We start from the raw sequence: 144,179 nt of genomic DNA on the forward strand, positions 1-144,179 counted from the left end.
TCATCCAGCACTATCATCAATCACTTCATATTTTTATACACATTTTTTTCTGGTAAAATATAGGGGTGGCTTATCATTGCCTTCTCCTGTGCAGTATGAAATGAACTTTCTCACTATCATTCAAATGATCATCTGCCTTCAACATTTTTCTACATCTCTGCTGTTCAATATAGTTTGCTAGTTTTAGCTGGGAGCCGGGATGACTTTCAATGACTCGAATGACCCTTCAGGGATTATATATATACTCTTGGCATGCATTCCCAGCATTCTTTACCCAGCCCTGCAAGAACCACCATCACCATCATGTCTGTGGAGATTCTCAGTCATCCAGGACATGATTGTCCCAAAAGTGCTTTTTCAAGAGGCAACTGGGCTTTGTTTTTCCTTGAAAATGTTTCGCTTCTCATCCACGAAGCTTTTGGATGAGAAACAAAACGTCATCAAGGAAAAACAAAGTCCAGCTGCCTCTTGAAAGTATCCTACTGTCGCCATTTATTTGTACTCATTTCATGTGCTCATGTCCATCTTTATACTTATACCTGTTATCTCGTACATGTTTGACAAACTAACAAAGTAAAGTAAAGTAAAGTAAAGTAAAATAAAATAAAATAAAATAAAATAAAATAAAATCTTTGGGACACCACCACGAGGCAATGTAAGCAGGACTCATTAAATGTTTGTCATACGCTATTATGAGAATTCCAAACATTGTCGGTTTTTAGTAAAGAATGATTAAATAAAACATGCAAACCGTGTCTACTAAAAGTAGCGAACCTTGCTGGAAAAAAAGCAATCGCCTATGATCCTACGAGTTAATCTCTTTGAAGTCAAGAGGGCTGATTTAGGATCACTTAAAACGGCGGTTCTCTACGTGCTTACTCGACCTGAAGAGATACCAGATCCGACCTGCAAAAACCCTTAAAATTCCTAGATGGCAGCCAAGTTACAACTTTCTGCTTCCTCCTGCCATCCGGCCTCCGGCTTTTGCAGTACGTAGCATAGGTAAAGGCCATAAGGAAGAGATAGGGAGATAGGGGACGATGGCCCTTTTATGACTTGTGGACTTCCACTCCCAGAATTCCTGAGCCATCCAGAAGGAATTCTGGGAGTTGAAGTTCACAAGTCATAAAAAGGCCATTTTCCATTCTCCCCCACCCCCCACTCCTGCCATAAGGCGTCAATACGCGCCTTTGGCTCCGGCTGCAGCGGAAATATCGTCAGTCCGAAGAGGCGGGACGTCTCGCGCTCTTACCAATCCCTTCTCCTCGTGCGCGTGCTTGACTCTTGACAATCTCGCTCAGAAAAAAAAATAACTGCCTTCTGTTCCTTACTCGGTTCCCGGTATTTCTTTTTTGTTGTTGTTTTGCGGCACTGTCGTGAAGGAAAGAAAAAAAGAGAGATTTGCCTAGAGCGGCATAACAGAAGCTCCTTGCTTGACGGCCGGCGAGAAGAAACGGGGAGGGGAGGGCTTGAGAAATCGTGTCGTTGTCGCCAGGGGGACCTTCGCCATGAGGCAGAAAAAGAAAGGTAGAAAGGGGACGGGACAGAAGGGATATTGATGTGAAGCCTCCTAAAATAGATGCCCTCCAGAGGCATTGGATCGGGGTGTGGGGCCGCGCTATTTGGGTATTCTGGGAAATGTAGTCCCACTACAGCTGGAACGCCTCAAGATAGGACAGTCTCATGTCTCACACCCATAGGAAGTTGCGACTGAGGTGGCTTTTAAATATGATAGCAATAGCACTTAGATCAGAGGTCTTCAAACTTGGCAGCTTTAAGACTTGTGGACTTCAACTCCCAGAATTCTCCAGCCAGCAACTTGGCAGCTTTAAGACTTGTGGACTTCAACTCCCAGAATTCTCCAGCCAGCAACTTGGCAGCTTTAAGACTTGTGGACTTCAACTCCCAGAATTCTCCAGCCAGCAACTTGGCAGCTTTAAGACTTGTGGACTTCAACTCCCAGAATTCTCCAGGCAGCATAGCTGCCTGGAGAATTCTGGGAGTTGAAGTCCACAAGTCTTAAAGCCGCCAAGTTTGAAGACCTCTGACTTAGACTTATATACCGCTTTATAGCCCTCTCTAAGTGGTTTACAGAGTCGGCATCATTAGCACAAAAAGGAGTAATTTCATCATGAAATTGCTTGTTGAGTGTTCAGAGACTTGAAGGGTTCCCTCTCTTCAGCGTAGGAATCCAGGTTAAAGCATCCCAAGGAGAGAACTGTCTGTTTTCCACCCGAACACATCCACTGAAGGGAAAACCACCACACTCAATCACAATCTGCCCTCCCGTAATTTAAATCTATGTTCCCATTGATCCTTGCTCTCTGAGGCGGTAGAGAATCTGCTTTCGGGTGTTTAACAATGGTGGTATATCCTGTTAAGCTCGAGGTTTCTTTTACTCAAGACTTATTCCCAGTTCCTTCTGTCTCTCTTCATAATTTGGGTGTGTGTGTCCCTTTCAATGTGATTTCTGATCTGGACAAGTTCCTGCAGTTTTTTAGGCCAGGATTTTCAAAACTGGGTTGTCATTCCCTGCTTCTTAGAGCTGAAAGGGAGTGATTGGCTCAACGTCACTCAGCTGACTTTGCGCCTAAAGTAGGATTAGAACTCATGGTCTCCCGATTTCTGCCTACTGCCTTAACCATTACACTAAACTGACTCTCGTCTTACTTTATTTCTAATCTTCTGATCATTCTTGCTGCTTTTCTCTAATTTGTTCCACTTGGCCTTAATCCATACTATGTGGTGTCCCAAACATAGTATTGATGGTAGGATCTGATCAAAGCAAAATGGAATGGCTACTTTCTGTCATTTGGAAATTATACTTCTGTTACGTTGATGCTGCCTCAAATTGCATTTATATTCTTTTGCAGCCCAATTACATTGTTGGTTTAGTTTATAATCTGTTTCTTGGCCTGGTAGGACAAATATCACCTTTGCTATCTGTGCATTTGATTTTTTTCCCCTTAGGGAAGAACTTACCTCTTTTAAACTTAATTCTGTAACTTTTGTCCACTTCTCTAAAATACAAGGCTATTTTCAGTTTCCTGCATCTTCTCCTCCAAAGCATTATTGAAAGGATTGAAAAGTATAGGGTCAAAGTTTGAACCCCATGGTACCCACTCAATGTCAGTTCAGTTTGATAAAACATTAATAAATGCTTTTTGAGTATGATTTTCCAATAAGCTAGGTGTCTTATTTAATTGCCATATCCTCCGGTCTATGACTATTCTGTGTGAATAGAAAAGTGTTTCTTAGAAAAGAATAAACTTTTAGGGAAAAATATAGTTCCTCCAAGAACTCTTTCTCTATTACCTTCTTTCTTGGAGTCTTCAAACATCCTTGAGGAAAGTTAACTAAAGGAGACCTAATAGTTTTCACTTCATCCTCTGCAGTATGTACTACAGTTATCTTCTGCCCTATTACCTGAAGGCAGCATTTCCTCAAGAGAGCACTGCAGATGCCACATTGATTAGTACTAAAGGCACTTGTGTTCTGTGACTCAGGTGAATAGGCTTTGGGCTTTGAGAGAAAAGAAAGGCTATTCTGTCTGAGAGAGCACATGTCAGTTTACATTTGTATGTGAGAAATTACTTTTGCACAGACTCTTTCATAACCTTTTACTTCTATTTTAGGAGAGATCAGCCGAGCAGAACTCATGATGATGACTATAGCTGATGTCATCAAACAACTCATCGACGCCCATGACGAGGGCAAAGATGTGAACTTAAACAAGTGAGTTGTATTCTATTTCTTCTTTGCTCTTCAACATTTTATTGTTTCTGTCTTCCCCACTTTTTATGGGAAAGGCAATGCCCTGTAAAAGGTTTGTATTTGAGGTTGTAGAAAGCATACTATAGCAAACAACACTAGATTGGAGAGACCCTGGTCGAATGCTAGTGTATCAGATTTTAGTGAATAGCAAAAGATAATTGGAGATAGGCTGTTCTACAGACCTCTATGTCATGAGCAGCTCTTTAGTTGACCACCAACACCTTCGGCTGCACCCAAAAATCCACTGGCAACCAAAGCAGCTTGTGGAGTACCAGATGTTTAGGCATATAGTGAGGTATATACATCAGTACTTGTGCCACTGCATTCTGAGTTCTGCATTCAGAAGACTACAGCTTCTGTGTTAACCTCAAAGACAACCCCCACATACAGAGCAATGCCACCCCATCCAGAATCAATAATAGACTTTCAGATCTAGGCAATCCGAAATCCTTAGCCACTCAGTCTTGCTCGGTTGAGCTTAAGTCTGTTTCTCTCCATCCAGAACCTAAGATGCTGAGATAGAAGCTTAAGAGCATCATTTGACCAGCCCAAAGATTAAATAAGTGCAATAACTGATATCTAACTCCTTGCCGATAGCCTCACCCAGTGGCTTTATGTAGATATTGAATAGGATCAGAGAGAGAATAAAATCATGAGACATCATCCAAAGGCAAGGATATAGGGTTGGAGCTCTTCCCTCCTATTAGTAGCAACCTTTTTTGTACCTGTTGTAGTATACTCCAATGTAATTGTATTGAAGAAAGACATATATAATAGAAACAACCTGAAGCTTTTCGGTTATTATTGACCATAGCATTAACAATTTCTTGCCAAGGCAAGTTTAAATATTGATGTGAACTGATGTGAGCTGAAATCCAAATCATCTGGAGAGCATCAGGTTGCCTCTCCCTATTATATAGCCTCTAAGTAGCATGGCTTTCAATTTCAGGATTAAAACAAGGACGGCTGCCAAGTATGGCCTTTCAGCACAGCCACGCCTGGTTGACATCATTGCTGCTGTTCCCCCTCAGTACCGCAAAGTGCTGGTTCCTAAGTTGAAAGCAAAACCCATTCGAACTGCTAGTGGGGTAAGTGTTTGTTTGTTTGTTTTTCATGCACAAAGTCCCAGAGTCAATGACCTTGGAGGGCCAGGGTGGGCGTGGTCAGCTCAATGTCACTCCTGTGGTGGGCCAAGCTCTCTGCCAGTGAAAACGGACTCTCGAGCTCTGTTTCGGCTGCGATGGCCTCCTGCAACTTTCTGCCAGCAAAAACTGAGCTCTAGAGGGCTGCACGCAGCCCTCCCAAGCTCTGTTTTCATTGGCAGAGACACTGTGGGCTGGTCCTTTGCTGTTTCCAGAGTGGCCCTGGACCAAAGTGGTCCTGCGGGCCAGATTTAAGCATCCAGTCCCCGGGCCTTGAGTTTGACACCCCTGGTCTAAGGTGATAGATACACTTTGAAAAACAATGCTTGTAAAATTGTAGTTACAGCTTCCTTTGGTGATTTTCAGGAAAAGTTAACAAAGTGATTAGGGAATAGGTTCAGGATGTTCTGAACAGAACAGTTGTTTTACCCCTTCCTTCCTTGTGGATTGATGTATTTGCTATATACAAAAAGACCAGATATTTAATAACTTCTCTGCAACATTCCTTTCTTTCAGATTGCTGTTGTGGCAGTAATGTGCAAACCACACAGATGTCCACATATTAATTTCACAGGAAACATATGTGTGTGAGTATGCCTAATAACATGTCAGAATATCTTAAATACCTAGCCAAAACATATAGGAATGCATTAAAATATTCAGCTTCATCTAAAAATAAATTCCTAATAATTGTAAACATGTTCTTAAAATAATAGAGAGGCTATGCCCTTTCTTTAGACTCATCTAAAATGAGGCTTGCATACATGTGTTATTTTTATATAATTATGGTACCTGTTTTTTAATGATATACCGGTAGGTGCAAAACTTTTCAGGCAAATGGCTGAAGTTGGCATTTGATAGTGTAATAAGAGTATTCTAAAAAGATGATGTAGCCTAAATGTAACATTATTTTCATGTCAATTTATAAACTTGAAGGAACTCCAGCCATCTTTTAGGAAATAAAAATACTGAGTAACTGCAATTCAGTGCTTTTTTTTTTTTGATAAATGTGCTCTGATGATGCATTTTTGCAGGAAGTTTTTTTTTAAATAATATGGGCCTAGGACTTCAACCATGATTTGTGGAGTAGGGAACAATTTACATATAGATTTGGTTTGCACATTATATTAAACAATGGCTTTTCTAATAACTAACTGGCCCAGTGCCAAAGAAACTACATAATGCTGTAGCATAATACAGCCATAGATTTTTCTAGCAACACTCATTATCAACTTAGTCTTTCAGGAAACAATGTTGGGACTGGTTTTTCTAGTACATCTGAGGTCCCAAGCCACTCTTTGAACTGGAAGATCTCTGGTTCAGTTTTTTCTTCTGTCTTGGAGTCGATCGGTATCCTACTGTAAATTGAATTCCTTTCCTTGCACTGCATCCTAGGGGCTGGATCTATTTAGGCCAATAGCCTGCTTCCTACAGGGATAACTTTGAAAGTTCATTGAAACAGTTCCTTTGCCTTCAAACATCTGCTATTCATTTAAATGTACACAGTTTATGGGTTGCCAACCCTTGTTTTTAATAATATACTTAACCTCTAGTTATGATTTCATTTTTTTTCTTGAAAAAATGCAGATACTGTCCTGGAGGGCCTGATTCTGACTTTGAATATTCAACACAATCTTACACTGGATATGAGGTACTGCTCTCATGGACCTGTTGGTCCTATTTCAGGAAAAAACAATAAATTTACTATAAACCAGAATATCAGAAATATTAGGGGAGGACCAGTTTATTTTACATTCATAGAATATTGATGGGTTTGGATTTTTTTTCTTTTCTTTCAATATTTCACAACTGGACTTCTATCTGGTAATTATTAGTCTCAAGTGTGAGATGGTCATTCTCGAGATAATATTTTAGAAATTAAGTTAGAAATGAAGAGATGGTTGGGGGTACAGGTAAGTATACCCTCTACATTGTTATACTGACACTGTTAGATTCATATAACAGCTTCCTCAACCCAATGTTGTCCTGGAGTATGTTGGATTTCAGCTCCCCTAATTCTCATCCAGAATGGACAATGCATATGGAGGACCGAAGTTCAAGATAGAAGTTAAATATATTACATTTGTGAAGTAATATATTAAGACTTTTCTAAACTGTGTCTCCAAAAGTGGTCCATTACATCTCCCATAGGTTTCAAGTAACATAGCCACTAAGAGTGGTCTGTTTTTAAAAAGACTTAGCTTTTTATTAAATTGATAGCTGACTCAATCTGGCTATTTGCTGAAGTCTGATATATGAACTAGAAGCAACTTTTAAGAAAGTGTGTTATATTGAGTTAGATACCTTTCCCCCTAACTCCTTAACCTATTCATCTAGCATACCCTCCCCCCAATACTGTACTTTGGATTGCTTTGAAAATGGAGATTGTATAAAATTATTATATAATCACTCTATTAGATGGAGATTTATTTATGAAATGCCATTTGGACAGCATCTGTGAAATTGATTTGCATTTCATATTAAAATTAAATTCAGCTCTTAGAGTTGTTAAGCTCAAATCAGATACATACAACACATACTACTTTCCAAAGCCAAGGATGAGGTTTCTAGAACTTTTCTGGACATTGCTACTTAAGTGTCAAATGTGATAGAATTAATTATTAAATAAAAGAATGGTCATCTTGTTTGCAGCATGTCATTTATATTTACATTACATAAATTTTAATTATATACTGAACCTGTTAACTTTTTTTTATATGCTGAGCATCATTTTTTTAGCAAGATTAAGTGATCCTCAGTCCACTAAAAGCTATATACTTAAAATTTGACAGTACAGTACAGTTAGGAATTTGGATTTGATCAAGTCAGTATCGACTCTTAACAAAGACATAAGATTTTCTCAATCTGTCCTTAACCTAAGAGTTCAAGTCTACACGGAGTACCGTTCAACACTGTGACTGAGTCCATCCAATTTGCTAATGGTTGTTCTCTTCTTTTTCCTTCCACCTGTCCCAGCATTAGAAGTTTCTACATACAGCTAAGTCCTTACATAATTGATCTGGAGTACTATAAGATAATTTGAGCTTGATCATTTGTCCCTGGAGTGAGAGGAGTTTCAATTATAGACGCTTTAAAACAACCTTGCTAGTTGTTTCTAAGGAATATTATTTTGATTTCTTTTAGCCAACATCTATGAGAGCCATACGTGCCAGATATGATCCTTATCTCCAGACCAGACACCGAGTTGAACAAGTAAGGATTTGTTATGGTGGAAAAATGTGATGATGGTGGGATAAAAATAAAGCAATCTAGTTCTTTGTAGCTAAATGTGAAGCTTAGTCTACAACTATGTCCATGATCTTATTTATTAAAACCAATTTAGCATTCATGGAGATTATCCAATTGGCAAAAGATTGTTTCACATAGGAAAAGCATCAGTAAAAATGAAAACTGAACCAAAAGGAAAATATGCTGATTGCCAAATGGTTACGGTAAGGCAAAGCTGGATCTGAAGTTTTGCGCCCAAAGCATTTAAGAAACTTTTCCCTTTTCCCCACCTTTCCCCTAGTTATCTTTAACTGTCCAATTATATTCAAACAAATTGTTTCGTAACAGTCCCTGGCTTGGCAGGCTGGATGGCATCACATTCCATTGCATGAACTTGGAACTGCCAGCGGCTCTCACATGGCACAAATAGTAGTTTCAATTCCCCTTTATCCCATCCTCCCTTCTACCTCCCCTTCGGCTCCCTCCCCCCCATTGATTATGGCAGACTGGCATTTGGCAAAGCATGGCTATAGCAGGATGGCAGTCCTGACAATTACTTTTAGCTACTGCAGCAAATCGTTTGTCTAAAGATCAGGGTTAAATTAAAAACTTCTACTAAACGTTATTCATTGAGAAGGTTACAATGTATTCAAGAGGGACAGAGATCCCACTAATATGACCTATATTGCTTGGACTTCATAAATTAACATCAACTTCTTGAATGGTGACCTGCAGAGCTCTTATGCTACATGTTAAGCATAATTCTCCACCATGTTATTTCATTCAAAAAGTTGTGTTATACTGAGTTAGACCATTTATTTTTTTTAGCCAAAGGTCATTTATCACCTGCCAACAACTCTCTTACAAGTTGAGAAAGTAGTCTTCCTCTACAATAGGGGTGTCAAACTCGTGGGCCTCAGCCCGGATGCATCACATGCTGGTCACGCCCACTCCCAGTTTAGCGAAGGGGGCAAAAGTCATGATACATCATGTGACAATGCCGTGACAACACCAGTTTGACACCCCTGCTCTACAAGTTTCCAAATACTATTCAAAATAAATTATTATTATTTTTATTTATTATTTATTGAATTTATATACCGCCCTTCTCCCCGAAGGGACTCAGGGCGGTGAACAGCCGAAAATTAAAATAACATACAATATAAAAGTTAAGATAACTAAAAATAAATTAAATTAATCGGCCTCCCAATTTAAAACCCCAAGCTATACAATTAAAAACTAACCCATAAAACCTATTCAGGCCAGGCCAAATAAATGAATAAATATAGATTTTATTAAAACATTGGTGTAGGGAAAGCAAGAGTACTCTAAATATTCTACCCTATCCTTTCATACTCCTGGAATATCCTAGAACCATGATGGCGAACCTATGGCACACGTGCCACAGGTGGCACACGGAGCCATATTAGTGGGCACACCAGCTCAGCTCTGGGGCGCATGCGCGTGCCGGCCAACTGATTTTCGGGCCTTCTGGGCCCACCAGAAGTAGGGAAACAGGCTGTTTCCTGCCTCTGGAGGGCCTGGGGGCGGGGTGGGGAAGGCCCGTTTTTCTTTCTTACCTGGCTCCAGATCCTCTCTGTGTATCTGGGAAGGGCGAAAACAGCCTTTCCCACTCCCTTGGAGGCCCTACGGAGGCTGAAAGGGCCCATTTCCCGACTCCCGGTGGGACAGGAAGTGACTTTTTTTCCTGTCCCCAGCCTCCAGAGACTCCTAGAGACTCCTAGAGAGGTTCTGGAGGCCTGGGACAGCAAAAAATGTCACTTCCTGTCCCACTGAGAGTTGGGAAATGGGCCCTTTCAGTCTCCGTAGGGTCTCCAAGGGAGTGGGAAAGGCTGTTTTTGCCCTTCCCAGATACACAGAGAGGATCTGGAACCAGGTAAGAAAGAAAAACGGGCCTACCAGGCCATCATGTGCCAGGAGCAGGGGGGGAGGGGGAGGGGGTTGCGCACGCATGCGCGTGGGCACGTGCACGCGCGACCCTCCCCCGCCCCCCCCCCTCTCCTGGCACGCGATGGCAAAACGGTTAGCCATCACTGTCATAGAACATTAATGGCCAGAGATTAAGGAGAGGTATAACATAGGCATTAGTTGAACTCCAGGGATGAGAATTCCAAACTTGGAGGACTATTAAGAAAGAGGGCTTGTGAGTTAAGTGGATTGCTCAATATAAGTTTGTTGCTTGATGTTGAAGGACACTTGATGAGGAATCTAAAATAAAACTGCAATACTATAATGCTTGTTTTATACAAAGCTGTGAAGTAACTTCACCTGAAATATTTTACAGTGTTTTGATAATCAGACTTAAAAATACATGGTAGATTTTGGCATGGTTCAAAAGACTGATCTTATTTTTACAGCTGAAGCAGCTGGGCCACAGCATCGACAAAGTGGAATTCATTGTGATGGGTGGAACGTTCATGGCTCTTCCAGAAGAATACAGAGATTACTTTATCCGTAATTTGCATGATGCTTTATCAGGCCATACATCTAACAATGTAGCAGAAGCAGTCAAGTAAGTATCTTATGCAGCAGATACTTTGGGGCATCAATTAGTTTTCTATGTTAATTTGTTTATTGTACCTGAGAGTTGCATCATATGGATGTTCACAGTGAAAATTACCCTGGTGATTTTCTGGTGAAGTTTAAAATATTTTGAAAAAAATATTGTAAAAATCATTAAGACCAACAGTGATAACAGTGACTGACTATGGAAGCTGCTGAACTGTTAGCTTAAAAAGGATCAAGAGCTCGTACAGAAGTCTGTTCCTGCTGACTAATTCAGTTTCCTTGTCTGTACCATTGCTTATTCAAGAGGGAGAATGAGAATGGATTCTCAGCAGATAAAAATAGCCAAATAATTAGGTAAGGTTAGCATGTACCCAAGAAATCTTAGGTATGTGACCTTTATGATAATATAACAAAAATGTGGATCTTGCTACCAGCATTGGCCTCAACAGTTAAAAAGTAACCAATGTATTGCTCATTTTAAAATAAAACCAAAGGAAAATTGAATTAATTAAAGGCCATCTTGAGTGATTTTTATCTTGGGTAAATTGGTAGAAAGCTGCGTTAGCTTTAGTGACTATTATAACATCTCTTGAAGATGGATCAATATATATTTTATAGAGGTAAAGCAAACTAGCTGTCTAGAATTGCTTTTGATTATGTCCTTCACCAAGTACTTCTGAATGAATATATCTGTGGGTAACTTCATGGAATAATAATAAGCAGCAAAGTATAGACTAAATAGATAAAATTTATTAATTTCCATAGCTGAGGAACTTTTTTTAAAAGGGACGGTTGGGTTTTTAAGGAGTTGGTAAGTGATTTGAAGTTGATGGTGAGTAGTGGTGCAGTCCAGTTGGTTAATGATGCCTAAGTAAAATATAAAACATTAAGAAATTCTGAAAAATCCCTAGAAAGTCTAAGCATTCCAATCTTTCATACAATTTGAAGGGCACATACATAAGACATCCCTGCTTTCATCCTTGACCAAATAAGAGGTTCATGGATATTAGTGAGATTCGTAAGATAAGAGGAATTCAGGTCTCTGCCTTTGAAGTCAAAATAAATATTGTTGTATCTTAAAACTCATAAACTTTTGTGAAACACAACTGTAAAACTATGTGAAGTGGATACAATGTTCATTCTAGAATCTTAAAAATTTCTTTCCTCTGGAGGGCAGCAGATACTTAAAATAGTTTGTTAGAAAATTTTTTCCACTTTACCACTTGATTTCCCAGAGTTGCTCTTCAGGTGTGACTTGACAGTCATAAGTTAAATAGAAAAAGTATTACATGGGAAGGAATCCATAACTTTAGCTCTTTCTCAGACTATTGAGCTGGCATGCTGCCAGCAGGGGTCTGATGTTCATTAATCTTTCTTGAAGGCTCTTGCTTGAAACACTCAAATTGACAATTAGCTTGTGTATGTATTCAGACAACTATATACAGAAAATCTATAGATGTGCACCTATTGCATGGAGTGTGTTTCCACTATCAACTCTGGCATGTCCAAGAATGCATATGAAGGTTAACAAAGTCACTGCTTATTAACATAGACTAGGTTTCTCCAGTCTAGTGCTTCTGGATTTGTTGGATCACATCTTCCCTAAACCCTATACAATCTAGGTTGGCATAACCGTACATGATAACGATACCTCTATCAAGGAACTATTAACTCAGACAAGCAAGCTAACAGTAAACAGCAGCCCAGTCAAGGAACCACCAAGACCACTCCCACCAACACTGACAGGGCAAGCCACTAGTATATAAAAGAAGAGCAAACTCCTCTCCCTTTTAGCACTGATGATGTTACCTAGTTTGGTAATGAGATGTCTGTAAGAAAACAACCAAGCTTAGAGAGTATAAGGGACCTTACAATTCAACCTGAGCTACAAATATTCTCTTCTATTGATAATAGCAAGCTAGCTAGAATAATCTGTTTCCTACACAGTATTTCTGCATTTCAACAATCAAATGATTGTTGTATGTTATTTTACATAGTTTTGTGGTTGCTTTTCTTATATTTTAAAATCCATACTCTCTTGTAGAGGTGTGTGCATATCTATACATAAGAAAACCATTAGTCAGAAACATAGTTGTCATCTTACAGCTGAAATCCCATTGGAGGAAAGGCAGACAGCAGGTAATGATGAAAATAGATGAATGTTTTAATCATGATTGACATGTCCTCTTACAATGTAAGATATTAAGACATATTGGCAAGCTATAATCTGGGAGGGGTGTTGTCCTGGTTTATTATAGAATGTGAATGTACCTAATTACATATTATTCAACATACCATGGTTAAACAAAGTTAGTCCAAAGTGCTGAAGCAATCATTATTAATTAAATTGGATAAGTCCTCTATAGCTTGATCCCTTCAATAAGCAGGGATATGGTAGCACATTTTCAGACTAAGGTTTTCTCATTTCGTTGAAGCATAAGATTTGTGAGCTATAGCTCACTTCATCAGATGCAATGGAGTGGCTAGATTGATGTCAGATTTAAATTGGAATAAGTCAGAGGGGTATTGCTGGTCAATTGGGTGAAAAATTGCTTGTGTATTATCACCCTTTCATTATATTGCATCCAATGAAGAGAGCCATAGCTTACAAAAGCTTATACCTCTTAATAAAATTTGTTAATTTGAAAGATGCTACTAGCCTTCTTCTGATATTGAGCTACCATAGACTAATGCTGCTCTCTTCCTACAATATCTGATCCCTTCATTGATCAAAATATCCTACCAGTATAAAAAGATTGTGGGAGTTCCTTTTGGTAACTGCCAAAAGAAAGTCCCACAGCTTTTCTCAACGTGGCTCCATAAATGTACTGTTTTACTTTAAATGTCATGTATACAGTACCGATCGCCAGTGTAGTATAGTAGTGAAGGCATTAAAGATAGTTCAAGTGCCCACTCAGTTGCAGAGGTCAGTGGTGACTTTGGGCTAGTCATATTCTCTCAGGTCAACACATCACACTGAATTGTTGCAAAGATTAAATTTGGAGAGACTTTCCCATATATACTGTGTTGTGTTTTCATGTTCAAAGAGCTACTCGGTAGAACAGAGTTGAGGAAACATTTTGTTAAATGTCTTTAATCATTAATTTACTTTATAAGGCGAGCTGATTGAAAGTAATTTAAAATGCTTTCAGAATAAAATGTCACTTGGGACCAATACAATAATAGGGAAGATGCATATATTTCCTGGAGAAACTTCAAGGCTATTTTAGATGCTGGGGTAGTGAGTTTTTTTTGGAGCGGGCAGTGTCTGTTTAGTTCAGTGATGTCACATGTGTCCAAGACAACATGCTACAATATTTCGGGGTGACATACCAACATTCACCAACATCCAACAAGTTGGTTTTTTTTTAAGCATGCCATCGTCTCGTGTGACTTTTGGAAGCTGCAAGAGAATGGGATATGCTCTCACATGGGCACTGGAGCCTCAAAAGTTGTACAGGAATTGGACATGTGAGAATGGGGAATGCTTTTACATGTTTTTCAGAGGCTGCAGAGAGCATGTGAGAATGGGATGTTTTTCTGGGGCAGCATTTGAACCCTCCCAAAATTTCAGGAGAACAGGGTGTGTTTTGGGGTGGTTTTTGGAGGCTGAGGAGGCCATAAAAGAAAAAGCAGTCTTCAAAGCCACTTCAAGAACAAAGGCCTTGTGCAACCCAGAGCAGCTTCAGGTAGGCCACAAGGACCTGTCAACAGAAAGAGAGCACCACCTGAATGAAAGTGGCGTGCAGTAGATCCATGCGGGCAATTGTACAAATCCCAAAGGATTGTGCACATTTTGAATGACATCAGTGATGCTAGGAGTTAAGTTGCGGCCTCTTCTCGTGTGTGTGTGTGTGTGTGTGTGTGAGAGAGAGAGAGAGAGAGAGAGAGAGAGAGAGAGAGAGAGAGAGAGAACATATCAGCAATGTGAAGTTAAAACATTTAACAAATGTTTCACATGCTGAGCCGAAAGGTTCACCAACACTGGTCTAGCTGATATGCCTGACTTTTTTCTCCTGAAGGATCCATGGAATATGTAGAGGTAGTCCTTGATTTATAGTCATAAATGGGACCGGAACTTCCATCACTAAGTGATGCAATCATTAAGTAAGTCATCGAGTGACGCCACTGGATTATTATTTTTTTTGCCGTAGTAATTAAACAAATCATGGGGTGTTAAGCAAATCCATCTTCCTCCATTGATTTTGCTTGTCAGAAGCCAGCTGGAAAGGTTGTAAATCATGATCACAGAACTCAGGACTCTGCAATCATAATAAAAACCTGGTTGCCAAGCACCTGAATTGCAATTATGCGACTCAAGGGACACTGCGACGGTCGAACGTCATTTCTTTCAGCCCCGTCATAACTTCAAACATTTGTTAAATAAATGGTTATAACTTGAGGACTACCTGTAAAGTGCACTAATGTGCTTTTTTGTAACATATTATATAAGGGCAGCAAACTTCTATTTCATTATTATCTTAACTGAACTAATTGATAAAGCATAAATGTCATCCCGATTGCTAGAAATACTTTTCTAAAATACTTGAGTATAAAATGGGTGTCAAACTCGTGTCATCACGTTGTCACCTAACGTATCATGACTTCCCCCCCTTTGCTAAAATGGGAGTGGGCGTGGCCAAGGCATGATAAATCTGACCTGCGGGCCGCGAGTTTGACACCCCTGGTATAAAAGTTTGCAACTAGAATTAACAAAAGTGGCCTTAAGCAAGGAAATTGCTTAATCAGCATATAGTTATGCATGTCTATTAATGTATCAAACAATGTAAACATTTCTCTTTTTCTCTAACACAGTTTCCATGATAATTTTAAAAAACTTTCACGGAAGCTTAAGTAATTTAAACAAATATCTTTCAATACTATTTTGGAAGATTGGATCTCAGGTGGCACTATAAGGGTACGGTAGGATTTTTAGAACGGCATCAAAGGAGAAAAGCAGCCTCTGCACCTTCACCTGCATTTAACTAATATTTCTTTCACCTTCCCTTTAGTACAGCTAGGGATGATGGGGGGTTGTGAGTCAACACAGCTGGAGAGAAATTCTGAGAAGACTATTCTAGAGAGCATTAAAGCAGCCTCTGTCCTTTGGAAGTCCCATACGCACTTGGTATCCAAGCCTTTAAATGTACATTGTCTCCAATGAATGGCCAATCAATTGTCTACTACACTGAATGAAGCTGGAAAGTCTCCTGATAATCCAGCTCCTTATAGAATCAAGTTCTATGCCCACAATAAAAATCTTTTTAGTCCATGGGGTTCCTACATGGCCACGTATTGCTGGCCTTTTACAGAAAAATTCCAGCAGAAGCAAGCATGTTTCCCAGAAGGCATTGCATGAAGGAGCCTCAGTGTTTGGGAGAACAGAACCAGCCACTGACCCAATCACAAGGGCTTTTCTCTTTCTAAAAAAGCCTGGCAAGGCTGATGAGAAGTTGTTGTTTTTTTTTAATTTTATCTCTTGAGAACATTGAGGCCACTAAGGGGATTTCAATAGGCTTTCCAGATCCCTATCAAACAAGGCCCAGCTGGCGATTGAATGATTACATGGATAAGGCAGAGGGCGTCACATCTGTGGGAGGACAGCTGTCTGCATGGCAATCGTCACTCTGCCGTGACTTGATTTTGTTCTTTAGAGAAAGGGTTTCACTTCTAAATGTTGAAACACAGAATTCTGTGGGAAAGCGGGTAGGAGGGGAAGAGAAAGGGATTTGAACAGGAGCACATACCCTGTTTCCCCCATAATAAGACATCCCCTGATAATAAACCCAATTGGGCTTTTGAGTGCATGGCAATAAGGCCAAGCACTTATTTCAGAGTTCAAAAAAATATAAGACAGGGTCTTATTTTCGGGGAAACACGGGTAGATGAACGTAACTTTTTAGATGAAAATAAACTGGGATTTCTTTATCTTACTTTTTCTTCTGACTCATTTAGGAGATGGAGGAAATGTTCGCCAAAACTAATCCGTTCTGACTCACGATTTAAAAACCTGAGTGAAGTCCAAGAAAGTTTAACTTGGCCATGAAGTTGTTAGTAACTTTTGGCAGAGAAAAGAGAAAGATAAGACCTTTAATTATGTGTCTTTTGAACAGGCTTAAAGAATTTTAAACAAATTGGAGTAGAAGCAAGCTGGCAGAAGACAGACGGGGGAGGAGTGCTTTTTATCCTTATCCTGCCAATGGGAAGAGCGCAGGGTTCTCGTTTTACCTGCCAGAGATTTAATTTTGCATTGTGCAACTTTATGAACGTAATGCAGTCAGTTATTTTTATTTGGAAAATAAAATTTATATTGTGACTTGTACTTTGGCTGAATTTGAAGACTCGCATTGATTTATTATTCTAGAGGCAGTCACAGTGCCAGTGGCTCTTTAAAATAGTTTCAGTCTGTTAGTTGCTCCCCGTTTCATTTTTTATGGTTATTAAATGGAAATCAGATAATAAGGTATTATGACAAACTCTAGTATCTGCCAAGCAGTTTTTTAGACAATGAGGTATGCTGTGATTTAGTATTTTATAAACTATTGGTAATAGACCATTTTATTTTCTCTGAATTAAAATTAGAGAAGTATTTCAGTATTGCAGACATATTGCCATTCAGAACCCAAAATGGTGTTTTAGAATGATCTGCATTATATTATTACTTTGCAGAGGAATGTATACATAAACTTAAAGAAGGAATAGATGATCAGCTAAGGCAAAATAAGAGATGAAATCCTGGGAAAGGAGAAAGTGTGAGAAAGAAACTGAAAATAACTCCGCCTTGAGTCTTTTTGGTATAAGAGAGGGTAGGAGGAATCATCAACAGACTTTCAGATTTTTATTCCAACAATAAAGTAACTACTGTAATTCTTGTCTGTTTCCTGATCTGGCCTACCTCATGATTCCAACTGTCCATTTGTGATCACCTTGGTTTTTGCAAAGTCTTGCTATATTTGTGAAAATTAGACGCATGAAAGCTTTTTGTTCAAAGGAAGATTGAATTGTTGAGGTATCCAATATCATGGTGAGATGACGTTTCAAGGCACCTCTAAAATCCGTAGAGTGCTATCAATTCTGTGTTACTGAAGTATTTGCAGAAGCCCCCAAAAGTTATAATTTAAATCTTTTTCCAGCTTCTGCTTACAACAGCTTTTTCCAGCTCATGGCCCTTCCCTAGAGCACCGAATAGCAGTTCCCATCTTTCTTCAACTACTGTGGCTAACAGCCCTCTCAGAATCACTAATTCTGAGGCACTAACTGCTTGAACTCATGTCTACTTCTTTTTCAACATGGGGATAAATTTAAAGAAGTTGGAAGAAGATCAGAAATCACTGCAGGTATAGGCTCAAGTCCTCCCTTTTTGTGTGCATGAGCATATTCTTTAAAGCAGAAAGCTTATCATTGATTAATTTATTCAGTTTTTATTGCCAGAGGCAAGCAATGTTTCTGAGTCAGTAGATCCGTTTAAAAATTTGAGAACATCTCTTTAACGCTTCTAGAATGCTTGCCTGTTAAATCCAGCCACAATCTTGTAAATTCACCATTTGAAGATATTAAAACATATTTTTTTTAATGTAAACCAAATGTATCATAAAAACCATCAAAATTTGACAATATAAATACCAACTGTAAAAACTTTTAAACAATAAAAGGTGGCAAAGATGATAAAGTTCATTTAACAGACGAGGAAATACTTTGCATCTTTAACATTCTGAAAGTCATCAAGAAAGAGGCAACTCTGAATTCTGTGATAAATCTGTTCTGAAGCAATGGCATTGAGAAGCAGTGCCTCCTGGCTTCAGTCTTTTTCTTTTCCTGGAAGTGGGAAACTATGAAGAGTTTCTCCCAGGATGATGTACAAATTGAGTTAACCTATCTAACCTCTTCACAAAGTTGCTACTTGACAGTTAAAAAAATTATCAGAAAGTAAAACAGTAAATTTACCATTCTTTCTAATCTCCAGAATGCTTTAGATCAGCGATCCCCAGCCTTTCTGGCTCTGTGGACCAGTGTTGGGGAGGGGAGAAGGGATGGTTTTGAGCACATATGCCGCTTGCACAAATCCAGCTTCATGTGCTTGTCTGCATCTTGCGCAGCCCAGTTCCCAAAAAACCACAGCCCAGTACCAGGCCACGGCTGAAGGGTTGGGGACCCCTGCTTCAGATTACTCAGATTCACTTTGGACATGGGAGAACAGATATGTACTCATTATTTTATGAATCGTGGAGCCCAGCTACATCCTTCTAAATAAATACGATACACTGTAATAGATTAATTTCTCATATTGCGGTGGTTCTCCTCCTTTCTCTCCGACCGGTGGCAGTCTGTGTTGGCAGGGGGGCAGAGGTCAACCGCGAGGCCCCTCATATGTGGGGTGCCACAAGGGTCAGTCTTCTCGCCCCTCTTATTCAACATTTATGTAAAGCCGCTGGGCGAGATTATCCGTGGTTTCGGGGTGAAGTACCACCAGTACGCTGAGACACCCAGCTGTACATCTCCACCCCGGACCACCCCAACGATGCCCTTGAAGTGATGTCCCAGTGCCTGGAGGCCGTGCGGATCTGGATGGGGAGAAACAGGCTCAGGCTCAACCCATCCAAGACCGAGTGGCTGTGGTTTCCGACGTCCCGATATAGTCAGTTGACGCCATCGCTGACTATTGGTGGCGAATCGCTGGCCCCCACGGAGAGGGCTCGCAACTTGGGCGTCCTCCTGGATTCACGGCTGTCTTTAGAAGAGCATTTGACGGCCGTGACCGGGAGGGTTTTTCATCAGGTTCGCCTGATTAGCCAGTTGCGTCCCTTTCTGGATTGGGACTCCTTACACACAGTCACTCATGCCCTCGTCATTTCCCGCCTGGACTATTGCAACACTCTCTACATGGGGCTCCCCTTAAGGAGCACCCCGAGGCTCCAACTGGCGCAGAGTGCGGTTGGGCGGGTGGTTATGGGAGCGACATGGCGCTCCCTTGTAACACCTTTCCTGCGCGAGCTGCACTGGCTCCCGGTGGTCTTCCGGGTGCGTTTCAAGGTTTTGGTTACCACCTTTAGAGCGTTCCATGGCTTAGGACCTGGCTACTTACGGGACCACCTACTACCACCAATAGCCTCCCACCGGCCAGTACGCTCTCATAGAGAGGGGCTCCTCCGGGTGCCGTCGGCCAAACAGTGTCGACTGGCGGCCCCCAGGTGGAGGGCCTTCTCTGTGGGGGCACCCACTATCTGGAACGAGCTCCCCCTGGAGATATGGAGGATCCCGGATCTGCGCACTTTCCGTTGCACTCTTAAGACCTTCCTATTCCAGCAAGCTGGCCTGGCCTAACCTTTTTCCCCTTTTCTTTTAAATTGAAAATTTTAAATCTGTTTTAAATTATTGGGATGTTTTAAATTTGTCTCGGGCCAAATTGTTTAATCTGGTTTTATTTCTGCTTTTAAATTTTGTATTTATGTATTTTATTTTGTGCCTGTTCACCGCCCTGAGTCCTTCGGGAGTAGGGCGGTATATAAATCTAATAAAACAAACAATAAAACAAAACAATATGATTTTCTAAAAAAAAAAATATTTAAAAGAATTTAATTTCCTCATTGGCATCTTATGTCTTTCGTTAATGTGAACCATATTAGGTGGCAAGGAGGGGTTGTTAAATTTCCTGAAAGCATAAATTAGCTGAGAATTTTCTTGATAGTGTATTTGTGCTCAGTATTACTTCCTCAACTATGAAATTGGAGAAGAGTCCAATGTCATTTCTTGTTACTCCCACTAGAATTCAGTGGATGTTTCCAGAGATGGCTATATCCATCTCAATTCTACAAGGTTTCTATTATACCCATCTCTGTTTTCAGTTTAAAACAAAGAAACCCAGAAAAACTAGTAGCCCCATTGACTCTGAGAAAATTCAGAAAGCATATGAGTCCAAAGGAGCTGGATGCCAATAAATATAAATAAATAATAAAATATTTTAGGACCAGTTCAATTTAACAAAATAGTGTAAACTTCTGGGAGTTTTTGGCAGATTTGATGATGGATGGATGTTTTCAAGAAGGTTTCATCACATAAGGTAGTTAAAAGTGTGTGGGAGAAGAGCATGAACGTAACTTGTGTTCAAATCATGTCTACTCTTGATTACAGTTTAAGATAGGTTGTGGGAAAAGTTTCTCACAATATAATGGATTAGTCATAGTTTGTTCCATGGATTCTCCCAAAATTCTGGAGAATAGATAAATAAGGTAAAGGTAAAGTTTCCCCTCACACATAGGTGCTAGTCGTTCCCGACTCTAGAGGATAGTGCTCATCTCCGTTTCAGAGCCAGCGCTGTCTGATGACAATTCCATGGTCATGTGACCAGCATGACTAAACGCCAAAGGCGCATGGAATGCTGTTACCTTCCCACCAAGGTGGTCCCTATTTTTCTACTTGCATTTTTACACGTTTTCGAACTGCTAGGTTGGCAGAAGCTGGGGCAAGTAACGGGAGCTCACTCTGTTATGCAGCGCTAGGGATTTGAACTGCCAAACTGCCGACCTTTCTGATCGACAAGCTCAGCATCTTAGCCATTGAGCCACCACAAAAACAAAATCTTAATTCCCCATTTTTTGGAAATACCAAACTCAGATACAAGCTCAGATCTGCTTCTCTCCCTAAGTAAAACAAATAGCCCTCTTGTTAAATGAAACTCAGTAGAGAGATGAACATTTATTTGAATGAATGCAAGATTAATATTAAATAATATTCTAAATGTTTCCTGAGTGTGAACCTTAGATTTTTCATTGTCTTGTGAGATAGTTTTCAATTTTCCCATATGAATTAATGCATGACATATCTTGGCAAAAAATAGGAATGAAAGAAAAAGCAGTGAAAGAAATGAGAAAAAGTATGATGACTGTGGGAAGAGAAAGTACATATCCTGTATGAAGAAGTATTAGAAGATTAATTTTCCAATATAATGAGAAAAAAATGGATGCCAGGAAACAGGCAAAAAAAAAATCAATATGTGGTATATACTACTCAGTGGAGTAACCATCAGGACTGGAGCTTTTCTTCTTTTTGTGATTTTAATGGAATCTATTATTTCCTGAAGAAATAAAGGTACAGCTAGAGAGGAAGTTTGATCATGTGTAATCTTTGGAAAAGCTATGTTACATAAGAATTGATTGGTTTCTTCCTCGGTTACATTTGAGTCAGTTTTATATAGTAACAGATAAAAAGTTTTTAAAAGTTGATTGATGAAGTTGTAACCATTGTATTCTTTATCCTGACTATCCTTAAGTAAGAAAAACAATAACATTTTGTTATAACTCTTTCAGTCAAGAGGCCAATGGTTTATTTTGTCTTTTCTTTCATTCCCAATGCTTGCTTTATATACTTCAATCACAATATACACTTAGCTGTTTAATCAGATTTATTAAAAGGTTAGAGAAAAGGCTTTTGATAAATGGATATTTAGCAAAATATTTTACTTTACTATTACACTAGGGTGTGATGATTTCTTAATTCTCTTGCTAACACGATAGGACAACGGTGCAGATGTTCCAGGCTAACAATGTTTTATATCTACATTAGGCTCCAGGAAGTGGCTAACATTCATGTGTCCATTTCTTTGTGAAAGCCACTGTATTTGCTCTTAAATTATATTATAAGGAATGCTTAAAAATTATACATAATTTCTACTTAAGTTAGAGTGACCATATACTTTATCATCTAGACCAGGTGTGTCAAACTCACGTCATCATGGCGGCGTCATGTGGCGTATCGGGACTTTTTTCCCCTTCGCTAAACCGGACATGGGTGTGGCCAGCAGGTGACACATCCGGCCCACAGGCCAGGAGTTTGACAGCCCTGATCTAGACCAAAAAACTTTTGGGAGTGAAAGGCGGTGCTCAAAATAATTAACATTCCTCCACGCAGGCTGGCTGTTTCTTGCATCTCATATGCTACAGCATACAGCAGAGCTGTCAAACTCCCAGTCCGCAGGCCGGATGCATCATGCGCTGGCCACACCCATGCCCGGTTTAGCAAAGGGGGAAAAAATCCCGATATGTCACGTGACCCCGCCGTGACACCCCTGGCATATAGCATGACCCACATCATGAGGTCATTTCCCATTTGGTTGTTAAGTGAGTCATTATGGGTCATTAAGGGAGGCATCACATGACCCATGACTTGTGAATTTACTGCTGACTTCTGCATTGACTTCTTTTCTGAAGCCAGTTATGAAGCATGCAAATAGCAATCAAGTGACCATAGGAGGCTGCGATGATTGTAAATTCCTGCAGATTGAGACGTGTCCAAATGTCGATTGTGACCATGGGGAAGCCATGATGATCGTAAATGTGAGAACTGGTCATAAAGTTATCTTTCCAGCACCATCATACCTTTCAACAATTGCTAAGCAGGGCAGTTGTTAAGCAACTGCCTTGATAATATAGTTAACGTAATGTTCAGTATGAGTCATTTTTTTAAATTATTGGGGTATCTACAGTATTATAAATCAGAAAAAAAGTGCAGCCTGAAAGCACTCACTCCATGGATTCAATCCTGCCTGATTACATGCTCACAACCTCCGCAAGAATATTCTGGAACTTGCCTCACAGTGTGACTGAACAGTGACCATTAAAGCAAGCTCTAGAAAACGCTCATCTATAATGGAGCTAGAAGAGAGAATACAAATATTTTCCAGGTGTGAACCTCGGTATTTTCTTAGTGGTCAAAAGACTTTGCTATACATCATACTCATTTTGTATTTCTATAGCTCCAATAATTGCCTAATTATTTCCTTGGCCTTATTCAGACCCCAAATCAACAGTAACCTAGGCAACAGACAGTACTTTAATTATCTTATGCATCCACTAATACCATTTAAAACCAAACTCATTGGGACCAAGTTAATCTTTCAGTCCTATAAATCAAAAATTATTGCCAGATCCTAGCCACCTTCTGAAGCTCTCTTTCTGTAATTTCAGCTTTCCACTGGACACATATCTAGGTATCATAAGTATTTCAGAAACCGCATTCACACTTTTTCATAGGATACATATCAAACCAAAGTAGCTCTGATTAATATGAAAAATGGAGTGAAACACTATACAGTTATGTATAAATGGTGAAGAAATAAAAACTAAAGGAAGGGGATGAGTTTGTGTTTTTTTTTAACAAATAAATATTGAAAGACACGTATTCCATAAATTTCCGTGCTTATTTCTTACATGTATGATTTGCACATCTGCATATACTAGAATCTATAAAAGCTAAAGCAAGTAGAATAATAGTGGGAGGTAATATACTCAAAAAATAATAAAATCCTTTCCTTAACACAGAATCTTGCTGTTTAACAATTCCGTTTCATACATTTCATATCTCTCAAATAATCACAGTTGTCTCATGGCAACTGTAATTATTTGAGAGATATGAAATGTATGAAATACATAAATCATTGTATCGTTTTTTAAAATCCAACTTGTGATTAGCATTTTATTTTGTAAAGCTTGCATGCAACCGTGTAGTCTGAGTTTGAAATGTCCTTCCTACATGCCAAATAAGCTTTTGTGGCTTCTCTTTCTGATTTTCTTCTATCCAAAAATAAAAATTTCAAGCCATTTAAGGTTTGGCTTGCTTAGACCATAATAGAACAAGTTCTGCTTCATCCAACTTCGGCTGAAATGCTGACTGTGGTTCATGATTTATCCCTTTAAACTGCATGCTAATATCCTCTGACATTAGTTATAGGGAGTGAATTTTATTTATTTGAAAGGTATTTCTAAACTGCTTATTAAAATAACCCTAAAGGTAGCTTCAGTGTAAAAATATTAAGTTATAATAAAACATTGTAATGAATCTGAATTCACAAAAGCATTCCTATAATTAAAGAAAACAATAAAATGTGCCCTTGAAGAAAAGGGATTATTTGTAAGTAAGTAATTCAGTAACAAGAATTGTTCTGCTAAACAGATGGTAGCCGAAGAGCTGTTTGCTGAGAGCAGCCAAATGATAGCCCAGTCTCTACAATAAGATTTCTAATGTGCTATAGTTTATTCAAAAATCCTATTAGTGGGTGGGTGGGTGGGTGGGGGGGGATCCTTGAAGAATTGACTATGGTTCAGAGTTGGCTATTCGTATGAAAGAATTCAGGCTATACCACAGAAAATATGAGAAAGATATCTGATGATATTCAATTATATACCTCAATCCCAAGCCAACAAAGTGATCCTGTAAAGGTCCCAGTCTAGTATCTGAAGACTGTGCAGGTCTGATGGGAAGGAATAGACTCAGGTTCAATCCTGACAAGATTGAGTGGCTGTAAATCTTTCAGAGGCCTGGCTCTGGAATCTTTGGTCTTGCATGGAATTGCAGTTGCTTATTCAAGACTGATATGCAGTTTGGAGAATCCTTATGGATTCATTGAATAGAATAGAATTCTTTATTGGACAAGTGTGATTGGACACACAAGGAATTTATCTTGGTGCATATGCTCTCGGTGTACATAAAAGAAAAGATACATTCATCAAGAATCATAAGGTACAACACTTAATGATAGTCATTGGGAAACAGTCAATATAAATCTTAAGGATACCAGCAACAAGGTTACAGTCATACAGTCATAAGTGGGAGGAGATGGGTGATAGGAACGATGAGAAGATTAATAGTAATGCAGACTTAGTAACTAGTTTGACAGTGTTGAGGGAATTATTTATTTAGCAGAGTGATGGCGTTTGGGAAAAATCTGTTCTTGTGTCTAGTTGCACCTCATTACACCTCCATTATGGGTTCATTGCACCTAAAGAGTAGGTAGCAGCTGTGATCAGGAGTGCCTTTGCACCAGTTACATTCTTTCCTGGAACCAAGAACATTTCTGTCATTCATCTTAGTCAGCTCACAAACTGATTGCTGTAATGGGCTTTCTATCGGGCTGCCTTGGAAGACTGCCCAGAATCTACAGGTACTCCAGAATACAGTGATATAGTGATGGACATTTCTTGTTATGGCCATGTGACAAGTTTCCATCTCTCTCCCTCTCCCCCCGTCTCTCTCCAATATCTAAACATTAAAAAACTGGCATGTTAACAATTTACATGTAATGCCATCTTCAATGCTGGATAGGGTTATATGGCCCCTGAAAGACCCAGTGTGCTATTTGTGGGTCCTCCTGGACTCACAACTCCTAGAAGAGCAGGTGGCAATCATGACTAAGGGCCTTTGCAGTTTCATTTGTGCAACAGTTACACAGGTTCCTGAACCTGGTGGCTCTGCTGACAGTTATTCCTTCTCTAGTCACTTTCTGACTGGAGTATTGTAATGTGCTGTATGTGGTGCTGCCATGGAAGAATATCTGGAAGTTTCCACTGGTGCAAAATATAGCGGCACAGGCAGGTATGTGTGCTTCTAAAACAGAACATGTTACTTCTCCATTCTGTCAGATGCATTTGTTGCCTGTTTCCTTCTAAGCCATTCAAGGCCATTCAAGTTGCTGGTTTCTATCTTTAAAGCCCTTCATGGCATGGGGCTAGTTTATTTGAGGGACCATCTGCTCGCCCCGTCAGATTTGCCATGTCCTGTGAACTACACTTGGCAAGCTTGAGGAGGTGAACCTTCTCTGCTATGACACCAGCCTTATGGAACATTCTCCACCCTGAAGTGAGGTCAGCTCCATACATCCTTATTTTTCAGAAGTCCCTCAAGACCCGGCTTTGTCACCCTACTTGGAGATTTCAGGAAACCAGTAAGGTTTCTTTTGTGTCCTTTTTCTAATTTGTTTAATATGATTAGGTTTGACACATTTATGTGTCAATTGTTTTATTATTTGTTTTGCTGTATGCCACCCAGACTCGCTTCTTGTGAGATGGACGGGCATATAACTATAATAAATATTTAAAACATATTTAAAACATCTGCAGAACAATTCCAGAAAGGGCCAAGAATATTCCTCCTCCCTCTAATAATACCATATCATTGAAAGTCCTTTTTGTAAGTTATTATTGTTATTCAGTTATCTGTTTTGGTGTAGACTGTAGAGATATTCAGTATTGACTGGATACACCTTAATTGCTACTTATTTAGAATAGGTTCATTGAGTACTAGGCAGCTTGATAAAGGTATGGGTGGCTTGGCAGCTTTCCGCATCAGATTCCCAGTGCTGGAAGGAACATCGGTCATTCTTGGACTTGGTCATTCTTAGGTTCAAAGGACCTAAATGGCTTGATTTATTCCCTGATGATATTCCATACAGTGGCTGATTCCTAAACCACATCCCTTGCATTTTCATATCCTGGTCATTGGTAGGAACATGAATTGATTTATGGGATGTCTTACCTTGCTTGCCCCACTGGTCTATGAATACACTTTGTAGAAATGGGTAAATTGTGGATTATGCAACTCTGCTTTGTCTATATTTTTCTAAGTTCCATTCTGGTGACCTGCCTCCATTGTGAATCCTCCAATGATCTCGGCCATTTTCTTCAAATTAGCTATTACTTTTCTTAATAGGATACAGTGGTTCTTAATCTATATGTTTCTACATATTGCATTGTACCAGATGAATATGATGCCAGATTATATTACAATAATCTAATCTAGACTTCAAGAAATGCATTTATACAAGTTAACTTCTAGATTTAACTTGCTGCATAGTATGGCTATGACAAATAACAGTAGTTGCTGCAATGCAGAGTTTTAGCAGTGAGCAGATGATCCCCTAGCTGTAAGTAGGAAATGTAGTTAATAACCTAGTTTCTATCTCTTTTTATATTTAATTGTGTTCTTCCTCTTTAAAATACTTTTTTCTACAACTTCAAAGTAGAATGATTACTTTAGAATCAAGATATATTGCCTTTGATTTTATTTGCCAGGTTGTGTTTTGCAACAGTGCACTATATATTAGTCATCAGCGGAAAATTTGTGTTCCACCATTCATTCATTCATTGAAAATAGGCTTCTGAAAACTACTTTTTCCCTGCAGCGTGGGATGTGGCTGAAAGTTAAAGCTTCACAGTAGTTATAGGAAGTTGGCAGACCAGAGGCAAGGAAGGTTTTTTTTTTTTAAGGGTTCTCTAGAGAGTATAATTATAGTCTCTCCAACAGGAGCTAGACTTTGCTTCCAGTGGATTCCAAAATTCAGCAATGGACTCCTTTTGAGACTGTGAAGCAGCATCTAGAGTTCAGTAACTTGGGAAAGGCTGATTAACAGCACTCCACTTTTCTTCCCAGGGAAGATTCAAATTGATTAAGGGATTAAAATCCAATGAAAGTAATAAAATACAATGTAAAATGTATCTATTGGAGTTGATTGATCAAGTACCATTATACCTTTCTCGGTTCTTAGATAGACTTCCTTCAGGAGCATCTATTGCCAATCTAGTTCTTTAGGTTCCCCCAGCTAAGTATCTATCACCACTGTAAATCAGGTCTATGCATCTTTTTTTTTTTTTAATAAAAAGTTTTTATTTTCTGATCAAACAAGTATACAATATAAACAATCATTCAAACTATCATCAAGAAAAAGAAAAAAAAATCAATCCTTGGTAAACTCAATCTTCAACCCCTCCTCACCACCCCCCACCCCCGACTTCCCAGAACAAAAACAGGGCATAGATTTCACCAAACATTCGCTAAAATAAACTAGCTAACTGCAAGATTTAATAACTCCCAAGACCCCTTAACTCCCCTTTTACAATTTCATCAACCTCCCTTTTTATAGACTCAAAGTAGGATGTAATCCAATAACTCTAAGAGTTTTAAAACCATTAACAAATATTAAACATTCAAACCTAAAAACATTTTTCCCCCTCCTACTTTTCTCAAAGTTCAGATATTTTGAAATCTCATAACAAAAAATAAACCTTAGATATTCACTAATTAAATTTCTACATTTTTTAAATTTCTAAATTTCCCCCCTTCATTATTCCTCCCTCCAACTTTTAAAATTTTTAAAAGATAATCATCAACATAATTAACCATTAGTACATAAACTAAAAAACCAAAAAGGATTAATCAACCATTAATGCATCATATTTAAAAATCAATATTTAACTTTATACTTTTTCCCCCTCAGTAGTTATAACACCTAAAACATAATCATTTTTAACCATGAGTAGAACAACTGCAAAGCCAAAAGAAAAGGTTAATCTTCCATTCTTGCTTTCTTTTTATATTTTTTCCAATCTTTCTGCATCCCTCCTACTTCTATTTTGAGGAGGTTTTTCATTTTAATTTGAGGTTGATGTAACTGCAAAGATTGTCCCCTTTTTGAGAAAATTTCCTCTGATTTAGAGCCCCCAAATCGCCTCTTCATGCTTATATAAATCAGTTCATTCCTTCGTCTGTAAAACCAAAGTTTGTCAAGAGTTTGTGAAAAAAAGTTCAGTTGTTTCTTTTCTATTAAATGTATAAATGCCACTGGCAAATCTCCTTCATCTTCTGAAACTTCGAAAGTCTGGTCATTTACTACTTTTTTCCAAACCAAGTCATAATTTTGAAAGATTCTGTCAATTTTTCCGAAAAGAGCAGAGAATAAGCTCGAAAATTCTTGAGAAGATTCTTCCACCCTCTCTGCTGCAATCAGAATATCTCCTGAATTGTCATCATGCTCCGTAGTTGTTTTTGTCTCCTCAGTCATTTCTGTTGTTATCCCTTTAAGAATTGCTATTTGATTACTTATAGCTGCAGTATGATTATTCATGGCTTCTTTTATAAATTCTGTAAATTCTGCATCAAAATCCTTATAACTCTGTAAATCAGACAACTGTTTCGTTTCTGACACCTCCAAATAGCTTCCAGCACTTTCAAGATCTCCTTTCTTAGAAGCCATTTTATTTTAAAAGGATTTTCTTTCTTCCCACAACCATAAAATCATAAAATCAGAGCCATCCTTTTGAGCAGCTTTCAGCAATTTCTTTATAAATCACCAAACGAAATAATCTTTTCCCAAACAGCTCTTCAAAATCTATTCCAGCAACTTAAAGCCAGTCTCTGAGCACGAGTCTATTAGCAAAGACTTTCCTTTCTAACTTTCACTTTTAAAATCGCAACAAAGAAACGCCATCTTAACTTCCAGCTCAGAAAATCCAATTAGAAACATTGTATCCCCGGAGTTAAGTATTATACTTGCAAAAAGCTTGTCCTCCTGCTTCTGTTCCGCCTGCTTTTTTGAAATCATTTAATCTTCTGTTTGACAGCAGAAATTGGACGCAACGCCTAGCTCTGTAAAAAAAACAGAGTCCCCCCGGATCCGGAGCTTCAGTGGGCTGAACGGGGAGCTCTCGCCCTCCTAACCCCTGGAATTAATCCAGGGGTTTTCGGGGAGCTCTACCCTCACCCACCTGCTCTCCTCCCCTTCTTTTCCCGAAGGGGAGATTTTCAAGCCGTTTGACAGCTGATTAACGCTGTCAGAACGGCTCAACGGAATCACGGGGGCGCCGGTCTAAAAAGACCGTCAATGGCGCTGCGGAGCCAACCCGGAAGTCCAGGTCTATGCATCTTGATCTTGCTGTTGGTTATCTTCTTCTATTTTCTTCCATCTTTTTCAGCATTATGGACTTCTTAAGAGAACTGGGTTTTCACATGCCAAAATATAATAGAGCCGTACCATTTGCACCTCAAGTGACAGCACTGATTTATTGTTTTGTGATCCATTTGTTTGTTTTCTTTGCTGTTGCGTTCTCCAACAACAAAGTTCCTCACAGGTGTTCATTTGGAGATAGCCAGTTCTTGTGCTAGCCTTGAATGAGGTGGCTCAACTGTATATATCTGCAAATCAGTCCCATTAAATACTAAGACACTATGCACAGGCATGCACTGAAGTCAAGGCTGCAGTTCTTTGAAGCACAGTGGACATGCACCCGTCTTCGGTGAGCTTCAGGAACATTTTCAAGACAATTCACATGTTGATTTGTCTACCATAAAATTGTGAAAAAATCTTACATTTGTGAATACCAGAAACTCACTGACATTGTTCTCTGGTTCTTTTCATAGAGCAGGGGTGTCAAACTGGCGGCCCGCGGACTGGATGTGTCACGTGCAGGCCCCACCCACCCCAGCTCCGCAAAGGGAAAAACATTGCCATGTGTCATGTGACTGCAACGTGACGCCGCAAGTTTGACACCCGTGTCATAGAGGGGAAAAAACATGCCTTTGTTTCCTAATACTGGAAGTAGAATTAACACTTCTTTAAAACTAGTCTACATTGAAACATATCTGAAGCAAATAGTGTCCTGAAGAGAGAAAACATTCAAGCAAATGTCCTTTTTCTCCAAAGCTATTATTACATGAGGCAGCATAGTTTTTCAGTGCAGTGGATAAATCACAAGTGAGATCAGCTGCAGACTATCTTTTAGCAAAAAATTCTAGTTTACAGAATATTTCAGTGGCAGACTGCAGAGATTTAGGGACAGTTCTGAAAGCACCATTGTCATAGCTGTCATAAAATGATTTGCTAAGATATTCTCCGAAGCCAGTGATTGTAATGAGCTGTGCCAGCTTAGATAGATGTAACCTGTGGACCATAACATGAACGATCTTGACTAAACTTAACCCATCTCATTTGTAGCTCTTTTTCACTTTTCCTATTCCTTCCTTCTACAGATACTCTGAACGAAGCCTTACAAAGTGCATTGGGATTACTATAGAGACCAGGCCAGATTATTGCCTAAAACGGCATTTGAGTGACATGTTGTCCTATGGATGCACAAGGCTGGAAATTGGAGTACAAAGCATTTATGAAGATGTGGCCAGAGACACTAATAGGTAAGACCTGGAGGGACAAAGGTAAAAAAGAATAAAAGAATAACAGAGTTGTAAGGGAACTTGGAGGTCTTCTAGTTGAACCCCCTTTTCAGGCAGGAAACCCTATACCATTTCAGACAAAAAGGAGTTAGAAGCTTTTAGAGGGAGATTACACAAATTTAGAAATGAGGCTCGGCCAGAATCTTCTGTGGAAAGATAGCTATATTTTCAGTGTTTCCTGCTTCCAAGATTCCGGGCTGGAATTTTGCATTGTATAGGCGAGATAGGCAACGTGGGCACATTTCTTAGCATGCCTACCAGATTCTTTTGACCACCAGATTGTTTTGATTTTTGTTATCCTTTTTAAAATTAAAAATAAATGGGAAGTCAGTGTACTGTGCCACAAAATATACCTTTACCTTTACTTCTGAGAAAGTATTTGAGACTCGTATATATCTGAAAGTCTGTGAAAAATGGTGATTGCTTGGTGCTCAGTGTTGTATATGGAATGTGCCTACCCCATAAATTGAGATGGTAGGTTTTATCTTGGGGCACTAGAGAAGCAAATGGCAAACAAGTGATTTTCCACTCACAACCATCCTGTGTGAGTATCAACTCATAAAAATGTAGTCTGTGAAATATACAGGTAGTTCTCAACTTACGGCCACAATTGAGCCCAAAATTTCTATTGTTAAGTGAGACATTTTTAAGTGAGTTTTGCCCCACTTTTTGACCTTTCTTGCCACAGTTGTTAAGTGAAGCATTGCAGCTGATAAGTTACTGACTGTTCTGCTCCAGCTATGGACCCAAAGAACGCAGCACACGCTGCATTCTACAAACCTTAGTTTACTAAATTAAATCAGTCTTTTTCAAACAAAGGCTGTTAATTAACTTTCTTAACAGCCTACAAGAATCCAAAGAATAAATAATTGTAATCTTACTACAGTTAGCAGAAAGCCCAGAAGCAATTTCCAGGAAACTGATAAGAGAACTAAGATCAGGACGCAAAGGAGAGTGAACAAAGTTGTTCCCTGCAAATTGCCTCAGTCGTCGTCCTTCCTTAAATAGGCTAAGGGAGTGGCCAATTAGCCCCAAGCCTTACTCTCGAGGAGACCTCCTCTTGAGGAGCCACTCCTGCCTTTTGGCAACTCTGCGCGCCCGTGCATCGAGAAGAGGCTCCTCCTCTTCTTCCTCTTCACCCATGGAAGCTTCTGGAGGTTCTGAAGGCCCTGGCTGAATCCCCGCCTCTGGCACCACATCTTCTCCAGCCTCCTCATTGTCCGACTCGAGTACCAGCTGCACAGACTGCTGGTGCAGCACCACACCAGCCTCCTCGCTGTCAGAATCAGCTACTAGCTGCACAGGCCACTGATGGGCCACAACACTAACCCGGTTGTTAAGTGAATCTGGCTCCTCCATTGATTTTGCTCTTCAGAAGATCGCAAAAGGTGATAACATAACCCTGGGACACTACAATGGTCATAAATATGAACCAGCTGTCAAACATCTGAATTTTGATCACATGATCTTGTGGATGCCGCAACGGCTGTAAGTATGAAAAAAGATCATAAGTCACTTTTTTCAGTGCTGTTCTAACTTTGAACGGCCACTAAACGAACTGTTATAAGTCGAAGACTACCTGAAATTCATCTCACAGATTGAGATAACTGAAGTGCTTCTAGCTAATTGCTTCTTGAAGGATGAGTTAACTTTAAAAACCATCTTGAGTTTTAATATATAAGATGCAACCAAAATAGTCAGATTGTTGCAACATCTTCACAGCAAGAACACCTTTTGGACTTCTTAGTTTGGTGTCTATGCTATGGCTTGGCATATATCAGTGATGGCTAACCTTTTTGCCATAGAGTGCCAGGAACGGGGGGGGGAGGGTCACACCCGTGCATGCCCACATCCATAATTATATGACCCCCGTCCATGTGCACACAACCTAGGTTCGGAAATGGAGGTTGGTAAACTGACCGTTTCCAGCCTCCGGAGGGCCTCCAGGGGGGTGAGGAAGGCCGTGTTCACCCTCTCCAGACTCCTACAGAGGCTCTGGAGCCTGGTGAGAGAGAAAAATGGGCCTTCCCCACCCCACAAGACCCTCCAGAGGCAGGAAACAGCCTGTTTTCCTACTTCTGGTGGTCCCATAAGGCCTGAAGATCAGCTGGCCAGCTCGTGCATGTGTGTCAAAGCTGAGCTTGCATGCCCATCAATATGGCTATGTGTGCCACCTGTGGCATGCGTGCCATAGATTTGCCATCACGGGCATAAGTAAATATCATTGAGATTTATTACGGTTTGAAATAAATGGGCAAGGAGAAAAAAAAAACTTCTCTGATCCCTTATAATGCTAATTTTTTGGCCAGACAGCAAATCTAACTGGGAGTAGGTTTATGATAGGAAGAAAAAAAAAGAATATTCCCAAGTAGTTTACAAGTCATTTGTGCCATTTGGCAGCACGAGGACAGAGATTATGTCCTCTGGAGTAGCAATTATTTTCTTTCCATATGAAGTCAAGTCCTGGTACTTCAAATATCCATGAGGTTTTCTTGGCAGTGGTACAGATCTAATTGACAGCCCTGTAATTCCTGGAGGTCTCCCATCTAAACATCCACCAAGCTCAGCCCTGCTTACCCTTCGAGATGTTCACTTAAATACTTAAATGATGAGACATACTCCAGTTTACTAGATGTTAACAGAATTAGACATTCTGAGAGCAGAATGCAAGTCTACATCAGTCCATAGCCTTAATCCAGCAGTATTTTTAATATTGGCAATATGCTAAGTTTCCTTGTCCCCTTTCTGTATTTGTGGAAATTGTCTCAGATGCACAACAAAAGTACAACCAAGTACAGCTGGTCCACTGGACTTGAGTGGCCAATAAATTTAAATAAATAATAGCAGTAAACAAAGTATTTGCTCATTTATAACCAAGTTAATGCAAAAGAATCGTGCTGATTTGATAATTTGAGGGGTGAATCAGATTTAAGGGGTTCAGGTGTACAATTGACTATATTTAAAAAGGGAAGTAGTACATCAAAGTTTACCTTTGAGATGAGTCACTTTTCTGGACTTGATAGTCTTATGAATATTAGGGCCTGGGATTCAAAGTTGAAAGAAGTTTTGGTTTATACCACACTATGATTGCAGAAAGTCTTAGTCATCATACGTAATTCTAAATTACCAACTTATTCTGCTGCATATTCGCCCAAAACTAAAGCTTCCAGAACTAAGGCTTTCCATGTGTCAGATGTTCTCTTTGGATGCAGGAAAGACTTGGAAATTGCACGAAGAAATCAACAGCAATTTCTTTACACTCTGTATCCAAGCCAGCGTCCTTGATCAAATGTTGCCCTGCTTTTTGGAATTCCCTTTGGGCAGAGATTTATTTAACGTAGTCCTTCTTTGACTTTAGGAAAAAATTGAAACACCTACATATTCCATCTTTCATGGGAGGAGGGTGTGTTGTAATGGGAAGGTAGGGTTATGGATGTATGGTATTTGTATTTTTATCTTTCTTGATCGTTTTATTTTTATATGTACTGAGGGTTTTCTGGGACTATTATTTTATATGCTGACATCGTTAGCCTCCTAGAGTCTTTGGAAACAGACAGCGTGCAAGCAAAAGAAATTATAAAAATGCAGCAGCTTGCATATATTTAAGCACATGATAGCAGGAATATGAGGGTTTTATTGTAGAAATGTGGCCTTTATTGCAGATACTTTCAAGAAATCTGAGTAACTGTTTATAGCTATGTCTTTTATTTTTCATTTATATAAATATATGTATACTAATATGTAATGCCAAATATCTGTATATGCATTTACCCTAGATCAGGGATGTCAAACTCGATTTCATTGAGGGCTGCATCAGGGTTGTGTTTGACCTTGGGTGGGGGGCAGGGTGGGTGTGGCCAGCTCGATATCACTTGTGTTGGGGGCGCCTGTGGGGGCCCGAGTGCTTTGCTAGCAAAAATGGGCTCCCAAGCTCTGTTTTCGGCTGCGATGTCTTCCTACAACCCTCTGCCAGAGAAAACAGAGCTTGGGAGGTCCACTCATGGCCCGTGCAAGCTCCATTTTTGGCTGTGAAGCCCTCCTGCAACCCTCCGCCAGCGAAAATGGAGCTCAGGAGGGCCGCACGTGCTTTTGCTGGCAGAGGTACCGTGGGCTGGTCTTTTGCTGTTTCTAGGACAGCCCTGCAGGCCAGATCTAAGCACCCCACGGGCCGGATCCGCCCCCCCAGCCTTGAGTGACACCCCTGCCCTAGATGATACTTGCAGAAACCAAATTCAATGTTCAATATTCAACAAAAAAGTGGCTGCCAGTTGCTACATTCCAGTTACCATTACCTGTAACTTCGCAATTTTGTCATCTCATTTTGCATTCATATCTGCAAGCATTTAAGAGTATCTATAACAATGTAGTATGTGAATTAGCCTGGAAGAGGCCCATTCAAGTGTTCTTAACTGATCCTAACTTTCCACTTTAAAATGTTTCACCTTCACTTTTCACTTTCTTCCGTGCAATATGGAATCATAAGCATTTCTTAGGTAGGTTAGTTTTCTATTAAAACGTAAAAGGCTCAAAGAAAACAATACAAAAAATTCACTGGTGTGGAATTGTTTTCTGATTGAATAAAATGGACTGACTGACTCTTCTGATTGAGTAAAATGGATTGACTGACTGACTGTTTTCTGATTGAGTAAAATGGAGTGACTGACTTCAAAAAGTAGTGAAAGAGAAGCATTAATGCTGTCAAAATATTGAAATGTTTCAATATTGTAAGAATGCCATTGTTATTCCTACGTTTTAAAAAAACAGTGGGGGGAGGAGATAACAATTGAATGCAGAAATATTCTGAAAAGGGAGGGGGGATTGTTAAGCATATCTGGAAAAGTATGGCAGAAAATTGATTGAAATAATATAGAAAATGACAATTTAGTGAAGTGCAAAACAGTTATAAACCAGGGAGGGAATGTGCAGGCCAGATTTTTGCTCAATCCCGCCTTAGGCGTGAAAGTAATTTTGGGCCAATCACTCTCTCTCTCCCTCTCAGCCCAACTCACCTCACAGGCGATGGTTGTGGAGAAAATAGGAGGAGGAAAGAGTATTAGGTATGTTTGCTGACATGAGTTTTCTGTACAAATAATAAAGGTGGGATAATATATATATGCAAGTCTTGGCGTATTCAGGTCTTTTCCCGTGTAAGATTGAGAGTATCTTGGCGACGTTTTGACGAGGTCCCACTCGTCATCTTCCAGCTGGTGTCTTCGGCTTGAAGACACCAGCCTGAAGTGGGATCTTGTCGAAACGTTGCCAAGATACTCTCAATCTTACACGGGAAAAGACCCGAATACGCCAAGACTTGCATACCTCTACCCCTGAAAATCTACGAAAATACACACACACACACACACACACACACACACACACACACACACATAAATAAAGTAGCAACAGAAAAGGCTATGAATTTGAGAAAGATTTTTGCGCATTGGCTAATTTAGTGAAAGAGTATGATAAAGAGAATGACCTTGATTTGATTAGCACAAACACTATAGCAATATTGGTTGCTGAATGCCATAAGAGCAGTGCATCATTAAGTAAAATGCATGAGAACCAGTGGAATGTTTAGTAAAGGATTCAGTGGAGGGAGCAGGATCTGTATATTGACTAGACTAGAGTAATTATATTAATAAAAATGGAGTGAATTGGGGCTTCTGGTTGGCATCGCTGGCGTCGCGGACGGTCTTTTTAGACCACCAGCCCCGTGATTCCGTTGGAGCCATTCTGAGAGCGCTAATCAGCTGTCAGACGGCTTGAAAACCTCTCCTTCGGGAGAAGAAGGAGAGGAGAGCCGGTGGGCGAGGGTAGAGCTCCTCGGAAGCCCCTGGAGTAATTCCAGGGGCTTGGAGGGTGAGAGCTCCCCGCTCAGCCCACTGAAGCTCCGGATCCGTGGCGACTCCGTTTAAACAGAGCCAGACGCCGGCGACCGACTCTGCTGTCAAAAAGAAGATTAATTGATTTCAAAAGCAGACAGAACGGAAGCAGGAGAACAAGCTTTTGCAAGTATGATGCTTAACTCCTGGGATACATTGTTTCTACTTGATTTTGCTGAGCTGGAGGTGGAAATGGTGTCTTCGTTGTGGGTGTAAAAGTGAAAGTTAGAAATGAAAGTGCTTGTTAACAGATTTGTGCTCAGAGACTGGATTTAAACTGCTGGGATTTGAGAGCTGGGTGTAGAAAAGACTATCTTGCTTGATAAATTACAAATAAATCTGAGAAAGCTGTTCAAGAGATTTTATGGCTGAGAAAAGAAAATTTCTTTTAAAATAATATGGCTTCCAAGCAAGGAGTTCCTGAAAGTGGTGGAGGCTCTCTAATGGCGTCAGAAATGACACAGAGAACTGAGTCACAGAGCCAGGAGGATTTTTGTAGAGACCTTACAGAATTTATAAAGGAAGCCATGAATAACCAAATTGTAATTATTAATAACCTAACAGCAATCATAGAACAAAAATTTATAGAACCAGTGGAGGATATAAAAGCAACTGAGGATGTTTTTGAAGGAAAGCACAATGACAATGTAGGAGACATTTTGACCAAAACAGAGAAGCTGGAACTGGCTGGCTCTCAAGAATCTTCAAAGTTTCTTTCTGCCCTTTTGGAATTAACTGACAGAACTTTTCAAAAATATAATTTGGAGCAGAAAGAAGAAGAAACTGACCAGCCCTACAAGGTCTCGGAGGAAGATTTGGCAGAGGCTTTCACACAATTAATTGAAATGCAACAACTGGACTTTTCTTTGCAAACTGATCGAGTTAATTCTTCGTTCTATGAACTGACTGATTATATAAGCAAGAAGAGTCGATATGGGGGCTCTAAATCAGAGGAAATGGTTCCAAGAAAGGGACAAGTTTTAAAGATACATCAACCCCCAGTTAAAATTCAAAACCACCTCAAAATAAAAGTAGGAGGGAGGAAGAAAGACTGGAAAAAATACAGAAAGAAAGGAAGAATGGAAGATTAACTTTCTCTGGTTTAACTATTGATGTATTAATGATTAATTATAATGATTAAGTAAATGATTTAAGAGTTCAATTAATGATTAATTAAGGTTTAATTATTGTTGTATTAAGATTTTTTAAAATATTTGAATTTTGAGAAAAGTAGGAGGAAGAGTAAGATGATTAAGTAAATGAACTAAGAATATCTTACAGATGTATTACGAGATTTTTAGGCTTTGAATGATCTATTAGTGTTTATTAATGGTTTTTAAAACTCTTAGGGCTAAAGGATTATATGTTATTTTGAGTTTAAAGGGAGGTTGATGAATAATCTGTAGAAGGGGAGTTAAGGGGTCTAGGGAGTTTTAAGTCTTGCATTAACTTAGCATATTTTAGCGTATGTTTGGTAAAATTTATACCCTGTTTTTCTTCTGGGAAGTCGGGGGAGGGGGGGTGGGAAGGGGGGGTTGAAGGTTGGGTTTACAAATGTTTAAATAGATTAGTGAAAATGTTATTTGTTTGAATTTAAAAAAAATAATAAAAACTTTTTGTTCAAAAAAAAAAATGGAGTGAATTATTGCAAGTTATACCTAAGTGGTAAGAAAGAGATATATGAGTTTGTGTATCTTGGTAGAATATTTACTAAAGATAGAAAAATATAGAAATTTTACATGCTCAGAACAAAGGTGGGTTTCAGCAGGTTCTGACCAGTTCTGGAGAACAGGTAGTGGAAATTCTGAGTAGTTCGGAGAACTGGTAGTAAAAATTCTGACTGGCCCCACCCCCATCTATTCTCTGCCTCCCAAGTCCTAGCTGATCGGGAGGAAATGGGGAGTGGGGTGGGAATGGAGATTTTACAGTATCCTTCCCTTGCCACGTTCAAGCCACGCCCACCAAGCCATGCCATGCCCACCAAGACACACCCATAGAACCGGTAGTAAAAAAATTTTAAACCCACCACTGGCTCAGAAGAACTATAAGACACATATTCCAATGTTTGTCAAAAGATGCTGTAATGGCTGTGTAAAAGGGCATAGCAGATCTCACCTCCCCCCATTCTGCTCTCTCCCTCCCCATCTTGTAACCTGTATTTTTATTGTGATTTTATTATGATTAAAGGTAATCCTTGACTTACAATCACAACTGAGCCCAAAATTTACGTTGCTAAGCAAGACAAGTGAGTTTTGCCTGATTTTACGACCTTTCTTGCCACAGTTGCTAAGCAAATCACTGCAGTTATTAAATTAGTAACACGGTTGTTTAGTTAATTGGGCTTCCCTATTGGCTTTGCTTGTCGGAAGGGTGCAAAAGGTGATCACATGACCCTGGGACAGTACAAGCATCATAAATATGTTGTTAAATTTTGATAATGTGATCATGGGGATGCTACAATGGTTGTAAGTGGGAAAAAGGGTCATAAGTCACTTTTTAAGAACTGTTGTAACTTTGAATGGTCACTAAATGAACTGTTGTAAGTTGACAACTACCTATGTATGTGTATGATTTTATTGTTTTTAATGTTGTAAGCCATCCAGAGTTACCTCGCAGCGAGATGGGTGGCAAATTTATTTATTAATAAATAAATAATACAGTTTGGTGTTGTGATTAAGTCATCAGGCTAGAAATGGGATACCTTGAGAATTCTGATCTCACAAAGTCAGCTGGGTGACCGTAGGCCACTCACATTCTCTCAGCCTTAGGAAGGAGGCAATGGAAAACCACTTCTGAAAAACCTGCCAAGGAAATTGCAAGGACTTGTTCAGGTAATCATTAAGAATTGAACATAACTGAACAAAACAAGAAAAAAAAATAAGGGCATATATCTGCATTTTGTTACATGGAAGCAGGAGTTTTGTAGGTCAGGAGGGAAAAAGGTACATTGAATGCATTGGGGAAGAGTGACTTAAGAAGCGCTTATCATAAAAACAGTGAAGAATTGAATGAATGTGGACTGAATACAAAAATGAGTGATCACTAAGAAAGAATATTGAGCTGGTTTATTCATATATAGAAAATACACAAAGCTCTAATCTGAAAAGAAATAGACCAAGGAAGAAGAAATGGGTCAAGAGAATGGGCAAAATAGAGAAAGTTGTAATTTGTAATGCACTGATAGATATATACTGTATGTATGTCTGTCTGTCTGTCTGTCTGTATGTATGTATTATGTATCTATGAAGGATTATTCTGCATTCAACTAACAATAATGTGAACTTAAGTAAATTAATATAAACTAAATTAGTCAAATACCATTCAAATTATGAGAAGTGTGGAAATATTTCTACTGATATTCTAAACTTACCGACTTCATAGTAATACCATAAGATGTTCATAAATACAATAATAATCTCTCTAGGATGAGGTAGCTAACAAAATTAACAATATCTTATTTGTATTACTAATTGTATTGAAGTGAAAGTATTTGAAGCTGCAGTAATTTCTTTTGGATACAGTGCTGTTGCTTGTGCAAGTAAAACCTTTTAATTTTCCTGGCTTGTTAAAAGCCACTTTCCCAATGACTCATGGTTCCATCACTTGAAGATTCAAAGTAGCTCTCAATCTTCAGGAGCAGAGAATGAATGGGAGAAAATGGATGGCTGTAGTAAAGTTGATGAGGAAGGGAGAGAGCAAGAAAGAACGTATTTTCTGAGCACAGTTCTGCTTGTCCATTTCTGAATCAAGTCGGTTAAATTGAGTTCTTATTTATTTATTTATTTATTTATTTATTTATTTATTTATTTATTTAAACTTATATACTGCCCTTCTCCCCAGGGGGACTCAGGGCGGTGGACAGCCAAACTTAAAACACATATAGTACAAAAGTTAAGAAAAAACTAAAATAAATTAAATCATCAGCATTTCCAATTTAAAATCCCAAATCTACAAAATCGAAAAGTTAAAGCCTAAAGTTTAGGCTTTAGAGATGAAACTCAGTTCACAACGTAAGTGTAAATAGCAGTCTAAATGGCTCACTACCCTTTTCTTATTACTCTAGGCATCTAAAATGCATTTAGGTACATTTATACATTTGTTAATTTTATTTGCTGCCCATCTCACCGTGAGGCTATTCTGGGTGACTTACAATAGTAAAATGGAAAAAGGAAAAAAATAATTAAAAATGTAAACATAACAATAGCAAAGCTGTGAAAAAATAAAAACAAATAAGGAAAGTACAATAATATGAATTAAAAGTAGGGCAGAGGGGGAACAGAAAGTGCAGAGGGGTTAATGGGGGTCAGCTAATTAGTCCAGTAGCCACCTCCAGTGCGGGACTTCCATATTGGGGCCACAGGCCAAAGAGCAGAGTCAGGTCTTCAGGCCCTTGCAGAAGGATGGAGGGTAAGAGCAAACGTCAGTCTGCGGAGAGGAACAGGATGTTCCACAAAGCCGACACTACAGCAGCGAAGGCTTTTCTGGATCCTGCCAGTCAGAGTTTCTTGACTGACAGGATCTGCAACAAGCCTTCTCTGCTGACACAAGTAACAAGGGCTTGCCTTAGCAACACAACTTGGTTCTTTGCTTATGATAGAAATAGAAATAGAGATATAATTTTTGAAATGTAATTGTGTGGCGATACTATAAACAAGGTATATAAAATATATAAAGGAAGATCCTACAGAGCAGGGGTGAAATCGGACTGGATCGCCCGATCCGGTAGCGATGGTAGCGGGTGGTTCGGAGAACCAGTAGCAAAAATCCCTGTGTGCCCCCCCATGCCCAACTGAGCCACATGATCATCAGAGGCTTTTTTTTTTACTTTTAAAAGCATTTTTTCTACAACCTCTTCTGACGAAAAAATGCTTTTAAAAGTAAAAAAAAAAAAGCCTCTGATGATCGTGCGGCTCAGCTGGGATCGTCAGAGGCTTTTCAAAGCATTTTTTTTCTGCAACCTCTTGGCCAAAGAGGTGGTAAAAAAATGCTTTGAAAAGTCTCTGACGATCCCAGCTGAGTTGCCTGATCAGCAGAGGCTTTTCAAAGCATTAGAAAAAATGCTTTGAAAAGTTTTTTTTAAAAAAAAGTTGGCCACGCCCATCCAGTCATATTACCCCACCACCACCAAGCCACGCCCACAGAACCGGTAGTAACAAATTTTACATTTCACCCCTGCTACAGAGTAAAGGGGATTAATAAAACATTTGGGAAGGAACAGAATGAGAGATTACTTAGCCTTCATATAAAACTCTTGAAATTGGTGATTGCAATAAATCATCCAACATAGTGCTTGTGAGTTTCTGCCTATGCTATGCAATAGGAGTCTCCTTCATTCTTTTTCTCCATCACAAACAACCTGGATGCATTTTAGAAGGTTCTATAATCTTGTAGGCTGAAGGGAGAATAAATTCTGTTGGCAGAACTGATATGCAGTTCCATGTCATCATGATTAATTGGATTAAGCACAATGCTTTATCAACAGAACTGCATATCAGTTCTGCCAACAGAATGCTTCATTTTCCTACCCAATATTTGCCTTCTAATATTGTGGATTTGTTTGCGTGTATTTAGCATTCTTGCCCCAATAACCCTAAGTCTTGTATGCATCTATTAACCTTCCCACGATGACTTCTTTCACCTATAAAGAAGACGGAATCTGGAAGATGAAGATATTTTCATGCTTATCTCAGGTAGCTGTATGTTTTTAAGGGTCTTGTTGTCTTTCACAGACAAATAAATAATTGAATATAGAGGATATTACAATATGGAAGGTAGACCGTCCGTGTTTGAGTAAATATAATATCCTCTCTAATTTTTCCTATATCAACTCAAATTAGAGTTAGAAAAATTTACAGATATAGCAACATGAAATAGAATGAAGTAGAAAATGAGGTTTGTAGAAAGAATGTTATTAAATGTACATTCCATGCATGTTCCATTTGAACATGGTTCTGTCTTTAGCTTTTGTTGGGAGTGACTGTCAATCATTTACTATATATTAATGATATATATGTTCTTGATTATAGTATTTGAAAGTATTTGAAATCTGTTGGTATCAAAAATTATAGGTATAGGGTTGTCTAAAAACTTATGTGAACTAGAAGGAAAAAAACCTATACCAGATTTGTAGCAATTAATTTTTATATGTTTATTAACATTTGAATTACTCCTTTTTTGACACTGGGCCATAAAAAAATACTTTTAACTAATATGGCCAACATGTTTAGAATTATTTTGTCTAGAACATAGTTTCCAGGCCTTTCTTTGTTCCATGCTTATTAAGTTTGTGGTTATAGGTAAAGGTAAAGGTAAAGGTAAAGGTTCCCCCACACATGTGTGCTAGTTGTTTCCGCCTCTAGGGGCAGTGCTCATCTCCGTTTCAAAGCCGAAGAGCCAGCGCTGTCTGAAGACATTTCCGTGGTCATGTGGCCGGCATGACTAAACGCTGAAGGTGCACCGAGTGCTGTTCCCTTCCCACCAAAGTGGTCCCTATTTTTCTACTTGCATTTTTTTATGTGCTTTCGAATTGTTAGGTTGGCAGAAGCTGGGACAAGTAACGGGCACTCACCCCGTTATGTGGTACTAGGGATTTGAACTGCTGAACTGCTGACCTTTCGATTGACAAGCTCAGCATCTTAGCCACTGAGCCACCGTGTCCCTTTTGTGGTTATACTGATCCTTTAATGTTGTTATTTATAGATTTTATTAGTTTTCATAATATTTAAAAGGTAAAGGGTTTTGGATACAGATATTCTAAAATGTTTACTCAAGAGGTTTTCATCATGGGGAACATAATTTTTGAATATGTATATGTAAGTTTCTCAACAATTTCCTTACTCCAGGGGCCATACAGTAAAAGCTGTGTGTGAATCGTTCCACTTAGCCAAAGATGCTGGGTTCAAGGTGGTAGCACATATGATGCCAGATCTCCCCAACATGGGACTTGAGAGAGACATCAACCAGTTTGTGGTAAGAATTTACTCTTTTTTTTTTAATTTCTCTCTGATTATTGCTCCCTTAGACTCATGAGACAATCAGACTCACTTGCCTGCAGAAGGAGAAGAAATAAAGCAACCAATGAAAACTTGATCCTTCCTTTGAGTATCCTTTTATCACCAAGCCTTTTCATCAGACATTTGACTATTTGACACAAAAAATCATTCTGACTGTATCTTAAAGTCAAATGTTTAGCAAAGCAGTGGTAATTACGTGGACAAAGAGTCATTACAAAGCTGTGAACTGGTTGAATAAGCTATGTAGAAATCCACGTTTAGCAAGATCATAACTGAATCAGAGTTCACTTTAGCAAAAGGGGGAGAGAAAGAAAGCAAAGGTTGGAGACAAAGTATCATATGTATACCAAGAGTGTTTCTCATAATATGATTATACTATTTCCCATAATACTAATAGAACTGCTCAGGGCCATAGATCCTAGAGAAGCTAAAGGAATATTTCACCAAACATACTGCAGCTGGTCAAATTCATAAATTGTTTACAACTAATACTTTTGCAGCACTGGTTTCTATGTCCAGTGATAATTTTAAAAGCTTGATACCATAAAGGTATGGTTCACATATTTTAATAAGCTATTGGTTGCTTATTCAGTCTGTTAAGGATATTGTTGTGTTACCAACCAGCAGAGTAAGTGCACAGAGAAACGGTACTGAGAGCAATGAATACAATACATACAAACTGGTTTAACAAAGCTTTTACTTTGTAGTGAAAAACAATTGCATAGTCTTTTAGTCAATCCAAGTCTTTAGCCATTCAAATCAATCCGAAGTTACAGATATCTTCTTACCAGACAAACAGCAGTCGGTAATAAATTCATGCTGGTAACAAATCACGCTGGTAGCATATCCATCCACGTCTTCACACATGACAGTAACAGTTCCAACCAGCAAGTCAAGCAGCAAGTCAAGCAATGATGAGAGCAGGTCCAACAATGACTATAGCTCGGCTTCCTTATATACAGTTTACACTAGTAATTATCCACTTAAGATAAGTCAGCAGTGCAATGACTCAACAGTACAGTTAGGATAATTGCATTCAGCAGTCAGTCAGCAGTCATTAGTCATTACAATGACTCAGCAGTACAATTACTCAGCATTACATCTTAGAGTTACAGAATACATTTAAAGTTATAGAACACATATATTGCCTGGACAGCTTGTTAGACTTATACCATATCCTAACACAGTCTTTGTGGTCTAAGCTTTAATTGGCAGAGTTCAAACAAAATACTGAATCATTAACCATCAAACAAGAGTCTCCTTGAACCTCAGGATGGTGGCAAATAAATTTGATGATGATGATAACAACAAGAAGAACAACAGCAAATAGCACACTATGCCATCAACTATCATTTAGAGACACTCTGCCTAGGTTTGCAAAACATGTCAAATCAGACAAACCATATCAAGGCTCACATAGTTTGTGAACCCAGCTGCATTTCATAAATATTATAATAATTTAACAGGATATCCAATGTTGAAAGGTAGCACTACATTACTACAAGCAGTCAAACGGGTCTAGGACTATTCGGCGTGGCCAGCTCACTGCCGCCAGCTCACCACTACCAAGTTGCCTCTGCCAACTCATTGCCACCAAGTCACTGCAGGACAACTCAACCCCACAATTCGCTGCAGGGACAGATCGTTGCAGGCGGCTGGAGGAAGAGCCAGCCCGGTGAGCGAATGGGTGGGCAAAACAGTGGCAGCAGCCGGAGGCTTCCCATTTTCATATCTCCTTGCCGCTGTGGGCCATTCAGCAGTGGTAGTGTTTGGGCCGTTTGGCAGTGGCAGTGGCCAGGGCTGGGGACGAAGAGGTAGCAGTGACTGTGCATGTCCCATTTTCATACACATCCACCACCGCCGAGCTCCGGGATACAATTACAACATTCAAGAGAATTTGAATTGGCAATTGTATTTTAATAGGTCATGTGGTTCCGTACCTGAAGTGTTTTATTTTATTTCAGCAAAGCCTCATTTTAATAGACTGATTTAGTATAGTGCAGGAAGAACCGGAGTAGGTTATCTTTGGACTTACATTATTTGTGTGATGACATCATATACATTTTTACATAAATAAATATACATTCATTTCTGACATTTGCATAATGTGGATATCACATCAATGAAGATGTAAATGACATATTTATATCGTTTGTATCATTCGGGTAATTACTTCTTTATGCAAGTAATATAAATCATAGTGGAAGACAATTTTCTTTTTGCTTCTAAACTGCCACATATTTTAGCTGGGGAGTTGGGAGAGGATTGTTGTTGGAGCGGTAGAAAGTTAGTCACAACAACATTCCGTATTCAAAGACTTTTGCCTGCGTCTGATGGAGACTGCCTGAAGATTGTATCCGGTGGAGTGTGAAGAGTTGATTGGACAATGTGATGAAGTTGTGGGTGTAGGGCAGGGCTGTGAACTCTTAGCTGGATGGGGAAAACCTGGAAGCTTCAGATTCGGGTTTTCCCAGATGTGCCAACATGACATCTCTAATAAATTGGAACTTTGAGGAACCTTAGGCCTCAGAGCTTTATTTTGTTGGGGGTGTTCCTTGGAACCCTCACACATAGTGGAGATTTGCTTTGCTTTGCTTCATGCGAAGTCTTTTCCATTAAGATCTGATCAAATGAGATTTCATTATATTAAAATGAAGAAAAGTCTAAGAAAAGGGATAGTTTGTAGTTAAAGGACCACAAAGCAGCAGAAGGAGGAATCCCAAGTGTGCATTTTCCACTTGTAGAACTTATTTCAATGCTGTTTTGACAGCATGGGTGATTCATGGATCCCCGCTTCTATTTTCCCCCCAGGTCACCTCATTTTTCTTGCATTGTGACAACACACGTGTGCCTTTTATTGCCTAATGTAGTCTTGAAATGCTGGCTGTGTTAAAAACCTCATTAATTTTGGTGAGCAGTTGATTTATGCCAGCTATTAATCTGATCATGTTATAAACTCCCCTGCTGAATCTGAGGCACTTGAAGGGATATGCGTTCTGTTTCTCTAGTTTTCTCTAATTTCGGCCCTATTGATGTTAATTGTTTACAGTAGAAGTTCTGGAACAGTGTTGTGAATTATGTGTTGCTTAGGTGTACAATTTATTATTATACTGTAAACAAAAAGTTGCTTTTGAAATTCTCTCTTCAAAATTTAGAAATCTCAATAGATGTTGTAGCAACCCATGGTGCTTGCTAGCAATAGAAAGTCCCACATTAAATCCTCATGAAATTTAGATATATTCATCTAGCTTTATCAAATACCATAACTTAAGAAGAACCGTAATGAAGCACTCTAAGGACCTTTCTAGTCCAGCATTCTCTTTTTGTAGTAGTAATTATGGAAGTCTCTAAGAAGAACATGAGTACAATAGTCATATTCCCAAAACTGGTAGTAAGAGATGGGCTGACTGTGATATGGGGAAGGGACAATGAAGATATAGTGCAAAAAAAAAGTAGCCATTAGTAACCTTATCCTTCATGATTTTATTTAAAAGTTTAAAGTAATCTCCATTGCTAGTTTTTTTGAAAGCAGATTCCATAGTTAACTGTGAAGTTGTGAACGTTTTTTCTTTCTTTTGTTTAGTATCCTAACCATCAGTGATTCCTATTCATTAAATGACCTAGATTTTCATACAACTTGGATAACAAATGAAGTGTAATGGTTCAAGTTGTAAACTAAGATTAGGAAAATCCAGGTTCCGATTTCTAATTAGCCATAAAGTTCACTCAATTATTTGATCCTAGTGTTACCTCAGAGACTACTGAATGTCATAGGATTGTTATGATAAACTTGGAGAAGATAAGCTACAATATATTGAGCTCCTGTAAGAAATGCAGGATAAACAAATAGTAAATATGCTGTTAAAAATTTATAGTATTAGGCAAGAGAAAGAAGGAATTTAACTTCATCCTGTTTCCACACCATCATTAGTGATGGTTACCTCTGTCATTTCCACCCCTATCCCCATCTCCTAACTCATGGAGGAATAACTATTTTTTCGGTAAGTCTAAAACAGCAAGAAATATCTTCATATTTCATATTACAACAATACTTCATAGCAGTAGTGGGTTTCAATTTTGGTTGCTACTGGTTCACATATGGGTACATGCGTGCTCACACGTGCATAGAAAACTTCTGCACATGCTCAGAAGCTTCTGCGCATGCGCAGAGACGTCCAGGCGGGTAGGCGGAGCCTCCTGCCATCGCCGCTACCGGTTCGCTCGATCCAGGGCGAACCGATAGCAACCCACCACTGCTTTTTTTTTTTTAATTTGATTTATATACCGCCCTTCTCCGGAGACTCAGGGCGGCTTACAATGCGCTAAGCAATAGGCCTGCTTCATAGGCCTTAAGTTACAGACTTCCAAAAATGTTTAAGTAATCAAATAAAAGGGGTGAGGAGAGGAAAGGTATTTTTCCCATTATTGTACACACAGGGAAAATCTCTTAAAAGACTTATTAAACTGACAAACATCCCCTTGAAAACCTGCCAGTTCTGCAGAAGGAAAAAAAAACTCTACAAGATCTTTTTACCTTTTCCACTCTTAGATTAGCAGAGGAAAGATATAAGGTGTTTGGCAGCAGTGATTTGAAAAAATATTTCCAAAAGCTTTATTCAGCACTCCATAAATGCCTGAAATAATAACTTTAATTACAAACAAATTGCAGTCGGTTAAACTCTGAACAATTTAATAGTCTTCTTTTTTATTGTTTCCAGCCCAATGGAATGTTGGAAAGAAATAATGTAAAGGGACTCAGCCCTGTGTCTGTCCATCTGTCTGTTCCATCTGTCCGTCCATCCATCAGCAGACTGACTCCAACAAACAAACAAGCAAAAGATTGGTTTGACAGGAAAAGCTAACGCAACAAAAAGGAGTAGTTTGGAAATGGGCTACGGGGGGAGGTGGGACAACCCTATGAGCATAGACTCTAGAACAGTGTTTCTCAACCTTGTGGTTGGTGGCTTTACGATGGGTGGACTTCAACTCCCAGAAGTCCTCAGCTATCTTCTGGGAGTTGAAGTCCACCCATCTTTAAGCCACCAAACTTTGCAGGCTGGGGTATTCTGGGAGTTGAAGTCCACCCATCTTAAAGCCTCCAAGGTTGAGAAACATTGTTCTAGAAAGTGGCTCAGAATGTCTCTTTCAGTCTTCTTCTTTCTTTCCTTCAATAAATAAGCATTTGGGCAGCAAAACACCGAATGTTTTTAGACTCCATGTTTTCCCTTGATCGTAGAGATTATACATTCTTTTAAAATAGAAATATATGATCACCCTGGTAGTGTTTAAGATATAAGCCACAATTCACCTGACATGCTAAACCAAGCCAATGTTCTGACCTAGGCTCCCTTAAAAAGCAGGAAGCAGAGTCTTGGTCTGGCAAAACCTCTTTTATTTACACGCTGTGAATTACTTTCATTCACAGCAAGGCCTGTCCAAACAGTTTTTCAAAGGAATAGTTATCAACACACCTTATCTCGCTTGGCAAGCTGTCATGTAATTTGTTTCCAAACGAGGCAAAAGGCAAAACTTGTCACAGAGTCTCTCAGAGTCACGGAATGAATGGATTGTTTCCTGCAAAAGCCCACTCCCTGTTCGCTCCTCTTTTGTTTCCTATGGGAGGGGCCAATCATCTCCAAGGTGTGGCTTTACTCCCAAGTCGACCCTGCTTTCTGAGTTGTTCTTGTCTTCTGGCAGCTCTGCGCATGTGCACACTAGGAACGGGCTCCAGCTGTTCCTCTGCCTCACTGCTGTCTAGCTCCCTCTCTGCCTCCAACGCCGAGCCCTTGTCCAAGCTTTCCCCAGCCCCCAGAACTGGCCCATGTTCTTCCCCATCCTCCTCATTGTCCAACTCTGCTGCCAGCTCTGCTGGCCGCCAGCGGGCCACAACAGCCAAAGACATAAAATTTTCATAGATTTTCTTTGCTTTTGGTTTAGCATGTCAGATGAATTGTGGCTTATATTTTAGAATGAGTGAGCCCCAACATTTGTGGCTTATGCCAGTAGTCCCCAACCTTTGCAGCTTGGCAGGGGGGCAGAGGAGAACCGGGCAGTGCAAGCAGCAGGCTGGTGCACAAGTGCACACGCCACTCAATTTACGCAAGCTGTGGGCCAGCACACATATTCACGCACACGAAGCTTGACTTGTGCAAATTGTGTGGGATGCGCATGTGCACATGTGCCATGCAAGTTGAGTTGCACACGGGTGCATGCCACCCTGCCATTCATGCGGCCTGGTTGCAAATAGGTGAAGGCCTGGTAGTCAGGGGTTGGGGACCCCTGGTTTATACAACAAAGCATCATTAAAAAGAACCTGTTTTAGCACATAGTACAGCCCCAACTTTTCCATGCGCTATTGCAGTTATAGGGCTATACAGAAATTAAGGTTTGCTGGTTACTTTCTTGTTTCAAGAAAAGCTACATACTTGGATTTAACCGACCCAGAATTATTGATTGGGGATGGCGTTTAAATTAAATAAATATATTCCATATAGCATGGAAAATGTATTAATTTTTATACCAACAGCTAACAATGTTCTGTTCTGTTCTGTTCCATGTGCTCAGATCTCTTATCTTTGGCACTCAGTGAATAGCACAAGGGAAACAAACTGTGAACATGTGCTAGGTACATCTGCCTCTGTCATGAACTACATGGGGCAGCCTCCTATGTTTAAAAAAACCCTCTGTGAACAACTAGGAGCAGTTTGCAATTTTTCTCTTGCACCTTCATTTCTTTTACAGCTGATGAATGGTAAAAACTGTTCCTCCGCCTTGGGCTGCTTATGACTCATCAACTGAAAATGCGCAGGGCAATTTTGAGAGTTGAATGATAAACCTTTGCTATCCTCCCCTCTGCTCTGCCTTGGGATTAATTGTTGCTGTAACATCATTGACATTTAAAATCTCTGAAATAACTGCAGGGGGAAAAGTCAGCTGTGTCAGATTTTCTGGTTCAGGAGCTCATTTGCCTTTCCAAGGAATCACCTAACTTTTCAAAAGACTTTTTTCTTTTTTTTGGTGAGCAGAGTTAATGTGTAATAATAGTACACTGTTATTTTATTAATAGTAAACAGTGTAGTCTAAATCAGGGGTCTCCAACCTTGGCAACTTTAAGCCTGGTGGACTTCAACTCCCAGAATTCCCCAGCCAGCTTTGCTGAATTCTGGGAGTTGAAGTCCTCCAGGCTTAAAGTTGCCAAGGTTGGAGACCCCTGGTCTAAACACTAGTGAAGAATTCTCAAATAACTATAACAAGATTTAAGTCTGTCAATCGTGTTCCTCCCAAACAGCCCTCTTTCCCAGGCTGTAGAATCTCTACAATCTCCACATTCCTTTATATAAATGTAGGTAAAGCACTAACTTGTCAGCCTGTCCTGACAATTTTTTTTTATACAAGCGATATCTCAAAATAATGTTAATACTAGCTTTAAACTTGGGGTTTGTTCATTTATTTTTTTCATTTCAAGAATGTATGTGGGTAAGAAATTCTGCTGACATTTATCCTTGGTGTTTCCCACTTTGCATCCACATTTACAGTAGATACACATCCTAATATCCAATTTTTTGATACCATTTATAGACGTTTAGAAAGGTTATCCTTGGTACCCAGATGGTAAGCCATCTTTATGCTGAAAGTTTGATGATAGCTCTTGACCTAGGTAGTTTTGAAAAGCAATTTTTAAAAACCAGAAAAGAAAAGAGATCTGTTGTGTTAATCTCACTGTAACGTGCCTCGCTAAATAAAAATCTGGAATGTTAATCAATAGCAAGGAGCACGAATGAGGGAGCATCCAGAGACAGTATGTATTTCAGAGGTGTTTAATTCATCAATTGGCAATATAGTTTCACTTATATTGTCCGTCTGATTAAAACACTTCTGTTTTATGTGTTTTTTTTTATTGAAAAAGGTTTTCAAATACAAATTCCCCCCCCCTTTTTTCCCCCCTCCTCCCTAACCCCCCCTCCCCCTCCCCTCCCCCTGTGGCTTCTTCAAAATAAAACCCAAATTCATAACAGATTATATAATACTTTACCATCCCCTTATTCCATCCCCCATATGCTGACCCTTTCTTTCTAATAATATTATTATATCCCCCTTATACTATACATTTCAAAATAACATTCTACTATAACATTATATAATAACTCCTAATTTAGCATAATAATATTATTATATCTCCCAGTTTAACAATTTCTGCTCATTATCTACCCTTTTTCTGCCCCCCATACATATATCTCTTAAATCAAATCTTTTATGTATATTAATATAACATTTCAAAGCAACCTTCCACTATAAAACTATATAATAAATCCTAATTTAACATTTATTCAATTCATAGTCTACCCATTTCCTCCACCCCCATCGATATATCTCTTAACTCAAATCTTTTACATATATTCATATCTAAACATAATATCCCTTTTCTTAAACTAAACAATCAATAAGCTAACCTGTCTCCACCCACTTTCCTACAAGACTACCATACTTAATAATTCATAATATCTTTATTCTTCTGCCCACACCACTAAAAAATATTCCCTTATGTAAATAAAATCCTCTTAAAAAAAAACTTTAAGCTTGTAATCCATATGATATCTTCTGTAATGTCTTTCAGCTGGATTGTTAACTCCATCGCCCATGTTAGGGTAACATCACATCCTAATTCCAACAGTATGTTCGGTATCTTCAATTACCATCTGCCCCCATCAATAACAAATGTCTTCTAAAAAAGAAAAAGAAAAAACAACCACCCGAGTGACTTTATATTTGTATTCCATATAGTGTCTATAGTGGTGTCTTTCATCCAAATTATTAATTCCAACCACCGTAATAGGGTAACAGCCAGATCATCTGCGTGCCCCAATTCCATAGCTCTCTCGCCTTGTAGCTCAGCATAAACGTAGTACATTTATCAAAGAATCCAAAAAAAAAGATAGTTCCAATCCATTCAGTTTAAGGCCCTTTTCACATCCCAAAAATATAGCACTGCAGAGGTCTGTCACTCTCCTCAGGATAATATAAACCAATACTTTGCCTCAACTATCTTTTCATATATTCAATCATCTCTTAAATAACTGGCATTACACTGTTGTTTAGTTTAAAAGTTTTTGTTTTTGTGAGACCTGCTTCTTCTTTTCTTGACTTTTTGTGGGTTAGATCTCCATCCTGATTTCCTTTCTATAAATTGTATATCAACTGTTTGGTTTTCATGCTGATCTATAACTTGATCTTGTTGGTTTTGCTTTTGTGGCTTAAATCTCCTTTCTGGTTCTATGAGTTGTATATCAACTGATTGATTTCCATGCTGGTCTGTAACTTGATAAGTCATCACATTAGAATCCAGAGCCGCCTCTCTTGTATTTATAAATCGTCCAGCTGAGACCTCTGAAGGAGAATCCAGAAGCGGCTCATCTACAAAGACCTCTGTAACTTGTTGTTTTTCCATTACTTCCACCTCCTTCTGCTTATCTTGAATTTCTATCTCTTGTTGATTTTGCTTTTTGAGAACCTTGTAGTAAAATTCTTCCGCTTTTTCAACAGTATTTAGCTGATATCTTTCTCCTTGATATCTCAATATTATACCAACTGGAACGTCCCACCTGAATGAGATATTTTGTTTCTTCAGCTCAGTCACCAAAAATCCAAATTTCTTTCTATCTTTTAGCATCTTAGGCGGCAACTCTTTATATATCCAGATCTTTCTTCCATACAATTGTAGAGTAGAATTAAAGGATTTTTACACAATATCATTTCTTATTTCTTTATCTGTGAAGTAAATCATCACATCTCTAGGCAATTGCCTTTGCTTTGCAATCCAAGAATTTACTCTATAGGCCTTGTCAATCTTACAAGATACCTCCTCAGGATGAACCTTTAAAATCCCAGCCAGAACTTGAGCAGATATTTTTCTTAAATCATCTCTATTATTTTCCTATAACCCTCTCATTCTAACCGCAAATTCCGTGAGCCTGTATTGCATCATTGTAGCTTCTTTTTCAATCCCTTGCTTTATATCTTCTGCATTGTAAGTCTCGTGACCAGCTTCCTTTTTAGACTTTACTTCTAAACTATTGTCTTGAATATTTATCAAATCATTTTCAATTCTTTGTATTTTATTGTCCAAATTATAAATCTTATCATCAACTTCTTCCATTTTAGACTCTAATAACTTGATATTTGTATCCATCTTTATAACAATTTCTGAAAAAGCATTAGTCGCTGTTATAATCTTTCGTTGCAGATTATCATACTTTAGTTGTATCATTTCTTTAATTTCCTACCTAAATTTTTCAAGTTTCTGGTTCACAGTCTCGTGATATCTTGCCATTTCCTCCAGAACAAATTCTTTTAAATTAAAGCCATTCTGCTGAGTCTGTAAGTTCAGAACTTGTTCACATAATTGTAAATGGGGGAACACCCCCCCCCGCTGCTTGTTTATCAGGCTTTATTAGTTTTAACGCCATCCTGCCACACAAACAAACTCTTTTTAAAGAAAGAAAACTTCCCTAAGCAAGATCAAGTACAAATTTCCAAGAAAAAAGAGACTTAAAATAGATATTTTTCTTCTAGATTCTAGCCAGCACTGTTTCTTCCGCTACTTCTCAAGCCTCAGCAGTCGCCATTTTAAACTTTTTTTTCCTTCACTTAAAAATGCTTGTAAAATCATTAAAAATACTTGCGATTTAGGGTCCCAAGTCCAAATCTCGTCCTCTTTAATTAAACCATCTGTTAATTTCGTTGATTGGTCCGGTCCCAGCGCCTGGCTCTGCAAAAAGGCAGAGTTCTCCCGAAGCCCGGAGCAGCGGCGAGCGGAAATAGGGAGCCACAACCTGCTCGTCCCCAAGAGTACAAAAAGGACTCTGGGGACTTCGCAGAGGGCTCTACCTGCCCTCGCCATGTGTTGTTGAGTGGTATGATCTCCACAATTTAATCCCTGAAGATTTTGGAACACTACACAAAACTAGGAACTGCAGGGGAGATGACCTACATACAAATTTAAAATTACCATAATTTTATGGGACAGGGATACAAAGTGATGGGAACTTTATCACATAGATTGATGGGACTTTTCTTGTTCTTTTCCAGGCTTAGTTGGAATATTCTGGAAAGTGTGTGCATGTCCTCGCACATATGTTTTAACTATATTAAATTTATTGAGGGAGTTGCATTACAATTTTGTAACGCTTCTCTCAAAATGGCATGGAAGGATCTTCAGCAATTATCTTCAGCAACTATCCTTTTCGACTGTGATATTCACAGGGATTTAGGAAGGTGCAGGTTGCTACTCTGGCCCAAAAGGCGGAGCTATCCTGGAATCCCTGTAGTGAAATGGGCTTTTCTAAAGCAGGAGGGTCAGTTAGCCTGTTTTGAGTTTTAGGACTGGTTGAGAAAGATGAGGGCTTCCAGATCTGGGCTGCAAATATTCAGATGACCTTGAAATGGCAGCAAAGAGTCCAGACAACTCTACATTTAGATTTTTCACCTTTTCATTTTCGACTTTGTTGTAATTGTTGTGTTCTGATTATATTCTTTTCTATGTGTGGGTTTTGTTGTTGTTGTTGTTTGCATTTAAACATCTTCCTAATTTCTGAAGATGCTGATGTGCTATTCTTGGTAGCAAACCTGTTCTACCCAAAATGTACAACAAGCATTTTGTGGTGTTTGTTGTATACCTGTGATATATGCAAGCTTTGGTCTCCCTATTCCATGTTTCCTGTCTAGTGCAGTATTGTTACAGTAACAAAGTTTTTTTATGTACGTGCTCAAATGTATACAGGTAGTCCTCAATTTACAACCCCAACTGGGACTGGAACCTCTGTTGCTAAGTGATGAGGTTTTTAAGTGAGTCGTGCTGAGTTTTATGACCTTTTTTGACATGGTTGTTAGGCAAATCATGTGCTGAAGCAAATCTGGCTTTCCCCCATTGACTTTGCTTGTCTGAAGCCCCTGAGAAGATTGCCAATGGCAATCAGGTGACCTTGAGACACTGCAACCATTGTAAATTACATGCCAGCTTCCAAAGTGCTGGAATCACAATCCCATGACCATGAGGACATTACAACGGTCATAAGTGCGTCGACCAGTCATAAGTCGCTTATTAAATGCTGTTGTTACTTTGAGTGGTTGTTAAACAAATGGTTGTAAGTCAAGGACTACCTGTATAATGCAAAGGGGATGAAACAAACTGACCGCATAGCTTCATTTGATTTGGAGGGGGCAGGCACCAGTTGGGGAAGAAAAGAATTCTAACCTCTAGCAGACTTAGCATAAAGTCTCACAAGAAAAAAAACAGTTTATTACCTCTGTATATGTCAATGTGTCAAGTGACTGTTTTAATGTCCAGGTAGCTTAGAGTCATTCAATAAAAATCAAGATAAATAACCAAGATAAAAATCTTGGTTATTTGATGTATTATTCCAAGCCCCACTGTTCATTATTTTGTCAAGAATTCAGGCATAGATGAAGATGGCGGCATGGTAGAGTTTGAAATCATTGACTTTTTTCAACTTCCTGAAGGAGGAGAGTAACAACATTAAGCTGCTGCCTGTTATACCTAACATATACAATCATCATGCAGGAATACTTCACTAGGTCGATGCTAGGCTGATTAGAGCTGAACCCCAAAAAATCCAACCCTCTTCAGAGCATCATTATTATCGTTTGTTATTGCTTTCTGGAAGACTTTCTTTAAAAATTAAAAAGCACCCTTTTTTACTTGACTATTTTTTCCAGTGTTGTACGTTTCTGTCTCTCAATTGATATAGAATATATCAGAATATATTGCTGAGCACATTGTAAGCCGCCCTGAGTCTTCGGAGAAGGGCGGCATATAAATCAAATTAAAAAAAAAAAAAAGAATATATTCTCAGTAACACTGACTTCTAGTCAGTTATAATTAACTAGTTATTGTAGTGAATTTAACCCTTTCATTACATAGTCTTTGATCCGTTAGGATCACCCACATTTCATCCAGAGAAGAGAGTAGTAATTGGAGGGAACCATGGAGCAACAAAGATAATTTTAATGGGATAGATCAGTGTTTCTCAACTTGGCCATTTTTAAGTTGGGTGGATTTCAGCTCCCATGAATCCACCCATCTTAAAGTAGCCAAGATTGAGGAAACACTGTGACAGATTTTCATATACAGCAGACTACACATTTTCAAGCTTTTAGGCACAATTTTAAATTTTGCATTGTGTCCTTGATGCCACAGAAATTGTCATGGCAATGGGTGTAACCAGCCACAAAGTATTGGGAATACTCTCCTTTTGTTTATAAGAAGGGTTATGAATTTGGCATAGATATTTATCATTGGTGTTTCCCACTTTGCATCCACATTTGGATGCAAGATAATCGCCTGTTTGTTTGGCCCCTGAAAGAAAAGCTGCAGCTGCACAGCTGAGTAGCCTGTCAGGCCTGGAAGCCATCTTTTTCATTGGGCCTTCAGGTCTGCCACATTTAGTTCTGTGGGAAACTGGGGTGTGGCTGGGAAGTATCTCCAGTTGGGACGGGGCTTTGATTGGACCACGTGATGGACATGTGGGTGCTGGGCAGGGACTTGGACTTTCCTTTGGGTGGGTAAAACCTGGAAGCTTTCAGATTTGGGTTTTCCCAGAAGTGCCAATATGACATCTCTAATAAAATGGAACTTTGAGGAACTTCAAGCTTCTTCTTTCATTGGGGGTGTTACCTGGAAGCCTGACATAGCCATCCTCTCACAATAATGGAAAAACAACAATTTTTTGGCATCCATATTACTAATTTGTACAATTTGCATCCTGCTTATTTATGTTAGCAGGTTTACAAGGGTGTGAATGAATGAAATCTGTTGATGTAATTAGTGGTAATAATAGTGGAAGAGGAGGGGGTTTGGAAAAGATTAAAATAAATTTACTTATGCTGGTAAAATCAGTCATGACCCTTATAGACTAACTGGCTTGTGTCCTGAAAACCTATGCTGCTGGGGGGGAGGGGGATGTACTGATTTTTTTTGGATAAAGTGAGCCCTTTGGAACATAATAGTACAGCTTTTTTTGGACCAAAACATTTAAAATATAACATTATGGATCAAAATATACAATTCCATCTACAGAAGTTTTATTTTAAAAAAGACTTCCTATGCATTGGACTTTAAGTACATTGACCTAAGCAAATGTTATATCCAGATCTGGTTTCTCCCAGGTATGATCAGTAGCTATTACAAGGCTGTTCTGTTTCGTTACAGTGTGAAGATTGTTATTGACTAAAGATCTTTCCATCATCTTTGTTCCCGTGATTCCAATGTTTTTTAGATCTACTTGAGGGCTTCCTGAAGACCATATATTCATTCTGTCAAGCCTGTTGCTCACTGATTTTTTAAAATCACAATTTAAAGGCATTTTGAGATAGTAGCTATCTCAGTAACTTGCACAACACATTCTATCCATCAACATTGTGTGAAGAATTGGTCTGTTTGGCATAGAAGAAAAACATAAGACTACAAACTAGACAGGTTGTGATTGGGGTTACCATCCTCAACTGTCAAACAACCCTAATAACATTAAACCAGTGGTGGGTTGCTACCGGTTCTCTCCAGTTCTTGCGAACCGGTAGTGGAAATTTTGAGTAGTTCGGAGAACCGATAAATACCACCTCTACCTGGCTCCACTCCCAATCTATTCACTGCCTCTCGAGTCCCAACTGATTGGCTAGAAGGAAAAAATCAGGGCTCACTTGACGAAGAAGACAAAAAAAACAACAACAAGACAGGTAGCTTTAAATTGAGAAGCCAAGAAGCCTCCCAACTGATCGGCTAGACCGATCCGCTCCTTGTAAACTGCTCGGTGGTGGTAGATTGGCAATTGAGGCCAAGCTGCCTGAAAGTGGTTTCTGATGCTCTCGGTGGTGGCAAAACAACAAAAAACTGTTTAAACTCTTGCCACTGCGCTTCAAAGGGCTGCCCCACAGCTGATCAGCGGTAAAAGGCAGTGTGGTGGTAGACCAGTGCGCTCCAAAAACAAATGGGTAGACCGGTATGGCTCTGCAAGCAGTTAAAAGCCTGGTAGACCAGTACCTCTGCTAAATCCTAAAGAATTTGTCACATGACCATCAAACCACAAAATAAGCCACGCCCACAGAACCAGTAGTAAAAAAAAATTAGAACCCACCCTTGCATTAAACCCATGTTTAAAATCAGCTCACCTAATGGAGTGCTGCATAGTGCACTGAGAGAACTACCTGTCAGTTGTTAAGGCAGCTATTTTTAAACACAGGTTTAAAAAGATTTAGTACTCTTCTGAAGTAGCATTAAATCCATGGTAAAAATAACCTTAGGACATCTCATGGGTGGTGTGGTACAGCAGGATTTTCAGCTTGTAGGCACATGGAGGAGGGTTTTTTTAGTGTGATGACAGAAAAGCCTCTACTCAATGAATGCCTCTCCTTCCCACTGAATCAGACAGCCCTCCAGTTCTTATCTATTGGCATGGTAAGGTTTTGCAATGAAATCTTCCTGCTACTGGACCATGCAGGCTCCCCACTCCCATCTCCATGTGCCTATCAGAATGATGACTTATTGAACTGTCCAGCTGCTGTGAGCCATTGCACTAATCTCTTTTACATGTTGCTTCTTCTGCAGGAGTTTTTTGAGAATCCTGCCTTTCGCCCAGATGGCATGAAACTATACCCAACTCTTGTGATCCGTGGCACTGGCCTCTATGAACTCTGGAAAACTGGGAGGTACAAAAGTTACCCTCCAAGCACCCTTGTGGATTTGGTGGCAAGAATTCTTGCCCTCGTGCCTCCCTGGACTCGAGTGTACCGAGTACAAAGGTAACATTTGACTTTCTGATGCTAAGTCTTAGTAAAATATGGTAGTGCAACAGTGAGATAACAAAACAGCTTGATTTCCTCATGCAGCATCTATTTCTGACCCTATTATGCTCTCAGAATAAATGTTTCTGGAAATCTAAATCATTCCACCGTCCCTCACTTCCCTGAAAGTAATTGGCAATGTTGTACTTCTTCTGCTCTGTCATTCAAATTCTCATCACAAGTATCAAGCCATTATATGTGATTCAGGATGAATCGACACACCAGGCTAATGTTATGATAATTATGGTTTGTGCTTGATAGCTCATCTGTGCATAACTACTAGGGTTCATCTCTGATGAGTCACGGTAGATTGTGGCCACTTGCATCTTAGACAGATACTTGCAAATGAGCTTTGAAAATAGAAACCAAGCTGGGTATGGGTAAGCAGTGATGATCTGTAGCTATTCAGAAAATGTGGATTGGCCCCCTAGGTAATAAGGGATGAAGGACACACAAAAGAAGAGCACACTGGGAAATAGAGTACAGTGTTAGTATTAAACTACTATGTGGTGAAAGAGTGAATAAATGAGGGCATTTTCCTGGAGTAGCTAGATAAAGGAAATGTTCAGTTTCTAGAGCAGTGATGGATAACCTTTCCTGGACTGAGTGTCTAAAGCGTGCGCCCAAACTGCCAAAATGCAGTGTGCGTGCGGCCCCAGCGCATGTGTGCATGGCCCCTGCATGCGCCCCATGCATGCAGGCGTGGCCCCCCGCACACACCCCATGCATGCATATGCACCCCTGCATGCGCCCTGTGCATGCATGCATGGGGCCCTTGCACACACCCCGATCCCTGCACATGCACGGCAGAGACCCAAAGACCACCTGGCCGGCAGGAGGCATGCACGCATGTGCATCAGAGCTGAACTAGGGTGACGGCTCATGTGCCATCAGAGAGGGTGCTGTATGCCACCTCTGGCACGTGTGCCATAGGTTCGCCATCATGGTTCTAGAGGAAGGATATTGCCAAATTGCAATTCACTGCAACCCAACCAGTGTGATTAGTAATATAAGATTAGAGGAATAGGAGCCGCAGAATATTAGGAGGGTCACATATTGTCAATTCTTACTCTACTATACATTCAAATGATTGCTACTGGTAGGCATATGGCAGCCAGTGACCCAGAAATGGCTGGACTATTTGCACAACTTGTTTTAGCCAAAAGAAGGAATGCATTGCCTTTCTTTAGTAAAGATATTGGCTGATAAACATTTCAGAATATTAATCCAATGTTTGTCACCACTGATATTCACCTAGTGAGGGAAGGGTATCCCATTTGTAATTGTCAGCACAGATCGTTTCTGATAACAGTTGGTCTGCTTAAGGGTGGGAATTAATAAGAAGCAATGTAATTATCAAGTAATTTGTCTTTGCCTGTCAGTTGGTCAAAACCATGTTCGGGGACTACCAGGAATGTTTTTTTAAGATATACTGTATTTTTCAGAGTATAACACCTTTTTCCTTCAAAAAAGAGGGTGAAATCTGGATGCGTCTTATATTCTGAATGTAGTCCTGCCCAGCTTCTCAAACGGAGGTTTCAGAGGATGAAAAAAGCATCAGAAACAGAGCTCAGAAAAGAAGCCCCCAAACAGAGCTTCAGAGGCTTCTTTTCTGAAGCTCTCTTTCAGAGGCTTTCAGAGGCAGAAAAGAAAGTTTTTTCTGAAACAGAGTTTCAGAAGTTTCAGAGGCAGAAAAAAAAAGCAAGGCACAGAGCTCACAATCAAGGAACCTGTTGCTAAAATTCACCTCTGGGAACAGCTGATTGGCGGTATTCCGAGAGGCTGATCCACCTGTCAATCAGCTTTTTTCTTATTTTCCTCCCCAAAAACTAAGATGCATCTTATACTCCGAAAAATACGGTAGTCTTCAAAGCTTGCCTGCCATTAAAGGAACCAGTGGGACTATAGACAATCAGAAGAGTGCCCCATTGATGGTATTGTGGAACGTCTTTCCTCAATCTGGTGCTTTCTGGTTGTGTTAGATTATACCTCATAAAATGGCATTAGTAGTGATAGGTTGAAATTCATGGATAGGGAAACCTCAGTGTAAAGATTCTCTTAGGTTGGTTTGTTTCTTTTTTTTTTTTCATAACAGCTGCCCTGCACCAGCTAAAATACCCAGTTTATGTAGCGCTAGAAGGAGGCCTCTACTCTTAAATATTCATTTGTAATATTGCCATACCCAATAGTGGATATCATTTGGCTATCTGACTTGAGGTCTTGCCCTTGTTGAAAAAATTATTAGAAGAATTTTTGGGCAGGTAAACTTCAGCAAATGGACCTGTGACATCCCAAGTTATCTTTGCTGCTGGAAAATCTAACGAGGACACCTTAAACCTTTGACATTGATGGATAGAGAGAATGGAGATTTGTCTTTACACTCTTAAAATTAGTCATATTTGCATATATGTGAAGATAGAAGATAGAATAGCTCTGCAGACAAGGCACTGCAATTTAACACCAGCTGTCTGAAATTAAAGTAAGTTCAAATCTTGCCAGGCTCAAGGTTGACTCAGCCTTCCATCCTTTCTAAGGTAGGTAAATTGAGGACCCAGTTTGTGGGGGCAATAAGCTGACTTTGTATAAAATATACAAAAGTATGAAGGCTATTGCTTAACACATTGTAAGCCGCCCTGAGTCTCTGGAGAAGGGCGGCATATAAATCAAATTAAAAAAAAAAAGAATAACAGAGTTGGAAGGGACTTGGAGGTCTTCTAGTCCAACCCCCTGCTTAGGCAGGAAACGCTACACTACTTCTTAAAAACTTCCAGTGTTGGAGCATTCACAACTTCTGGAGGCAAGTTGTTCCACTGATTAATTGTTCTAAATATCAGGATGCTGATGTGTATGCTGATCTTGAGTCACATCCCCTCCTTACACAGAAACAAAAATATGTTTCACAGCAGATGGCCACCCAGGGCCTTCAGGCACGCCAGTACACTGTGTCACTGTTCCAGAGATGATAGACTTGCTCAGTGGATACTGCTATGTAGGCTACATGCTAGGGTGCAAGAGTGGTTTTATTGACGTCCCTGTGGTGAATCGTGCAACAGCCTGGCGTTCCACAGTATTTTGGTAATTGGAAAGAAGCAGAGCTCTCTGACGGCTGCCTCTGTTTCAACGTGCCTAGATGGAAATTGCATTCTCCTCCAGTGTATCCTTTAGCTGGAGCAGGGAAGAGCTTATTAACTCTTAACTGTTACTGCCTGAAGACTGTTAATGTCTGTTGGCTAGATGAGGTTGTATTTACTCCCAGGGCCCAGCTGAATAAATTAATGAGTGAGCTAATTATCACTGTGTTCTGGGGGAGAGGCTAGGCTAGGTGGTTGATGTAGAAGAGAGCAGGGGGTGAGGGAATTAAGCCCTGATGTGCCAGCGGGGGCAGAATCTGGCGAGATAATCTGCCGTACCCTATCACCATCAAGCCTCTTTTTCTTCTTACATTCCCAACTTTTGTAGTCCCCAGAACTTTTTTCTTCATTTTCCTTGCAACAAGATAGCAGTTTTCAGCCAGACATATTGGAGTTTTAAGAGAAAGTTTCAGAAACGCTGCCTTTTTGGCTTTGCTGTCTCTTATAGCTTACTATCTTACATGTATGCCACGTCTTCCCACCAAAAAACTGATCATGCGACCATAGGGATACTATGACAATCATTAGTGTGAGGATCTGTTGTAAGTCACTTTTTTCAGTGCTGTTGTAACTCTGAATAGTTATTACATGAATGGTCATAAATCAAAGCAATGGCAAAGACAGCAAACTCTTAGTCAGGTATCAAGAACAGCACCAGAACAATACAGGGATAAAATCCTGCTGGGCCTGATTCAACCAAGTAGTAGTAGATGAAGAACTGCTGTATTTTATATTTAAAGCATTGATGGTTAATTTTTTTGAAGTTATGTTTTTGTTTAATGGGGGGGGTTCTGTTTCTTGCAGGGATATCCCAATGCCTTTAGTCACTTCTGGAGTGGAACATGGTAACTTGAGAGAACTGGCTTTGGCTAGGATGAAGGACTTAGGAACAGAGGTAAAAACACATAATTTTATTCTGTATTTCTTAAATCTACCAGACTTGCATCTATTCTTATCTGTACCAAATATGATTGCTTTGGTTTGCAAGATCTGCTCAAAGTCACCTGGTAGAGAGATGACAACATACAAATGTATTAAATAAGTATTTTCCTTGTATGTAGGCCTGAGGGCAGTCATAGAGATCCTTGAAGAAGGAATAGTTACAAATAGTGAAATCTTGTTTTTCTGGAAGGGTACATAATAGGCAGCCTGAAGTCCTTTGAAACAATTGCCTCATCACAGATTAGTTATTCTCATCATTGTGATGATTGATAAATACACTCCATCCTGCTGGGTTGTTGTTGTTTTTTCTCAAATGTATGGAGGAGACCTATGCTTCTGATTTTGGGCTTTTCTACCTAAATAAATAATCCTTATTCATATAAGAGTGTATGTGAAGGGGACAGTATGAGGATTCCTCATGAACACCCATAAAGAATACTTTATCTTACATATGAAAAGGACCTGACCTGAATGTGGCAATTTCAATCTAGGGAAGCCATATAGTTCAGTGGTTCACAACCTTTCCAGTTTTGCGGACTGGGGTGGGGTGGGGTGAGAGGAAATGGTGTTGTGTGGAAGCATACGCTTGAATGCACAACTCCATTTCACAAGTGTACGCTCATGCAAATGGAACTTCACATGTATGCACGAGTGCTTGTCGCTCGTGCAAATGGAGCTGTGTGCACAAGCGTGCGTGCCTTCTGTTTGCATGGCCCAGTTCTAAATGGACCACAGCCCAGTACCAAACTGCGGCCCTGGGGTTGGGGACCCCTAAGATAGTTGATTTATAAAACGCTCAGTAGCTAAGATGCTGAGCTTGTCGATTGAAAGGTCGGCAGTTCAGAGGTTCGAATCCCTAGTGCCACGTAACAGGGTGAGCTCCCGTTACTTGTCCCAGCTTGTGCCAACCTAGCAGTTTGAAAGCATGTAAAAAATGCAAGTAGAAAAATAGGGACCAACTTTGGTGGAAAGGTAACAGCGTTCCATGCGCCTTTGGCGTTTAGTCATGCCAGCCACATGACCACAGAAACGTCTTTGGACAGCGCTGGCTCTTCGGCTTTGACATGGAGATGAGCACCGCCCCCTAGAGTCGGAAACAACTAGCACATATGTGCGAGGGGGATCTTTCCCTTATTCTGTGTTTGCAGATATATTAAAACAAAATCAATCTTGTCTAAAGATCTCCTGTTTACGATAGATATCTTCTCTTTACAGCTTGAGCTATACAAAGATAATTTATAATCTCTTAGGACTAAAGGGATTTGGGTGAAGTGCCACCAATTGTATTTGTTCATGGAAAAAGCTTTTAAAACTTTTTTTTTTCCTGTTAAGCAAAGTTCATTGTTGCTCTTTCTCCCTTGGTGTAGTTAATGTATTTATATAGGATAGAAATAAATAATCATTTGGACCAGGAGTGGGTTCTAAATTTTTTTACTACCGGTTCTGTGGGCGTGGCTTATTTTGTGGGTGTGGCTTGGAGGTCATGTGACTAGGTGGGCATGGCTAGCTGGTCAGAGTCATTTCTGGAAGGTCCTCGCACTTACGACCAGTCCTCGCACTTACAACCCGACTCATTTGTTTGCTTTTAACACTGATCAGCTGTAGGATGGCCCTTTGAAGCCCCGTGGCAAGAATTTAAACAGTTTTTTTCTCTCTAGTCATCAGCTAGGACTCAGGAGGCAGCAATAGATTGGGGGTGGGACCAAATAAAAGGTAAGACTAACGTGGGGGGGGGTGTCGGGGGGAGAACCGGTTCGGTGACGTCATATCGTCACCGCTACCGGCTCGGCCGAACCGGACCGAACCGAACCGGGAGGAACCCACCATTGATTTGGACCAAAAGTACATTTGGAACATTGAGAGCATATGGTGGATGCATCCTTCAAGGATGACTATAATAGGAGACTGCTACAGTAGTCAAGGCCAGTCACATAGAGACAAGTTGTTTAACATACAAGTGAGACATTTATGAAGCCCAAAGGCATTGCTTCAAATCAATTATATTTACTGAAGCTGGTGCTTTGCCGCATGCCAGGATCCTACTTATTTATTTTTCTTTTTAAAATGTTGGGTACTGTAGGGAGCCTAGAGGACAACAAGTTTGGAAATGTCTTAGTGCCCAAGAGCAATTTCTTCCTTTCCCTGCTGCAGAGGAAAATGTCACATTTTACTTTGTGTGCTCAGCTGAGAGGCTTGCATTCTGAGCTACCTGCAGTAGCAGAACAAAAGTGTTGACAATTATTAGTCTAAATTAGGCAGGATTAAGATGAATATGCTGGGTAAATCAAGATTTGCATGGCACCTAAAGTTATTCAGGATTCACAGCAATCTTAGTAGTACAGAAGAAAAATGATGAGCTGTTACATCCCTTGAAGATCATTGCTGAAGAGGTTCATCTGAGAATGGCTGAATTTAAGAGTTTTAAATGGCTTTAAGGTTAAAACCAGTGCTTGTTTTGTGGTTAGAAATGGATAATAGCTGTTTAAGAAACAGTCTGCTGCTTTTTTGTTTCAACATTTTTGTTAAGCATTGGATCAAACTTCTAGACTGTCTTCAAGGCAGTCAAGATATGAGGTAGTGCACTAGCTTTATCTCGGTCCTTAGTAATCACCATTTTACAAATATCTAGAAGCCACATTCTTTCCCTCTCCCTCCTTCCCCATAAAGAAGTATCACAACTGTTATACCAAACTGAGCTTATCATACTTTGGATACTTTATGCCACTGTTGTCACTTGTACATCCAAAATCAGGACCCACATTATTTGAAACTCTTCAGTTAAGAACTAAATGATTTATATCAGATTGCATGTTGCCTTCTAGAAATTTTGGATTACAGTTCTCTTAAACTATCATCCAAGTCATTCTGCTGTGCTTGACAGGAATTAAACATATGCTGCTTGTCTTGTTTTAATGTAATCTCAGCCAGAATAAACAAGATACTTTTCATCACATTTGAAAGATTCTTGCCCCTAAGCCTTTCTTAGAGAAGCATGGCAAGTTTCAGCCCCTAAGCCATCAAGGAAAGCACACTCTACATTTATAACAAATTTTTCAGGAGTTTATTTGCACAGCTTTAAATTAGCATGATCTCTATCTCTGCTTCAATCCTTACTTATCCAGTGCAAAACACAGTTAACATTGGTGTCTCATATTTGATGAGAAATTTCTGGCTGTTTTTTAAAAATATTGGTACATTCCTCCATGAGATGCAGATCGCTCAAGGAAACCAGTGTCTGCTAATATATGTGATGGATGGGCTTTTATTTTATATCCCAGGCTTTTCCTTCCTTATCCTACAATAGATAAACAAGAATTTTTATTTTGAAATCTCCCCTTCAAATTGTCATCTTGTCTATTTTAACTTAATTTTAAACCCTTGAGGAAGTGAGGGTGATGATGAAGACACTATTCCTTAGCTTAAATACGTGGAATTCTTTTATCTGAAGCTTTATCACTTACTCTTCCTATCTAGTGCCGTGATGTGAGAACAAGAGAAGTTGGAATACAAGAGATACATCACAAAGTCAGACCCTACCAGGTGAGCTTTGTTTTATTTGTTTTGTTTTGTTTTGTTTGCGTGTGAGTGTTAAAAAAAAAGAACTTGACACCCTTTTATGGAGGTTGAGAGAGCAGAATTGCTTGTCTTTGTTCCCAAAGTAACAAAAGGAATCTGCCTTTTATCAAGCCAGATTGGTAGTCTAAATAACAGTGAATATGTCTTGAAAAAAACATCTCAGCTAGTGATTCTCAATTGGTGATAGATGTACCATTAGTAGAAAGTGAAACGGAACCAAATTAGGTGGGATGCAGGCAGTGGTGAAATATAAAATTTGTTACTACTGGTTCTGTGGGCGTGGCTTGGTGGGGGGTAATTTGGGTGGGCATGGCCAACTTTTTTTTTTTTAGTTTTAAAGCCATTTTTTCTACAACCTCTTCAGCCGAAGAGGTTGTAGAAAAAATGCTTATAAAAGCCTCTGACGATCCCAGCTGAGCCACACAATTGTCAGAGGCTTTTTTTTTTTACCTTTAAAAGCATTTTTTCGGCCGAAGAGGTTGTAGAAAAAATGCTTTTAAAAATAAGAAAAAAGCCTCTGATGATTGCACGGCTCAACTGGGCATTGGGGGGGGAGGGACTTTTGCTACCAGTTCTTCGAACCACCCGTCGCCATCCCTACCAGATCGGCCGATCCGATCCGAACCGGGAGCATTTCACTTCTGGATGCAGGGTATGTTTATATGTCCATCTGAGGAGAAAGGGCACAACTGCATCTCCTGATTCACTCTGCTGACCGTGGTTCACCCAGCTTTTTGTCCAAAGCATCCTCTTCTACTCTTGCGCATCCTTGTCAGTTTTACAATTCCTGGAAGAAGAAAAATCATGCTTACCTTGCATCTGCCAGAATTTGAAATGATGCTGCTGTGGGTTTGCAGTGGCCATAGAGTCTATTGCTAGACTAGGGAACAATTGAACAATTGCCACTTGGCACCTTAGCAGCAACAGAAGCTATCAGAAGTGAAAGGCAATGTGTCATTCCTCTCTGCAAGCCAACTGGGTTGTCCCACATCCATCCCATAACTCTCTCCTCCTTTCTTTTATAACTTCTGTTAGGCACTGATCTTGGCATTGGCCCTTGCATGCCCATTGACAGGATTCCAAATGGTCTCCTTTCCCACAGGGCAGCTTTGACTATTGCAAAGATTTATTGGGCGTTGATCCTTTCCTTTCATTTTAACAGCTGCCTTCTAGGTAGAAATTTCCCACTTAGCAGCCAATAGTAGGGGAAGTAGTACTGGCTGAACTTCTGTCTCATCCATCATCATTGCCCTAAAGGCATTTTTTTTTTTTTTAGTATCTGAGAATCCAACAAGAATAAGTTAACCTGAGTGCCCTTTATCCAAACCCTTTTTTTCCCATACCTTTTTATTTCTGGTGAAATCTAGATTCTTTGTCAGATGCAGTTGTAGATATAGAAGGTTGAGAACCATTGATCTTGTTCACTTTATTAGCGAAAATTATTCATTTTTTTTTAAAAAAAATATGTTTATTTGAGGAAAAAAACCACTTCAGCAAATAAAATTAGCATAAGTCAAATAAACATGTTACCAAACATCTCAGCCAATTTAGGCTCAGAAAATTATTTTCCAGTTCAAAAAGCATGTTTATCCATAATTGGGTCTGTGATAGAAAACATTCTATTAACATTTTGTTAACATTCCAGAAAGCTGTGAAAACACTGCTTTTACAGAGAGCCCTCCAGGGCAAACAATGCTATTTAATTGGAGGAAAGTGCTTGGGGGTGGAGTGGGGGGTCCTGATTTATTCTGGCTATATGATGTTGCTTTGCGGTATGTTTTTATGAGATGAAAGCTGCCTAGAATCTTTCAATGAGACAGCACACAAATAGATGTTGAAATTATAAAATATGCCACAGTTTAATCAGCTGTGGATGACAATTACAATATCTTTTGTTTCTAGTTACTTAGAACAGGAGCATAATAATTCACCATGGAACTTTAGTTCCTGGAGTTAGTTTAAATAAATAAAATAAATAAATAACTTTATTGTCATTGTACATGTATACACAGTATACCCATACAATGAAATTCACTTAACACCTAAAGATCAGGTCCAACACACATAACAATCCCCAAACACACTCCCACCCACCACAATTCTCCACCCCTAAACCACCCAAACATCCACACAACAGACCAGTTTAGAAGTAGACAACAAAGTATCTACTTTGTTTCAAAAACAAAGAGAAGATGAATCCAGATTAGATGCTATAGCTATGGAAGATGATCTTTCTGAATGGAGGGGTTCATTTTGTTCTGACCGAGGAGGCTCAGGTGGCAGCAGAATCCTGAAATGAATCTTAATAGCTTCGGCTAATAAACTGGTTGCAGGGGAAGAGAGCCAATTTGCACTAGTGGCAGGTTAAAATTTCAAGGTGCTTGTGATGAAACTGCCTTTGAAGAAGACTTGCAGAACTGAATACCACCAATTGAATATTGGTGGTATAAGCCAGTGGTCCCCAACCTTTTTATCGCCGCGGACCAATCAGCCTTTGATAATTTTACCGTGGCCCGCTGAGCGCGCGCAGGGGTGGGAGCTTTGTGCCACACGTGCGTACCTGCGCGGGGCTCTCTTCCCTGGAGCCTTTGCGCACGGCCCAGGAGCTTTTGCGCATGGCCCAGGAGCTTTTGCGCACGGCCCAGGAGCTTTTGCGCACGGCCCAGGAGCCTTTGCGCTGCAGCGTTCATGTCCCCCGGCCGCTGCGCGGCCCGGTGCCAGGTACTCCACGGCCCGGCACCGGTCCACGGACCGGGGGTTGGGGACCACTGGTATAAGCTATCCAGCTTTATGACAGATGGACAGCTGAACTAGTTGCCAGTATTTTGGCGGCTACTTTAAACTGCAAGTTTTTATTTATTTATTTATTTAATTTTATTTATTGATATTTCAACCTTGGAAGAAGGTTAAAGTCAAGGATAAACAACTCAAATTGCATATTGCCCCCAGAACTGTCTGTCCTGCTGCTGCAATTTGGTTACAAATCTCCCCAAAAATGCAGCTGGTACAAAATGTTACTGGGAAAGCTTCATTGGCATACAAAATACCTGCATTAAATCAGTTGATTACAAAGAGGTGTCTGGAACCTTTGCAAAGTGCTGGTGGTTAGCATTAAATTCCTACATAGCATAACATCTGGATTCATTACACAACTCCTTTTCAGAATTAAATCTGCCTCTCCAGTCTAGTAATCTATACAAAGCGTTTGAGAGTTCCTCTTCCATGTGAGAAATACAGGGTATAGATCAGGGGTGTCGAACTCATGTTGTCACGTCGTCACGTGATGTAGTACGACTTTTTTCCCCTTTGCTAAACCAGGGGTGGGTGTGGGCATGGCCAGCACGTGACGCATCTGGCCCCGGGCCATGAGTTTGATACCACTGGTATACAGTAGATGAATCTTCTCTGTGGTATCCCTGCTTTTTGAAGCTTCCCCTGGAAGTATGCATGATCCCAACTCTACTTGCATTGTGAAAGCAAATTAAAACAATTCTACTGTGCTCTTAGCTCAAGTTGATTGGGAGATTCTATCATAGGACATTATAGCAAATGGATTACGTTAATTAAAAGCAGCAGGGTTATTTTCCATTAGATGTTGATGGGAAATAAAATTGAAATCTTTAAGCCCTAGATTATACTTAAAACATTAAACTTGAGAAAGCCATAGCATATGAGAGCTGTGATGGCAGTGGTTAGTCTGCAGTATTGCAGGCTAACTCTATTGACTGCCAGCAGTTCAATCCTGAGGGGCTCAAGGTTGCCTCAACTTTCCAAGGTAGCTAAAATGAGGATCTAGATAGTTGTGGGCAATATGCTGACTCTGTAAATGGCTTAGAGAGGGCTATAAAGCACTGTGAAGCAGTATATAAGTCCTATTGCTATTCCCAACGCTCAAGAAAATCCTCAGTTTATATGAAATAATCCCAAGTACATCACATCATCTTCTGTATCAAGATTTATGCAGCATGGCCAGATATATAATCAGATTATGAGAAGCAACAAGAAGATTTTATAATAGACTTTATCTCCATAAGCAGAAGCAAGATTGAGTCTAGAATTCAACGTCCAGTATCAATAGATGTTCAGGAATTTGAGCAACAAAAGCAGGAACAAGGTGAAGAAATCTGGGCAGTCTCAGCAAGCACAGATACATAGAAGAACAAGCTATCATTGACATTGTGTTTGACTTCTCTCAAGCAGAGGCTTATATAATGGAAGCTCCTGTCCTCTGCCCAGATAGTATCCCAGCTGATCAGAACTGGATCAGAAAGAGAGCTCCTTGAAGGGTCTCTAATGAGAAGTCAAGAGAGGATCTTTGGAAGATGGGACAAGGCAGGGGTTCTTACTAACGCAAAACAAAACTCCAAAGGAAATACTGTAGGCCTTCTTCAAGTGTTTCCTCTAGAGCAGCAACTGAACTAACCCAACAACCAATCAACAAAACCCTCCAGAAACTCCACAGTATTAGAAGCATGGCTTCAATTCCAGATTTGGGCTGGCCTGCATGTAGAAGGGCCCACAGTCTTCCTATTCTAGTGACTAGACCAGTGATGGCTAACGTTTTTGTCGTTGCGTGTCAAAAGTGCACCCATAATGCAATGTGTGTGCGCCCCCACCCCCTGTACTTGCATGTGTGTTCCCCCTTCTCCCCGCGCATGCATGCAGGCCCCCCGTGCTCCCCCCGCCCCATTTTGGGCCCAGTAGGCCTCCCTTGCAGCCTCCTGGGACCAAAAATGGGCCGCGCGGGGGGGTGCGGCAACCCCCCCCATACAGCCTGTTTTTGGTCCCAGGAGGCTGCAGGGGGGCCTGCTATGGCAAAAATAGGCCTTGGGGGGGCTTGCTGCACCCCCCCCCGCTTCCCCCACCCCTGCACATGAATGCGTGACCCGCCCCCGCTGCCTGTGCATGAACGGCAGAGACCCAAAAATCAGCTGGCTGGCAGGAGGCACACACGCATGCGGGGTGGAGCTGAGCTGGCCAACGGCTCGCTTGCCATAGGTTCGCCATCACAGGACTAGACTATTTGTATTTATATTGCTTGCAATGCCAGAAGTTGTTCAAACTCTATCTTTTTTTTTTTTACTTCTGGAGTGCTACCCTGTTTCCCCCGAAATAAGATATCCCCTGATAATAAGCTCAATCGGGCTTTTGAGTGCATGGCAATAAGGCCAAGTGCTTATTTCAGGGTTCAAAAAAATATAAGACAGGGTCTTATTTTCGGGGAAACATGGTAAGAGCCTAAGAAGAGACTTTGATTAGAGAAGCATCCTATCTTTTGTAACATGTTGTTCCCTCAGTGGCCAACTATAAGCAAAAAATGCATACGTTGTGGCTAAGCACGATGCTTCTTCATATATTCTCAGCAGAAGGGGTTGAGAGGCCGCAAATGCTGAGGTCTCTTCTAAGAAGTGTTCATGGGATTTTCCACAAAAGATGTTTTCATTTAACATTTTAACTCCTGTGGAAAGACAATAATCACACTTTTGGACTCTTATCTAGGCTGTTAAAAATCAATCTATTGTGACCTACACATTGAGAAACAATTTCATGCTATTTTTCTCCTGCACAAAGAATTACCTGCATCACCATGAAATTGGCTTTGGCCCCTTTTGAATGCTGCACAATTTTTATGGTGACAACTGTCTAATATCATTTATCAACCTTTTGGCTCTTCTTTCTCTTTTGATCAGGTTGAACTGGTCCGGAGAGACTATGTGGCCAATGGTGGTTGGGAGACCTTTCTTTCTTATGAAGATCCTGAGCAGGACATCTTGATTGGACTTCTACGTTTGCGGAAATGTTCGGAGGACACATTCAGATCTGAGCTGAAGGGTGGTGTCTCCATTGTCCGGGAACTCCATGTCTATGGGAGTGTGGTTCCTGTTAGCAGCCGAGATCCCTCTAAATTCCAGCATCAGGTAACTGCAGCTTATTAAAGTGAATGGTGGCAGCAACATATAGAATTTCTGTCTTTGATGCATTTTGATTTTTGAGCTTTTGAATGGGGTATCATTTTATAATAAATATAAAAGTAAGTAAAATCTCCTTTGAGTCAAGCTAAACTCCAGATGATCTTCACTTGATTAGGTAATTTTCTTGGCAGTAAGATGGATGAAGCTTGTCACTGCATTCATCTAGGGCAGGAGTGTCAAACACAAGGCCCGTGGGCCGGATCCAGCCCGCGATGTCGGATCTGGCCCACAAGTCTGTCCTGGAAAAAGTAAGGGGCCAGCCTGCATCACTTCAGCCTGGAAAATGTAAGAGGCTGGCCTACGTCGCTTCGGCCTGGTCTACCCATGTCGCTTCGGCCGAGTCTACCCGCATTTCTTCAGCCCAGTTTACCCGATGCGAAGAGGAAATATCAGGCCAGTGTGGCTTTGGCCCGGTCTACCCAGTGTGAAGAGGAAACATCAGCCCAGTATGGCTTCAGCCCGGTCTACCCAGTGCGAAGAGGAAACATGATAGCAGTTTGGGAAATGACATCAAGATGGCTATATCCACCCAGTCGGCCACACATGCCCGCCCCCCCCCCCCCCCCGCTCCCCCTGAAGTCAACCACAGCCCTGAAGTGGCCCTCAATGAAATTGAGTTTGACACCACTGATCTAGGGGTACTTTTTCAAATTCCTAATCTAGCTAATTGGTATTTCCTGGCAGTTTTATATCAAAATAGAAATGAAGAGTACTTCTGTATAGGTTTTGAAATCAGCCAAGATTAGCTACATACTAGCACCTAATTAGGTCTTTTTAACAGTAGCATTATTTGCATTCCAATCAAGAAAATGCATGTTATTTCAATAATGCTTGCATTCCTGCAGCCCGTATCTCTTCAGTGTTGCTTTCTGTGTCTACTCTCATGCTAGTCTCTACTGCTCCACTTTCTTTTGAATGACTGTATGAACGTCCTTGTACAGTGCATACAGGTGAAATGCTAGAGATTAGTAGCAAAGTGTAGACAAATAGTGGCTCCTGGAGAAAAAATTTAAAAAAAACACATGAAGAAAACATTTTCCTTTTTTAATTTTGTCAAGTGTTATGGTGGAAGAATCAGAAATTAGATATAAAAATATTTCATAAATCTTTAAAATATATATAAGTATTAAGATTTTTTTTCCCTTGGGCTGAGAAAAATGCCTTTTATATCAGGGTTGTAAACAGGCTACATAATGTAAATGTTGCTCAGTAACAGTTTCCTCATTGTTTGAACCATGATTCCTGTATATTCTGTTCAGTGTTTCCAATCCTACCACTTTCAATTTGATATCCATATTTGGACCTTTTTTAAAAAAATTTGATTTATATGCCACCCTTCTCCGGAGACTCAGGGCGGCTTACAATGCATTAAGCAATAGAGGGCCTTAATAGAGTCATCTTATAAAGGAGATGGAATGAATGAATGAATGAATGAATGAATGAATGAATGAATGAATGAATGAATGAATGAATGTTTGTCATACCCTTGTACAATAACTTCAGAATTATAGTACATGGGCCTCTGTAGCAGTAATACTTGCTCTCTCTAATATTGTTATATTAGCAGTTTTGCTTTTACAGAAGTCAGAAAGCTGTTCTTTATAGGCATATTTTACAGTAAATCCTAGTGAACTTTATTTATTTATTAAAATTTTATGTCTCAAAAAAAAAAAAAAACCTCAGTTATCTTTGATGCCAGTGGCCAACCAACTCCTTGTTGGAGACTTTGGGTAAAATTACTACTAATTATTAATAACAATAGAATTAATTGTTGGAGCACCTGATTGATATGGGTCATTTTTTCTTATGGATCTATTCTATTGCTTTCTAATTTGATATTTTCCATGTGTCTTCAACTACAACTGCCATAATTTTCTTCCATAAGTGAGGCAAGACTAGATTATATACATATTCGTTTGTGGGTATGTGTGTGCGTGCATCTTTGAGTCAGTATTTACTCCCTTGACAAGTCCCTGCAGTTTTTTTGGCAATATTTTGGAAGTGGTTTGCCATTCCTTTCGTCCTAGGGCTGAGAGAGAGTGACTAGCTCAAGGTTTTGTGGCTTTGTGCCTAAGACAGAAGTAGAACTCACGGTCTTCCATTTTCCAGAATGGTGCCTTAACCACTACACCAAATTGGCTCTCTTTTTCTATCATTTGGCTTCATTAAGGTGAGTCCTTACCCTATCTATTTCTGGATTGATACCAGGCCCAACCCAAGAAGGACATAGAACAATCCTGCTAAGGCTCAGTTCTTCATTTGCTTATACCATATAGACAGAATCGTACCATACTAACCTAAAATACTCTAATCCTAATGGATATCCCCTGGGAGATTCTAAAGAGTGGCTATTCTTAATCTCTTTCTCTGATCCAGCTCAGGGCTGTGATATCTCTTTTCTCATTCCCTCTTATTGGAAGGTACTCCCTCCTTCATGAGAAGCTGCCCTTTCATTGTAGTCCGTCACACTCTCCCCCCCCCCCCTTCCTTTTCATAGACACATTCCATCTGTAGATAGACTTCATAGAGATAATCTTCTCTACTTACATGTTTTGTTCTTGCACTAAACTTAGTGTATTGGCAAGGGCATTTCTAGCTTAAATTTCTCAGTGACTCTCTGGTTTTCTGAGCAGTGGAAAGTTCTTTTTGCATACTGGTTTATTCAACCCTAGGAGAGCCTCCACTTACAGTCTGGCTATGTTGATAAGACCCAGATGGCCTCACGTCAAGCCCAGATACGATAACATCCTTGGAATAAGTTCTTGCCTTACAAGCCATGGTGGCACAGTGGTTAGAATGCAGTATTGCAGGCTAATTCTGCTGACTGCCAGCAGTTCGATTCTCACGGGCTGAAGGTTGACTCAGCCATCCATCTTTCCGAGCTTAGTAAAATGAGGACCCAGATTGTTGGGAACAATATGCTGGCTCTGTAAACTGCTTAGAGAGGGCTGTAAAATACTGTGAAGTGGTATATAAGTCTAAGTGGTATTGCTATTGCCTTACCATAATAAATGTGTGTTTTCACAATGTGTTTATAGTGCATTTCCTTTCCTTTACCTCAATTCTCTGCCATGTGGGCTATGCACCTGCTTCCCATCATTGCTTTTTTCTCTCTCAATAAATGGAATACAGTTAAGTAAATATTAAATTAAGTGTCTCTTGGATGTGATCATTAGTTTGCCACCTTTGAGCTTTTAGCCCAGAATAGAGAAATTATCAACATGCACTTTATATACCGAATGTTTTCAGTTCAAGTCATTGCGATTTAAAAGGAGGTGTTTTGAAGCATTCTTTTTTTTGGCTATATGTGCATTAGAATGTGACTTCTGTTTGATGGTAATAACCCTGGGCAATGAGGCAGCAGCAATAGAGAACTAGGGGAAAGGAGCAGAAAATGAATTCTTACTTCACGAAAGTGAAATTTCAAAAGCTAGGAGTAAAAAAAGTGGTTGACGCACGTGGAAGACAAAAGGGAGAGAAATCAATTGAATAAAGCTAGTACTAATAAAGGGAAATAGATTGGAAGCCAGGTCCTGAGTGGATGACGCACGAAGATGGACTGGAGGAATGTAGCTGCGGTACTCCAGAAACGGCACTATTTTGCTTCCTCTTTCCCTCCCACGCTTGACATTCCTAGAGCACAATAGAATACTTCATAGCGCATAGGTCATGTAAAGCTGTATTAATTTATGGATAATCTTCTTGGGAAAAAAGGACTGGATTCTTTCCTCTAACTCTTTTCTCTACCTTGGCCTATTCTTGCTGGTACAACTAAGCAACAGAAAAATATATTGGGCAGAATTGTTTCAACCGCACTGTTCTTCCTAGGCTGCCATGACCAGCTGTTTTGACTCTACTGCCAAGTCAACACCCATTTATAAAGTTGACATAACTGTCTGCTATCTCATTTTACATTAATCAAAATCTTAATGTGAAATCAACAAATCTATACCAGTATCAAAATGACCAGACTCTGCCCTTCTCTCACCCCTAAACTGTCTGTCTGTCTGTAAGCTCAGCTGAGCCATCATGTGCTCCACAGTTGTTGAGAAAGTCCATTCCTACACAATTAGACATTTTCAGATATGTGTCTGCCCATTGTTGGAGCTGGTTTAATTTGAATAAAATCCCTTTGTGAGCCAAACAGTGTTTTGCTCTCTTCTTTAAAATTAGTAAATAATGCAGGTAATACTCTGATATATCCTGATTTAGGCATGTGGGAAATCAAGCTGTCTTCGTAGGAGCGTTTCCAAGCATTTCTTAAAATGGAGGACAAAATCAGAAGATGTAATTCTCTCATTCTAGCTACCCCATATTCCACCAGATGCTACTTTAAGGAGATGTAGCATCCTCAGTCCTCTGCATAGCTTAATACACCCATATGAAAGACATAAATCTCCCACCAAAGATTCTAGCCCAGTATAGTTGTCTTTTCTCTTACTTGATAGCAATAGCACTTAGGCTTATATACTGCTTCACAGAGCTTTACAGCTCTCTCTAAGCAGTTTACAGTGTCAGAATATGGCCCCCAACAATCTGGGTCCTCATTTTACTGATCTCGGAAGGAGAGAAGGCTGAATCAATCTTGAGTCTCGTGAGATTTGAACTGCCAAATTGCAGGCAGGCAGCAGAAGTAGCCTGCAGTACTGCATTCTAACCACTGCGCCACCAAGGCTCATGATAAAGGGAAATAACAATGATTAGGGAGATGTAGGTTTAAATCCACCTCACCCATGAAAGCTTATTTGAATTGGGCGAAGTTCAATCTGTTGCACAAGGCTTTAGACCAGGGGTCCCCAACCCCCGGTCCATGGACCAGCACCACTTCACGGCATGCCAGAAACCAATCCGCACAAACAAGCAAAGCCCCATCCGCGGGATGCAGGCAGCTCATGAAACCATTCCCCCTCCAGTCCATGGAAAAGCCTCTCTCCACAGAACCAGTCCCTGGTACCCAAAAGGGACTGGTTCTGGGGGCCACTGCTTTAGACCAAAAGGGAAAAAAATGAAGGATGGAATACTGCATATGGGTAGTCCATGATTTATCCCCACAATTGGGACCAGAATTTCTTTTGCTAAGCAAAATTGTTAAGTGAGTCATGTCCAGTTTTACAACCTTTTGACTATTGTTAAGCAAATCACATGGTTGTTAAGAGAAGCTTGCAGATGGTGATTATATGACTCTGGGATGCTGCAATCATCATAAATACATGCCAGTTGTCAAGCGCCCAAATTTGGATCATGTGAACATGAGGATGCTACATCGATAGTCGTAAGTAAGAGGACTGGTTGTAAGTCATTTTTTCAGAGCTGTTGTAACTTTGAACAGGCATTAAACAGATGGTTGTAAATTGAGGGCTACCCAGGGGTGAAATGCTCCCGGTTCGTACCGGTTCACAAGAACTGGTAGTAAAAATTTGTATGGAGAACCGGTAATAATACTGGCTGGCTATGCCCCTGAACCGGCCAGTGGCCAAAGAGGTTGCAGAAAAAATGCTTTTGGCAATCCCAGCTGAGTTGTCTGATCGTCAGAGGCTTCTAAAAGCATTTTTTTCTGCAACCTCATAAGGTTGTAGAAAAAATGCTTTTAAAAGTTAAAAAAAAAAAGTTGGACACGCCCACCCTGTCACATTACCCCACCACCACGAAGCCACGCCCACAGAACCGGTAGTAACAAATTTTACATTTCACCCCTGGGGCTATCTGTACATCTTCTTGACTTGTAAGAAAGAAAGATAGGAACAAACGTAAGTAATTTTACCTGTCCCTCATTCTTTTCATCTTAAAGCATGTTAACCTATGCAGTTTTACCCAGAAATAGAGTCTTTCATGACCATCGATGTTCCCCTGTCATGATTTCTCATTTAATTGACATGGTTGTCATGGTGAAATAGTTTTATTTTTTGAGCCAGAGCCACATTGTATGTTCATAAACATGACATTATGATTGTAACTATATTGCCTTTTAAAATGCTTCCTTATCTGATAAATCAGTTGCAGAAAATAATTGGCCCTATTTATAACAGGTACATTTACGAGCTAAAATGTTCTTCTACAATGCTTTTCAGATGCAATTCCTTTTATTTTTAAGTTGGACTGCCCATCTTAAACTTGAAGATAAAATCACACAAATCATTTCCTTAGACCATTTCAGATCCTTCCTGAGCTGAAGCTATTTGTGCTTGGCTAGATAGCACAGAATAACACAACAATACTTAGGAAAATGAAATGGTGATTGTGTTAATATTGCTAATTGAGAAATGCCAGTTTTGTGTGCATTAATTGTTTTGAGTGGAGCTTGGCTTGTTTGTCTTATACAAAGTGAATTGTGTGACTGACAGTTGTATCGTAGGTAAAATTATGAATGAAACAGATGAAGCCCCAGTTATGTAGATTTGACATTACAGGATCCTGTAACAATGGTATCAGCGTACACAGAGGATGCCATTAGTTGAAAATTGCTTTTCTTACACCGGTTTTTTCTTCTGCATCTTTCTGAGATGGTCTGTATAGTGTGTTATCATTTGGGATTGGACAATTGTCTGTAAGAAAGTACAGGCCAACCATTAAGATCTGTGAGTGGAAAGGCTTTAGTTCCAAGCTGAGTTGGATCTCATATGTTTGAATTGGTTTTAGTTGAGAGCTAGATGGGACAAGTGATGTTCTGTCATTTTCTTTTCTAAATCTCTCCTGTCGTGGGTTATTCTAGCGTACCAGCCTGGACTTGCTGATCAGAATTTTTTTTTTCCAGTTCATTGGCTGGATATGGCAGTTTGAGAAATATCCACTGTAAATTGCTATGAATCTCTTCTTCATGGGTGGGCAAATAACAGCCCACAACACACGCACAGAAGATCGTACTGCCAAAATTAAGTGGTAAAATATCCAAAGATGGAATTGGTTTGATTCCCAGAAGTTTCCTGTTCTTACTTAAAATGAAAAACTTGAAACAACTGCCCAAAGGCCACAAAAAACTACAACCGCTGCTCCTTCAAGTGATGTTCCAATATCCCCAGAGGATTTGTAAAAAGGTTAGATCATGATAACTGGACCAAAGTTGATTAAATTGAGATGTTTCGTTACTCATCCAAGTAACGACTTCAGTCAAATGAAAATTTTAGTTAGGCATAGAGTCTATATTTACATATCCCCAAAGGACCTCTCGTGCGCCTTCAGTAGATAAAGGCAGTGATTCCCAGCCTGGGGAAACTGTTTTCTTCTGCTCCTTCTGATAATAGTTGAATAGTTACTGCTCTATCCTAGGAATCTGGTGATACATTTTGTAGCATTGTGGGCAAACGTATCTAGGTATGTATAATAGATAATAGGGTTTCAGTAGTGTACTGTATATAGCATGTTTCCACATTAGGCAGTTTCACAGTTCTGTCCTGAAATTTAATTAATTACAAGCTTCTAGCCTAATCTAGGCAAAACTAACTTTATACGTATATACTATTCAGTTTTGGGGTAAGCAACTCTATTCACAATGTAGCAACTTTCTCCCATTCATACTTTCTCAGTGAGTTACTAAAGTGCCAAAATCTGGTCACTTCATACTCCACACAGCACAAAGCCACACTGCATTTCCCAAGTTTTGCTCATTGTCACTCTTTCAGATAGATTTTTCTCAAACATTTTCTCAGAAAACATAGCAAGCCATGTCTCTATGGTTTTGCATTCAATGCTATTATCTTTAGAGTCAAGGTATTCTTCCAGTTGCCATACATAGTTGTAATCTTCACAATCATATAGTTATAGCACTTAGACTTATACAGCACTTCATAGTATTTTATAGCACTCTCTGAGCGGTTTTCAGATGTCAGCATGTTGCCCCCAAAAATCTGGGTCCTCATTTTACCAACCTTGGAAGGATAGAAGGCTGAGTCAACATTGAGCCGGTCAGAATCGAACTCCTGGCATTCAGCAGAGTTAGCCTGCAATACTACATTTTAACCAATGCGCTGTTGTAGCTTATATTAAATAAGTTGCACAGCCACTCCATGACCAAACCATATCCATATTTTTATATTTTTATAATTAGCCCATCTACACTTGCAGGCTTACTATTTTTAAGTATTTTCATTGCCTTTATCTTCATAAATGATTTAGATGAGGGAATAGAAGGGGAATGCATCAAATTTGCAGATGATACTAAGCTGGCAGGAATAGCTAACATCCCAGAAGATAAGCTCAGGATCCAAAAAGATCTTGACAGACTTGCACAACGGGCCCTATCCAACAACATGAAATTTAATGTGGAGAAAAGCAAGGTTTTACACCTGGGCAGGAAAAACCAAAGGTACAAGTACAGATTAGGTGAAACCTGGCTCAAAAACAGTAACTGTGAGAGGGACCTTGGGCTCCAGGTGGACGATCACTTGAATATGAACCAGCACTGTGCGGTAGCAGCCAAAAAAGCTGATACAATCCTTGGTTGTATAAACAGAGGCATAGAATCAAAATCACAGGAAGTGTTAGTACCGCTTTATAAAGCCTTAGTAAGACCTCACCTGGAATACTGTATCCAGTTTTGGTCACCACATTACAAAAAAGTTGTTGAGACAACTTTGGAAAACGTGCAGAGAAGAGCAACTAACAACAATTAAGGGCCTGGAGATTCAATCAAATGATGAACAGTTGCTGGATTTGGGGTTGGCTAGTCTAGAGAAAAGAAGGACTAGGGGGGACATGATAGCAGTACTCCAATATTTGAGAGGCTGCCACAAAGAGGAGGGGGTCAATTTAATTTCCAAAGCACCAAAGGGCAGGACAAGAAACAATGGATGGAAACTAATCAAGGAGAGAAACAACGTGGAATTAATAAGAAACTTCCTAACAGCGAAGACAATTAACCAGTGGAACAGCTTGCCTTCAGAAGTTGTGGGTGCTTCATCATTGGAGGTTTTTAAGAAGAGACTGCACCAGGGGTGAAATGCTCCTGGTTCGGACTGGATCACCTGATCCAGTAGTGATGGCGGCGAGTGGTTCGGAGAACCGGTAGCAAAAATCCCTGAACCCACCCACCCACTCCCGTGCCCAGCTGAGCCGCGCAATCATCAGAGGCTTTTTGTTTTATTTTTAAAAGCATTTTTTCTACAACCTCTTTGGCTGAAAAAATGCTTTTAAAAGTAAAAAAAAAAAAAGCCTCTGATGATCCTGCGGCTCAGCTGGGATCGTCAGAGGTTTTTAAAAGCATTTTTTTACAACCTCTTCAGCCAAAGAGATTGTAGAAAAAATGGTTTTAAAAGTTAAAAAAAAAAAAGTTGGCCATGCCCACCCAGTCACATTACACCCCCCCACACCAGGCCACGCCCACACGGTTGTTATTACCAGTTCACCCACACGGTGAACCGGTAGTAACAACACCACTGGACTGCACAGCCACTTGTCTGAAATGGTATAGGATCTCCTGCTTGAGCATGCCTCCAAGAATAGAGCCTTCCAGCTCTATTCTGATTGAAAATTTATTCTTCACCTCTATTTCTTGGACACTAACACAATATTCACTTCAGTTCTATGTTTCAACATATTTATTTTATTTCCATATAGATCCCTAAAATATTCCATCATCATTCTCTTATTTCATCTTCCTTCCACATCATTTGATTTCTATTATTTTTAATTCCTTTCACTATGCTGGAAGCTCATTGTTTAGCCCCCTTCACCTAAATTATTATTTCTATTAAAACCACTCTGCCTTTTCTCTGCTTCTTAATCTTGTTTCTTGTTCTTTCACTATATTCCTTGAAACTATATTTTATCCTCTATTGACATGCAATATCTTTCATTCTCATTTTTTTTGCATTAATATTCCCTTACAGTAATTGCATTTCCAGAACCTTTTTTATTTCTGCACACCAACAGAGATCTTTGTTCATATTTCTCCAGATACCTGTGTGACATTCTATAAAATAATTCCTTTTACTCTGTTCCAAGCAGCTACCATACCCTCTTTCTACATTTTATCAGGAAATTTTTAAAAAATATAGTCTAATACTTTTTATAGGATTAATATTTTCTTTTTCTGCATGCGTTCTACTTTCACTCATGGTTTTCACATCTGTCTTTTCCTTCCACATCTATTTTCCCAGATATATTTCTGACTTTACCAAAAAAAAAAAAAAAAAAGGTCTGTCCCATATCCAGAATATCTCATTACCAATGTAGCTTTCACAGATGTTTTGTCTTTCATTATAAATAAGCATATCAATAATCTTTTCTATTTATTTATTTTCCATTTGCAGAAATGAATAGTTATGTGCAAATGATATATTTGAAATAATATCGTACTTTAAGCAACCACCAAACCATCTCATTTTGGCTCATTTTTGGCTCAATTTGTTTTTATATTGTTTCCACCCATCCATTCATTTCATCTAACAGAATAATGCTTACTTTAGGATTGCATTCATTTACAATGTTGTCTACTTTTTCCCCCCAAACCCATCCTTGGTTCTTCCATTATCCTATTATTCACCAAAACATGTTTTCATCAAACTATGAAGTCCTACTTTGATACACAGCCACAAAGTCATGGATAAAACCAATTCATATGTTTTAGTTCCCTCATTCATTTCCTTATGCATATATTTGACTTCGCAAGATTGGGTCACTTTCATTCAAGTCTATTATATTTTTTCCCTTTCTCTTAGTTCCACAAACACATAACATATACACAGTCAACTTTCAATTAATGATCTTTGGTTCAGCTGATTTTGAACATAACGGGCAAAATCTAAGGTTACACTTTACCCAGACAAAATTTATTGTTTGCAATCAGTCTGGACAATGCACATACATTATCAAAGTTTTATGCACAAAGTGTACAGTTTATAGAATCTATGTACATTTTACTCATGCATAAAATCCCACTAATGGACATTAGGCTTTAACAGATTTCCAATTAGTCTGTTAAATCAAGCATTTAGTCTATTTTTATTTCTTCATTTCATTCGTTGTCACATACCGTATTTTTCGCACTATAAGACGCACCTGACCATAAGACACACCTAGGTTTAGAGGAGGAAAACAAGAAAAAAAATATCAGGTGGAGCCTGAAAGGACCATAGATAGGTGTCCTCTCATGTGCCAGCTCTGCCTATTGACTCCTGCACTGCAGAAAAGAGACAGAAGAAGCGGGCAGTGACAAAGACAGAAGAAGCGGGGTTCAGCACTGTAAAAGGAACCCTGCCACTGCCATCCGGCTGCTATTCACCAAGGACCAGCACCCTTTCCACCCACTTTTGTGGGGGGGAGTGTGTCTTATGGAGCGAAAAATATGGTACTTCATTATTTACTGTTCTTAAATTTCAAGTTATACTGTTCATATGTCATGAACTTCGCTAGAGTGGCCTTAACATTTCTAGTGGGTGTCTGTGCCTGTCAAGGACTGGTACAATGATGATGATGATGATGATGATGATGATGATGATGATGATGATGATGCCAGCAAAGTCCCAAAACAACTTCCATATCTTAACAAACCTATCCCTTTTATATACTTTCACTAAGACTTGCCTGGCCTCAGACATTTAATTAAGTTGCTTGTAGGGTTGATGTGACACTTTGCCGGGTTTAGCATGTACGGAAAAAGCTTTAACTTTCAAATTACTTGACATTTCTGTCCCAATCACGGCATCTCACCCTGCCATACTGTCCATAGATCCTGACCTTCTGACATCCATCATGGCTTTGTTCAAATGAGGCTTTCAGACTGTAATTTTAGAAAGATAGAGAAAATATAGATTATGAGCCTGAGTCATAGCCGTGCTCTAGGCAGCATTATTTGCTAATGCTAAATATTGTATCAGCTATTTCAGTTACTCATGTTCTATAGGTGCCAATGTTATCCAGACATGCTCCCATTATTCATTGTATGCATGGTAGGACCTCTAGAGACAAACTTGCAAGCCAATATAGTGGGCATCCATGTAGCAATTCAGAGGCACATGTGTTGTACTGATAAAGGATGTCTCAACATTCTCCTTTGGGTGTTTTGTTTTGGTTGTTTGGGTTTGTTTGTTTTCCTGTAACAGATCAACGCAGCTGTCCCATAGGAGCTGGTGTATTTGTTAAAAACAAGGAAATGTTTGCATTATTTTTAATCCTTTTTTCCTTTTCCTCAATTCTAGCTGCCTCTCCATAGTCCACCATACTACCTTCTAAGTCAGGGGTGTCAAAACTCGCTTTCATTAATGGCCGCATCAGGGTTGTATTTGACCTCGGAGGCCCGAGTGGGCGTGACCGGGGTGGGTGAGGCCAGAGTAGGCATGGCCAGCTCGACATCCTGCAGCCCTGTGCCAGTGAAAACGAAACCCGGGAAGGCCGCATGCAGCCCTCCCGGGATCCTTTTCAGCTGTGACGGCCTCCTGCAGCCCTCAGCCAGCAAAAACAGCCCGGGTGACCTCCCAAGCTCCATTTTTGGTGGCAGAGGCACTGCAGGCCAGTCCTTCACTGTTTCCAGGGCAGCCCTACCCAGATCTAAGCGCCCGGTGGGCCGGATTCAGCCCTTGAGTTTGACACCCCTGTTCTAAGTGTTCTGCCAGCTAATTTCTAAATGATAAGCTCCCTGTATTCTGGAAACTTACATTTCCCTGCTTCCGTACTATTTCTTTTTCTAGGGATTTGGGATGCTGCTCATGGAGGAGGCAGAGAGAATTGCCAAAGAAGAGCATGGCTCATGGAAGATAGCTGTCATTTCAGGTAATAAACTACTAACAACCATATAAGTATGTACCCTCCTTTGTGAGCAGGTGAATGGGAGGGGAAATGTTGGATAGCCGAGTATCTGAAAATTGGTAAAGAGAAAAAGCTTTCTAGATCAGAAGTCTTTGTAACAGAGGGAGCATTTTGCTATTGAAAAAAAAAACAGTAATGTATGTTTACACAGAGTATCTATGGTTTGATGAAATTTCTTATTGTTTCTTCATATGCTCATCCTTCCAGGAGAAAAGGACATGTTATGAAATATAGATCAGATAACTAGAATCAACAGTTTCTTTAATTTACTTTCTATGCAGTTGTCTATGTGGAAATTTTGACTATACCACAACATCCATTGGAATTTGAATCTGTCCTTTAAATCTGCAGGATATATATAGGGCAAGTTGTGAGATTGCTTTTTCCCTCTCTAGGATGATATTCCAGTGGTGTTCGGGAAATAATGTATATTTCCAGCTACTGATAAACACTAGTCCCAAATATTGCTCTTCAAACTATATAAATTGGGGATAAGCAGATGTACTGGCTTTGTTTCTGGACAACATAATCAGTAGGGAAGGATTATGGGAATTGCTCTCTAGTAATATCTTGTTTGGCTATATGTAACATACTCCTTATGTGCGTACTTATTTTCTAAAGAGAGAGATACTATAGTTCAAATCTATCTAGGGACCATATCCTGTATCCTCCTAATTCTGAAGAATTCCTGTACTTTGCACAGAAATAAGATTGATATTCACTCCTAGCTTTGAACTAAACTGAAAGTTACATCAATCTGCTGATACAATCATAAATTTACACACAGGAGTCACTGTCTGCTGGAGTGGCGAACTCTTCAGAGTCAAATTGAAAAGAGGGTTGCAGAAGGAAGGAGAAAAGAGGGAGTCCCCATTATGTGTGCATTGTAGTGTTCACCTATTCATAAATTCAACCCAGGGGTTAATACTAGAATAAATACCAGAATAAATTTAAATCTATCAAAGAATAAGACAACCAGGAGAATCTATCAAAGAATAAGACAACCAGGAGAAGGCCTGAAGCAATAGTACTTTTCTCTATTATCCAGTCTCTGGATGTTTTAGGAGTTTAACTTTGGGAAGGGAAGGATGCTATTTTTTAAAAAGCCAGTTTGTGGCTAAGGCAGAGGTGTCAAACTCAAGGCCAGGGGCCCAGATCTGGCCCACGGGGTTCTTAGGTCTGTCCTGCGGGGCCGCCCTGGAAAGAGCGAAGCACAGGCCCGCAGTGCCTCTGCCAGTCTCTGCCAGCCAAAACGGAGCTTGGGAGGGCTGCAGGTGGAGGGTTGCAGAAAACCATTGCAACCTGATACGGAGCTTGGGCCCTCCCGAGCTCCGTTTTCACTGGCAGAGGGTTGCAGGAGCCCATCACAGCCAAAAACGGAGCTTGGGAGTTCGTTTTCTCTGGCAGAGCGCTTGGGCCATCACAGGCGCCCCCAACACAAGTGATAGCGAGCTGGCAATGCCCAATCCGGCCCCCCGAGATCAAACAAAATGCAGCTACTCAATGAAATTGAGTTTGACACCCCTGGGTTAAGGCACCAAGCTAGAAACCAGGAGACAGTGAGTTGTAGCCCCGCCTTAGTCATGAAAGCTGGGTAAGTGACTTGGGGCCAGTCACTATATCAGCCCAACCCACCTCACAAGGTTTTTGTGGGGAAAATAGGAGGAGGAAGGAGTATTAGGTATGTCTGCTACCTTGAGTTTATTTATAAAAACAATAAAGACAAGATAAAAAAAATTAAAAATCTTGATTGCCAATCTTTTCCAAGCAACCAGCCTTTGTTGCATTGCAGTAAGTGAGAAAACTAGGGCTTCTCCTATGGCCTAATAAAGAGATCAATCAATGAAGAAGGATGAGAAGTTTAATCCTTATTCATGGCTGTTCATATGGTACAGGGCATGTCTCGTACACTTAAAAAGCAAAAGGCAAATAAGAGCAGGGTGCTTCCCAGGGATGAAATGTAAAATTTGTTACTACCGGTTCTGTGGGCATGGCTTGGAGGGGGGGTAATACGACTGGATGGGCGTGGGCAACTTTTAAAAAAAAAAACTTTTCAAAGCATTTTTTCTGCAAATGGAAAAAAATGCTTTGAAACGGCTCTGCTGATCAGGCAACACAGCTGGGATCATCAGAGAGACTTTTAAAGCATTTTTTTCTGCAATCTCTTCCGGGGAAGAGGTGGTTAAAAAATGCTTTGAAAAGGCTTTGACGATTCCAGCTGTGTTGCCTGATCGACAGAGCCTTTTCAAAGCATTTTTTTTAACCACCTCTTCCCCGGAAGAGGTTGCAGGAAAAAATGCTTTATAAGTCTCTCTGACCATCCCAGCTGAGCCGCACAATCATCAGAGGCTTTTTTTTACTTTTAAAAGCATTTTTTCGGCAGAAGAAGTTTAGAAAAAATGCTTTTAAAAGTAAAAAAAAGCCTCTGATGATCGTGTGGCTCAGCTGGGCATGGGGAGGGGGGGCAGGGATTTTTGCTACCGGTTCTCCGAACCACCCACCGCCATTGCTATTGGATTAGGCGATCCGGTCTAAACCGGGAGCATTTCACCCCTGGTGCTTCCCCTCCTTACCAACTTCTCTCACTTTCTCTTGGTCACATTTTCACTCACCCTCAAACTGTTTCAGATATACCAAAAAAGTGCTTTTTTGTTGTTGTTGATTATCCTCATTTTCATTACAAAGAAGCAAAGGAGAAGAAGCACTTAAAGAGAGTTTAAGAGCATATTTTAAAGCAGCATGAAATGCATAAGATGATATTGTGGAGAAGCCTCCAAGCAGTCTTTAGAAAGCTTGATGTACTTTAGAAGATACAGACTCTCACTTTTACCTCAGTTGGGAATCATTCTTGCTGCAGACTTGATTAAAATCTCTCTCTTTGTGTGTGTGTGTGTGTGTGTGTGTGTGTGTGTGTGTGTGTGTGTGTCTTTCTTTCTCTCTCTCTGTCTCTCTCTCTGTCTGTCTGTCTCTCTCTCTCTCTCTCTCTCTCTCTCACACACACACACACACTCACACACACACTCACACACACAGGTAAAAGTATGCAAAGCAAAAACGAGATAGAAAGTAAGATAAAAAGAAAGAAAAGAAAAAAGAAAATATACAATTATGCTTTCCATTCTTTTTTTCTATTGATAATGTCGATTTTTCCCCATCCTCCTCATCCCATTTTATAATCTCTGAATTATCAGTTCAGTCTTTTCTTCATTCAACAAAAAACCCATGTAGAATTTCCAGTCTTTCAAATAGATTCTTATCATTTTTGCCAAATTATTTAATCTTATGGAGAAGGCAGGACATATTTCTAGATGTGAGAGCTTTCCTCAATTTATAGCCATATCTTTTTGAAAAAATTTCTTAGGACATCTCATGATCTCTAGCATTGCATGGAGACCTGACCTGTGCCCTAAAGCAAACCCACAATAGACTGTCCTTTTCACAAAAGTCAGCCTTGATAAAGGTATGAAGAGGGGGGGAAAACACCAAAAGCCAAATTGTACTTTTTATAGCTGAAAGATGAAATACCAGGCAGAAAATCTGTAGATAAACACCATTTAAAATGACATGGAAAAGTGAGCAAATCCACAGGAGCCACTTGTTACTTTCTGAATACTCAGAGAGTGTACCTAGACTAATCCAGAGACTTCATTTATGGTGGGTTTTTTGAGATTATTCAAGTCCACCAGGATGATCAGGGAGATCAAGATTTAGGATATAACCTACCTGTATTAGGTCAAATGGTGTAATTTGTAGAAAAAATTGCCAATCCTAAGGATATCTTTTATAGATTCCACTTGGTCTTCACATTTCAACAGCAATTGCCAGCATCCCAGTTGAGCCCAAAATTTCTGTCGCTAAGTGAGACATTTATTAAGCGGGTTTTGCCGCTGTACAACCTATTTTGACATGGTTCTTAAGTGAATCTGGCTTTCCCATTGACCTGACTTGTCAGAAGGTCACAAAAGGTGATCCCATGACTCCAGGATGCTGCAACAGTCATAAATATGAGTCAAATTCAGCCAAGTGTCTGAATTTTGATCATATGACCATGGGGATGCTGCAATGGTCGTAAGTGTGAAAAACTGTTTTAAGTCACTTTTTGCAGTGCTGTTGTAACTTCAAAAGATCATCAAACAAACTTGTAAGTTGAGGATTTTCCTATATTATATAAAATTGCTTGCTGCTTTAAGCCATGATTTTTTTTATCCAGGGTGTTTTGGACAAGTATATTTCCGTGCCTCTCTTTCACTTTGTGGGAAACATTTATAGCATGAGCCCAATTCATCATCATTATCCTCATCATTTTTTTTCTTGTCATAGATAAATTTAGGAAGTCCTCCTAAGCTTTTTTAATGTACATTTTGACTAATGCTGCATTGCTCATGTTTCTCTTTTTGAAATTCTTTCCAACAGGTTAATACTTGCTTTGATTTGTACGTCTAAAATTAAGTCAAATTATTCCAAATAAAATTCCTTTAATGGAAAGAGGACTATTTATACTGGTCTTTAGGGCAGGAAGGATGGGTTAAACTTACCCCAAGACACATTTTTGGTCATATCTGCCTCAAGATCCAACTAAATCCATTCCCCATCCTAAGATTTTCCAGGTGCATTGGGATTGCAATTCTCAGCTAACATTTCTTCCAAATAATTTTGAAAGAATGCACAGCCATACTACTTAACATTTATACTTCAAGCAGTGTGTTTTGATTTCTTTCAAGCTTATTGATATTACTGGATAGATAACTGCTGCTTTTCTGATCTTGCGAAAAATAGAGGCTGAAGGATTCTCTCCTTTTTAATTCTAGGTTGGCATATTGCTTTTTACTGTTTAATAGGGAAGTAGAATGTTTTCCTATTCTTCATACTTCATAAAGGATTTAAAAGAAATACTTTGGACCTCATGTGTGCGCTACACTCCTCTGCTTATTCATTAAAGTAGCCTGCCCATAATAGCAAATGTAACAGAAATCAAAAGGCACTTTAAAGAGTTATCTTTTGATGCTTCTTCCACCTCTCAACAAGACAGGAAGCTTTTCTGTCAGCCCACCTCATATCTATATTTTCTACACATAGAAAAGCCAAATTAAAATTGACAAGCTTGCTGAAAAATGCATTAACTGCTTAAAACTTCATTCTGTACCAATTTAGTACTCTTCCTTGGCAATTGGTTGCCAACTCAGGTAAAGGAGAACTTGGTATTTGATTCTGTTGTCTATCTTTCAAGGAAGTCGCCCCTCTGCCCTACTCTGAGAGAAGGCAGGGAGAGGAGACAGAACATTTTGAGCTAGTAAATGACTTCCTTCTCCTCCTTTGTCTCTCTCTTGCCTAAGCAATTCTTCTATCCCAATCCAACATCAAGCTCACCTTCCCATTGTTTTCTCCACTGGACCATAAGCCCATTTTAAAATAACGCAAGATAAGGCCCTGAACAATGTCCATCTTAAACCCCCTTCCTATTCCAGAACACACCCACCCAAACCGCTTAATACTGGTGATGGCAAGAAACCTCTCTGAAATTTCCTCAGTCCTCTCAGGCAAGATCATCGGGATGGTGAAGGAGAGAGAGAAACATGAACAGACAAGATCTTAAGGAATCCTGGCATGAAGGAGGAACTGAGTACATTATAACCCTGTCACTACACTAACAGAGCTTGAAATGAATCAAATCAGAAGATAGTTAAGAACAGGCGCTCCAGTGGAAGCTTCTGGCAGTCACTGATGAAAATCTTGCTGCTGTCTGTGCCACCTGCCACGCAGCTGCAGTTTGGGTTTTTAGTAGTCTGTGCTAAGAAAAATGTGTGCTTAGATTAAATTGAACAAGTCACTGTGTTTTGATTCCCATCCATGTTTATATCTTTTGGCTGGCTGTGGACCTAAAATGCAACTTTCTCGGCCCACTGTTGACTAGCCTTTTATACAAATGGTGGTACCGAAGGATGTTGTCGTTGGGTTTGCTGTTCCCCACATTTAGATGCTGGCATTTAAGAAGGCTACTTTCCTTTTTTATTTACCCTAAATTAATTGGCCACAGGCAATGGTAACCTGCAATGGTTTCACGCCTGCATGTCAACTTCACAAAGGCTGAATTTATTTGCCAGCAATTAGAGCTATTGTTTTCTTAGAGCAGCTTTTGTTTAATGAGTCCACAGATGCTACTTCTAAAGATTGGTGTTTAGAAGATACTGCGTGGTTGATGGGGACAAGAGAGTATTTAGGCTGTACTGTTTCATTTGGAAAAGAAAAACTAACCTGTTTTATGAGGCTAGAACCGGGATGGCGAACCTATGGCACGGGTGCCACAAGTGGCACACAGAGCCATATCAGTGGGCACGCAAGCATTGCCGTAACTCAGCTCCAGCAGGCATGTGTGCGCTGGCCAGCTGATTTTTGGGCCTTCTGGTCCCACCGGAAGTTGGGAAATAGGCTGTGTCCGGTCTCCAAGGGGGTGGGGAAGGCCATTTTTCCCTCCCCAGGCTCCTAGAAAACTTCTGGAGCCTGGGGATGGTGAAAAAAGGGCCTACCAGGCCCACCGGGCCATCGCGTGTTAAAAGCGGGGGGGGAGGCTGTGTGCACATGCGCAGGGCACATTGAATTATGGGTGTGGGCACGCACGTGGGCGACCACCCTGCACTCCCCCTGCTTTTGGCACATGATGGCAAAAAGGTTAGCCATCATTGGGCTAGAACATTACATTCAAAGAATCTCAAAACTCTTGATACAAACTTACATTTTAATGGAATGTTAATAATAACAAGCAGCAGGTAATAAAATAATACACAGTTGCAACTGTGCAACCAACACCTTAACCGCTATATCACATTGATTCTGCCATCATGTGGAATCTGACAGCATATGAACTGGGCTTTTCACAGATACAGCCAAAATTCCCTGACGGTGGTTCCATCTTCATGCAGTTTCAGTAGCTGCTATCTTTAAAGCTGGAGATACCTCCAAAAAAGCTAAAATGATATTCCAGCCTTCTCAACATTTATTTATTTATTTATTAAAAGTATTTATAGTATATATCCCTTCTCATCATCACCAATTCTAAAGCAGTTAGCAGTAATCATTAAAAAGGCAGCTGATTAAAAATATTAGGGGAGTTAATGGGTAATGGAAGCTAAATGAGATTTTATAAGACATCTGAAATATGGAGCTTTATAACGGTTGGAGAAAAGGCTTTTTCATCCTATCATATAGCAATATAATAGCAGTAGCAACAGCCTTTAAACTTATATTTTGCTCCATAATGCTTTACAGCAATCTCTGCTCAGTTTTCAAATGTCAGCATATTGCGCCCAACAATCTGGGTCCTCATTTTACCAACCTTAAAAGGATGGAAAGTCAAGTCAACCTCAATCCGGTCAGGATCAAACTCCTGGTTGCAGGCAGAATCAGCCTGCAATACTTCATTCTAACCATTGCGTCACCACGATGGCTCCTAGTTCTATAACCGTTATGTTATATAGGAGCCATATATAACATAACGGTTATAGAACTTTGGGTCCATCCATTGAAGTGATTGGCAGAATATTCAGGACAGAATCCTTTCTTTGCACAGCTAGTAATTGTAACTTTCTGCTGATAGATGCAAAGGATATGATTAACTTGGATATCTTTGAAAAGAAAATAGTCACGTTCAGAGAAGAAAGCCTTAATTTATTACCTTTATATCCTATATTTTTCTGAGATGTGAAGGTGGCATATAGATGGTCTCCCCTAGCTTTATCCTCACAAGGACAGCTCTGTGAGAAAGTTTGAAGTGAGGGAGACTAAGGCCCCATGTCCTCTGTCTGGGATGATGTGGTGAAACCTTTATATTCTGAGAAAACAAAGGACAGCTTCTTGGGAACATCAACAGGAGAAGCATTTTGGGAGTTCCTTTGTAAACTTTCCAAGACTTTTAGTTGTTCCCTTTGGGAGACATGATGCTAGACTACATCTGAAGGGCACTGGCTTAAAGGCTTAAAGGTGGTTCAGTTGTGTCAATTCATGGTTTTGTTTATAGAGCAACCTTTCTGGGTGCTGTCCAGTTATGCTATGAGCATAGTTCATAGATTCTTCAACCAGGTTGGCTAGTATGTTTGACTGGAAAGCCTTAAAATTGTGTTGCCAGCCCAGGGGTAAAACCTAAAATTTATTACTACCAGTTTTGTGGGTGTGGCTTAGGGGAGTAATGTGACTGAGTGGGTGTGGCCAACTTTTTTTTTTTTACTTTTAAAAGAATTTTTTCTACAACCTTAAGAGGTTGCAGAAAAAATGCTTTTAGAAGCCTCTGATGATCAGGCAAGTCTTCTGGGATCGCCAGAGGCTTTTAAAGGCATTTTTTCCCCTACAACCTCTTCAGCTGAAGAGGTTGCAGAAAAAAAATGTTTTTAGAAGCCTCTGACGATTAGGCAACTCAGCTGGGATCGCCAGAGGCTTTTATAGGCATTTTTTTTTTCTACAGCCTCTTCGGCTGAAGAGGTTGCAGAAGAAAATGCTTTGAAAAGCCTCTGACGATCCCAGCTGAGCTGCGCGATCATCAGAGGCTTTTTGTTTTTTTTACTTTTAAAAGCATTTTTTTGGCCGAAGAGGTTGTAGAAAAAATGCTTTTAAAAGTAAAAAAAACAGCCTCTGATGATTGCGCGGCTCAGCTGGGCGGGGGGGTGGCGCAGGGATTTTTGCTACTGGTTCTCCGAACCACCACCCGCCATCGCTACCGGATCAGGCAATCCGGTTTGAACTGGGAGCATTTCACCCCTGTGCCAGCCTATCGGGAGAGCATCTGGTTGGCAAAAGCTGCTAGTGCTGTTCTTCCAGAATATACAAACAACTTTCTCTCATACATTGCATACACACATATACAAGCTAGGTCTTGGACCATTAATCAGCATCCTGAGCAGCAGCCAAACCATTTGTAGACTGTAATGGTGGAAGGAACAGGGGAAAGCTGTTGGGGCAGTAGGCTGCTTACCGAGCAGCCCTGACTCAATTTTCTAAAGATTTTTTTTTCAATTTTACATTCTAGGTGCTTGTTCAATTCTTTCATGTTTGGCCAATCAGTCCTCCATTGTTCTCATTTGAAAAGGTGGGCTATATGTCCTTAGCAACCAAAAAGCTGTTCTTCCCCACTCTATCCCATTTGCCTTCTCCTTCCTCAACAATTGTCTCCAAGAGCCAAACATAAGTGGAACAACTTACTTATCGGGAAAGTGTTGCTTGATCTTCCAAGATTGAGTAATGTACCAGCATGGCAGGAGGAATTGCTTTGGTTCTGACCTTTGGGGGTAGCCCCATTGGAGCTCCTCATTGCTTTGATCCACAATCTTAATTTCTGTTTCCAAATGTTTATGTGTCTAAAATGGCAGTTTCTGACTTTTTGTAGGAAATCAAGATGTGAAGTGCCACTTAAATAATTTTTAAAAATCCTTTCTTTTAGCTGTACGGAATGCTTCAGAAATGTTGCATAAACTAGAAAAAACAAGTTTGTGGTGATTACACATACTTTTTCTTTTCGGAGAGCAGTTTTCTATTTGTTTCACAGATAGCTAAATAATCTCTGAGAGTTTAGAGTCTATTTCCAGAATCTTAAACTGTTTTTATTGACTTTTTTATCTGGAAACAGATTCCCTCCAGCAAGTGAACTTGGGTAAGTTGGGGGAGCTTTGTAGGAACAATCTCATTTTTTCTTGTCTCCTTGCTCACCTAATTTATCTCCCAATTCCACTTTCACCAAACCTCTGTCTTCTTGAAAAGATTAAAGATAACATTCTTCATGGTATTTATCCAGCCTTCAGAGCACGCATATATGGAACTACATAGTAAAAAATGGCCAACCCAGTTTCCCAGTTATCAGGCAGCGTTCTCCTGCCTGCTCCCCCTTCACCATTGAAAAGAAATGTAGGTATTCTTCCTCTTGTGGGGGCTCTGAGATTCAGATTCCAGTTCGTAAACACCTTCATGCCCTTGTAGGAAACTCAAGGCCAGCTCCCTTTGCGTTTTTATTGTGTGTGTAAATTTGGAGGTAGGCAAGAATACCCAAAATGTACATCTCTTACGTTATGATGACATCTTATCTCTGCTGCAGGATGGTAGGGGGGGTGGGCGCAGTGACACCTTGCAGAACTGCCTGTCTTTGCTGTGAATTAATTACCATGTAGTGAGTTGATCAGCTTTCCTCCAGACCAGATTTCGATTTGTGTGCCATCAAGTAGAAAATTAACATGGACACAGGCCAGAAATGTTGCATGCCTGAGCGCACACGGCTGCTGAAGTGCCTGTAGAGGAGAGGAGGGGCATTTCTGGGAACTGATGACATCCAAGCTGGCCGACCCTTCATAGTAGCCTTCAAAAGGCAAAAGACAAAAGTGGCCTTTGGCAGGACAGAGGGCTCAGTTCTCTTCCTCACTCAATGAGTTTGGAAAATCCTTAAAAAAAAAAAAAAAGCTAGGGGAACATTCATCCATAGCAGTCTGCTCTGAAAGAAAGACACACGGCTTCATTGCAATCATGAAAACATTTTCCTCCATTTTTATTCCATAGGTGTAAATTGGGATTATTTGATAGGCTGAATGAACTGATAATAAAGCTGCATTAGGAAATCAGCAGCCTCTCTATATTAAATTCTCCTGTGAGGTCTGTTTTTGAATCCCCGTTACACCTTCCTATAGGTTAGAGATAGCTAACCTTTTCCGGACTGAGTGCCCAGAAAGCGCGCGTGTGCCCAAATTCCCAAAATGCAAAATTTGCATCCACTGTGCATGCACCACTCCCCCCGTGCATGCACGCATGACCAGCATGCATGCGCAGACCCCTGCACACGCCCTGCCCCATGCGCGTACGGACCCCCCCACATCCTGCCCCCTATGCATGCACATGCAACCCCCACATGTGCCCTGCCCCTGCGCACACGCGCCCCCCCCCAGGGGCTCCCGCAGGGGCCCCCAGCAAATGCGTGTGAAGGCCCCCACACACACCCGCCCCTGCACATGCAACCCCCCCACGTGCACCTCACCCTCATGCATGACCCCCTCACATGTGCCCCACCCGCCGTGCATGCACCTGCATCCCCCCGCATGCATGTGCACCTGCATCCCCCCTGCACACACTCTGCCGCATGCGCATGCGTGCACAAGCCCCCACATGCACCCCCCTGCATGTGCAGCAGAGACCTGAAACAGAGACCTGAAGACCAGCTGGCTGGCGGGAGGCATGTGCACATGCGCAACAGAGCTGAACTGGGCCGACGGCTCGCATGCCATCAGAGAGGGCGCTGCATGCCACCTCTGGCACGTGTGCCATCGGTTCGCCATCATGGCTATAGGTTCTGTTTGGGAAACTGCCTGTTGTTTCTCCATCTGGCACAAAATCGTTGGCTTAGATTGCAATGGTTTTTCACCAGCTCAGCAGTAAGAAAAATACTTTTATTTGCTTGTTTTGAAGGCATTAAAAGTAAGCAAGGATGGGAATCAGGACAGATTAAACTAAGCAATTTGCATGGCACATTCTTTTGAATTCGTTTTCTTTTGAATTCAAAAGAAAAACCAAGACTGTCCAGTCGCCTCCTGAAAAAAAAAAGCACCTTTGGAATAACCATGACCTGGATGACTGAGAATCTCTACGGACTTAAAACACATAGTCAACTTAAGGAAGTCATTAAGAAAATGCTGCAACTTTGAATGATGAGGAAAACTTATGAATAATAAGTCTTTCACAGATACTAGTCATACTGGATGTATGTATAGTTTTTATAATCACTTCTTGTTTGTGTATTGGTCATGAGTAATTGTGGGTTGGAGATGCTGCTGTCCTTTTTGGGATTTCCCAGTGCTACCGATTGGCCAGTTGAGTAAGAAAATACTGTATTAGGTGAACTTTTAGTTTGACTCAGCAGGACTCTTCATATTCATCTGATCCTTTTTATATTGATGAGGTCAGCGGTTGTTTAAGACTTTCTCTATGCAGACCTGGTGATTGACTATTGAGATATGGGCTCCATTAATTCTCCATTCACCAGGGAGTTTATTGCATACAGTACTGCCCAGTTCAGGCAGCCCAGAGCCCTGCATTTCCAAAATCTTGTTGAAAAACCATTCCTTGAGATTTGTGCAGTATTCCATAGGCAATTCAAGTTTTGCTTTTCATATAAAACAGCGATGGCGAACCTTTTAGACACCGAGTGCCCAAACTGCGTGTACGCATGCCCAAACTGATGGGTGTGCGCGTACACGCAAATGTGCATGCATGGGCATGCACGAACATGCAAATGCGCAGACATGCACATGCATCCGTGGTGGGTTGCCCCCGGTTTGCACCGGTTCTATAGAACCGGTAGTAAAACCGGTGGGAGGCTCCACCCACTGACCCTGATGTCATCAAAATGCTTCTGCGCATGCGGCCCCATTGTGAACTGGTAGTAAAGGTAAGTAGAACCCACCGCTGGCATGCATGGACATGTGCATGTGAATGCTGGACATGCACACATGCGCAACAGAGACCCAAAGACCAGCTGGCCGGCGGGAGGCAGGGCATCCCAAAACTTGCAGCGCAGCAAGAGGTAAGATCTTTTTCTTTTGTGAGCTTCTGTTTCATGGTTTGTAGGGCAACAGAAGCTTGCTAAAGAAACGCCAGGGAGATCTGACCTGGGGCGACGGGGCGCATGCCAGCAGAGAGGTCTCTCTGTGCCACCTCTGGCATGCGTGTCATAGGTTCGCCATCACAGATACAAAAGGAGTGAAAGCTGATTTACAGTTTATATATCAGATGCCAGAGGTGAAGTTTGTAAAGCCAGAGAAGATACTGAGATTTACTACAATCTTGAGAAAGGTTTTTTCTGAGGCAGAAAGATTCACATGAGCTCAATATGACACCAGGAGGAGCTAATGACAGAAATGTCATGGTATAGATTTTGAAATAATAAATTGTCTTTGAATGTTCTACTTTATTTTGACTGAACCTAGTGATTAATGTTCTGACAATAATATTTGGTGGTAGATAAATCTGTCAATTCCACCCTTGTGGATTCTAGCTCCTTTGGACTGTAGTTTTTTTTCTTTATGCGATTAAAACCAGACTTAGAACTGTCACAGACCTTCCAGATGGAGTGATTATATCTCATTGAGCTCCTGCAGAGATGGCAATATTTCATTAATGGCACTTCAGCTCGGCCTCATCCCCAGCTGTATTCCCCCTCCCAAAAAACCCCCACTGTGGGAGTCAGTGCTTACAAAAGAAACAAAAATAATTTTAAAAATTGGCACACAATTATATCTTTATCTATAACTTACGGCTGCAATTATTTTTATTAAAAAAACCCAAAAAGGTAAAGGAATCCCTGCGGATTTTACTCCACTCATTGCTGATTGTAGGGGATGGTGCTCATCTTCATTTCAAGGCCATTGAGCCAGTGCTGTCCGAAGACATTTCCACAGTCATGTGACCAGCATGACGCCACCGAGCGCTGTTACCTTCCCATCAAAGTGGTACCTATTTATCTACTCACATTTGCATGCTTTCGAGCTGCTAGGTTAGCAGGAGCTGGGGCAAGGACAGGAGCTCACCCCATCACGTGGCGCCCAGGTTCAAACATGGGCGGGCAGCTTTCCAGCCAAAACTTATATTTCAATAATTATTAGGGCTTGATTTGAATCAGAGATTGATTTTGTTGTGATTGTGTTTTTGAAGGTTGGATGCTTCTATAGCTTTCCCTCATCATACTTTGCTTATGACCAGTGCTCATCAGCAGAGGTTGGTGGCAGGATAGGACAACTCACTTTTAAGCAGCATTTGGTTGCCTTGTTTTAAGGTTAGGAACTGAACCATATCTTTTATTGATTACATATGTGCCTTTGCTGGTTCTAAAAGTGAGAGAAAATTTTCCTATCCTTAATTAGAACTAATCCTCAAAATAAAAAACCAGAATCAATTCTCAACATGGTTCTGGTTAGGAACAGAAAAATTTACAATAAAGGAGAGAGGAATTTAAGTACCATATAAATGAATACGTCCATTATTAAATCCATATGCAAAAGATAATTCTCAGTAGGCTACAGTCAGGCTGTGCTTCGGAAATTAAAAACTTGGATGCATATGGCTCATTCATCACATTGTTTAGTGGGTGACTTGGAGTTTCTCACTGTCTCTCTGCCTAATTTTAACATTATAGCATGGGATGGAAAATGAAAGTCAGCCATGGAAACCAGTTTGGTGACCTTGGTCCAGTCATGTTCTCTCAGCCCAACTCACCTCATAGGGGAAAATAGGAGGGAAAAAGAATTACTAGATATGTTTGCCTCCTTGAGTTGTGTGTATATGTATGTATGTATGAATGCATGCATGCATGCATGCATGCATGTATGTATGTATGTATGTATGTATAATAAATGAGATGCTGATGACTGAACTCTTTATAGGCTGAAGCACAAGTATGTATGCAGTGGCTACTTATGTGTATCTTCATCTACAGTTGATCAGACTAGGAAATCAAAGTCATCTAGGCCAGGGGTGGGCAAATGTGGCTCTTTTACAACCTGTGGACTTCAACTCCCAGAATTCCTGAGACAGCTTGGCTGTCTCAGGAACTCTGGGAGTTGAAGTCCACAGGTTGTAATAGAGGCACATTTGCCCACCCCGATCTAGGCCAACACTACTTTTAACATAAGGTTATAATAACAGAATTTTGCAAGTGTGAACGTGTTTCCCTCCTCCCTCCCTTTTTCTTCATGAGGGGTTTGTCTCAGAATGCTTTCTCAGGTTACAATTCTGCCCCAGACTCAGGTTTCTTTTATCTGACCATTTTCAGCTCTTCCTACTGCTCCTCAAGGTAATTTCTTCTACTCATTACAAGGGAATATATTAACTATATTTCATTTGAATAAAGTGTAGTTGCATTCAAGGGCCTCTGCAGTGGTGGTAAACAAAATCAAGATGTCAACTGTGATCAGAGCCATCCCTTTATGTAAATCATGAATGAAAAACACATAAAGAGGCAAAGCTTTTGTCATGTAGTCACAGTTGCCTTCTTGACAATTTCAATCCCCTGCATTTGGTTTTTTAAAAAATAGTTTTGTCCTGATCATATACTGCCTCCACTTTGGGATATAGCTCTTAAAGCTCTTGTCATGTTGGCTGAGGCTTATAGGAGCTATGGTCTAAAATATTTAGAAAGCATCAGGTTGCTAATTCTGACCTAAGAATTTACATCAGCTTTGTTTCAAACAATGTTCATTCAACAAGCTGAAAAGGGAGGGGGGGGGAGATAGCTGAGAATAATTGATTACAGAACCAGCCTTGAAGAGAAAATGATAGTGTTTTGTTTATTGCCACTTGCAAGCCCCATTTAAAATCATTTCAAAGTATAACAAGTGACAGACAGCCTATCCTAAATTGTATCATTTGCCTCTCCAGAGCCTGTGGGTGGGAACCCTGTATTTAGTTATGAGGGCCAACTACCAGCAGAAGCAGCCACAAACTTGTAACAGACAGAACAAGAGCCAGGAAACAGAAATTGCAAAAGAGCTAAATACCGACTCCATCTTTTCTCCAGGAAGCACTTGTGGCAGTGATATTATGGGACAATATAAGGTCACCAAGAACATAGAGAATTTGCTCACTTCCCCATCCTCCTGTATTTTGTATACATCGTCTGCTAGAAATACCTTTCTGCATTCCATATAGGACTAGCATATTTCATGTTTTAATGTATGCTGAGAATTGGTAATTGTTTTGTGAATGACCAGATACTCTTCAATATCTTCATCAAAGATTTAGACAAGGGGATAGAAGGGGAACTCATCAAATTTGCAGATGACACCAAGCTGGCAGGAATAGCCAACACTCCAGAAGATAGGCTCAAGATACAGAAGGATCTTGACAAATTGGAACACTGGGCTCTATTTAACAACATGAAATTCAGTGGCAAAAAAGTAAAGTTCTACATTTAGGCAAGAAAAATCAAATGCATAGATATAGAATAGATGGTACCTGGCTCAATTGTAGTAACTGCGAGAGGAATTTTAGAGTTCTAGTGGACAATCACTTAAAAATGAGCTAGCAGTGTGCTGCAGCTGCCAAAAAAGCCAATGCAGCTTAAGATCATGTGAAGTGTTACTAACACTTTATAATACCTTGGTAAGATCACACTTGGAATATTGCATCTAGTTTTGGTTGCCACAATATAAAAAAAGATGTTGAGACTCTACAAAGCCTACAGAGAAGAGCATCAAAGATATTTAGGGAATTGGAGGTTAAAACATATGAAGAACGGTTGCAGGAATTGGGTATGTTTAGTTTAATGACGGACGAGGAATGATATGATAGCAATGTTCCAATATCTCAGGGACTCCCACAAAGAAGAGAGGGTCACCTATTTTCCAAAGCATCTGAAGATGGGACAAGAAGCAACGGATGGAGTCTAATCAAGGAGAACACCAACCTAGGAGAAATTTATTAACAGTTAGAACAATTAATCAGTGGAATGACTTGCGTCCAGAAGTTGTGGGTGCTCCAACACTAGAGGTTTTTAAGAAGAGATTGGCAACTCTTTGTCTGAAATGGTGTAGGGTTTCCTGCTTGAGTAGGGGGTTGGACTAGAAGACCTCCAAAGTCCTTTCCAACTCTGTCATTCTGTTATTCAGTATTAATAAGCTTATCTGTATTGCCTGTGTTTTATTTCATATTCCCCAGTATAATATTTCAAGTATCTGATGAGTTGGTTCCTGTTCTACCAAAAGCATTATTACCCCATCTTTTTTTTTTTCCTGTAGAAAAAAAAAGAGATTCTGTACATTGTTCCAGTTTATGTAGATATGTAGGATAACTACATAAGTTAAAAAGCAAAAGTGATGTGATTCAATGTTTATCTTTCTTATTTTAAAAAGTATGTCTTTCAGAATGTATAAATCTTACCTCTTATGTATAGTTGATTTAGATTTTTCATACTTGATATTCTGGATTGGCAAGAACCTGATGTAAAAAAAAGAGATATGATTTTCATAAAGCCCACGCATTATTCAAAATAATGGAACATGTAGACCAGCCACCTTTCAGAAAAATCTATAGCTTGCACCCGTCTGTTTCCTTGTTTTCGTTCGGCACCTTCAACTCCTCGCTGAATCACTGATTAAGAACTTTATTTTCCAGCAGCAAAATAGGAGATATGCTAATGGGCTCTCTTTGTCTACACAAGATACATTGGAGAAAACCATATGCTCTGGGTTATAGTTCCGCATCTGGGGAAAAAAAAACCTTAGTTCAGTTTAATAATCATAAATGCAAACAAAAAGATCACTTGACTGTCAATAATATTATTATGTAGCAAATGTCACAGAATGGTCATGAACATTTTAGTTAATCGTGTGGAAAGCATGGTCACGGAATAAGTAAAAAGCTCTGCAGCTGAAATGGAGAATTGGTTTAAGTCACAGATTTGCAACCCTTTGAAAACCACATTCCCTTGAATAAGGTGATAGAAGTGCATTGGGGAGGGAGCCCCTCTGGTACCCACTTTTTCCTCTTCATAACATCTCAGCAGATAAAGGGCAGGTCACTCTTATCAGTAATTTGAGCTTGGGCAAGATTTTTGAAAATTAACCCTCAAGGTGAATGAAATTAGCCCAAGGGCTGCAAGGTTTCCCATCTCTGGTATCAATGGAAGAACATGCTGCTCTAAAAACAAGAGGGTCCCCTGTAACGTGGGAAGTGGGGATGAATAACCTGAGGACCGAAACATGAGGCAGGATGAAGCAAACTTAGTTGGTGTCATGTGCAGGTGGTAGCGAAGAAGACATACAGATGCTACATTATTTCAAAGGAATCGTACTTTGCTGCTGATAATAGATCTAGTAAAGGTAATTTGAAAATGTGTTTCAATGCATCTTCCAGTGAGACTGGCTATTTACATATTCTTCTCCGTAAATTGTTTCTTGAACGACATCTTTTTGTTTTTTTCCTTGCAGGTGTAGGTACCAGAGATTACTACAGGAAGATTGGCTATGGACTAGAAGGGCCCTATATGGTGAAAAGACTGGACTGAGATTTAGCGAAGAACACCTGAGGCTTTGCATTTGCACATTAAGGCCAGAGCAGAATGGAGATGCCATGGCTCTACTACAAACATTGTCTGAACTAGCCAAACAAGGTGCATTTAGATCACTTGATATCAAAGAGTGGATTCTCTCTGGGTATCACATTCAAATCCATCCAATGAATTTTGTTGGCTCTTCTATAACAGGCAAAAAAAAAAAAGAATTGACCATTATTTCATTTCTCTGATTATCATTTACAAATGGGTAACAACTTGGAAACCTTCAGGGTTTCAGATCTATGGTGTCATAAGGCAGGAGTGTCAAACTCGCGGTCCGCGGGCCAGATGCGTCATGCGCTGGCTATGCTCACCCCTGTTTTAGCGAAGGGGGGGAAAGTTGCAATATGTCACATGACAAAAATGTGACGCCGCGAGTTTGACACCCATATCATAAGGTGTCTGCAACGTGGACCGCTTTATATCAGCTGCAGCTATTTTTAACAGATAGCATTGGGGTTTCTTTCGTTTAGACTAATGTTAAGCGACAATGCCTCTTGTGCAAGATTAAACTTGCCACTTTTAGTATCTGTAGTGTTAGCATTCAGTTGTTTACTTGATAGTCTCAGAGTATATCTGGCATTACAGATAAAGTTTATACTCCTAGTTGCAGATACACAAGAGAAAAGGCATCATTCCTTCTATAAAGTTAAATTGCTCCTGCCAATTAAATACAGGTTTTTGCATCCACTGCTTATTTTTGTTGACATTTGTATCCCTCCACTCTAATATCTATACACAAGCGTGGTTCACAAATGCTTAAGACCACCATGCTGCATTAAACCATAGAGTCATTTTAAAAAGTATTTAAAATCCAGCAGAGGGGATTATAAATAAACAGTCCATTAGCCTCTAGGCAAGATGAGCGGCATACAAATAATATTAAAAATCTTTTCAGAATCAAGGTGGATTTATCTTAATGAAGAGAAATGACTGCAAACTATTCAAAAATTCGACTTTGAATCAATAATCTAAAATCATACAATGTCAGATTTTCACTGCTTTTGCTAGGATGCGATTTGTGATGCAATTAATGCAGCTAGAATTTTGTACCAGGCTACAAATGAAGCAAAATGACTGCATCCCTCCCATTTCATGGCAGGTTTCCCTGCACAGTACTTTAATAAGATTCCCCCTCAAAATATTTGCATGCAGGGTTTGAGTTTAGTCCTTGGCAGTAACTCCAATCTGAAGAACCTCAGGTCAATAGACTGGGAAAGGCCTCTCTGTTAAGACCTTGGAAGTCACCATTGATATTACAAGCGACATTTCTATTGTCCTGTTGAAGGCATGGACTCCATTGGCATGGACATGTCCTAAGAGCAGCACCTTCCACCATTGCCAAAACTCCCTACGAACTAGAAGTCAATGGCCAGCAACTTCACGGGCGTCCAAAACAAAGATGGCAAGACTCCATCAACAAAGATATGCAAGCCACGGGTCTGCGCACTGAAGACGTAGCTGACCGTGCAAAATGATGTTCAATGATCCGAAATGCGGACCCTGCACTTGCGGGAATGCACTAGGAAGAATTTCTATCATCCTGTTGTCCTCAGTTATGATGCAACCATATCTCTCAGATTTACTGTAGAATATCTGGTTGGGAAGGTCAGTGGATCAAAGATCTAATTCTCTGTTGGACGCCATTAGATGTGTCCACAGCCTGCCATATCTGTGGGTACCTGGCACTGGAGCAAACTTTTTTCAGGGATTCAAGTATCTCCATTGGGATCCTTCCAGTAACTCCAGTAAATTGAGTTTATTGTATATTTACTCATTAAATTGAGTAAAAATACTAGGGTCATTATAAGAACACCAGTGGTGATACTGAAAGAAACTGAAACCCCCACCGTGCTATGTCTTGTTTCTCCAAAGGAAACACTTTCATGATTTATTTGTAATTTCTTGACAAAGAAAAAGCTTTATCTGAAGTGTAATTGATACAGGTTTTGGCCTGTTTGTCATTGAGGAGGCAGCAGAGTGGAAGGCATCCTTCTCCTTTCCCTCAAAATGTCAAGGTTGCCATTTGGTTCAAGGCAGTGGAGTGAGGCCATGCGTTTGGGAGCAGGTGAGCAAAGATGAGGCATTTCCTCACAGTCTCGTTCAGCAGTTCTTTAAAAGGTTTGAACATGTGGCCAAAAATAAACTTTTAAAAATTCCAATTTTCAGCACTGTCACCACAAATAATTTTTTGTTTTTTGTTTTTCTGGGATTGGGGAAAGAAAGAAAAGGAGACAATACAAACCTCAGTAGTGTCAAGAAAAGCATAATTAACCTGGCCATGAAGTCACCAGGAGTCAAGTTGAATTCAAGGCAGGGATGGACTTCAAATCCTTTAGCAACGGGTTCGCTGCCCCATTGCTGGGTGGGCGTGGCCATGGTGGGAATGGCCTAGTTGGCTGCCTGCACCACGGGAGGGGGGGCATTTTGCCCTCCCCAAGCTTTGGAGGCTTTCCTCGAGCCTCCAGGAGGGCAAGAACAGTTTCCCCCGGGCTCCGGAGGCCTTCTGGTAGGCCTGTTTTTTGCCCTCCCTGACCCTCCTCACAGACCCTGCACTTACCTGGAATGATGAACGGGTCGCGTGGAGACTCCTGGGAAGGACGGGGTGGGCATGGCCAGCCAGGGGTGGCATTTGGGAGTTCACCAAACCCCAGTCATCCTTGGCTAAAGAGTTTCCCAACCTTGGGGACTTGAAAACCCCAGGAGCCCACCCCTGATTCAAGGGAAATTTGAAGGTGAAGGAACCATCTCTGTCAAAGCCAGGAACAACATTTTGGCAAGGAGCCTCTGTGCTGAATGATGCCTGTTTATCCTCTCTGTACTTATGGAACCAGACAGAATCCCTTAAGAGTAAGACAGAATTTCACAACATTTAAGATCTGTAGACTTCAACTCCTAGTTGTGCTGGCTGGGGAATTCTGGAAGTTGAAGTCTACAGATCTTAAAGTCCCCAAGGTTGGGAAACACTGCATTAAGATGAAACATCCAAAGGAGAAATCCTGATCCTGTGCCTAAGCAAAATGAAAATCCCCAAGTTCCCTTATTTAAGTTCAACTGATGCAACTTTCAGTTGTGGCCATTCTGCAAATGTGGAAGTGGTGGGCAGGCAGTTAAATTTCTTATCAACCACATAAAAGAATCAGATATATTTGAAACTATGTGAGCAAAGGTTATTGAGTAAACTTTGCAGTGGTGAGAGGGAAGATCTTTGCATTTGAGCAATTTGCATTTGATAAAATACCAATATTGATACAGATTTTTGTCTTATGAGTAGCCAAAATCTCAGTGAATTACGAAAAATGAGCAATCATGCAAATGCTTTAAAATTCCACATATTGTACTGGCTGGAGTTTGGACTTTCTTAAATCCAGCCCAAAATGTTATTGGGCTAATTCTTGAGTTTGCAAGCACAACACGAATACTATAAACCTTTTCTACAAGATGTGGTTGCCTGCAGAATGATTTTAGCTAATAAGGATTTAAAGAATTGCCGTGACTACATGCAAATCCTGAAATTCTTATAATCCCACTTCCAAACCGCTGATTGCAGTGGCAAAAGCAAACAATTAATGCCTTTCTCTTCCCAGCTATCCATAAAACAACCCCAGTAGGAAGCAGAGGCTTCAGTAGGACCAACAAAGATTGGAGAAAATTAAAGCATGCCTGAACCAGCCAAATAGCTCTCAACTTTTCAAAATCCCAGCAATGACTAGTCGTCTTCTGTCAGCCTTGGAGCAAGGCACAGGGCACCTGCTTCTGTAATTTAACACGCCACCTGCCAGGTTTCATAAAAAGCTGCAACTAGAAGTGTTTTCTTCTAGCTGTGTATGATTTGCCTCACAGGGCTGAGAATGAAACAGTTCCTGATTGGCTACTTGTTACTATTTCTGCTTTTTTTTTTTTTTTTTGGTCTGTGCTAAGCAGGGTAGTCTATAACATAGAGTCAAAATAATGGCCTTTCCACCTGGACCTTATTTTTAAAAAGAAACACAGATGAGAGGTTCAGGACTGAGTGAGCAGTGTAGAGCAAGAAATGTTTAGCTTTGGCCTGCGAAAAGGGGGTACCAGACCCCAAGGTTATGAAAATTCAGTTCTCCCAGGTAGCTGTGCCGCCTGCCAGGCCAAAAAGTCTTGGGATGCTGCTGTTTTTTAATTAAATGCCTGGCGTGTATTTCTTTGTACAGTGCCTGCGCCATATTGTTTATTTATATTATACACCTAAAGTGCTATTCTTTTTTCCAAGTCTCCTTTCCTGAAGAAAGTTAGTTCTGCCAGGGTTATACTTCTCTCTAAGGGCTCAGGATGGGGTCTAGAGGGATAGAGCAGATACGTAAGGTCCAGTAGTAGGTTTCAAAACCTGTCACTACTGGTTTGCTTGTGGGCATGCGCTCACGCATGCGACACTTCTGCACATGCGCAGAAGCTTATGCACATGTGCAGAAACGTCCGGGCAGGTGGGCGGAGCCTCCCGCTGCCGCCGCTACTGGTTTGCCCAACCCGGGGCGAACTGGTAGCAACCCACCACTGGTAAGGTCTATCCTCTCACAGATTATAAATAAGGGGGAAAAAAGCTTTAGTATTTCATTAGGGCTGAAGCTAAAAATTCCACTCTTCCTCCTCCCTACATTTTAAGGCATTACATGCACATTCCCAGGACTATCCTAGTTTTATGTAGTGGGCTGATAAGGTCTTGGCTTTAATTGATGATGTTCTTCTGAAGCTTGAAAGGAGAAACTAGTTCCAGTTACCTCTTTCTGAATTTTTTGGAACTACTAATAGTTTAGATTTATAGCATTCACCTTTCCTATTGGCTCCCTAGCTTTTCTGCAATATGTTACTAAGCTCCTATCGTGCCTGATCTGTTAATTCAGCTTTGATGGGAGGAGTTGCATTGGCATATTTGGTGGCCAGATCTTGCACAGTAAAGATTTTTATTGTTTGGATGGAGCTGGGGAATTTGTCAACAGCAAAGGTGGATAAGCAACAAATTGTGTCATCTCATGTGTGTAATCCCTATTTTGGGGGCGGGGGCAGTTTTGGGTGAAAGTTCTTTGTTTTCAAAAATACATTGATTATATTGAGGGCTTACATTATGGTTTCAGTTCTTGTCCCAAAATGGGAAATCTCACAATTTATTGTCCATAGCAGTCAGAAAGGTTTCTGAAGACTCAGAAAAGGAAAAGAAGGGATCCTGAGGTCACAGGATATACACACCCTACATTAAAGAGAGCCATAGCTTAGTGTGGAGTTTCATAGGTTCAGACAATTGGAATCTGCCTAATCTCAAGGTTTTAAGCAATCCAACCAGGGATTACTTTCCCACTCAAAATGAAAAAAAAAAAAAATATGCCATCGAGGTCATTAACACTTAAGAAGAGAAACGGTTGTTCCAGCATGTTCCAGTCCATGCTGGCTGATGGATTCTGGGACTTAAAGTCCACACATCTTAAAGTTGCCAAAGTTGGGAAACACTGATTTATTGGCTCTTTAAGTAGGCTGGTAAAAACCGATGTTCCACCTACGTGTATGGAAATTCTCAGTCATCCAGGTCATAGGTTTTTTTGTTTTTTGTTTTTTAATTTGATTTATATGCCGCCCTTCTCCGGAGACTCAGAGCGGCTTACAATGCGCTAAGCAATAGCCTTCATCCTTTTGTATATTTATACAAAGTCAGCTTATTGCCCCCACAACTGGGTCCTCAATTTACCTACCTTAGAAAGGATGGAAGGCTGAGTCAACCTTGAGCCTGGCGAGATTCGAACCTGCAGTAATTGTAGGCAGCTGGTCTTAATAACAGGGTGCTTTAGACCACTGTACTACCAAGGCTCTTGGTAGTTGTCCCAAAGATGCTTTTTCAAGAGGCAACTGGACTTTCTGGTTTTTCTTTGAAGACATTTTGCTTCTCATCCAAGAATCCTCTTCAGCTCTGCCTGGATAGAGGGAAACATGTGAATAAATTATAAATCCTTCCATTCCGCCCCATCCAGTCAGAGCTGAAGCTTCAGAGCAGAGCTTCTTGGATAAGAAGCAAAACATCTTCAAAGAAAAAGCGTCTTTGGGACTCAGACAATGATATGGCCATAGAATCGAAGGAACTATCAAAGGATGATCATCTTGATTATTAGCTCTCAGGCAACAGAGAGTTACATTATTCAATTAAATTCATTATCAGGCTGAGAAAGCAAAAAGTTAATACTCCTCTGAATACTTTTCAAGGCCTTGCTGAGTTGTGGACTCTGGAAACGTGATAGAGGCAATATTTATAGTCAGAGGTACTTGAAGTCTATACCAAGCCTCAACTATTGTTCCCTTCCTTTTTATTTGGCAGTAAACCTTCTGAATAATAGGCTGTTTTCCACTATCACCACCACTATTTTTATCCTTTGCTATCAAAGGAGCACATTTTAACTGAATCCTTGAGTATCACAATGTTGTTGCCTCATAATGAAAACAAATAACCAGTTGTTATTCCTACCTCCCTTCTCTCTTTTTATAACATCATCAGATCTTTTTTTTTTTTATTTGATTTATATGCCGCCCTTCTCCGGAGACTCAGGGCGGCTTACAATGTGCTCAGCAATAGCCTTCATCCTTTTGTATATTTACACAAAGTCAGCTTATTGCCCCCACAACTGGGTCCTCAATTTACCTACCTTAGAAAGGATGGAAGGCTGAGTCAACCTTGAGCCTTGGCGAGATTCGAACCCTTCAGTAATTGCAGGCAACTGGTCTTAATAACCAGCTTAATAACAGGGTGCCTTAAACCACTGTACTACCAATATCTGGAACAATGTCTTTTTTTCTGCATTTTACTGCCTTATATACTTTCTGGTCTCCTCCAATTACGTATCTTGACTATGTTGTGATTTTTGTTGTGACATTGAATAAACTCATTTTCTATTTTACTGCAAAAGGAAAAAAATGTCAGGAAGAAATCCAGCCGTTTGTTTCAGTAGATCTGCTGCATTCAGTTTTGGTTGCCGCGATGTAAAAAAGATGTGGAAGTTCTAGAAAGAGTTCAAAGAAGAGCAACAAAGATGATTAGGGGACTGGAGGCTAAAACATGAAGAACGGTTGCAGGAACTGGGTATGTCTAGTTTAATGAAAAGAAGGACTAAGGGTGACATAATAGCAGTCTTCCAATATCTCAGGGGCTACCACAAAGAAGAGGGAGTCAAGCTATTCTCCAAAGCACCTGAGGGCAGGACAAGAAGCTATGGGTGGAAACTAATCAAGGAGAGAAGCAACTTAGAACTAAGGAGAACTTTCCTGACAGAACAATTAATCAGTGGAACAACTTGCCTCCAGAAGTTGTAAATGTTCCAACACTGGAAGTTTTTAAGAAGATGTTGGATAACCATTTGTCTGAAGTGGGGTAGGGTTTCCTGCCTAAGCAGGGGGTTGGACTAGAAGATCTCCAAGGTCCCTTCCAACTCTGTTATTCTATTCTATTCTATTCTATTCTATTCTATTCTATTCTATTCTATTCTATTCTATTCTATTCTATTCTAATCTCAAGGCAGGTAAAAACTCCTGAAAAAACTACTCTTTTCACAGCACATCACTTGGTACATTAAGAATTCACACTGTATATTCAATGCTAGTATGTACAGGAAACTGAACAGGTTGCTGTGAAAACTCAAGTCAGTTGAGAAGCAGGACAGAAATGCAATAGTGCCCCAATTAACATTCCCTAGTAATCTATCTAGGTATCTATTGGCCTATCAGAGGTAGCCCACCCATGAAGCCAAGCCAAAGCCATGAATACTAATCTACCTTTACTATAAAATTATAGTAACAGAATCTTGCAAGGCTGAAAGCCTTTGCTTTGTCCACCTGCATTCCTATTTCCCTACTTTGGACTTGGATCTCTCTTATCAGACCTTTGTCTAGGCTGTGGCTCTTCCTCCTGTCTCCCAAGGCTGTTATTACAGCCCATTACAGTACCATACTGGCATCTTGAATAGTAATCATTAGCTAATAGTTCTTCCGGCTATGAAAGAGAATACAGTAATCAGTCATTGTTAGAAACAACATCAGATCCTGTACAACAATTCTTAAGAGAATGTCAGAATGAAAGGAACTGCAAGGACCAGCTAGTCGAAAGTGCTGCATTGTGTAGGAAAATCAGTTAAATCACTCACGAGAACCAAATTCAAGCAAGAATGGCTCTCCTATATTCAGCACTTTACACAGGAAGGCAGGTTTCAAACATTTGGAATATGGCATCCAGCATTTAGTTAGAAACCAGTAACAATTGTTAATGCTTAAAGTAAAATGCAGATAGCTTAACTGCACTTAGCAATTGGAGACACAAACAGAAAGGAAGGATGTGTTATTAAATTGTCTTGACACAATGCTTTTAATTAAAATTTAACAATTATCTAATTTGCCTGTGTTTTATGATTTTAATAATAAAACAGCAAGTTAAAAAATATGATAGGTGGCTGCTAGACTCATCTTAAAAACTTCCAAATTCGATTAGGTAGCTCATTTATTCCATAAGGTAAAGGTAAAGGTTCCCCTTGCACATATGTGCTAGTTGTTCCCGACTCTAGGGGGTGGTGCTCATCTCCGTTTCAAAGCCGAAGAGCCAGTGCATTTATACCATAGGTGAAGTAAATTATTCCACTGTTCCACTGATCTTTCTATGTCTTCTTGATGTATTTAAGCCTGACATGTTTAGACAAGAAGCTGATTGGATTACACAGCTCCGTCCTTGGGAATTTCTTGCTTAACTTGGCTTATGTGATCAACCAAAAAAAAGTAAATGTTCTTTTGCCTCCTCTTGTTTTCCCTAAAGGCACCTGAAAATGGTAGAATCATTATTTGTACAGGTGTTTTAAAGTCAAGCATTAATAGGCAGAACAAAGACGTTAGATTCCATTTAACCCATTTTACTATCTGTGCAGGCTGCATCCTTCTTATACTGTAAAAAGGGAGAGAAATGTAAATTTGCTTCCGTTAAACAGTTTGCACAAACACTCAAAAGAATAATTGGGGAAGTTTGCTTTGCCAATTGCTTGACCCAGAGATGAGTGTTTTTTGGCAGATGAAGTGACTGATTTGTCTGTGGAAATGGTTACGGATGCACAGGAGCTCTTATCTCAAAGCAGCAGGTGCTGAATGAATTATCCTTTTTTAATAACACTGCAGAGTGTTAGATGCTGTTTGTGGGTCCCTGTAAGTGAATATGCACGCATGTGTGTATTGTTCTCTGAGAATACGCACCTTTGTCTTTCGTATCTTGTACAGTTGCTGGCCAAACTTAAAAATAGCATTGCTTCCAGATATTTCAGTTACTCCTTGGGAACGTAGGTACCTGCTCTTCTTTATGTAACTGGAAAACAACATTTAGATGCTTTAGGCGATGGCTCCAACATCAGCCATGCTGGATGGAGACAGCAGATGCTGAAAGCTATATTACTAATCCTTTGCGCCGTTTCATTTTTCTCCAAAATCTGTACACAAAGTGCATGCATCATATGGAAAAGATCTCTGTCCATTCAGACATGACCCTTATTAAAAATTAATCAGACTTAGTTCCACATAGGTTTATATAAGCACAGTTCTGCTTGCTCCAATTAACGTCTGATCTGTTTTATTAGTGACCATTAGGAGACGATGCTTTGCCAGCTTTCCCTACAGAGCAAAGAGTGGAGTAACTGGGACCTAAGACTCAAACCCCATTTAATTTCACAGTCACTCTTTTGTTACCCAATCCAGTAGATTAGATTTTTTTATCACAAAATGTCAGTCAATATAATTAAAGTGAATCTTGATTCTATAGCTTGGGAAAACTGAAATGCCCTTTGTTCTTAAATTAGCCTATTTCAATCACCTTTGTCCAAAGAACAAATTACACAGGCTAGTAACCAAATGATCCAAATGGATCTGGAAAATTCCAATCTTTTCTGCCAAAAGATTTTGGAGAGGATGGAAAACTAGCCCCCCAAAAAAGGAAAACAGAAAGCTGGGCAAATTCTAGAAGGCAATATTATCTAGGAGGAATTTGACCCATTTTCAGAATAAGTTTGAAATCATCAAGCAAGCAATCCTTGACAGCTAGGAAGCTTTTCAATAAATCAAAGTGTCTGAAAGAAAATGAGAGAGCCCATCCTTTAATTATTCCCCTCTGCACAAATGGGCTGTGTGCCCAGAAAATCACTATGAGTGTATGTTGTTAACCATATAGAAAATACACACAATTGGTCAGGGAGCAGGATTATCGTAAGTCTGGAAAAAAGTTGCCATAGTTTCTTGATATGGAGAAATTTGGACAGATTTGTGACCTGGCTTTTGATAGGGCCAAACTGTCCCTTAGGCAATACTGTATAATACCAAGTCACAAAAAGTGGCTTGCAATTTCATTTTGTGCCTGTGGAAGTTAGTGTTCATCTTATAGTATAGGTAGTCCTCCTTTACTGACTTTTTCATTTAGTGACCAGTCACAGTGATAGTGATGAAAAAGCAACTTTACAATCAATCCTCATGTCATCAATATTTGAAATCTATCAACAACAATTGATTTTTTTTTTTTTTGTAAATGAAGATGGCCAAACAATTATTAAACAAGTTAGGAAACCAATACTTATGATTTATTACAGCAATATATTGCTGATAATGTGTATCTGTCAGCAAATCTTTTAGATAAATGGTACAAGGAAGAGGACTTTCAAGCAATCGAGTCACTATTTTTGTGAGTTTGCTTATTTATCTGATTCATATCCTGCCTTTTTGCACAGGAGATTAAGGCAATGTATGTATCAGGGTTCTGACCAATGCCCTAATTAAATCATGAAGCCAAGCTTCAAAAGAAATCCAGTTATTTATTAGGAGTTTTATGTGGGCACAGACCAAGTGAATCCAACTCTGACCTCACTTAATTCGTGTCCCAGCTCTGACCCTGTTTTTCCCTCCCCTCCCCAAGGTGTCTCATCAGTCACATTCTCCAACGAAGCAATTTCATGGGTTGTAGAGGTCCCTCCCACCGGCCACTGTGGGTCTGTGACAATATGACCTTGACGTGGCCAGCTGGAATGTGCTTTGTTTTGACTGAAGTGCAAGTTCCTCAATGCAGCTGCGATGGTCGATTCCCCATCCTCCTGCCTATGGCAACTCGAGAGCAGGTCAGGAATGCTTCACGAGTTTACATTATGTGGTTTTCCCCCTATATATAAAACAACCTGTAGTTTTGCTCTTTTTATTCATTCTGTTGAATTGTTTTATTTATTAAATGTCCAGATCAAGGGTGGGTTCTACTTACCTTTACTACCAGTTCGCAATAGGAGCGTGCTTCTGTGCGTGCACAGATCGTACTTTATGACGTCCGGGTGGGTGGGCGGAGCCTCCTGCTGCCTTTACTACCAGTTCGCAAGAACCGGACAGAACCGGGAACAACCCACCACTGGTCTGGACCATTCTGTACACCCAGGCACACATACACATGTGTATCCCCTTGTATATAAAGATGTAGAAAAGCTATCATATTACTTATGCCCTGCGTACTTACACTATAGTTTTGTTAAAACATCTATAGTCATTTAAGTGTTAGCTGTTTATCTATTTATATAGTAGCCCAATCAATAGATCAAAACAGCACATCATCATCAAAGATGTTACAGTACAATGAAGTATAGTATGTCAGAATGAATGTGGTCCAAGCAAACATAATCAAAAAGCAATCAATGTAGGTACACAACCTCCTAACCCGATGCTTGGGAGCAAAGCCAGGTCTCCGAAATGGAGGTACAGTTGGGACCATCCAACTCTCACAGGGATTGTTGTTCTGTAAGACAGGCATGTCAACCGAGAAGCACATCTGTTGGATCTCATCAGATGACAATGCATAAATGATGGGACCTGGAACCCATGCACCCTTCTGCCAAGGGCAGAAATAATCACAGAAAAGAGCTCCTGAGGAAACAAGGCTCTGGACCGGTGTTTTATAGGTCACAACCAGTGCTTTCAACTGCCCCTGGAAAACTACTGGTAACCAGTGCAGCTCATGAAGCAGAACTACTACATAGCCATAGCAAGGCTCACCCATAACTACTCAGGCTGCTGCATTCTGGACCTGCAATAGCCTTCAAATCAGGGGTGAAATCCAGCAGGTTCTGACAGGTTCTGGAGAACTGGTAGCGGAAATTTTGAGCAGTTTGGGGAACCGGTAGTGGAAATTTTGAGTAGTTCGGAGAACTGGCAAATACCACCTCTGGCTGGCCCCAGAGTGGGGTGGGAATGGAGATTTTGCAGTATCCTTCCCCTGGAATGAGGTGGGAATGGAGACTTTGCAGTATCCTTCCCCTGCCATGCCCACCAAGCCACACCCACCAAGCCACACCACGCCCACCAAGCCACACCTACAGAACCGGTAGTAAAAAAAATTGGATTTCACCACTGCTTCAAATGGTCCTCAAGGGTAGGTTTGCTCATGTAGAGTCCATTCCAGTAATAAAGATGAAAGATTACTGAGAAGGACTGTCCAGGAATAAGTGCAGTTGGTGATCAAGATTGATTTGGTCAAAATCCATCTGCTCTTTAAGACATCTGTCCAGGAAGATATCCAAACTCCGCATGATTCTGTCTGGATAGTGTGATGGCATCCAGAACCAAAAGAGGAAATTGATTGGATCCAGGTGACTCTAACTTTCATAATTACCACAATAATTTTCTGACTTGCTGGCTAATCTATGCCATCAGAGATAAAGCATTTTGCTTGATTAGGCAAAAGAATGGACATCTCCTGCCCCCACCCCCACACGCACACACACACACACAAAGCAAGCTTTCTCTTATTTTTCATATCGTATAATACTGTGAAGATGGTTCTGAAGAAATGAAAAGGAACAAGGAAGTCTTCCTAACAGCCTTCAAACAGATGGCTTGGATCAGGGGTGTCCCACTTGGGCAACTTTAAGATAGATCTTCTAGATCGGGGGTGTCCATCCTGGCAACTTAAGACTTGCGGACTTCAACTCTCAGAATTCTGGAAATTGAAGTCCACAAATCTTAAAGTTGCCAAGATTGGACACCCCTGATCTAGAAGGTCATTCTCCGCCCATTCTCTTTTGCAATTACTTCTGAACATATGCTGAAACACAAGATCTTAATAAATTATAAGTCACTAGTTTAAGCTAGATTGACAGTAGTGATTAAATTTGGAATTCTGGCTACAGTTGTGTGTGTGACCATCTTTTCCAAGGAAGGAAGGAAAGAAGGTAGGTTTAGCTTCATTGACTTAAAAATGAAATTTTTCACTTTAAAAAAATCCAGGTCTTCCCTGTGTGCAAGTACAGATAGTCCTTGATTTACAACAGTTCATTTAGTGACCGTTAAAAGTTACAATGGCACTGAAAAAAGCGACCTATGACCAGGGATGGATTCTAAATTTTTTTACTATCGGTTCTGTGGGCGTGGCTTATTTTGTGGGCGTGGCTTGGTGGTCATGTGACAATTCTTTAGGATTTAGCAGAGGTACTGGTCTACCAGGCTTTTAACTGCTTGCAGAGCTGTACCGGTCTATCCATTTGTTCTTGGAGTGTTCCGGTCTACTCATTTTATTTGGAGGCACCAGTCTACCCATTTGTTTTTGGAGGCACCGGTCTACTCATTTGTTTTTCGAGCGCACTGGTCTACCATCACAGTGCCTTTTAACACTGATAAGCTGTAGGGCGGCCCTTTGAAGCCCGCGGCAAGAGTTTAAACAGTTTTTTTCCTTCTAGCCAATCAGCTGGGACTCGGGAGGCAGTGAATAGATTGGGGGCGGGGCCAAATAAAAGGTAAGAATAACGCAGGAGGAATAACAAAGAGAACTGGTTCAGTGATGTCATATTGTCACCACTACTGGCTCAGCTGAACCGGGCCAAACCGGGAGGAACCCGCCACTGCCTATGACCATTTTTCACACTTACAACCAATGTAGCATCCCCATGGTCAAATGATCAAAATTCAGATGCTTGGCAACTGACTCATATTTATGGTGGTTGCACTGTCCTTGGATCATGTGATCACCTTTTGCGATTTTCTGACCAGCAAAATCAATGAGGAAGCCAGATTCACTTAACAACCATGCTACTAACTTAACAACTGCAGTGATTCATTTAACAACCATGGCAAGAACGGTCATAAAATGGGGGGGAGGGGAAATTAACAACTGTCTTGCTTAGCAACAGTAATTTTGAGCTCAGTTGTGTTTTGTAAGTCGAGAACTACCTGTACGCACAATTCTGAAGCTAGCATTTGTGTTCCAGAATTGGCATAAAATACAAATCTTATATACAAAGAACTCCTGTGTTGCTGGCTTGGGACAGAAGGTTCCAAAAGTCTCTTCCTTCATATTTTTCACACGGTGTGCTAAAAGAAGTGCAGAGCATGTCAGAAAGCTCAAGTCTAATTGATGGCAACCAATTGTAATTACTTTCATGATGGAGCCCTTGGAAAATCTCTGCCAGGGAGGTTTTAAATTATCCCCTTCCCATTTCACAACACCCTTCAACTGACAAAAGTGAAGATTGTAAAACACTCGCCCATTCTATTCAAAGCTTGCGTTCAAGATTGACTTTAATTTTTAAAATAAAAGTAAGCCTGCTCATTTCAAAATCTCTCTATGGGGGGAATAGGCGTGTCTTGAATATCAGAAAGGTCTCTGCCAGCTGCATTTTGTAATACCAGTTGGCTGAGAGCTACAGTAATTCAGCAACCGTTTAAACAACAAAGCAGGTTAAAATATAATGCCCTATTTGAAACGTCCAGGAAGTAAGGATGCTTTGGTCCTTGGCCCAAAAGTCTGGCATTGGAGTTACAACCAAACTCCTGTCACACAAATTGCCACTATGTGAAAAGCCTTTACACTTATTTCAATCAAAGGTACTTTCCTTTGAAAATATTCCCTGTGAGTAAGAACCACTTAAACGATTTAGTATTATAAGTATGCACCAGTAGCTTGAATTAAGAGTCAACTGAACTCTTTCGGCATTGATAAAGAGAGCCCACCTGCTACAACAATTAAAACAGCTGTCATTGGTGCATTACTGCATTGTTGTTGCTGCTCTTATTATATAAGACCTTTTAACTAATTAAGCCAGTGTGCTACAAAGTAAAAACCAGTCTCTGGCATCGTCTTTCTGACTCTGCCTGTAATACAGGTAGTTCTCGGACTACAATGGCAATTGGGACTCTGTTGCTACGTGATGTGGTTGTAAAGTCATCACATGGCCATGCCGCTTGGCAACAGCCATTCCAGCAGTCCAGTTGCCATCATTAAACAAGGACTGCATGGGTCATTAAGCATGGATGGACCCAGTGGTGGGATTCAAGTAATTTAACAACCGATTCTCTGTCCTAATGATTTCTTCCAACAACCAGTTCACCAGACTGCTCAGAAAGTTAACAACCGGTTTTCCCGAAGTGGTGCGAACTGGCTGAATCCCACCACTGGATAGACCTCATATGATCACTATTTCTGACTTCCTGCCAGCTTCCCCATTGACTTTGCTTGTGTAAGATGGGCACGAATGACAGAAATTATGATCCTGTGATCAAAGGTCACTGTAAAATCATAACTATGAGCCAGGTACCAAGCACCGAGATCACAATCACACCAAGGATTGGTTGTAAGGACCATGCATTCAGTGTTGTCGTAACTTTGAATCGTCACTGAACAAATGGTGGTAATCCAAAGACTAAGAATGGTGCGTGGTTACTGTTTAATATGGTTATGTGCCCAACTCTCTGGGAAAAGTAACAGTGAAAAACTGAGATAGGAATGAGACCATTCTGGGAGGGCAGGAATATCCTCTAAAGCAGTGGTCGTCAACCTTTCTGGCTTTGCGGACTGGTGTGGGAGAGGAGATGGTTCCACGTGAGTGGTGGACACGTGTACCTGATGCTCGCAAAAATGGAGCTGGGCATGTTCGCTTACCCGTTGCATGTGCAAGTGAAGCTGTGTGTGCGTGCACACCAGTGGTGGGTTCCACCCGGTTCGGTCCAATTCGGCCGAGCCGGTAGCGGTGACAATATGACGTCACCGAACCGATTCTCCCCTCCGCCCTCCCACCCCCCCACCCCCCCACGTTATTCTTACTTTTTATTTGGTCCCACCCCCAATCTATTGCTGCCTCCTGAGTCCCAGCTGATGACTAGAGGGAAAAAAACTGTTTAAACTCTTGCCGCGGGGCTTCAAAGGGCCATCCTACAGCTGATCAGTGTTAAAAGCAAACAAATGAGTTGGGTCGTAAGTGCAAGGACTGGTCGTAAGTGCGAGGACCTTCCAGAAATGACTCTGACCAGCTAGCCTCGCCCACCTAGTCACATGACCTCCAAGCCACACCCACAAAATAAGCCACGCCCACAGAACCGGTAGTAAAAAAATTTAGAACCCACCCCTGTGCATACCCACCTGCTGATTCCACGGCCCGGTTCTGAATGGGCCGTAGAGGGCCAAGGCCCTGGGGTTGGGGACCGCTACTCTACAGTCTATCTTCTGGTACCTTGTATATTTTTGTGGCTGATCACACTCACCACTGCAACCATTCACCAGAGGAGCTAATTTGCAAGAACACCCATAACAGACTCTCCAAACATGTCCTTCTCCAAGTTTTTTACTTGGAAGAACTGGAGGAGAAAGGGCTGGTGGCCGGGGGAGGGGTTTCTCCTCCTGTTGCATTGATGCCAGCCCTTCTCTCCCCCCGCCCCCCCTCCCTCCCGGACCTTGTTTAGGCCGTGAAATGGGCTACCATCTGGCCCCAGGGAAAGGGGTTTCTCCCCCCCTCCCCTCCCCTTCCCCCGTATGTTTTTGTGTCTCCTACTGGAACTATCCTATTGGTGCGACTATAAAGAGCAGGGACTGTCATCTTAACCCCCGGATGAACTGACTGACTAAACTATAAATCATTCTCTCCAACCTTGGGACAATCCATTGTGGCAACCACTGAGGGGGTCGTCTTTTTACATCATGAATTCACCACCGGATGGATGGAGCATTTCTATCTCTTGGGCTATTTAAGGGCCTCCCGCCGTGAGAGGGCGGGCTGGATGTCATTCTCCGTTGGTTGAAACTGTGAAAGACCCCTCAAACTGTCGTGAGAGGACAGTGTATTTACCGGTGGAGCCGCATGGCTGTGTGTTACATCTGATTTTGGGATTACCAAATGGACCCCTGATTATGATCTCCGCCTCCCTCGCTGTAACCTAAGATGTATACTACCTATGAACTTCTTGCGCTGCGAGATTCCCCCCTCTCGCAGATCTGGCCCTCCACATTATCAAGAGCCTACCTCAAGGATGGGTTTTGGGACCCAGAGAGGTGGCATGTGAAAACCAGGGGGTTGTGGGGTTTTTTATCAAATTTTTTAATTAAACTTTTAAGGGGTCCCAGGGAGGGGGAGGGTCGAATTAGAACTCGGGTTGTGGGTTTGGGGGAAAACCCACAAGGGGGAGGGTTCGGTCTGGCCTCGAAGTGCGGCGGGGGGGTGGGGGACCTGGGGTCGAGGGGGGTGTTAGAGCTCATCCGGATAGTGTTTCAAACATCAGTACTGTGAGTGGGAGGGGTAGATATGGCGGGAGCAGGGGGCCATATCATGTTAGGGGAGCGCGCACCCGCTGTCTACGAGCGGTGGCATGCTCCGGCCCCCTAGGCTCCACCCGTTCTCCAGGTTGCATAGACCCTCAGGGCCCAGGCCTTCGGCTGATGCTGTGCAATGCCAGGTCCGTAGTAAATAAAGCCCCCCTCATTTGTGATCTTATTCAGGAGGGGGGTGCGGACCTGGCAGGTATTACGGAGACCTGGTTGGGCCAGGAGGGGGGGGTTCCCCTCGTTGAAATGTGCCCACCAGGTTTCCACGCATTCCATCAGCCAAGGTCACAGGGGAGGGGCGGGGGGGTAGCGGTTATCATTAAAGAAGGCCTGAGACCACTGTTCCTCATACGGCCGGCTGTGAATCCCTCCTTGTGAAATGGGGTCACGGGGTTCAGAGGGGTTTGCTGATCACGTACCTGGCTCCCTGCCACGTGGCAGCAGCCCTGCCTGAGCTACTCAACGTCATCGCCGCGGTGGCGGTTGATACCCCTAGGCTTATGGTCATGGGGGATTTCAACCTGCCGTCCGTGGGTGAGGCGTCAGAGGTGGCTCAGGAGTTCATGGCTTCCATGACAGCCATGGACCTGACCCAGTTAATTCATGACCCCACCCACACGGGGGGAAACACGCTGGATCTGGTTTTTGTCTCTGGACAGTGGTTGAGTGATCTCGAGATAGGGGATATAGTCATCAAGCCCTTGTCATGGTCTGATCACTCTCTCCTTTGTCTCGACCTTCGAACCGCTACACCCCGCCGCAGGGAGGCGGAGCCAGTAAGATGGTTCCGCCCCAGGCGCCTGATGGAACCTGATAGGTTCCAGATGGAGCTTGGGCCATTCCCTGAGGCTCTGGCACACGCCTCGACTGGAGACCTAGTGGCCGCCTGGGATAGGGCGGCCGCTGGAGCTCTGGACCGAGTCGTGCCTTTGCGGCCTCTGACCCGGCGCCGATCTCATTTAGCTCCTTGGTTCACTGAGGAGCTGAGGGAGTTGAAGCGCCGGAAAAGATGCCTAGAGAGCAGTTGGAGGGCCAGTCTTTCTGAATCTGACCGGACACTGGTAAGATCTCATATTAGGAATTACCTAGTGGCAATAAAAGCAGCGAAATGTAACTATTTTGCTGCTCTTATTGCGTCATCAGATAATCGCCCGGCCGCCCTGTTTAGGGTGACCCGCTCCCTGCTCCACCAGGAAGCGCGGGAGGACCCCTTGGAGGGTAGAGCCGAGGACTTTGTTCAGTATCTGTATGACAAAATCACTCAGATTCGGGAAGATCTGGACTCCGACTGGGTAGTCTCAGGGGGAGGGACTGGGGCAGGTCTTGAGAATGTTATCTGGGATGAGTTTGATCCTGTGACCCCTGAGGACGTGGACAGGATTCTGGGTAGACTGAACGCGACCACCTGTTTATTGGACCCGTGTCCCTCCTGGTTAGTGCTGGCTTCTCGGGAGGTGACACGAGGCTGGTTCCAGGGGATTATAAATGCTTCATTGGGTGAGGGTGTCTTTCCTGCCGCCTTGAAAGAGGCGGTGGTGAGGCCTCTCCTCAAGAAGCCTTCCCTGGACCCGGCAATGTTGGTAAATTATCGTCCGGTCTCCAACCTTCGTTTTGTGGCGAAGGTTGTTGAGAGTGTGGTTGCGCAACAGCTCCCCCAGCACCTGGATGAAACGACGTATCTGGATCCGTTCCAGTCGGGCTTCAGGCCCGGGTACAGCACGGAAACGGCATTGGTCGCGTTGGTTGATGATCTCTGGAGGGCTCGGGACAGGGGGTGCTCCTCTGTCCTGGTCCTGTTAGATCTCTCAGCGGCTTTTGATACCATCGACCATGGTATCATGCTGCACCGGTTGGAAGAGTTGGGGGTGGGAGGCACTGTGTTGCGGTGGTTCTCCTCCTTTCTCTCTGACCGGTCGCAGTCTGTGTTGACAGGGGGACAGAGGTCGACCCCGAGGCCCCTCATATGTGGGGTGCCGCAAGGGTCGGTCCTCTCGCCTCTCCTGTTCAACATTTATGTGAAGCCGCTGGGCGAGATCATCCGTGGTTTCGGGGTGGAGTACCATCAGTACGCTGACGACACCCAGCTGTACATCTCCACCCCGGATCACCCCAACGATGCCCTTGAAGTGATGTCCCGGTGCCTGGAGGCCGTACGGATCTGGATGGGGAGGAACAGGCTCAGGCTCAACCCATCCAAGACCGAGTGGCTGTGGTTTCCGACGTCCCGATATAGGCAGTTGACGCCATCACTGACTATTGGGGGCGAATCATTGGCCCCCACGGAGAGGGCTCGCAACTTGGGCGTCCTCCTGGATTCACGGCTGTCTTTAGAAGAGCACTTGACGGCCGTGACCGGGAGGATTTTTCATCAGGTTCGCCTGATTCGCCAGTTGCGTCCCTTTCTGGATCGGGACTCGTTACGCACGGTCACTCATGCCCTCGTCACCTCCCGCCTGGACTATTGCAATGCTCTCTACATGGGGCTCCCCTTGAGGAGCACCCGGAGGCTCCAACTGGCGCAGAGTGCGGCCGCGCGGGTGGTAATGGGAGCGACGTGGCGCTCCCATGTGACACCTCTCCTGCGCGAGCTGCACTGGCTCCCGGTGGTCTTCCGGGTGCGCTTCAAGGTTTTGGTTACCACCTTTAAAGCGCTCCATGGCTTAGGACCTGGTTATCTACGGGACCGCCTACTACCACCAATAGCCTCCCACCGGCCAGTTCGCTCTCATAGAGAGGGACTCCTCCGGGTGCCGTCAGCCAAACAATGTCGGCTGGCGACCCCTAGGGGGAGAGCCTTCTCTGTGGGGGCACCTACCGTCTGGAATGAGCTCCCCCCGGAGATACGGAGGATCCCGGATCTGCGCACCTTCCGCCGCGCTGTGAAGACCTTTTTATTCCAGCAGGCGGGCTTGGCCTAATCTCTTCCCTTTTAAATATGTAAATTTTAATCTGTTTTTAAATTATTGGGGTGTTTTAATCTGTCTGGGCCAAAATAATTTAATTTGATTTTATCTGGTTTTTAAATTTTTTATGTCTATGTTATTTTATTGTTTGGCTGTTCACCGCCCTGAGTCCTTCGGGAGTAGGGCGGTATACAAATCGAATAAATAAATAAATAAATAAATAAATAAATAAATAAATAAATAAATAAATAAATAAATAAATAAAATGTATTATTTAAATATATTTGCTACCTGACTCCCAGCAACTCTGGGCAATTTCCAAATGATTGGGAGAAAAAACCCCACACAAAACAAAAAATGGTAGAGCTGGCAGAATAACAATCCATACAGCAACCCCCCCCCCCAAAAAAAAAAAAAACCAAGCTAGGTTAAAAGGAAACTTCAGTCATCCTCACCCAAAGGCCCGGGTGAAAATTGCCTACCCTTCTGAGCTCAATCTTCAAGACCTGCAGTGATGGATTGACCGTTACCTCCTGAGGCAGTCAGTTGCATTTTCAGATTAATGGGATGCTTATTGCTACTTCTAATTAGAAAACAGCAGCCCTGATCCTCCCCATCCTTCAGCCCTGGCTGAATAGTGTGCTGCTAATTTGAGCATGCTGCTGCACTTTTCTGCTTTGAAATTCCACATTCAACAGGAGCAACTGTAATTAAGTGGTGCATAAATGAAGGATGTTATGTTGTGTAATTCATGGAGGCACCTCTGAGAGCAAAAAAATTGGACTCTTAGTCTAAAGTAGTAAAGTTCAACAGAACATGAAATGGAGTTCTGCTCTGACTACCTCTGTAACATTACAAGACAGTGTAATAGGCACTGGACAATTTGTGGGAATTTACCACCTAACTCCAGTAGAGATCCAGCTTCTCTTAATAATAATATAATATAATAACAGAGTTGGAAGGGACCTTGGAGGTCTTCTAGTCCAACCCTCCTGCTTAGGCAGGAAGCCCTACACTACTTCAGACAAGTGGTTATCCAACATCTTCTTAAAAACTTCCAGTGTTGGAGCATTCGCAACTTCTGGAGGCAAGTTGTTCCACTGGTTAATTGTTCTAACTGGCAGGAAATTTCTCCTTAGTTCTAAGTTGCTTCTCTTCTGTAACTACATCCATTTCCATCCCATCCTGGGGGACTTTTGTAACCGGCATGCATGGCATGAAACTGACCCCTCAGATCGTTGTCTGATGAGGTTGACAATTCTAATATTCTTCACCAATCCTCAAAAGTAGTTAAAAGTAATTTTTTAAAAAATACATCCATGGGAACCTCTTTTTGGAGAAGAGCAGAAAATTTCTAATGCTACTGACAATTTGTCTGACAATTTGTCCCCTCCTAAAGTCACTAAAAGCCAAACCTCACACCTCAATATTTCTACACATAGGCAAAGTGTGGTTTTTCAGAAGGAGGGGGAGAGGAGTATTCTGCATCAATACTGGTGCATTTTTAAAGCTCCTGTATTTCTATCACACATCCCTGAGAGACATTCACAACTGAGAATGGTCACAAATCAGTGGTAGGTTGCTCCCAGTTCAGACCAATTCGCAAGAACTGGTAGTAAAACCGGTGGGAGGCACCGCCCACTGCCCCGGATGTCATCATCGGTGATCTGCGCAGAAGCTTCCCATTGCGAACCAGTAGTAAAGGTAAATAGAACCCACCCCTATCACAAATATAGAAACCCACTACGGTATGAACATGAGATTCTTCCTCTGCAAAATAAAAATAAAAAATCAGTTCAAAGATATGCACGATCCTTGTAGAAAAAGAATTGGTGAAGGCAGTTTGTACAGGGCAGGAAAATACAAGCACAGGACTCTGCCATGATTATAAATTTGAGCCAATCACCCAGTATTTGAATTTTGATCACGTGTCCCCTGAGACTGTATGACAATGGTTGTACTTACGAGGACCAATTGTAAACTCATTTGCTTCAGTGCTGTCTTAACTTGGAACAGTCATTGAACGGATGGATATAAGCTGGGGACTACTTGTACTCCATACAGGTAATCCTCGACTTAAGAACACAATTGAGCCCAAAATTTCTCTTGCTAAACAAGATAGTTATGTGAGTTGTGCCCCATTTTATGACCTTTCTTGCTTTGATTGTTAAGTGAATCACTGCCGTTAGTAGCATGGTTGTTAAGTGGATGTGGCTTCCCCATTGACTTTGCTTATCAGAAGTTCACAAAAGGTGATCACATGACCTGTGACACTGCAACTGTCATAAATACATGCCAGTTGCCAAGCACCCAAATTTTGATCACATGACCATGGGGATGCCGCAAGAGTTGTAAGCGTGCAAAAAAATGGTTATCAATTGCTTTTCTTTCAGTGTCGTGGTAACTTCCAACAGTCACTAAATGAATGGTTGTAAATCAAGGACCACCTGTCCAGGTTTAAGACTTAAGATTTGAAAGCAGATCAAAGACAATAAGTGGAAATCTTTATTTACTATTTCTTGTTCTAATGCGCAAGATCAGTAGAATAATTGATGCTAAGAGGCAGCTGGTTCTCCAAATTCTTTTCTATCCATTTGCCTATTCTGATAATAAACACTCCTAAATGAACTATAGTAAACAATGCAAACAATTCAACCTTCGGGTTAATTCTTTAGCTTTTTCTTTTAATTAAATAACCTACAATCAATACTGTCTGATTCAAAAACCAGTAACAATGAGCTGATTGTAGAATAAATCCTGCATCTGTTTTCTCTAACACACACACTTTTGGGGGGAACTTTCCCATATGATGCAGACTTTTCTATAAATACTGCAAATTCACTGCAAAAATCAGGAAAAATGTGACAATAGTATAATGATTTCTCAGTTTGTTTATTAGTTTTGGAAGTGCAAAATTAGCCAAGTTTGTATTAAAATGCAACTGAAATTGCATTCAGAAGAACTGAAAAGCTCTGGTAGCACAGCAGACTAAAGCACTGTTATTAACATCAGCTGCCTGCAATTACTGCAAGTTCAAATCTCACCAGGATCAAGGTTGACTTAGCCTTCCATCTTTTCTAAGGTAGATAAAATGAGGACCCAGATTGTGGGGGCAATAAGCTGACTTTGTATAAAATATACAAAAGCATGAAGGCTATTGCTTAACGCATTGTAAGGTGCCCTGAGTCTTCGGAGAAGGGCGGCATATAAATCAATTTTTTTTAAAAAAAAGAAATAAATTTCTATTCCATCCCTACTGACAGATTATGAAATATTGTATCTAATGCCTGCTAAAATAAGAAGTCTGTAATCTGGAAACACTCCAAAATTGATTTTGGTTTTAACTTCAATTGCAGATTGAGATTTCATAATGTGAGCTCAATACTTGGAGAAATTGTCATTTAAAAAGATTAGTTCGTAGAAACATCAAGATCAAATAACCAAGCACACGAAGAGAAGTTTGACATCGAGGCTCCGCTTTTGGCCGTGATGGCCTGCTGCAGCCCTCTCCCAACAAAAACAGTCCCTCTCCACTCCCTCCCCACTCCCAAGCTCCGTTTTTGCTGGCAGAGCCACCATGGGCTGGTCCTTCGCTGTTTCCACAGCGGCCCCGCAGGCCAGATCTAAGCACCCCACAGGCCGGATCCAGCCTTGAGTTTGACATCCTTTTGGAAACAGCAAAGCTGAATGAAGGCCCCTTGCTGGAGGGAAAGTGCAGGAAAACAGGTTTTTGCTAAAAAAAAAAAAAAATCTCACTTTGTCATCATTTCATTTCAACAGATGTAAATTGAAGTGTGTTTTGTTGTGCTTACAATTTCAGTTTGATTGCAGTTCTATATTTGACAAGATAAAGTTTTCTTGTTTTGCAATAACAGAATACCAATGAACTAAAACCACCGTACAAAAGCTAACATAAAGTGTTGCATTTATTATATCAATCTGTATATTTCCCCCATCAGAGGGACATCAAGGTTGCATAGTTGCTCGCATAAGTGGCCTTTGGGCAGTGTATCTTTGTTAGAAGGTACAGCTTTGGGGGAGAAGAGCTTGGGGCCATAATTTTTTTTATTTGCACCAGCCACAATACAATTGAGTCAAATATCTCTGTGTTGACTTTGTAGAAGCAACGCTTGGTTTGCCCCCATTTGACTTCCAATGTGCCTTTGGGCTTCTTACCTTGAACCACAGGCAAAAGCAGGCCACATTCCATGAGTGAGGAGATTTTCAGTCATCTGTGACTCAGAGGATGTTGGGTGGAAAGCAAATCTGCATTAAGGAGGGACTAACCTCCAATGGTTTTAGGCACATTGCTCTACCTCAGGGGTCTCCAACCTTGGCAACTTTAAGACTTGTGGACGTCAACTCCCAGAATTCCTCAGCCAGCAAAGCTGGCAAAGCAAAGCTGGCTGAAGAATTCTGGAAGTTGACGTCCACAAGTCTTAAAGTTGCCAAGGTTGGAGGGCCTTGCCCTACCTTATAAGACTTAGCACTGAGTGGTCATCACACTCTGATTCTGCTCAGGCTTTTCCAGTGCAAGTCATGCCCAGAAGCAACCACATTAGTAGGAGAACCCATGCTGGCTGAAGAATTCTGGGAATTAAAGTCCACATATCTTAGCGTCATCAAGATTCAGAAACACTGCGATAGAGTGTGGCTTTTCAGTTCTGAATCAGTCCCTCTCCAAACCTTCTAATTTGTAGGTACCTCCACCTTTGGGAACAAATTGGATTCTTTTCCCCCCACCTTCATTTTCATTATGGTCCAGATTCTGAGGCAAGGTCACCCCAGAACAAAAGTGGCTATATTATAAAAGTGGTAGCTTGTTTAGAAGTGGAATAACTCTAACAAGCTCCCACAAAACAGTGCTATCCAATATGTTGAACCTCAGCCCGCAAAATGTCCAATGGCTCCAGGAGACACTCTTTTATGTCCCTAAGTAAATGCTAATATCTACTTAGCTATGGCAAATCTAGACAGCATAGTAAAAAACAGACATCACCCTGCCAACAAAAGTGCGTATAGTCAAGGCTATGGTTTTCCCAGTTGCAATGTATGGCTATGAAAGTTGGACCATAAGAAAGGCTGAGCGCCAAAGAATTGAGGCCTTTCAACTATGGTGCTGGAGAAGATTCCTGTAAGTCCCTTGGACTGCAAGGCGATCAAACTAGTCAGTCCTAGAAGAGATCAACCCTGACTGCTCTTTAGAAGGCCAGGTCCTGAAGATGAAACTCAAATACTTTGGCCACCTAATGAGAAGGAAGGACTCACTGGAGAAGAGCCTAATGCTGGGAAAGATTGAGGACAAAAGAAGAAAGGGACGACAGAGAACGAGGTGGCTGGATGGAGTCACTGAAGCAGTAAGCGTGAGCTTAAATGGACTTAAATGTCCATGGGGTTGCGAAGGGTTGGACACAACTTCACAACTAACAACAACAACAACAGATGCTAAGATACTATGTCTTTGGAAAGGGAGAAGATAAGTGGCTTTTTATTGACTTGCTTTAACTATATGATGCCAAAAGGACTCCTTTCCTACCTTACAAAAGGATTTTCTCTCACACTTGAGCTTGCAACCTCCCAAATAGGAAAACAATTGGACTGGGTGGCTTGGATCCCTGCTGAAGGCTGCCAGCATGGCTTGTGCAAATTCAATTTTGCATACAGAATATGTTTTAAAGGTTAGAAATACTAATTGTAGAAACTTGAAATAGCAATCCCATGGCCCATTACAGCACAATAAGCTGCTTTAACATTTGTTAAAAGTCTGACATAACACAAGTAGTAAGATGTTCGCATTCAAACATTGGGCATAGCTTGCTGTGTGAATGTAGCACCTGAGTTTACTAAAATTTATTCATTTATTCATTCCATTTTTGCGACTGCCTGCTTCACAGCAATTTCATTAGTAGATTGATTTCAACATAGACAAGAGTTGAAGAATAAATAATAGATCCTAACTTTTAGTGTGTCATTGTGTAATGGGGACTGTTATTCCTGCACTCTTCCTGTGTCATTTGCAAGAGTGCAGGAATAACAGCCCACATCATACTAGCTTGAGTGTTTTTATTTTGAGGCAGGTAGTCACACAATTTGGAAGATGCTTGGAGCTGAGTAGCCTGGGGTTTAGTCTGGAATTTTAAGAATTGCTGCAGAAACAACATTCCACAACTGCTAAATAGAATAGAATAGAATAGAATTTTTTATTAGCCAAGTGTGATTGGACACACAAGGAATTTGTCTTGGTGCATATGCTCTCAGTGTACATAAAAGAAAAGATACGTTCATCAAGAATTATAAGGTACAACACTTAATGATAGTCATAGGGTACAAATAAGCAATCAGGAAACAATGTCAATATAAATCGTAAGGATACAAGCAACGAAATTACAGTCATACAGTCATAAGTGGAAGGAGATGGGTGGTAGGAACAATGAGAAGATTAATAGTAATGCAGACTTAGTAAATAGTTTGACAGTGTTGAGGGAATTATTTGTTTAGCAGAGTGATGGCATTCGGGAAAAAACTGTTTTTGTGTCTAGTTGTTCTGGTGTGCAGTGCTCTATAGCGTCGTTTTGAGGGTAGAAGTTGAAACAGTTTATGTCCATGATGCAAGGAGTCTGTAAATATTTTCACAGCCCTCTTTTTGACTCGTGCAGTATATAGGTCCTCAATGGAAGGCAGGTTTTTTCTGCAGTTCTAATTATCCTCTGAAGTCTGTGTCTGTCTTGTTGGGTTGCAGAGCCAAACCAGACAGTTATAGAGGTGCAGATGACAGACTCAATAATTCCTCTGTAGAAGTGGATCAGCAGCTCCTTGGGCAGTTTGAGCTTTCTGAGTTGGCACAGAAAAAAACATTCTTTGTTGTGTTTTGATGTTAGCTGTCCATTTTAGATCTTGTGATATGGTAGAACCTAGAAATTTGAAGGTCTGTTGATACTGTTGATATTGTGTTGTCTAGTATTGTGAGAGGTGGAAGTATGGAAGGGTTTCTCCTAAAGTCTACCACCATTTCTATGGTTTTGAGTGTGTTCCGTTCCAGTTTGTTCCGGTCGCGCCACGAGGCTAGTTGTTCAACCTCCCATCTGTCTAATTCTGCCTAATTATCGTCCTATAAAACAATGGCTGCAACCTTTTTTTATTTTATTTTTTTTACCAGGGATCTTTTTTGGGGAAGACTGACAGCAGTGGTGGGTGGCGGGGATGGTTTCACACACTATCTAACCGGCTGCGGATCGATACTGGTTCGCAGCCCGGGAGGTGCAGAATCCTGCTACAAAGGACTAGAAGGTGGTAGTGAGTGTTCTTTAGAACCTCATCTGAGGCAGAGCATTCCATTCACCTAAAGATCTTAGTTATCTCCTGGCTAAGTGGAGTTGGATCTTCTGTTGCAATGCCAGAACTCCATCACAAGAAAATTAAATCATGGCATGTGACGTGAGAAAAAATCATCAAGGCTATGGGCCCTCTGTAATCACAAACATCTCCTAACATGAACTAAAGTTCTAATACTATCTTTAAAAAGAAATTCTCATTGTACGAGATTTTTGTTTTTTCCTTAACATATATGCTAACCACCTGCCTGGTTTATTTGCGTTACAAAAAGTATTATGTTTAGCATATTGCAAGTTCGTTGCAACTTGATCTGACATCAACATATTAAACTGTCCTCGCAATATTGTAATAGTTTCTTTTATCTTCTTGTCATCTGGTTTATCCACTAACGCCTGTTCCTTCTTTTTTATTTCCTCTTCCAATTCCCTCCGTTTTTTCCCCTGTCTACGTCTGTAAGAATTGTTCAAATTTATTAAAACTCCTCTCATATATGCTTTACTTGCATCCCATACCATTTCCACAGGTGTACCCTTATGCATATTTAAAACAAAAAATTCTTTCATTAACTTTTTACATTCTATCACATTTGCCTCATATCGAAACAAATTTTCATTCATTCTCCAGGATCTCCTAGACCCCTCCCCAAACTCTAGTTTGTTGTTACTCAATTCGAAGAAAAAGAACTTGCTTCAGAAGTTGATTTTAAATAACACTGATGAAATTCTCTTGTTCTTGTGCATATGTTAGTCCAAGCATTTGTCTAAGTGTCTAGTGATCTGCAGCTTCTTCAACTTCCTATGTTTCAGTGAAATCCCAGGAGGGACTTAATCATGAAGGAGTTCCTCTTATGCCATAGGGCTGTTTCAATAACACCACTATTTCCACTAAAGCAAATCTCCTTCTTGAAAAATTGTTGGAGAATTTCTGCTTCCCCCTGGAGAAATTCCGAAAAATGCATCAATTTTCTCTGCCCACAAATTGGTAGTGAAATTCCAATGTGTTTGAGTTCAATTTCAGAACCACCGGTATGAAGTGGAATTGAGCTGGGATACATGTCTTATGAATTACGGCAGAAGAAATGTGCTTGTGACGCTGCTTCTAATATGAAAAATAATTTCTGGAACTGTACTGCTGTAGGTCTATGGAGATTCTCAGTCATCCTGGTCATGGTTGTGCCAAAGATGCTTTTTCAGGAGGCAACTGGTTGTTTTTTCTTTGAAGACATTTCGCTTCTCATCCAAGAAAACAAGAAAGTCCAGTTGCCTCCTGGACTGGTGTACTGCTGTAAGCTACTATGTAATTTAGATTAGATTTTAGATTTTATTTATTGTTTATTATTATTATTGGTTTGATTTATATGCCGCCCTTCTCCGGAGACTCAGGGCGGCTTACAATGCGTTAAGCAATAGCCTTCATACTTTTGTATATACCTGCTTAGTAGGGCTTTAGGCGTTGTTCTATACAAAGTCAACTTATTGCCCCCACAATCCGGGTCCTCATTTTACCTACCTCGGAAGGATGGAAGGCTGAGTCAACCTTGACCCTGGTGATATTTGAACTTGCAGTAATTGCAGGCAGCTGGTGCTACTTAACAGCACTTTAGTCTGCTGAGCCACCAAGGCTCTATTTATTTGTATCTTACATTTATTATTTTTACAAATAATTCAAGGAAGTGAACATATCCAGTATACCTTTCTCTCCTGTGAAGTGGGTTGAGTGAATGGTGCAATATCACCCAGCTGGCTTTCATTGCTAAGGTGGGCTTCAGCTCACGATTTCCTGCTTTCCAGCCTGGTGCCTGAACCACTGGTCCATTCAAAAGAAGCTCATGTTCACAAAGTCTGCAAAAAGCATCAAAGTCACCTTGACCACCAAACTGAAGAATGTTCAGACCATTTGGGCTCTGCTGAAGCATTTCCTCTCTGGATTTTAAAGGGTCTCCTTGGCTGCCTGTGACTAACATGACTGCAAAATAACCCATACCATATGACTGTAAGCAGGGATGGGCTGCTGGGGGTTCGCAGGGGTTCGGGAGAACCTCTAGCTAAGATTCTGTGCAGTTCAGAGATCTTCCAAATCCCACTCCTGGCTGGCTCCGCCCACCCCACCCCACCCCTCCCAGGAGTCCCCACACGGCCTATTTTGGTTGCAGGTAAGTGCAGGGCACGCACGGCAGCTCAGGGAATTCAGTAGGAAGACCCTCCAGAGGGCCTCAGAAGCCTGGGGAGGCCATTTTTGCCCTCCCGGAGGCTCAAGGAAAGCCTCCAGAGCCTGGGGAGGGCAAAAATGCTCCCCCACCATGGTGCAGGAGGCCAACTAGGCCACATCCACCATGGCCATGCTCACCCAGCAACCAGGCAGAGAACCCTTTGCTAAAAGTTTTGAAGCCCACCCCTGACTGTAAGAGTCTGTTCTTTTCCACTCACTTGCTGAAGCATCAGCTGAACTTCAGAAGAGTAAATAGGGCTTTGATTGTCACCTAATCTGTTGCTAAAATGCTAACAGAAAAAGAAGACAGCGAGGTGGGAAGAATATTTGCCCTCTAATAAGGTTGATTTATTTTCCTTAGTGGGTTATTCTAATCATTGGCTCCCATTAACTGCAGACCCTGATATATATCAGAATGTATATGACTCATCAGCTATTGGGAAACGGGAATGAGGAGTAATGGGAAATGAATGAGAAGTAGGGAGTGGAGTGGAACGAGGTGAAGCTGTTCAAATCATTGTTTTCTCAGAGCCGTTACTAATGACTTTATTTTTATTATATTTTTGAAAATAGCAACAGACACACAGAAACCATTCACATCCAGGGAGGGGCAAGAAGTGAATCTGTGCACACAACTCTGCCTCGCCTACGTGGTCCAGTTAAAAGGCACCAGGTAGCAAAGCTGAAAAAGGCCTGAGGCAGAGAGCTAATGAGACTGACCGACCCTCAATGAAGTAATCTTCAAATTTGTGATCATGGTAAAGGACTACAGACTTGGGCAGGAGCTCTGTAGGTTTAGTTCAATGGTAGAGCATTTGCTTTGCCTATTTTTTCATAAAATGTATTGGCTGTCCCTCTTACCATAGGGTAGCTCTGGGTGGCTTACAGTTACACATACAGTTCAAACATAAAAAGTTAAAATCAAACATTAAAACGAAAGACACACGGGGAGGGCAGGGGCAGTGTGGGGGCAAGGGGGGATATGTTATTACTCAATCAACCACCTCCAGTGCACTGTTCCTCCACTGGGGCCCCAAGCTGACTGGCAGAGCCACATCTTTAGGCCCTTACGAAAAGATAGGAGGGTTGGGGCCAACCTCACATCGGGGGACAAGATGTTCCAGAGGGCAGGAACAACAGCAGAGAAGGCCCTCCCTCTTGAACCCTCCGTCTGGAATAATCGGGCTGGGGGGACCTGCAACAGGCCTCCTCTGCCAGCACAAGTGGGATGGGTCCATCCCAGTGGGATGAGACAGTCCCTCAAGTAACCTGCCTACAGAAGATATTGCATTCAAATCCCAGCAATGTCACCTTAGTCATTGCTCATCACCTTTAAAGTCCTATATGGTCCAGGGCCAGGCTATCTGCAGGATTGCCTTTCCCTCAGGACATCTATCAGTCCTTCCAGGTCAGATAAGATGGGCACGCTCTTAATTCCTTCCCCCAAATATCGTCAGCTAATGGGAGCGAGGAAACATAACTTTTTCTGTGGCAGCCCCTGCCCTATGGAACATCCTGTCTCCTGAAGTTTGGCTGGCCTCCACTCTTTTAGCCCTCTGTAAGGCTTTGAAGGCCTGGCTTTTCCCCCAGGTAATGGGAGAAGATTAGATAATGACACGTTAGCATGGATTGGCATCAGGTTTTCGTTGTTTTTAAGGTTTTAAGTTTTAACTGGTTGTATTTTATAGTTTTTTAAATTAGTTTATATGTCTTTTAATCTTTAATGGGAGCCTCCAAGAGTTGGCTGAATGGCAGATGGCTATATAAATGTTTTAAATAAATAAAATAAATAAGTGCCACAAGCTATAGCCAAGGAAAGGTATCTCTTTGCCTCATCTTGGTGAATCTCTGCCAATCAGAAGCAGCAATGTGTTAGATCAGGTCATTCATTTAGGTTTCATAGAGCTTATGAGCAGCCACCACCAGCCAAGACTGGTTCTCAGGCAGTAAGTGGAAATGGATAATGCCTGAAGGCCACGAGTAGAGAGGAGAGCAGAAAGATTAAATTTCTAATTAGCCTTTCAAAGCGCCCGCAACGTTTAAAATGCAATTATTCCTATTTCAACATCAGAAAGCATTGCATTAAAAAAGACAGCAACTTAAAAAAATGCCTCGGGTACAATATAATTTAAAAGCAGCTGGAAGAAGAACATCTTCAGAGTTTCCTTTTAAAATATGCAGTAATGCATATACATAGATATTTCTCTCCCCGGGTTAAGTGAGCATTAAGCATAGGCGTCCATGGCTAGTCGCAATAATTAAAATATGACCATTTGCACACAAGGTGAGCATGACACAACCACAAGGATGTCATTGCATCGTTGCATCCCAACATCTGATGTAAGTTGCAGGGTTTCAACTGTAGCATCATGGTTCATGTTTAATTACTTAAAACCTCCATCTCTACTCCCCATAGTTATCTCTCTCCATGATTCACTAGTAGTGCTTCCTTCAGATAAATTTCCATCTTTCTTCTGTGTCAAGAGTGGTGAACATCCCAATGACCAGCAAAGTAATGGGGAGACTGGGGAGAACATTGGCAGATTGATGGTCGCTGGTCCCTTCCTGGCAGGTGCAAAAATAAGGAGGAAATTCACAGTTATGACTTTTCTAGTGAACTTCCAAGTCTATTTGTAGCTCCCCACAATTCTATTCTTTCTCCCTCCCTCCCAAAACAGAAGTTAATAAACTCCATCTCCTTGGAAAAGACTTAATGACCAAAAATCAGCCAAGGCGTGATTACTTATACAGCAGCAAAAACAAAATAACTTCTCAAAGGCTTGCAGAACTTATACACCTACACTTTCTCTGGGTATTGTTCCAAGAAATTATAGAGATAAAAATCTCTCTGCTACCAGCAGTTTTATTGTGCAATTTCACTTGTTGAGGCAAGGAAGGTACTTTTGCTATCAATGGAAGTCATGGGCCCTTTGAAACAAGTGAAAGTTTTGAGATTGATTGTTGTTATGTTTCAAAAAAAAGCTGGGCAAAGTTTTTAACAGACAGTTAATTTGTAGCAGACTTTTGTGGACACCTCATTGTGGCTGGTGACAATGAAAAATGGACTCACACATTTATTCCTTATTTCTAAAAAAGAGACCCTGCAAAAATAAAGATTTCAGTCTGTTAGCTGTTAAAGAAAGTTACAGCATTTCTCAGTTTGGACTCTTGCAGTTTGGGGGGATACAATTTGTAGAACTCTCATAAATATGGCCCAGATAGCTGAGAATTTTAGAGGTTTTAAACTCAATCAGGGGTATCCACAGGTCAAACTCAAGATGGTGTCTACAATTGTGTGAGCAAAACTAGCATTTTTGCTTTAAAAAAAACTTACACTGTGGTTATCTCTGATTATAACACACCTAGAGGGCACCAAGTTTCAGAAAGTCACATTAGTTGACCAACTGAATATTCTACGCTAGGAATATTCTTACACTAAGAGTATTTCTGTTTTGCAGCTTATGGGAGATCTCAACACAATTCTAGCAGCAGGGTGTTTCTTTTTACACACTTTATTCCAACCAGAAGCTTGATAGTGCATTAAAGAGAGACATAAAATAACTTTTCTGGGTTTGATTTTTAAACATAGCTCCCCTGTGTTTCCTGAGACCATATATTATATGGGAGACCTGTAACAACATAGCCTGGGAAAATTATCAGGACAGACATATACTGATAATTGATATGCCTGTGGTTCTCCATTTTATGCAGTAATTGTGTCTTAACCTGGGCTTAGCCAATGCAACCTCTTTAGAAACTCAGAAAGAAAAAAAAATGAATTCAAAAGTTAATAAAATGTTTAAAGATTCTTAAGGATTACGAACATTCTAAAGCAGACTACATGATGATTTCATTTAAAAGTGACATGCAATTATCTAAATTGGGAACCATGTGGATAAATGACAGTGATAAAATGTGAAATGAAAATGGCCCTCATGAAAACGCCCCTAAAAAAAACTAATCTGAAGGAAGGAATGTGCAGAAGTCATTCATTTGATTCAGTGAAATGTGAATGAAAGAGGAAATTCAGAGAGTTGAAGCTGGAGAACAACTGGCTAGAAGAGATAAATCAGAACCAGGCTCTTACTGGCAGCATCCAGAACAGGAAAAGGGATTTTTTCTCTCCTGAAATGAATAAACAGAATTGCATGAATTGAAAGGTAGTGTTGTAATGCATCCATGGACACACTCCATGACATCTTAATTTTTAAGAATCTTTCCTGAAGGAAAAGAGAAAAAGAAATGCCAGAAAAGAAAATGTCAACTTCCAGCATAATTTTTTCCCCCACATTCCTGGGGACTTCCATAATCCCCACTGGTATTCTTAGTAAAGAAAAATAACAAATGACTACTGCCTAGTCAAGTCTAGTCTAGTCTAGGAAAGGAGAGAGGGAGAGGGAGGGGAGGGGAGGGGAGGGGAGGGGAGGGGAGAGAAGGAAGGAAGGAAGGAAGGAAGGAAGGAAGGAAGGAAGGAAGGAAGGAAGGAAGGAAGGAAGGTGATAGAAGTTATAGGATATGTTGAAGAACAACACCAATTTTTCCCCCACCACTTGACAGCCCCTGATAAAAAACAAGGTCCCACAATGGCCACCATTTTGTGAGAACACCTACAATATGCTCTCAAAATCCCCAATATAATTACAGTACTAACCTGACAATTCAGAGATAGTTGTTTTAGTGATCCTACCTGTCTATAACTGTTTGGGAAGAAATTGCCATTGCAAGTGGTTTCAAAAGATACAGCTTCCTTTTGTCGTTTAGTCAGGGTTGCAAACCATCAAAAGGAGCGAGATACAGTACATTGTTTTCAGAAGATTAGAAGATTCCAGAAAACTTTTCTTATCATAAGATTAGTGCCTGCACACAGTAAGAAAGAACATGCAAATTCCAAAACAAGAATATTCCCTAAATTCTTAGCAGCATAAGAGTTTTATTAGGACCATCCAAAATGGTGTAACTACTTGGCTTCTCTGGAATACTTAATCTGATATTTTTGGAGAAAAGGTCAAACAGAGCTGTCCTCCTGCACCTTCCTTATTTAATTTTTATATTAATAATATTGCAATTGTCCTGCAGTTACAAAGCTTCTCCCCTTCCTCATTGAACAGATTGAAATTTTCAGTTTTAATGTATGCCTAGGACATGACTTTCATTTCCTCTCCTAAAATTGGCTTTAGAGGATTATTGGTCAGATTAACTAATAGCTGATTTCTGTAAAAAGAAAAAAACTGGGGACAAATTATGAAAAAGAGTACAGTAATGGCTTTTGGTAGAAATAATATCATACTCAGGTGGGCTGAAGGCTAAAACAGTTGTAGGAGTTGGGTATGTCTGGTCTAGAGAAAAGAAGGGCTAGAGGTGACATGATAGCAGTATTCCAATATTTGGGGGGCTGCCACAAAGAAAAGTAAGCCAACTTATTTTCTAAAGCACCAGAAGGCAAAACAAGAAACAATGGATGGAAACTAACCAAGGACAGAAGCAACCTAGAATTAAGGAGACATTTCCTGACAATGAGAACAATCAACCAATGGAATGGCTTGCCTTCAGGGGTTGTGGGTGCTCCATCACTGGAGGCTTGTATAAGGTGACCAGATTTTAACATTGGTAAAGAGGGACATTGTGGGCGTGGGTTATTTTGTGGGCGTGGCTAGCTGGTCATGTGACTGGGTGGGCGTGGCTAGCTGGTCATGTGACCGGGTGGCCATGGCTATGTCTATAGGGTAAGGTGAACAGATTTTAACATTGGTAAGAAGGACACCATTGTGGGCGTGGCTTATTGTGTGGGCGTGGCTTGGAGGCCATGTGACTGGGTGGGCGTGGCTACCTGGCCATGTGACCGGGTGGCCATGGCTATGTGTATAGGGACTACTCAGAGGGCTGAAAAGTCATTTCTGACAGGTCCTCACACTTTTGACTGGTCCTCACACTTATGACCATCCTCACATTTATGCCCGTGCAGCATTCTTAACAACTATGTCACTCATTTCACAACTGCTTCTCTTCAACAAGGTGACAAGATAGGGCAAAAATGTAAAATGTGAGGACAGTCGTAAGTTCGAGGACTGGTCAAAAGTGTGAGGACCAGTCAAAAATAACTTTTTCAGCCCTCTGAGTAGTCCATATGCACAAAAGGACTAACCAGAGAGCTGAAAAAAGTCATTTCTGACAGGTCCTCGCACTTTTGACTGGTCCTCACACTTATGACCATCCTCACATTTATGCCCGTGCAGCATTCTTAACAACCATGTCACTCATTTCACAACTGCTTCTCTTCAACATGGTGACAAGATAGGGCAAAAATGTAAAATGTGAGGACAGTCGTAAGTTCGAGGACTGGTCAAAAGTGTGAGGACCAGTCAAAAATAACTTTTTCAGCCCTCTGAGTAGTCCATATGCACAAAAGGACTAACCAGAGAGCTGAAAAAAGTCATTTCTGACAGGTCCTCGCACTTTTGACTGGTCCTCACACTTATGACCATCCTCACATTTATGCCCATGAAGCATTCTTAACAACCATGTCACTCATTTCACAACTGCTTCTCTTCACCATGATGACAAGATAGGGCAAAAATGTAAAATGTGAGGACAGTCATAAGTTCGAGGACTGGTCAAAAGTGTGAGGACCAGTCAAAAATAACTTTTTCAGCCCTCTGAGTAGTCCATATGCATTAAAGGATTACAGCAATAGAGAGGGATGAAGGAATGGAAATTAGAGTAGGAGTGAGGGTAAGAGAGGGAGGAAGAGAGGAGGAGAAGGAGAAAGAAAGAGGAAGTAGGGAGGAGAAAAAGAGGGTGGGGGGAAGAGAAAGTAAGAAGGAAAGAAAAGAGAGAGGTGGTAGGTTTGAGGAGAAAGATTGCTGTACAATAAAAAAGATGAAAGGGAAGAAAGCCAACCCCAAGCAAATATAAAGATATTAAGATAAAGAATGAATTGTTAAACTTTAAAGAATAAAAGAGAACAAATATGAATAAATAGCAATAATTAGAAACACACATACAAACATACAATGTATTTTCTTTGAACAGAATATTTGGCTGGTTCACAAATTTAAACAGCGTTTAGTCATTTCAATTAAATTTACAATTTCTATATTTCCTTTTTGCCATATTTATTCCTCATCTATTTTTTAAAAAAACCAATATTACCCTTCATCCTCATCTCTAATCTTAATCAAATTCAATTTTTCCCTTCTATTCTATATTATACCCCTTCCCATTGTCATCTATTTTTATATCCATCCTCACATTGTTTAATTATGTAATTATGTAATACAATTGTTTAATACAAATTCAACATTTTAATATAAATCAATTAGTTATAAAACTATCTTTTTTGTATATTAATCAATATGAACATGGATATTCCAATTATTTCCATGCAATCCAATTTCTTACAAATCAATTAATTATATTTACCAATAATAATAAACCAAATAATTTCTCCCATATATTCCTCCGAACCACAACTTAACCATTTCTGCTTTCAACACAATATACAATTAATAGTATCTCAATTATTACAATTCCCTAGTTAAATACAGCTTTTTTTCCTTTGTGTTTTAAAATCTTGAACTCTCCTCCTAAATTTCCCATTGTTTGCAGTTTTTCACCTACCTTTTTTGGGGAGGAAAAATAAAAATAAAAATAAATCTCTCTCTGCCTCATTTTGTCACGCTGCACCAAAGACCCTGGTTTCGGTTTCGTTTCTGAAGCTTAGCTAGGGGAAAAAAAAACTGCTTTACACTGATTGCCTGTAGGGCGGCCCTTTGAAGCCCCGGGCAAGAGTTTAAACAGTTTTTTTTTCTTCTAGCCATCAGCTGGGGCTCAAGAAAAATCGGGACTTTTTTGAAACGCCGCGGGACGCGGGACAAATTGCTCAAAAGCGGGACTGTCCCACCAAAAGCGGGACGTCTGGTCACCTTAGGCTTGTAAGAAGAGACCGGATATCTATTTGTCTGAAATGGTATAGGGCAGCGATAGCTAATCTTTTTGCCATCGCGTGCCAGGAGCGGGGGGCGCCATCATGTGCCCACACCCATAATTCTAGGTGGCCCACCCCATGCATGCATGTAGGACCCCCCTCTGCTTCCCCCCCGCTCCTGGCACACGATGGCCCAGTTGGCCCGGTAGGCCTGTTTCTCTCTCTCCCCCAGGCTCCAGACCCTTTCTAGGAGCTTGGGGACGGTGAAAACGGCCTCCCCACCCCGGAGGCCCTCCAGAGGCCAGAAATGGCCCATTTGCCAACTTCCAGTCCCACCTAGCTCCTAGAAAGGCTCTGGAGCCTGGGGAGAGAGAAAAACAGGCCTTCCCAACCACCATCCCTAGGCCCTTCTGAGGCAGGAAACAGCCTGTTTCCCTTCTTCCAGTGGGCCCACAAGGCCCGAAAATCAGCTGGCCGGCATCCACATGCATGCCAGAGCTGAGCTCATGTGCCCACCGATATAGGTTTGCCATCACGGGTATAGGGTCTCCTGCTTGAGCAGAGGGTTGGAGTAGAAGTTCTTAATCATAGTTCTGGTTTTTTTTTCTTGTTTTCACTTCTTTGTATCAAATACTTTTTATTCCTTTGTTAATTAAAATGAATATCAAAAACTCAACATTTTTTTAGTCAACCCATCCACCCCATCTAAAATCTAACCCTTATCCAGAAGCAAATTTACATATACATATGTATATATTCCTGATTATATCAAGTTTTTGTGATGTAAGAGAGAACCCCCTATCAGAATTTCTACATCTCTAACAGGCCCTCCCCTCCTCTCTTGCAAAGTTTCATTTTCTACATATTTTCCAGTTCTACAATATTCTTTGTGAAGGCTGTCAATCAGACTTGGGTATGTCAATCTAAAAGTCATTGCACTACAAATTTGTATAAAGGTGTTATGACAAGTCTGAAGTCAATCAATCAGTTTGCACAATTGACTGTGGTCTTCAGTTTAAGTTTTCCCAGTTCTAAAGTGATACCTTCATCATTATCTGATACTGGCTCTTATTCTCTGCTATCACTTTTTCAATTAAAGTTTGCACTATAGTTTTAGTAAAAAAAAAACAACCCATTGCTGTAAGCTTTTTGAAAGTCCAAGTAAACAATGTCCACCTCTGTTCAGATACCTATAGACATTCTAAGAAACAAAGAGCTCTAAAAGAGTAGTGGCTCAGAGCTTACCTTGGCAGAAGCTCTAGCAATACCCTGTCAGCTCAATTTCTGTCTCTGTGTGGGAGAAATGACATTTGGAATCCGTGTTCATAGCTGCAAATGTTGCATTTCAAAAGTCCCACTAAAATAGCCAAAGTGTAAGTGTATTTACCTCCTAAAATGCTTGATAATTATTTGGCACTACTCTAGTTGCAAACCAATTCCACAAACATGCCACCATGAAGAGTATTTTTAGATCAACTTTTGCCCCAATTTTATCACCCCAATATTGGCCAGAAATTGAGGAGAAATCTAGGGGGGTTGACTTATTCTTCAAAGCAACAGAGGATTGGACAAGACATAACAGTTGGAAGCTTGTTAAAGATAGATCCAACCTAGAAATTTCTGGA

The 144,179-nt window shown here is 40.8% G+C and overlaps 1 protein-coding gene across 1 annotated transcript; it reads left to right on the forward strand.

Annotated features, from left to right (window-relative positions):
• Window positions 1–1,314: 1,314 nt before the first annotated feature.
• On the forward strand, window positions 1,315–105,475 carry ELP3 (elongator acetyltransferase complex subunit 3). The gene is made up of 15 exons (XM_070947157.1): window positions 1,315–1,527; window positions 3,636–3,735; window positions 4,724–4,862; window positions 5,433–5,503; window positions 6,504–6,567; window positions 8,061–8,129; window positions 10,523–10,677; window positions 31,242–31,403; window positions 44,167–44,293; window positions 59,954–60,147; window positions 64,125–64,215; window positions 67,737–67,802; window positions 73,529–73,756; window positions 86,431–86,512; window positions 104,488–105,475. Exons 1-15 carry the CDS (start codon window positions 1,509–1,511, stop codon window positions 104,562–104,564), a joined length of 1,644 nt encoding a protein of 547 aa, XP_070803258.1. The 5' UTR covers window positions 1,315–1,508; the 3' UTR covers window positions 104,565–105,475.
• Window positions 105,476–144,179: the final 38,704 nt, after the last annotated feature.

The sequence above is a fragment of the Pituophis catenifer genome, unplaced genomic scaffold (genome assembly GCF_029215685.1).
Source record: "Pituophis catenifer annectens isolate HBS135680 unplaced genomic scaffold, rPitCat1.0.hap2 SCAF_1, whole genome shotgun sequence".
NCBI classification, from domain to species: Eukaryota; Metazoa; Chordata; class Lepidosauria; order Squamata; family Colubridae; genus Pituophis; species Pituophis catenifer.

Bases quoted from the DNA above. Each gene is read 5' to 3' on its own strand.
- ELP3 (XM_070947157.1), top strand. The intron at 8,130-10,522 runs GTAAGGATTTGT...TTATTTTTACAG, and splicing joins CCAGACACCGAGTTGAACAA to CTGAAGCAGCTGGGCCACAG. The intron at 64,216-67,736 runs GTAAAAACACAT...CTTCCTATCTAG, and splicing joins TGAAGGACTTAGGAACAGAG to TGCCGTGATGTGAGAACAAG.